Source organism: Rattus norvegicus, chromosome 11 (genome assembly GCF_021556685.1).
Source record: "Rattus norvegicus strain SHRSP/BbbUtx chromosome 11, alternate assembly SHRSP_T2T, whole genome shotgun sequence".
Lineage (NCBI taxonomy): Eukaryota > Metazoa > Chordata > Mammalia > Rodentia > Muridae > Rattus > Rattus norvegicus.
Genome location: NC_141544.1, coordinates 4,169,902 through 4,314,080, shown reverse-complemented (window position 1 = coordinate 4,314,080; position 144,179 = coordinate 4,169,902). Strand labels below are relative to the sequence as shown.

Genomic DNA, 144,179 nt, shown 5'->3' with positions numbered 1-144,179 from the left:
CCCCCTGAAGCTATTTATTTCTTTTCTTTTTTATTTTCATTGATTTCTTGTGATGGCTAGTCTTGGAGGAAAGAACCTCCCTCGAGGAGCCTCCTCCATCAGATTGGCCTTGACTATGTCCAGGTGGCATTTCCTTGACTGTTCACTGATGTTGGAGAGCCTGGTCTACTGTGGGCAGCACCGCCTATGCAGGTGGGTCTGGACTCTGTAAAGGTAGTTGAATGTGAGCTTAGAAGCAAGCCAGTGAGCAATCTCTGTAGTTCCTGTTTCACAATCCTGTCTTGGTTTTCCTTGATGATGGGCTGGAACAGATAAGATGAAATGAAGATTTCCCTTCCCAAGCTGGCTTTGGTGAGTGTATTTATCAGAGCAACAGAAAACCAAAATTAAGCAAAAATCACAGTGCCAGATATGGTATGTCTTCCTGAAAGTTGCTGACCAGCGAGATCGCAAAAGCCCTCACAACTTTACAGGTTGTTGCCCTTGATCTTCGTAGCCCTCCAGAACATGATGGTAAGACCCTATTGCTGAGGACACTGAATCCTTTTGGTCACAGGTCACAGAAGGGTCAATCTGAAGTTGAGGTGGAAGCATCTTCTATAATAGATAGCCTTCATGGTTCAAAAAAGTGCTTTGTAGGCTTCCAGGGGATAAAATCATCTACAACCTTACTCGGGGGTGAACCATTCAAGCTAAAATGTCAGGCAAGATGTGCCCCTAATTTGTTAGTGGCATCGCAATCATGGGAGTAACCTGTGGATTTCCAATCCCATACAAGGCATATTCCACACGAGAGAATACACACCAGGTTATGTAAAGTGGTCAAGAACCTATGGTTAGGGTAATATAGGTCCTATGAAAGAACCTAATGCTAAATACATTATCGAACTTCCTTCCAAACGTCCATATTTGTATCTACAGATCAGCATTGCACTCATCTCTCATCAGACAAGAAGCCTCTGACTACCATGGGCAGAGACGTACAGCTGGACAAAATGCTGGGAATCAGTGGTGTTGGACTGTTCAGGTGGAAATAGGACAGCTAAGTCTTCTCCTTCACAGCTCAGAGAGCATCATGAAAGATTGGGTAGAAGGAATGTAAGAACCAGAAGATGGGGAAGTGGACAGCAAAAGGATATCTTTTAGATTGTACCAAGTCATTGAACTCTTAAACTGATGGCGGCTATGGTAACAGGCACAAGACTGGGCCCCTCAACACTTCATTACAGATGGGAGAGGCCATAAAGACCCTCCCCTCCCTTGGCAATCAACATTTATTGGAGGAGGGTTCTATCCTGAAGGCTTAGATTTTTCAAGACCTACTTTATTAAGAGTTCTTAAACCCTTTAACCTTCCACTAACCCACCACCCACCAGAGGTAGTGGGAAGGAAAGGACAATAGGGCAAACAAAGGACGATATGGACCTCCTTAGAAATAGTTCTCTGGGGCGATTTCAATCTTCATCATCAGGATATCAGTTCAGTTGACGTGAATCAGCCGAGGTAGGTCGATCTACTTGCAAAAACCATTCATGAATCACCAAGGACAGTTCAACCCAGAAGAAATTGCTGAGCTCTTCCAATTGGCCTAGGTTCCAGGAGGCAGCAAGAAGCCACCGCAATGTCACCACAAGAAGTTCTCTGGAGCTATTTTCTCTTCAAAGTCATGACAAACAATGGTCAGTGAGGAAGGAAAGGTGAACCAATGCCACAGCATGGTCCATGAAGACTAGGGTCATCAAAGTCCATTGAGCATCAGCGAAGAGTGGCAAGGCAAGCCAATGCCGTGGTGTTGCCCACTGTTTTCCAGGGTTATACTCATACCCTTTCTAAACATCACATGCACTTTTCCCAGGCATTGACCAGAAACACCATGTGTTTGTTCTCAGCAAAACATCCTCCTCTAAGACAGTTTCCAAAACAACATCCATGACACAGTTGAGTCTCCAACGAAACCAGAAATTTCTGCTTCACTCCCTTCTTCATTCCTGTACCCATAGATAAGTTGTTCTGTCCAATACCTCTGAACTCATGTAATTAATTAAATTTAGGGATTACACGCAGAAAGGAGACATGAAATAGGAGGGGGGACTTATTCAGAATATCGGTGTCAATTGGAGAGGGAATGGCGTGAGAGAAGGGGTTGACCGAGGGGATGACGGAGGAGGATGAGGGAGGATGCAAGGGAGAACTGAAGGATGGGATGGGAGAATGAGGGAGGGGGATGAGGGATGGGAATAGGGAAGGGAAATACAGAAAGGAAAGGTCTAAAACTCATTATATAAGTATATGAAATTGTTAAACAAAAACATCAAAATCATCATTTTTTTAAAAAAAAAAGTTTACTGTTTCTCTTTATAGAGGGTCAATCATTACAACTTAGGGCTTATTTTGTTGGATCAATTTTGTCCTTAAGGTTTTTTAGTTCCTTCGAGCAAATTGTCAGATGTGAAGTTTGAGTTCGAGTCAGTGCTGTCCATGGTTCTGTGTAACTGAAAAATCAAGTCAATAAACACTTTGTATTAATCGTCAAAATCCCAGTGAGTTCTCTCCAGTAATTTTCCTTTTATCACACTCCACCCACAGCCCTTCTCAAAATGCTGGATGAATTAACTACCTGCCACTGAATGGGACAAAAGTTCAAACCAGTGGAAGTGGGAAAAAGCAACTAAAAGCAAACAAAGTAACAAACAGCAAAACTTCTTCCCTCTGCATCTGGGATTCCATTTTATGGTTTTGGAGAGTTTACTACACTGAACAAATTGAAAGAGTAGAGTCTGAGGTGGTGTTTAACTTAGTGAAGAAAGGCAGGCATAGCTGCAAATGGGGGGGAGGCGGTGGTAGGCTGACAGGGCGGTTCCTCTCTTGATGATGTATGTAAACACCAAAGCTGAGAATGAAGAGAACCTCCAATTGAAAACGGCGATGCCAAAATTTATGAATACAAAAGCGTTTATACCACACTGACTGAACATTCACACAAATAAATCACACCGCATGTCTAGTATGCGTGTTCACACACATGAAGTGGTGCTGTGTTTGGGGGGTTGTATAAACAATGATTGTGTGTTACTGGAGAGGTGTCTTGGTAGTTGGGAACCGTTACTGCTCTTGCAGAGGACCTGAGTTCAGACCCTGGCTCCAACATGGTGGATCACACGCATTGATTACTCTTGTTCAGTTCTGTGCCCTGCTCCTTCTCTTGTCTTGATGAATACACATATATGCAGTTGCCTGTCAAGAAGTCCTGGAATGCCTTCAATACTGGTAAGTTGATTGAACACAAACTGTTTGTGTTACAAGCTTCGCTTTAAATAATTCTTTTATTGACCCCCATTAGATTGTAAAATGCCTACTGCCGTTTACAGACATATCTACAAACATCTTTGCTTGGAGAAAGGACTTAAGTGTTATGCCTTCTTTGAATGAAGAGGAAGATGGAAGACCTAAGGCTACACTCCTCAGAGAAACAAGGTATCAGGTACTGTAGGAAGAAATATGCATCTAGGCAACAATAAATATTACAAGCTAACCTGTGCAGTAAAGTAATGTATGGAAAATACCACTCCTTTATTAGTAGTATCATTAACGATTGTATTTGTTTATATTTCAAATATTACCCCCTTTCCATAAACCCCACTTCCACATATTCCTCCTCTTTGTCTCTAAGAGGGTGACTTCGCAAGCCCAACTCATTCTTTCCTCACCCATCTAGAATCACTCTTTTCTGGGACATCAAGCATGCAAAGGACCACGTGCTTCCCCTTCCACTGATGTGAGATGAGGCAGTCCTCTGCTACATATGTAGGGTACCAGACCAGGTATATCCTATGGGTGGTGGTTAGGTCCATGGGAGCCCTGAGGGGTTCTGGTTAATTCATATTGTTGTTAATTACAGTCTCCTTCAACTCCATCATCCCTTCCCCTATATCGTCCATTGGGATCTGTAGGCTCATTTTAATGGTTGGCTGTGAATATCTGCATCTGTATCAGTCAGGTTCTCGCAGAGCCTCTCAGAGGACAGCCATACCAGGCTCCTGTTTGCAAGCGCATCTCAGCATCCCCAACAGTGTACATTTTGGTGTCTGCAGATCTCTGGATGTCCTTTCTTACAGCCTCTGCTCCATATTTACCCTGCATTTCATCTAGACTTGGATAACTCTGATTTAATAAGAGATGTGTGAGTGGTCCCATCCTTACACCGTGGTTATGTGTATCTATCTACTGCAGGTGGTGTCTTCAGGTTCAATTTCACTGTTGGTGTTGATGTTGGCTAACGTCATCACTCTTGGGTCCAGAGAACCTGTTGGATACTTAGTATCTGGGACATTCTAGAGGTTAGCCCCATCCTCCACTGTTCCTTCTTTCTATACTCATTCTCCTGGTCCTCTGTCCTTCTCTCCTGTCTCTTCCCACATCTTATCCTGCTTTCCTGTTTTTCCATTTAACTCCCCTCTCCCACACACGGTCCTTCCTCCATGTGCCTCCCATGATAATTTTCTTCCCCCTTCTAATTGGGATTTAAGCAGTCCCTCTTTGTCCTTTCTAATTAAGCTTCAAGTGTATATGAGTTTATTGTGGATATTCTGAGCTCTTGGGCTAATTTCCACTTTCAAGTGAGTGCATTCTATACGTGTTTATTTTTGTTTGTGTTACTTTACTCAGGATGATATTTTCTAGTTTCATCCATTTGCCTATGGACCGCTTATGGTCTCCTGTAATTCTTTAAGGGATTTTTGTGTTTCCTCTATTAGGGCTTCTATCTCTTTACATCTGTTGTCCTGTATTTCTTCGAACAATTATTTATGTCCTTTTTAAAATCCTTTAACATAATCATGTTAAGTGATTTGAAGTTCAAACATTTCTTTTTCTTTTCTGTTGTGTTGAGGGTATCCTAGCCTTGTGTTGGTGTGAGAACTGGGTTCTGATGATGTCATGTAACCTTGGTTTTCATTGCTTACGCTATTATACTTCCCTCTCACCATCTCGTTTTCTCTGCGGTTAGCTGGTTTTACTGTCTCTGATAATGGATTGATCCTCCTGTAACCTATGTGTCAGGACTCCAGGCACCCTAGCTCTCTCCTGAAGGATCTTGTGTACCAAGAGCTGTGGATCATGTTCAGCGACAAGGAATAGATGGAAACCAGAAGTATCCTGTAACAGACTGCCCCTCTGTTCCTGGGTTCTAAGGGATTTAGGCAGTTCCCCCTGAAAAGTGATAGTCTCTCCTGTGATCTTGAGTTTGTCAGCTCTCCTGGAAGTCCAGCCATTTCCTGGTGGGATATGGGGAGAGAGAGATGAGGTACATGTTCAGCTTTGTTAACACAGCTTTGGGTCCTCTTGGTTTTTAATCTTTCACTGAAAGAACTCACAAATTAAATTTGACTCCGTGACCAGTAAGCCCGTAGGAATGATCATCTCTTTGTATTTTCAGAGATCGGAACACAAATGATTGGCACGTGGCATTTTAACATTGGTGCTATCAATTAAAATTAGGTATCTTTTTCTTTCCTGAATATTTATTCCTAGCAGAGATAATTACTCAGTCAACAAAGCATTGCTGTTGAACATGAAATAGACTATCATTGACAAATAAAAATATTTAGGCAATGTCATCTAGGTCATCGAATTGTAATATATTGAAGAACTCACATAAATAATTCATGATGGTTTAACCAATGCATGGAATGCATGTTCATTAAAACAAAGAATAGTATAAAGTTTATTTTTACACCTTACTGAATCATGTAATAAATTATAAGTCTCCATTAATGTACCAGGCTCCATAATGATGGTATAGATTAGGAATGAATAAAAAGTATTATGAGCTTTCTCTTATAAAAATTGCATTACGATATAAGAAAAAAGAAAGATGAATGCATAATCAGTGTGTTGGAGTTGATTGTATGCAATAATTGAAGAATCTGTCTTAGAAATAAGGTCATGGAGATTGTCCCAAGAAATGACAGCTAAGTTAAATTAGATGAAAAATAATTGAACTATATTTCGGGCAATATTACTATAAATATAAGGTCAATAAAAGGAAAAGAACTTGCATATACAAAAAGTATATGTGATAGTAGTTTGTATAGATTAAGTGATGGAAGAGAGGACCAAATAAAGCTGAAGCTTAGATATCACATATGGGTTTACCGAAACAATATGAGAGATATACATTTTTATTTATGGAAAATGTCTAAGAAATCATTTTATAGTTTTAAATAAGTGTGTTTTACTCTCTATGTACATATTAAGGGACCCTGGTTACTTATGTGTCATGAAATGATACACAGCATGATTTGAAGGATGTTTTTAAGTCAGTCTGCAAGTAGTATCAGTGATAAAGAAAAAGATTCATATCCGACAGCCAAGTTGGAAATTTATGTGTTTGTAGTAGACTGATTATGGGGAGGGCCGGAAGAAAGAAAGACAATGTCTTGTTTTGAACAAATGAAAATATGTTGGATTTATTTACTGTGATGTGGAATATTTCATGATAAGTGTATTTAGGAGAATTTTAAAGGAATACATTTTAGATCGATTTACTTGAAGTTGCTTGAGAGAACCTCTAATTCACTAGAAATTCCTATCTAGCTCTTCTTCGTTTTCTCTTTAGTATTTTAGCGTGTTATGATATTCATGCAAAAATTCCTTACACAGATGATTTTAACTATAATATCTAGTACTATTAAACATATTCACAGCATTTTACAACTATGGATGATATATGCTTTCGGAAAATTTTCATCAAATGAGCCAGAAATTCTTCCTGACTTCAACACAACATGGCCATTGGGAACAGAATAAACCACAAATAAGGAAATGTACAAAGTGATTGACACACACAAAAATCTTGGTTTTAAATTTAATAATCATGCTAGTTATGGGATAGAGTTTTGAAAAAAGAGCCAATGACAGAATGAGAAACACTGACGAACAGTATTTAAATTGAATTTTTACTAAATAAAACAGTGGATCTGAAGGTAAGCTACTTTAACAAAATGACGCTGTTCTTCTGCCACTATTTATTCAATGCTTTGTTTTTTGTTTCTATACATGTTCCAGATACATCTCAATGATTCTGGTTATTCTTAAATTAAGGAATATGCAGTTCAGCTGATTTAATATTCCACATTATCTTAATGTTCTTCTGTATCTTTAGATATTAAAATTATAGAGAATTATTTTGACTAGAATAAAATGTTATTGTTTCCATATCATATGACAGAAATAATTATTTACAGAGAATGGATACCTGATATTTTCTAAATAATCTCAATAAAGTTTAAACCATATATATTAGATCAATCATTCATACCTTCTCCAAATGAAACTCATTAAATGTTACTATACATATAGTACGTAAAGGGAGTGATATATAGAAATAAAAACATCACCTATTCTGCCACAACCATCTATTATCCCCAAGATGAAATACTAGGAAGAGAAGATGGTACAGACACATTGCAGGAAAGATCAGCATCATTCAAAATGAAGATTGAGCTGGAAAGTGATTTGAACTAAGTATAGTTAAGAATAATGTAAATAAGTTTAATGGTATGAGAACTAGTTTACCTGTTATGGTTGCCTTATCCCTTCTTAACTTGGGCAGTCACATTTCTGCTCTGTGGAATGAGAAAGTCTCCACCTTCTCTGCCCTCACATATTTCAGTTTGTCACTTGGTCCTCAGGACATCCATATACCTGGCGATGAATTTTTCTTCTTGGAAATTCGAAATGTTCATATTTCCTGACTTCTGAGAGAGGGTTAAAAGCAAATGGGAAGTGAGTGACATACCATAGCTCTTCTGTATTATTATCAAAAAGGTTTTTTTGGTGGGGGGATGGGATACTTGAGGTGAGAAGAAAGGAAAGGTGCTGCTTTTTTTGAAATATTTTCTTACCTCATTCTGTGCCCCTTTAAAGGGCCCAGCCTTATCTGTCAGGCCTGGCCATGTTCCTGTCACTACTCCACTGCCTTTCTCATGCAATTCTTAATTCTAGGTCCTGCTTGCCACTCTAGGTTTCATCTTGACAAGATTCATCTCATTTCCCTGTGATCCTGCTCTGAAACATATGCAAGTTTTTTTTTCTTTTGTCTCATTTTCAAACTTTTAAATGTTTATGTTAATTTTTGTTTAACCTGTTTTATGGAAGTCTTAGAGGAGAATTATTCATGGATGTCTGTTTTGATTGGAATGAGAAAATATTGAAAAAAAACTCTTTAATTTTACAAGACGTTTTCATTCCTAAGTATTTCTCTTACATAAACCACCATGCTAGTTTATCTTCCTGTCTTGTCCTGAGTTCCTTCTTCCCATTGCTTCTCGAATACTGCCTCTTAGGACTTACTGCAGAACTGTAAATGCTGGCATACATGAGGAAGGAGTTGATTCTTCTACACTTTTCTAACACTTTTTTATATGTATCTTCCTACTATCTTGAGTTCTTGAATTAATTTGGATCACTGTACTCAATAGTATAGTAATATAGTACTTGGGCTTTGAAAATATCTGTTATTATTCCCTTGTCATAGTTTTGCAACTCAGGGTTGGGCCTAGTTACATTTTGGAACTTTAGTCCAAGAAGTTTGTTAACTTGGAAAAATCCTAGACAGCAGGTATCAATACTTTCAAATGGTATTTTAATACATGAGGGCTATAAAAACCTTTAATAAATCATGGAAAACAGTCTGAGATTCCTGTTTCTGTAAAGTACTTGAAAAACATGAAAGGGAGAAAGTCCATGTCCCACTCACTTTTGTCTTCACATAGGGTGCTCAAATATGACTTTAGTTTTGGTGCCTTTTCTGGTCAGAACGTAAAGTTGTTTATGGTAGTTTGTGTTAATGGTTTGCTTCTATTAATATACCCTTTTGTTATTGTTTTTGTTTTTTGTCTTCATCATTCCCATTAGGGCCATGGTTCCACACTTTTTATAGATAAAAAAGGTGGGTTCAGTCCAGCTATTATTGTCCTTGGAAAAAACCCACAATTTTGGGTACAAAAGTTCACAATTATACAGTTGACCATGGTTTGAAATTCTTCCTTGCCATCACTTTCTTGTAGCAACGTAATTGTTTACTTCTGCTTCAATTCATTGTATTGACCACCCTATAATCCCATTATGGATCTGTGTATAGGGGGAAAGGGATTCTTTAAATTTTCTGTGGTATGTGGTTTTATTGTTCCATAAATTATTTCACACCACCACATGAGCACAGCACACTACCTGGCATTATTGCATGCTTGGATCATTGGGGAAGGGTAGTGTGAAATTCATCACTGTTCTTTGTTTCAGAGATTCTTATTTTTAATAAGTAATCCATCCTATTGAAATAGCTAATTAACTCTTGTATTCTCCTTCATGTATGCCTGCTGCTGGGAATAAATTGCATTTTTCCATTGATAAACAATAACAAAATCCCATAAAGGCACGAACATACATAAAGAGGGAAAAATATTCACAATTAAAAAATGCATTAAAATCGAGAAAAATATAAGCAAAATGAGATCAAAAGTTATAGTCAGAAGTTATGAAAATAAATTTGATTATAAAATTACAAATTTGTAAGGTTAGATAATACAAATATATATTCAAACAAAGAGGAAAACATTAAATGCAATGTATGCACAAAGAGTTTACTCAAAATGTAGTTTATAAACCAAGATTGGAATGGAGAACACACTCTTGCTATTGTAGAGGCAAAAATGGAAGAACTATCACTAGGTATAACCCAGTCTTTATTGCATAGTGACAAACTATCAAGAAAGATGATGTTCAAATATACCACATAAATAAATCATCAATAATTTAAACAAATACAAAAAATAATAAAATATAGAACAGCAACCCTAGTCCATTGTGATCTGATAGGATGCATAGGATTACTTCAATATTCTGGTATCAATTGAGGCCTGTTATGTGAATGAGTATATGGTCAAATTGGGAGAAATTACAATTACGTGCATAGGAAAAGGTATATTCTTCTGATTTAGGAAGAAATGTTACCTAAATACCTGTTAAATCCATTTGGATTTTTTAAGTTATTAAAATAATTTCTGTTACTTTAACCATATCTGTTTAGTTTCAGTTTCCATAAATTGTCCGTTGATGAGAGTGCAGAATTGAAGTCTCCAACAATTTATTGTGTGTGGTGCAATATTTGCTTTGAGCTCTAGTTATGTTTCTTTTATGAATTTATGTGTCCTTGCATTTGAAACATAGTTGTTCAGTATTGAAAGTTCATCTTAGTATTATTTTTCCTTTGAAAAGTATGGTTCCCTTCCTTGTCATTTTTGATAACTTTTTGTTGAAAGTCAATGTTGTTCAATATTAAAAAGGCTACTCCAGCTTTTTTCTTGGGAACATTTGCTTAGAATTTTGCTCCATCCTTTTACCCTGAGATACTCTGTCTCTGTCTCTAAGGTGTATGTCCTGTATGCAGCAAAAACTTGGATCCTCTTTACGTATTCAGTCTCTTAGTTTATGTCTTTTTATTGGGGAATTGTGTACATTGATGATAAGAGATATTAAATGAAAAAGACTGTTGGTTCCTGTTATTTTTGTTGGTAGAAATGTAAGTACAATGGTGTGGTTATCATCTTTTGGGTTTGTTCAAAGATTAATTCCCTACTTTTTGCTAAGGTGTAGTATCCCTCCTTGTGTTGGAAGATTCCATCTACTATCATTTGTAGGGTTGGATTTGTGGAAAGATATTGTGTACATTTGGCTTTGTAATGGAATGTCTTGGTTTCTCCATCCATGGTAATTGAAAATTTCACCAGATGTACTTGCCTGAAGATCCAGAAATGAATGCACATGCCTATGGTCACTTTGTCTGTGATAAAGGTGCTAAAACCATGAAATGAAAAAAGACAGAATTTTCAAGAAATTATGGTTCAACTGGATGTCGGCATATAGAAGAATTAATTATGTAAATAAACTCCCGAGGGTGGGACAAATAATCATCTTTTTAGATGGTGATAAAAATAAAAAAAAAAACACGAAAATTTCTTCATGTTAGAAGTCTTGGAAAATATTAGGAATTCAACGCCCATACTTAAACATAGTAAAAGCAATATTACAAAAACAAAAGCAAAAACAAAACAAAACAAGAAAAACAAACAAAAAAATAAAAAACAAAACAAAACAAAACAAAAACACAAAAAACAGTTGCCATCATCAAACTTAATGGGGAGAAACTTGACGCAATACCACAAAAATCATGAACTAGAAAGGTTGCCTAATCTCTACTTACTCCATCAATATAGTACTGGAAGTCTTATCCACAAAAAATAGACAAAAACACGAGCAAAACGGAAAAATTTAGAAAGAAAGAAGTTAAAATATCACGATTTTTAGATGATGTGATAGTATATTTGGTGACTCCAAACATTCCACCAGAGTACTCCTTCAGTTGACAAAAAAATTCAGCAAAGTGGCTGGATGTAAACTTAACTCAAACAAATCAGAAGCATTCTACTTCAAGCATAAACAGTTTGAGGGGAAATTAAGGAAATGACTGACTTCAAAATAGTCACAAATAATAAAAAATCCTCAGGTTGACTCTAAACAAGCAAGTGAAAGTTCTGTATGACAAGAACTTCAAGTCTCTGAAGAGAAATATTGAAGAAGATCTCAGAAGATGGAATAATTTCCCATGCTAATGCATGTGCAGGGTTAAATTGTAAAAATGGTCATATTGCCAAAAGCAATCAACAGATTCAAGACAATCACCATCAAAATTCCAACTCAATTCTTCACAGAGTTAGAAGGAGCAATTTGAAAATTCAGTTGGAATAACAAGAATCCAATGATAGAGAAACGTTCATCAACAATATGAGAACTTCTGGGGCAATCACTATCGATGACTTCAAGCTGTATTACAGAACAATAATAATAAAAATTGAATGGGAATGGTACAGAGACAGTCAAAAAGATCAGTGGAATATTATTGAATGCCCAGAAATGAAGGCACATACCTATGGCCACTTGATATTTGACAATGACCCGAAACCATCGAATGGAACGATCACATTTTCCACAAACGGTTCTCATTAAACTGAAGGTTAGCAAGTAGAAGAATGGAAATCAATCAATTCTTATCGCCCTGTACAAAGCTCAAGTCGAAGTGGATCAAGTATCTCCACAAGAAACATATAATCTTAAACAAATAGAAGAAAAAGTTGGGAAATTTACAGAACAGAATACCAATGGCTTTGCTTCAAGATCGAGAATTGACAAATGGGACTTCATAAACCTTTTGTAAGGCTTGGTCACTGGAATTTGGAAAAAGATAAAATCATTAGGTTAAGAAAAGATCTTTACCAATCTTCCATCTGGTAGAGGGCTAAAATCAATGTATACAAAGACTCAAGGAGATAGACTTCAGAAAATCAAATAGTCCTTTCAAAAATGGTGAATAGCACTAAACACAAGATTTCTCTACTGTGGAATATTAATATCCTTAGCCATCAGGTAAATGCAAATCAACAAATTCTAATGTAATACAGCACGCTTCTCAGAATGGCTAAGTCAAGAAATTCACAACAGATTCTGGCAATTAGGTGGAGAAAGAGGGACTCTCCTCCATTGTTGGTCAGATTGCAAGCTGGTATAACCATCTGGAAATCAGTCTGGAATTTTCTCACAAAGTTGGATATAGTACTACCTGAGGATACCACAATCCCATTTCTTTGATATATACGCAAAAGATGCTCCAACATATAAGAAGGACACATGATGCTACAGGTTGAGAGCAACCTTTCTTTTTTATAATAGCCAGAAGCTGAAAAGAAACCAGATGTCCCTCAACATAGTAATGGATAAATGAAATATTTACACACGTGTGTTCTTCTAACCTATCAAAAACAATGTTTGAATAAAATTCTTAGGATAGACCAAAAATTATCATTCTGTGTGAGGTAACCCAGTCACAAAAGAACACAAATGGTATACATTTATTGGAAGTGTGTATCAGCCCAAAAGTTTGGAATACATAAGAAAGAATTCACAGGTCATGTGAAGCCCACACAGGAAGAAGACCAAAATGCAGATGTTACATTCCTTCTTAGAAGGGATAAAAAATATTCATGGTAGGAAATTCAAGGATAAAGAGTTAAGCAGGGACTGAAGAAAGGGTCAACCAGAGACTACCCCATGTGTGGATCTATCCCATATGCAGTCACACAAACCAGTCACTATTGCTGATGCCACCAAGTCCTTGTTGACAGGAGTCAGATATGGATGTCTCCTGAGAGACTCTGACAGAACCCTGCTGACACTGGTGAGGATGATTGTAGCTAAACATTGGATTGAACAAGGGGGTTCAATGAAGTTGTTAGAGAGTGTACTTAATGAGCTGAAGGGGTTTGCAAAACCCCAGGAAGAACAACAATATCAACCAACCAGACACACCAGAAATTCGAGGGATTAACCCACCCACTAGTGAGTACAGATTGAGGGACCCATGACTCCAGCCACATACGTGGCAGAGGATTGCTTGTTCAAACATCATTGAAAGGAAAACCCCTTAATCCTGTGAAGGCTTGTATCCCCGATGTAGGGTAGTGCCAGAGAATTGAGGTTGAAGTTGATTGGTGGGAATTTGAACATCCTCACAGGAGACGAGCAGGGATGTTATGGGAGAAAAAGGAAAGGAAATAACTTTTGAAATATAAATACATAAAATATTCAGGAAAAATTATTAAATAAAAGTGATATCTTGTCTCATTAAATTAATAATACAGTAATTATCATTTCCCATTTCTGATATTGATCCAAATATTAGAGTTTGGTACTATTTTCCTTAGGTCTCTTTTGCTGTTTATATAATATTTCCCTTGTTGTTATGACTTATATAAATAAAAATGTATTTTACAATTTAAAGGAATATAGAATGAAAAATGTATTGACATAATTGGTGACTTCCCTTTTTTAAAAGTTGGACAACTCCTTGAAGAAACTTTCATGGATAATATCAAAATTTGTTTATAGGAGTTTTTTTATTAAATTTTTGTTAATAGCCACAGACTGGAAATGATTCTTATATTTATGCATTATGGTATTTGATTTCGGAAAATCTAAATGATCTTAGATATTATAATAATGTACAGAAGTCATTTATTCTTAAAATTTGTTCACAGAAGGAAGTCATCAATGAATACATATATACAATGTAACACACATTTCTAATATAAATAGAGCAATTTAAATATATATATTATAGACCAAAGATGAACAATCATGTTTAAAAGGAAGACAGAACATTGAGTGTACCTACATTTGAAGTTGAGATGATTCATGCTTCCATTTATTTCTTTCTAGACACCTAATAAGATAAAATTAGTGTTGGAAAAAGCTAAAACTGCAAATAGAAGGCTTAATTTAGTATACATATCTAAACAGTGCTTTGCAAAAATATACATAATATATTTTCTTATATATAAAGTATATACAAAAATTCTCAGTGCCCATAAATTATCATTATCACTAAAGCATTTTCCTGGTCATATTAGAGTTGAATTATCAAACACACACACACACACACACACACACACACACACACACACACACACACACAGTTACCTATAATTTAAACATATTAGCAAATAATATTCTTTCAGATAAAATTAATGAAAACGGATGAATTAAATATACAAAATAATGTTCTCCCAAAAGTATACTTTCTAGCATATAAAATATTGCCTTATGATAGGTGGTAAATCTATGCAAAGGAATACTACTCAGCTATCAAAAACAATGACTTTATGTATTTCATAGGGAAATGGAGGGAAATGGAAAATATCATCCTGAGTGAGGTAACACAGCCACAGAAAAACACACATGTTATGCTCTCATTGATAAGTGGCTATTAGCCCAAATGCTTGAATTACCCTAGATGCCTAAAACAAATGAAACTCAAGATGGATGATCAAAATGTGAATGCTTCACTCCTTCTTTAAAAGGGGAACAAGAATACCCTTGGCAGGGAATTGGGAGGCAAAGATTAAAACAGAGACTGAAGGAACACCCATTCAGAGCCTGCCCCACATGTGGCCCATACATATACAGTGACCCAATTGGACAAGATGGATGAAGCAGAGAAATTCAGACTGACAGGAAGCGGATGTAGATCTCTCCTGAGAGACACAGCCAAAATACAGGAAATACAGAGGCGAATGCCAGCAGCAAACCACTGAACTGAGAACAGGACCCTCATTCAAGGAATCAGAAAAAGAACTGGAAGAGCTTGAAGGGGCCCGAGACCCCTTATGAACAACAATGCCAAGCAACCAGAGCTTCCAGGGACTAAGCCACTACCTAAAGACTATACATGGACTGACCCTGGACTCTGACCTCATAGTTAGCAATGAATAGCCTAGTAAGAGCACGAGTGGAAGGGGAAGCCCTCGTTCCTATTAAGACTGAACCCCAGTGAACGTGACTGTTGGGGGGAGGGCGGTAATGGGCAGATGATGGGGACGGGAACATGTCCCCCCCAAAAAAGAAAAAATACATTTACATGAAAATTGTATACTTACAATTAAACAGTAAATCTTCAAGATCTTTATAAAAAATTTAATGAACAATAAATATACTTACGAAAAAAAAAGAAAAAAAAAGAAATGTGGGGAATTGCATTCTAAACAGGAGAATGCAATTGTATCTAAAACAAATGTACTATTTTAGATGCAGGAGAAATAATCATGTTTTCTTATACAAACTGATAGCCTGTATATTATTCATTTCGGACAGTTAATCCTTAGCGTTATTTTTTTTTTTCGAGCTGGGCACCGAACCCAGGGCCTTGCACTTGCTAGACAAGCGCTTTACCACTGAGCTAAATCCCTATGGTTAGCGTTATTACGGAGGAGTATTCATCAGTCTTTTTTATTTTGTTGTTGCCACATACTTTTTCCCTCTTCTGAAGAATTACTACAGGGTTATTTACCAACTCTGTCCTCTTGAGAATATCCCTTATTTTCAGAATGCGGTTTCCCATTTTTAGATTAAAGAAGAGACATGGCTTCCTGGTGATTATGCTATGTAAAATTTCTCCTCTTCTGTTGATGTAATTGATACATTTCCTCAATAATAAATTCTAGGGTAGTATCTGTATTATTGGAAAACGTTTAAAAGGTGATCCAAGCCCATTTATATTTTAGAATATCCATTGAAGATTCAGGTGTTAGTTCATGTGATCAGCTTTACGTGTGACTTAGTCTTTTTTCTTCACAGTTTTTGTATTTTTATTTCTCTCTTCATTAGGCTTTGATGATGACAATTATGATGATGATGACTTTATTTTTATTATTATTCATTATTATAATTATTATAATTATACTTATTATTATTTTATCATCACTTTTATTATATTAATTCTATTATTATTAATATTTACTGTTTTTATTATTGTTATTATTATTATGTGTCTACTTGATATTTTCTTTGATTCTAGTACTTTAACAGGTATCTCTTCCTTGTTTGGGAAATATTGTTCCCAGAAAGTCACATACAAATAGATATTGTAGTTGACTTTATTCTCATGCTTCTCATACTGTCCTAAACTTATGAATCAGGGACCCTGCCTCAGTTGGTTCTGATTGGAAAATAGAGATATTGATAGCCAGTGTCTAGGCAGGACAGACAGAGCAGGAGTTTCAGGATGCTTGGACAAAGGTACAGAGTGGGAGGAGGCATGGAGATTCTCCAGGACAGACTTTCAGGACAGAGAAGCAGCTGACATAGAAGAGCATGAGAATAAGCAGACCCAGAAGATCTGCCCAATGGTGTCCAGTGCAAGAGAGATGGGATATAGATTTTAGCAAATTTCTTGCAGAAATATGTTCACAATATACATTTTTCTTATGCTTGTTATTCTTTTTAAATTGTTTAATTTAATCATGCCAGAAAAACTAAAAATTGAAAAGGTAAGGATATCATGGTTTTCTAGAAGTTATGATCTCTGCAAATTTCATAAATACCAAAAACTAGAATCTATACTCTTAGACATTGAAAACTAATAGCTCTATAGAACAGCTCATACACGTGAAATCGTGATGTGCAATACCCAGGCTCCATGCAGGTGTAAGACCCATGAGTCTACAGAAGACTAAAAGGAGGAATATTCAAAATAAGAAGAGAAAAGTTTGCAGGCATAACAATGAAGGAATTGTAGAATGAGAACAATAAAATCCTCAACCAAACAAATTTCAGGCATGATAAATAAAAAGAAATCTGAACCCAGGTGACCAAACTGAACCCAGCGATAGTAGAAACATAGTTCGTAGAAGCATCCAGAAAAGAAACAGAAATTTCCCACGAAAGAGGGATAGCAATTGACATAAATGCCAGAATAGTCTTCAAAAACATCCTTCAAAAATGAAAGAATGTAGCTATCTAATGAAAACTCCATGAATTATGGAAACTATCTTTCAGGAATGTGTTTAGGGAACATGTATGGCTTCACATTGGAGAAGGATGTTGACACTATTGTAATCCACACTCAGTCTTAGCCACAGCTCAGCAACAGGTCCTTATCTCACCTGAAAGAGGAATGATAAATTGTGTGAAAGAACCTGTGTAAGTCTGACCCAAAGGTTCTAAGTTTGTATCTGCTAATATTCCAAGGAGGTAATCTGTAAATCCCAGGAACACTATAATGATATAAAAGAAAGCCATTTAAAATGAATATACACAACATATAAGGCCAGATATATCAAATGTTCCTATGCTTTTTCTGGTTTAGAAAGTCAGAGATAAAGGTTAGAGTTTAGGAGCTTTACATTTGAACACAAAACGAATTCTAAAAACTAATCACAGTTTGCTTATTTGAAAATCATTCAATTGAGAAGTACCTGAAATTTGAATGAAAAAATTCAGTTATGAAGATCAAAGACACAACCAACTGTGTGCCAGGAAGGCCCTGACTTATTTCAAGCTCTTAGGATTTTGAGAAAAGTTCTCACGTTTTTCATGTTAAACTTGGACTAACTGCTCTGAAGCTCTCACATGTGAAGTTCTGGCCTCCTACTTGTCAGCCCTTTCTCAGATTTTATGGTATAACTAAAGACATGTGTCATTACTAGTAAATGAAAGCAAAGCAAAGCAAATAAAACAAAACAAAACCACCTTTGAAATTATATATTTTTTGTAGTGTGTGTGCCTTCATGTATGAATGTGTGCATCTCTATGTTTATTTGCATATATGTCTGAACATTTATATGTTACACTTCACAGGTGGATAACTAGAATCCAACTTTCCAGCATCGAGTCATGGACCCAATGATGTCATGAAACTTGCACAGCAGTTACTCTTATCTTAAATCCATTTGAATTCCCTTCCAACATTTCTTTTAAAAGCAAATTAATTTACCACTAAAGAAATGATGTGAAGTTTAAATGTATCAGTATATTTTCCAGGATGTCTACATAGTTTATATTAAGAAAAAAACAACTGAGACACTAATTTCACTTTTTTTCATGTCCGTACATGAAAAATCAAGCAATGGTGTCTATAAATCAGACCTACAGATGAGAAAGGATGATGATGCATCTTAGTTCAGAGGAGATACTCAAGCTTAGTTTGCCTTTCACAGTAAGGTAAGTTCTTGTCCCAACTTTATATTTATAACAGACTTAATTTCTAATCTACATACAGACACAATAATTTTACCTATACGCTATTTTATTCCTCATGAAAATGTAGAATATTCAGGGTTATGTTTCAGAAAGTAAGTTATTTTATTTCCTTGGAGTTAAAGAATAATACATTCTATTTCTGATTCCACATAATCAGAAATATAAAACATGGCATAACATATTGAGAAATAAATAAAAATAAATATTTGACATAAAAATAGTGGTGATCATTTCAGGACATATCAGAGCTAAGTTGCATGGTTAGAAATATTTATGTCCTGTTTTTCATTATGTATATTTTTACGTTTATTGTTTTCTTAATTACCAAATGGTAACATCCTCTGCCCTTCTGTTTCTTTATAAAGGTTATATTTTAAAATGCTGAAATGTTTAAGATGAATTCAGTAAATAATTGGCCTACAATAAATATTGATTTGAAGAATAGATCACAAAATTTGATAGTGAGAAACTCAAGGAGAGAGGATGGGGATTCTTTTGTATTTGAGGTGCAACATTGTGATTTGCTACAGAACTGGACTATTGTGAAACCTCTGTCCAGGTGCAATGCAGTAGGGGACACAGAAACAACACAATAACAGTGCGATTCATGTCTGTATCAGTTAGTTGGAACAGACATTCTTTGTACGAATGATCAAAATAATAAAAGGCTCATTGGGTTCCTTAACCCAATGCATATTTTACATGTAGATTTGGAAGTTCCTGATATTATAGTTGACATAAATGACCTTCTCTGACCTAGACTGAAACATACCTTATAATTCTAAAATCTTGTCCCGAGTCTAATGACAGAATAAAGAAAGTCATGAAATGTAGTTACAATGCTGGCCATTTGTATAAAAATAAATTCCACATTCTGAAGTGCATTGGAAGAGCCGAGGCGACATGCTAGATTATGAATGGTTGACTGTAGCATAAGGTGATTGCTTGTCAACCCAAGTCACAGTGATTCTCTTTGGAAATGTCTCACTGCACATCACACATCAGAGGAGGTGCTATGTCTAAACATCATAGGGCAACTGCCTTCCTGAAATGCAGAAAAATAAGTGAGAGAGGTTTCCATTGCACACACATACTCTGGCAAGAGACAGAAGAACAGTATGTCACAGATCAAAAAAAAATTCCTCCAATCATCAGTTACCCTAGTCTATGTCACAGGTGAGAAAATGTCCTCAATTATCATTCTGCCTAGTCTAAGTCACAGATGAGAAAATGTCCTCAATTATCAGTGTACATACTCTATGTCACAGATCAGAAAATGTCCTTCAATTATCAGTGTACCTAGTGTATGTCACAGATCAGATCAGCCTCCTATGGGGCTCTAGCATTTATATGTTCTCTGAAAAGTCTCCACCATTCCAAATGTTACACACGTGCAAAATCTATCTGTTGGTCGCAAAATCACGCCCCTGCTAGAGCACAAGGCAAATCATAGTCAGCCATTGTTGAGAATTGGAAGCAACCCCATACCCCACAGCCTGGATTAAAACAAAAACATAGTCTTATAATACTTCTATGTTTTTAAATACACCAAAATTCTCACTGCAAATTGCCAGTTTCATTTGGATATTAGTATAATTGGTTTTCTATCCTTTAATGCATGGAGGGCTCCTGATTAATTTGAATCAGTCTTGCTAGCTTTGTTCTGTGCACGTCACTGGTGTTGAGGTGCGTCAGAAGACTCACTGAGACACACCAAACATCTTCTGAAGAAAGATTTTTTTTCTGACCGGCAACAAGAGGGAGGTATCCAAGACAATTTCATCTCTCTTCCTCTTCCTCCCATCCAGTGTTGGGGTTCTGCTGTGCTGTCAGATTTGGGGGTATAATTGATCGTTCCCACATGCCTTGTAAACCTTGGGCCATTATCTTTCTGGGCCAGGCTTCAGATAATGGCCATACATCAAGTTTTGCTACTACCTAGCCCTGAGAGAGAGCATGAACACATAACCAGCTGAAATGGGGTGAAAGTGCCATTGTGACTGAACGGAGGATGTGTGAGGCATCTTTATCTAATAACCACCATTTGTGATAATAAAGATTTCGAATCAAAGCCGATGAGTCAAGTTCTTTTCTTTTAATCTGCTTCTTCCAATAGCCCTACACATCCGTAACCCATTTTACTGCCGTCTCTTCTACTGAGAGCGGAGGCAAAGGCTTTCTATTCTCCGCAATGTCCCAACAGACTCAGTACTGATTCCTTTGGGCTCTCCGTGGAAGGTACTTTTAAGCCTAAACCCGCAGGCACCTTTTGGCGGGGGTTTGTGTGGGGTTGAATGTCTCATTTTGTGTGTCGAGCTTGTGCTCAGTTCTCACATTACATTCTCTTATCCGCGCGCTCGCCCACAGCGATTCATTTCAGACAAAGTTGTACCTGCTTTCTTTTCCCAGGTTGGGTTCTGTTCTCTTCTTGTCTCTTGGGCTTCACGGAAAGGGTCTCACCCAGAAGTCCCCTGAAATAATTGACAAGGTAAAGCACATCGTTGGGTGACCAGCAGGGGTTTTCAGAGCTAACAGGCACAGCGGAAGAAATATTGGTAAGATTTATTAAGTCATGAACTAGTCCCGGGACTAATAATATATGAAAATAAAAAAAAAAACCCAGCTTAAATAACATAGCACATGCGCACACACACAGAGACACACAGTCCTTCTACACAAGCATGCACATGCTCTCAGGAGTTCACAGTTCACAGACAGGTGTCATCTTCTTCTGTTTTCTGACTGTGTTTACAGGTAGCTGAACTTACTGTGGTAAAGACTGCCACCTAATTGATTATTAACCCTGCCTTTCCTCCTGGGCATCCAGCTCAGTGATATTGCCTGGCATATGTGGACTGAGTGCCAATGCAATGGTCTGTATATATGACTGGATTACTGGCAGCCTCCTCTCCAGCCCTTCGTGTCCTTTCTCCCCTCTTTCTTGGCTAGCTCTTTGGGTTCTTAGGCTCAAAGTAGGGCAGAGCTATGGGGAAGGGGAATCCTGGGTCCCAGAAGACAATGTGGAGCCATGTTAAGAAGGTAATTGCAGCCAGAGAGGAGGTCTGGGCCATGGGTTGGCAGCTGATATTTCAAAGGCTCTTGTCTGAGTCATTTATTGACTTCCTCTTCAGAGATAACTACAGTAAATAGAAGCAATCCTCTCTGTACCCCACCAGCTAGAAAGGAGCTTTCTTTATTGAATTTCCACGTTTCACTTTTCATTTTGTAATGTATGCATCACGTGTACTCACGGTCGTGTGCACATGTTTGTGGAGGCTGAAAGACTGGTGTCAGTCTCGGGAACACCACTCACATCATCGGAAACAAGGTCTCCCATTGTCCTGGATCTCACCAGTTAGGCTAGAAAGGCTGGCCCCCCAAGCCCCAGGATCCACCTGTCTCTACACATCAGTACCGGATTAATAATATACAGTGTGCACACACACTCCCGGCTTTTCCTTCAAAGTAAGAGCTCGGACTTATGGACTACAAAGTTAAAATAATCAAGGGGCTGGAGAGATAGCTCAGCGGTTAAGAGCAATGACTGCTCTTCCTAGACGTCCTGAGTTCAAATCCCAGCAACCACATGGTGGCTCAAAATCATCGGTAATGGGATCTGATGCCTTCTTCTGGTGTGTCTGAAGATGGCTACAGTGTACTCATAAATAAAGTAAATAAATAAATCGAGTGCACTGTTTTTGTGGCTTTCACAGGGCTGCCTACTTCACTTCTCTTTCTTCCTTCTTCTTTTCCTTTTCCTCCTTGTCTTCTAAGGCTTACAGAAACACACACACACACACACACACACACACACATATATATATGTGTGTGTATATATATATGTATATATATATATGTATATACATATATATATATATATCTTACGTGTAGCTGTGCTTTTTTGCATGCATGTATATGTACCTTGGGCATGATTGGAGCTCAGGGAAGCCAGCAGAAGGTCTTTCCTGAAACCGGAGTTACAGATGTGTGGGGGCTGCCATGTGGGTGCAAGACAGCAAACCTGAGTCCTCTGCAAGAGCAGCCAGTGCTTTTGGCTGCTGAGCCATCTCTCCAGCCCACAGTGGGGTCTCATCCATAATGGCAGAAGGGATCGTGTTCAGTCTTCCTGATCTGGTAGAAGGTAGATGCAAGAGTGATCATGAGAACTCCTGAATTAGAAAGGAAGGATGGGTTAGAAGATTCGTTTCCTACGTCCTGCATGGAAAAGGCATATAGGATTATAGTTACTGGAGAAAAAGGGACAGCCTCATGCATACATCATTCACCTATTATAGTAAATGTCGACTGGATTGTCCTCTTCTCTACGTAACAACACTACAGTAAATGGCTCATAAAGTAGAAAGAAGTCCCCCACCCCTTTAACAGAAAGAACTTAGATGTGAAAATGTTTTGACAATTAAAGGGTAGGTAATGAGAGAAACGTGATACCTGATTTGAGTGAAGGTTGACAAGGCTTCTGAAAGCATTTGAATTGGGAACTGCAGTGGATGTTTGGATTTGTTACCTCTGTCCTCTGTCTGGTGGCTTGCACTGCTTGAGTGCCATCAGTCTTATGAAGATCAGAGTGTTTTGTGGTTAAGGTGGTTAACAGGAGCTTAAAAATTTGTTAATGACTAGAAATTGGAGAAGCAGGGAAGGTGGCCACTATCTGTTTTCTGTTCAGTTTACAAACACAAGAAGCTAAACCTATGATTTCCCAGGCTCGGGATGGTGTGTCATAGCTTTTGGTCTTTCTGGAACAGCATCTGTCTATCAACAGAGGGACTTCAACAGAGGGGCTTTCCAACTTACCCTCAGTGACATGGAGACATTTGAGGGTTTAAACCGGGTGACTGCCGTGCTTATTTTTAATTTGAGAAATAGATTGGACAGAATGTACAACATCACTTGGTTACCAGATCAACAACACATCAGAGCCGGGGAACACTGAACTGATTGTCACTGGGGTTTTGTGTATGTGGAGTATGTTAAGACAGTGGATCTGAGAGAGAGAGAGAGAGAGAGAGAGAGAGAGAGAGAGAGAGAGAGAGAGAGAGAGAAGGGAGAATGAGCTTGATCTTAAAATATCTGTTCAATGTATAATGTGATCAGAATACTACACCTCACACTTCAAATGTATACAGTCTCCATTTGTCAAGCATACTCAATAAATTTCAAAAAGAAAGGTAAAGGGGAGTTGGGACAGAAAGTTCTGGAAGGGGCTAGGGAGAGAGTCTAGCAGTTAAGCACTCGCTCCCCAGAAACTTACATAGATGCCCCGTGGATGTGGAGACCATCCTATAAGTCCAACTTGGAAGGCAGAGGCAGGATGCCCAGAGCACGCTGTCTGGAAAGGTGACCCACACCAAAAGGAGCTTTGCCTGTGAGTGAGAGTTCCTGCCACAGTGAACAAGACAGACAAGACATTAAGGATATTTCCTGAGTGTACCTTGGGCTTCCACATGTGTGTGCATGGACATGTGTTAACTGGGTGACTAATCATTTCTCTCTCTCTCTCTCTCTCTCTCTCTCTCTCTCTCTCTCTCTCTGTCACACACAGACAGAGTCTCTCTTACACACACACACACACACACACACACACACACACACACACACACACTCTGAACAAAAAAGTTAAGATCTGGAAGACGGATGCCAAGACTGGATGGATAAAATCAGAAATAACAAATTGTGTTGGAACTCGCTGTGAAGGAAGAGGGGGACCAGAGGGAGAGATGTGAGTGTGGCTGTCTGCTTGTGTCAAAGTGTAAGGCCATATAAACCCAGTGCAACCTCCTCCAGGATCTCAAAGCCAAAGCTCTAGCTGAGGTATAGAAAGTCAGTGATGCCCGCTGTGTGTGTGTGTGTGTGTGTGTGTGTGTGTGTGTGGTCACTTTTGGGGTGAATGTGACCACAAGCCCATACCCATCAGTTCGCGATCCCAAAAGTGCTTTGGCCCCATCTTAAGTCATCACAGCTCTCAGTGCCTGAGGTTAACTGTCTTCCAGAAAGCATCTTAGTGGGGCTGACTAATGTTTCATTACATCACAAGGACATTTTCTACTGTAGATAAAATAAACACATATACTTTAGAATAGAAAAGACTTGAAAAATGGAAGTGGAAAAAATATCACTACTGAGTTTGCATTAAAAAACACATTTATTTTAGAATTCTCCAGGATATTTGCAATTTCCCATATAACCTACACATGATTTCCATATATTAGCATCTTACATAATCATATGAAAATAATTAGGAGAAAGTAACCCTTGGAAAAAAAAGTACTTTTTCCTTCCCAGCTCCCGCTCCCACAATGACAACTCTGAAACTGATTATTTATTAACAAATTCCTGAGCCACAAATTTTGGTTCATTCACGGACTAACTTATTTAACCCATTCAAACTATTCTGTGTCTTCTACATGGATATTTACTGTGCTTTCATCCCCTTTCTTAGCATCTTCCTCAACATCTCCTTTAGCATCTGCCTCAGCGTCCCTCCCTGGGTCTCCTTTTATACACTATGTCCCATAATCCTCTCTTCCTGCCAGTGTCCCGCCTTCTATTTCCTGCCTCAGCTCATAGGTCATACACTTTTTTATTGACAGGTGATGCTTAGAAGAGATTCTCTCTACAAACCTTGCTGCATTAACATCAACTAAATGACTCATTTTAAGTTCTCGTTTTTACTTTTGTTCGTGGGTCTTTTTTGTGTTATGTCATGTGGCTGCAGAACCTGCAAAGGCCAGAAGAGGGAGGCAGATCTCCAGAGCCAGAGTCAGTTGTGAGGATGCTAAGGGTTCTGAGTAGCTGAGCTATCTCTCCAGCCCCTAAATGACACAATTTTGTCACAGCAAGGGGAAAACTGGACACTACTACTCCTATGCCTTTTCACAGTGTAGATTCCAGTCCACACTGTATTTAGAAGCTAAGTGTCCTGTAAATGTATTAAAGTTTTTTTATTCCCACTTCGGGGGGTACCTATCCCTGCGTTTCCCCTAATCTTTGAAGGTTGTCAAGGTATGAATGGCCCGTTTTCCAGGCTCTTTGCTTATGGTCCACCTGTCTGGCCTACTGAGCCTCCGTACCCGATCCTGTAGGTCCTCGATTTCTGATGATCCCCTCACCCTTGTGGATTCACGCTTTTGAACCCTGATTTCCAATTTTTCTTGTGCAGCCGTAGGGAGGTTTGGCACCATCTGATTTAGTTCAGCCTGTGCTATTTCACAGATAAAGATCTGCTGAACTTTAAATATTCATTTGAATAATTTAATTTTATATAGATAGTATTATGATCTCTTGTGGAATTCAAATATTTCACCACCAAAGAACTGAATTTAAGATGTTGTGTAACCTTTTAAAAACCATTCTCTGGTTTTAAATTTTGGTGTGTGTGTGTGTGTGTGTGTGTGTGTGTGTGTGTGTGTGTGTGTTCATGTGTTTCACAGTGTCCAGGATCCCATGTACAAGATCTGCACAGATAAATCCCAGAATAGACGGGTGGAGATTATGGAAGCTCCTCTACCCCAACTGAGGAACTACCGGGAACTGATGACTATAGGGCAGAGGGCCCGTTTTCTACATGGATTTGGCCCCTGATGGCTGTCCATGCTCCCCTGGATGTTTGTACTCACCCCCAAAAATCTACTCAGAATGAAATGGACTCAGCAGTTTCTATTACAATGCAGATGGAAATTAGGAGGGAGGAAAGGGGAGGGATCTGAGGGGAGGGGATGGGGACAGATTTGCTCAAACACATTATGTGCATGAACCAAGTTCTTAAGGAAAAAAAATTAAAACAAAGTAAATAAATAAATAAATAAATCTGCTCATGTGTGCACATGTGCATGAGTTTATGTGTGTGGTGGGGTTGCAGCACCCTGCTACAAGAGGATACCATGCAGTATCTTTCTCTATGTCTCTCTGCCATTTTCTTTTGATGCACTGTGGTGGTTTGAACACGCTTGGCCCATGGGAAGTGCCACTCGTAGGAGGTGTGGGCTTGTTGGAGAAAGTGTGTCACTGTGTAGGCCGGCTCTGAGGGCTCCTAATGTTCAAGTTCGGCCCAATGAGGAAGAGAGATGCTCTTTCTGGCTGCCTGTGGCTGCAAGTCTCTTTCTGGGCTGCCTTCGGATTTAGATATAGAACACTCTCCAGCACCATGTCTACCTGGACTCTGCCATGCTTCCCACCATGATAATAATGGACTGAACCTCTGAAACTGTAAGCCAGCCTCAATTAAATGTTTCCTTTATTAAGAGTTGCCTTGGTCATGGTGTCTTCTCACAGCAGTGGAGCCCTAACTAAGACAGGTGGTGTCTTTGCCTGACCCCAAACTCTCATATTTTCATCCGGGCTGGAAGCCAGCAGACCTTAGTGACTCTGTTCCCTCTTGCTGGCTCTGGGGTTACAGGTTTCCCCTTCCTGTTTCATGGTGACTGGGATCTGAGTTCGGGTCTGCTTAGGCAGCAAGCCGTTTCACCCTCCCATCCTACTAAGACCCATCGTGTGGTTTTTAAGGCTTACCAGACGATTACGGTCAACATGCAAACACAAATTAGAGATGGCAAGTGCATCTTGACTTTTCCTGGTTTTGGTATATTTGAGTTGTTACAGTGTCTTGACTTCACCTTGTTTCTGTATATTTGAGTTGTTTCAGTGTCTTGATTTCACCTTGTTTCAGTATATTTTGGTTGTTTCAGTGTCTTGATTTCACCTTGTTTCGGTATATTTGGGTTGTTTCAGTGTCTTGATTTCACCTTGTTTCGGTATATTTGAGTTGTTTCAGTGTCTTGATTTCACCTTGTTTCAGTATATTTGGGTTGTATCAGTGTATATGAATGATAGCTGAGGATTGGGAGACATAGCGCGAGATGGGAAGGAGAGTGAGGATGCAAAGATCTATCGGATCCCTACCACTTGACCTTGCATTCAATATTTCATATTTAAAAGCACAACAACCACCACCAACTACAATAGTCAACAACAAGGCATGCATGCAACAGACTGGCAGAGAAGACACTAAAGGGCATTACATACTTTTAACCTCACTTTCTCCGCTAAAGCCTCATGTATTGAGCCGATGGATTTTGTTGTCAAACCCTGATGATTAATCCCTAGATGGGAGCCCCTAACACCGAGATGAATGACTCCGTGGTCGATGGGATAGGCAGAGCTCGCGATTTCCTTTCCTTGTGAAATCAACCCAGTAGGGAACTAATAATGACAGCTCACATATATCAATAAAAGAGCCTTTCACACTGACGATTGGAATTGTCACTATATATCCCAGTTCTTTGCATTTTGTTTTCATTAGTGTGTTGTTTTCAGCGCCATGCTTGCTACATAGAAAACTGTGCATTTTCTACACTATGTACCTTTTGGGGGTGCATTCTGTAAGCTAAAGGCTAAATCAATCCATATCAAAGGGTTTCTCCCTGTCCTGTTTACAGAACTGAAATTAAACTGTTTTCACAAAACATTTCGCACTTGCCTGGCTCAGTGTCATTAGGGCTTGAGCGTGATTTTTCCCCAGGGTCTCAGCTGTGGGAACACTTTGTCTCAAGCTGATGGCTCTGTCTAAGAAGGTGGATTAATCTTTCAGGTTGTGCCCTAGCAGAAGTAGGTCACTGGGGCAGGAAGGAGGGAGCAGGCTGGTTCAGACTGAACTCTTGGCTGCCTGATCCACCCAAATATAATCAGGGCTCATGCAGGCTCTCAGTGACACAGATCAATACACTGTTGCCATGTGGTCATTGCCCCGACAGTCTGAACCCAATGACTGTGAATGTGGGCCCTTAACAATCCTCTATTCCTTCATATTGATTGTGTCATGAATTTTGACACCTTGACATAAAAATAATGAAAGTGTGCATCTGCATGTGTGAGTGTGTATGTGTGTTTGTGTGTGCATGTTTGAGAGAGAGAGAGACAGACAGACAGAGAGACAGAGAGACAAGAGATAGAAAGCGACCAAAAGAGGGAGAAAGTACATTATATTAAGTACGTATAATATGCTCCTTGAATAATAAGGCAGTCAATTGGTTTGATTTATGTTCAATATTTGAATTCTTTAGACACATACAGCCTTATATTACGTAGCTAGAGCGAACAGTCTAAATTTTTATTAAATAATAAATTGTGTTTATCCTTGAGAATTTTATACATATATACAATGAAACATGGCCATAAACTCTTCCATTTCACCCTCTGCTCTCCCCAAATTCCCTGCCAATAACCATCCCTCAAAATTCATATCCTCTTTCCCAACCTATAACCACTAAGCCCGATTAGCATTGGTTATGTACTTATGGGTGTGTGACCATCTAGAGGAATGTGGGAATTCTACCAGTGACCAAACCCTCAGAGAAGAATGATTCTTTTACCCCAGCAGCCGTCAGCACCCGAAAACCTCCTCAGTAAGGGATTCTGTCTAGCTGGTGGTCCTTTATAGACCTATGCAGGTGACCACAGCTACTGTGAGCTCACGATTGCAGCAGCCACGTCCTGTCCTGAAGGCAGCAAACCACAGCCCTTCTTCCCACCCTCTGGGTCTTACACTCTTCCCACCTCCTTGTCCAAGATGCTTCCCGAGTCCCAGGAGTTTAAAGAGACTGAGTGCTCATCCATAAATGGGGCATCTTTATTGCTTCCCACCCTAAACTGCTCTCTTAAGAAACTTTATTTTAGGGCTGGAGTGATGGCTCAGTGGTTAAGAGCACTGACTGCTCTTCCAAAGAGGCCTGAGTTCAATTCCCGGCAACCACATGGTGACTCACAACCATCTGTAATGGGATCTGATTCCTTCTTTTGTTGTGTCTGAAGACAGTGACAGTGTTCTCACATACATGGAATAAATGAATAAAGCTTTAAAAAAAGAATCTATTTAAATTTTAACTGGAACCTGAAACTTTTTCATTTTATTAACCTTTATAACATTTACACACATACACACACACACAAACACACACACAAATACACACACACAAAAACACACAAACACACACACACAAATACACACACACACACACACACAGAGAGAGAGAGAGAGAGAGAGAGAGAGAGAGAGAGAGAGAGAGAGAGAGGGGTCTAAAGGACTAAAATATACTCCAAAGTCAAAGATAAAGCCCAGACACTTGTCAACAGGATGGTGCAGAGTTAAGGGTGGAATGACCGTGGAGCCTCCAGAAGGCAGGAACCAGAGACAGTGGCTCTACCAGGGAGGGCGTCTCCTGTTTTTCGATGCCTTCAAGACCAGGATTGGTGAACTGCAGACTAGCCGTGTGGGTGTTAGCCTGCAAAGTGCACTTTGTATGGAGACTGAGGTGGGCTGCCCAGGCTGCCTTGGTGCCCTCTCACGTCTAGGATTCCTAGGAGAGTAGGAAATGTTTCACCAGGTTCAGTGAAGCTTGTGGATCTGGAAGCTTGTGCTAAAACTGGACACTTAAAAGTTACTAGTTATTAGAAATTGTGTTTAAACTTAAAAATCATTTCCTCATTTGTGTGGGCTCACCCGACACGTGTAGGCAGTGCTTACTGATTGATCATCACTTCCGACCTCACACAGACCCTGACGAGGATTACTTCCGGTGCTGTGTGATTTATTTCTTCTCCTTCCAATGAAGGTGCAGACTTGAGCCATTTCTGGTGTCAGCACTGAAATGACGTAATTCCGGTTTCTCACACGCTTCAGGCATCTAGGTTGAGTCCTTGACATGGGACGTCCGCCGCACGGCACAGCGTTCCGTCGGGCTGAGCAAGAGGGATCTCTGGTTTGGATTGTTTTCTCTGCCCAAAGCACATGGATTAAATTCGCAGACGCCATGAGTCTATAGTGGCTTCTGTGAACTCTGTGTGGTTATTATCTTTTCAAATCCTCTTAGTTCTTTGCCGAGTCGCTGACAGCTGCCTCGCTCTGTGAACTGGCTGCCGTCGTTCTACTACAGCGATTTGATCGATGTATTGCCTTCATTTGTCAGCTCTTGTAGCTCCATTTTCTGAGAAAGGTTACGTCCCTCTGTGCGCATGGCCTCAGGTGTTGGATGCTACCTCTTAGGAGGTCTCAGGCCCTTCCTCTGAGGCCCTGCATCCCTGCAGACAAGGAGCTAAAGTCTTTGAAACAAAATCCAGTAACTCCACGGCGGCTCTTTCATGCCTTTTGAGAAATCCGAGGACAAGTCTTTTCACTGGCTGCTATTCACACACGTTACCCTCTCTCTCTCTCTCTCTTTTTTTTTTTTTTGGTTCTTTTTACGGAGCTGGGCACCGAACCCAGGAACTTGCGCTTCCTAGACAAGCACTCTAACCACTGAGCTAAATCCCTAGCCCCACATGTTAAACTCTTAAGTTGAGATATCCAACCTGCGTTTTCATCCTAATATCAACAAACACATGAGTTACCAGTAGATTTATTGAAACAATCAAGTATGAGTTTGGACACTCCTTTGTCTCTCTCTCTCTCTGGAACACAATTTTTCCACTTTGAAAGCTAAAATTTCTAATTTTATTCAAGTCCATTAAAATCCACAGTTCTTAATTTTTTGATGGGAATGACTTTAGTTATCTACGAGTGACCTGCTCCACCCCCCTCTTTCCATGACTGAAAGGAAGGCTATTTTAAAAACAGTTCTGCCTAATGAAAACCTAGTTTTATCTTTTGTCAAATATTATTTCTTGACTTCTGGATTTTTTTTTAATACCAATAAGGCACCAACTGTTCTCTAGATGTCTCCCCCGCCCCCATATTCTTTATTCTTGGTAAACATGGGGTGAGCCCCCTCTATGCTCATCATCAAATCCTTCTGATTCGATTTGTGGACAAAAGCAACCTACTGTCTGTCTTTTTCTAGTGGTTTTCCTTTTCAGGGAAAGAGAAATACCAAAGCCTGCCTGAGAATTAGGATTTTTCAAAAGTCTCATCTCATTGTGGACTGCAATTTCCAAAGTTGACATTCATTAAGGGGAACGGATATGAACATCCCATCACGATTTGGATGTGTATTATTATTTCTTGTTATATTTATTTTCTTTTGTGACTTGATATGAAAGCTCCCCACAGACAAAAAGAGCTATCGAAACAAGTTCCCATCTTCCCCTCTCTGTAAGTTGAGATTTCTAAGGCTGAAGAGGAGAATAAATCAAAATGAAGTGAATCTACAGATGTTGTCCACGTACTTCCTAGAACAAGAAACAGAGAGAGAGACATGTTCCAGGAACACGTGTATCAGATGGACCAGTGAAACTGCAGGGGCCCTTGCTAGATCTAAAATCCCTGTAAATGGTGTGTGTGTGTGTGTGTGTGTGTGTGTGTGTGTGTGTGTGTGTGTGTATACCTAGGAGTATATGTATATGTATATATGTATGTATGTCTTAGGGTTTTACTGCTATGAAAAGAAACCATGACCAATGCAAGTCTTACAAGGACATTTAGTTGGGGCTGGCTTGTAGGTTCATATGTTCAGTCTATTATCATCAAGGCAGGAGCATGGCAGCATCTAGGCAGGCATGTGCAGGAGGAGCTGAGCGTTCTACATCTTCCTCTGAAGGCTGCTAGAAGACTGGCTTCCAGGCAGCTAGGGTGAGGGTCTTAAAGCCCACGCCCACAGTGACACACCTACCCCAACAAGGCCACACCCACTCCAACAAGGCCAAACCCCCTAGCAGTGCCACTCCTATTTTTCACTATTTGTCTTCAAACTTGAAACTTATTCATAAAACTGTTCAATGGACAACAAGTAACTTTAATGAAAAAAATACACAAGGATTAGAAAAATACACAGGAAGATGTGTGCCTTAGTTACTGTTCTATTGCTGTGAAGAGACACCGTGACCAAACCAATTCATGACAGGAAACATTTAATTGTGGTCTTACAGTTTCAGAAGGTGAATCCGTGGACCATCGTGGTAGACACCATGACAGCAGGCTGGCAGGCAGGCAGGCCTGGCTGAGTAGTTCCTGAGAGCTCACATCCTGCTCCCCAGATGAGAGAGAGTGAGAGAGGGAGAGAGAGAGGGAGAGGGAGAGAGAGGGAGGGAAGGAGAGGAAGAGGGAGTGGGAGAGGGAGGGGGGGAGAGGGGGGAGAGGGAGGAAGAGAGAGAGAGGGAGAGAGGGACAGGGAGAGGGAGGGAGAGGGAGAGGGAGGGAGAGAGGAAGAGAGAGAGAGGGAGAGAGAGAGTGAGAGGGAGAGGGAGAGAGAGGAAGAGAGAGGAAGAGAGAGGGAGGGAGGGAGGGAGGGAGGGAGGGAGGGAGGGAGAGAGAGAGAGAGAGAAGCCTGGTGGGCTTTTGAAATCTCAAGGCCCCACCTCCCATTGACACATATCTTTTAACAAAAACACAACTCCCAATCCTTTCTAAACAATCCACAAACAGGAAACCAAACACATTCAAGTATTTGAAACTCTGAGGGTCACAATTATTAAAAATCCTAAAGTATGTTTTTTTTTCTTTTAAAAGAAATCAAGTAATGAGTGTCCATCCCATTTGGTACATTTCATTTCGTTTGTACATTATATTATCGTTACATTTCATTCCTCAGAGTTTAGGGTTATTTGCATAACATGTTTCCAATCAAGCCATCACTCTCCCATAAGCCAAAGGCATCATACCTCCCCCCTTTCTACTTGATTATCCACATTGGCGTTACTTATCTGTACTTAAACACATCCCTTCATCCTGATTTAGTTCAAAGCATGGGGAGCTATTGATGCGCAATTAATTGCTATGCATAATGGGATAAAACAGAAGCCAACATGACTGAGTCTATTGTTGCTGGGAGCTGAAGATTTCCCTTCCATTTAATAAAATGTGATAAATATGATTTTAACGCAAGCCTAGAAACCCCAACGAAGCCTTTAGTTTATATTTGTGTCAGTATTTCCAGATCATTCTCTGTGACACACAGGAACCTAGAGGAGGAGAATTGTGTGGAGTCACTGACACACACTCAACCAAGGATTCGTTTGCACAATAAGGAGATATATCCTTACCTCTGAGAGTTGGCCCCAGGACTCCCAATGATCTAAAAGTCCTCAGGTTCCTTGGATAAAAAGACACTGCATTTGCATATAACCTATGTAAGCCGCTTGTATACTCTAGTCATATTTATATGTGTGTGTGTGTGTGTGTGTGTGTGTGTGTGTGTGTGTGCATGTGTGCTTAGAGACATGTAAGTGCAGAGGCTGGGGAAGGGTAGAGTGTGCTCTGCTTCTTCACTACCTACTGTATTCCCTTGTGACAGGGTCCCTGCTAAACCTGAGGTGAGGCTCACTGTCAGGAAGCCACGGTCATCCTCCTGTTCCCATACCAAGCCCTGGTGTTTGCATGTGTGACCACACACTTGGCTTTACCCCTCTGCCGTCTCCCCAGACCCTCCTACATTTTAAATAATCTCTGCATTACTTTGGTGCTTAATGAAATTAAATCATGAGGGGCTGTTATTTAGGAGATTACAAGAAAAATGGTTTGTATGTGTTCAGTACAGATATGGTATATATAAACCACTTTTATTAGTTCCTTGAGAACTTTATACATTATATAATGATAGAATTTACTTCTCACGTCTCTTCCTAACTTCTCCCAGATGCATCCACACCTCATCACTTCTCCCAAATTCAAGCTCTCTTTCTGCCCTCTGTAATAACCCACTCAATCATTTATGCTGCCCATAAATTCATGGGCCTTGGGCAAGCCCCTGGAGCCTGGCCAGCTTGTCACCAGCTATATCTTTGTAGAAAACTGACTCTCCCTTTCCTGTCAGTTAGGGCTGAGGGATAGTGGTCCTTTCGTGTACAGAAGACACTTCTTTGTTCTGGTTCTCGCTGACATCTGTATCTTATATGTCCACTCCCTCTTCCTTGAGGGTTCCTAAGACTCAACTCCTTCCCTTTTTGCCTCTCTCTGTGAGTCTGTGCATATGTGTGTGTGTCTATATTATATATGTCCCATTTTACATTCAAGCACACACATGGTGGGGGTCGTCTTTACAATTGACTGCCGACGGTATCTCACCCCAGACAAAATGCTGCAATGCAGACATGGTGTAGCTCAGTCCAGGAAAGAAATAGGGGATGTTGAGAAACCTGCCCAGCTGGTTCTAGTGTGAAGTGACGTTTAGACCTCTGACACAACCTTTTGGCCCTACCCTATGGGTTTAAGATACACATTGTCCCAGTACAGTGTTCAAAGGTGGGACTATGAAAATCGATTGGACCCTGTGGGCTGTAATCAATGAGGTCATCTGTTGATGGATGTGTATGAAGGTGGCGGGAACCTAGGAGATAGGAAATTAAGGGACTTGGTCATTTGGGACGTGTCTTGGAGGGTGTTTTTTTGTCCTTGGTCTCTTCCTGTGTTGATGCTTCTTGGATGCCAGTGACGTTAGCAGTTGAGCTCTACCGTGCCCCTTTCATGGTCATGTGACCATGGACCAAAACCTGTGAAACCATGAACCAAAATAAGTTTGTTAACTATGTGAGTTGCTAGGCAACGTGCAAGAGTGATGAATGGGATTAACATGAAAGTGGCCAAAAGTGATGCTGACCATAGAGGTCAGGTCTGGATTTGATGTAGGAGGACCCATGACTTAATCCTTTAAACTCTTTGTCTGGAGGCTGCACGCTAAGAGAAGACACAATGTTTCCCAAGTGGTTTTATCCAGACGATTCTGCCAATGAATCTGTCGTCTTAGCAAATCAAGAACCTCCTGCTTCCCGCTCTGGTCTTTTTCCTGACTTCACTTCTATGTTTTTAATAGACTTCGATATTGTATGAAATAGTGGAAAATGAGTACTAAAAAAGTTAAGGAAGCTATAAATTTTGCTGTCAAATCATTATATTACACAATTAAAATGAATGGATTTTTTAAGTATGTAAATTATACTTCAATAAGGCTACAGAAAAGGCTTGGACAACTATGATGCTTGTCGGGTGATTTGCTATTTGTCATAGTTCCTGTGACTTTGATCTTAATAGTAGTGGATTTTATTACTGATGACTCAGACACCAGGGTAACCATGCAGGGAGAACATTCCGTTCCGCCAGGGAAAAAAAATCAAGTCAAAATCATTGACTTTCTTGATGAGGGTTTTTCTGGTCACAGCTGAGTTGGCTGGAAGTTGGACAGCTATTGGCTGAGAGCAAAGGTGGAGACAGCACAATGTTTATGGGGATAACTGAAGGTTGTGCTCACGAAAGGGGTTGAGTTTCACAGAATGCAATTGCAGAAGCTCCAGCGGCTGATGGAGCTGAGGCCTAGGACCCTTGCAAGACGGCCATTATATGTTTTGTGATGTCTTGACTGAGTGTGAGATGAGGCTAGATGAAGTGGAAATACTTTGGTTTCCTTGGAAACGCACTGTGTCACAGGATGTTTTTCTGGAAGCTATGTTAGGAGAGCATGTTTTGCTGAAGCAGACACATGAGAAGGCATGTGCTATTTAGCTGGAGCACACGCTTGAACGGGGGCAGGATGTTTACGGAGAACATAAATGTAATCCCACAGAGAGGGAGAGGACATCTTTACATTGCAACACCTTGCAAGGCTTCAATGGTCTTTGCTGGTCTTCGTTCCATAATGAGAAATGCACAAAAGAACCTGTGCTATCCAGGCTGCTTCTGGCTGCTTCTGCTGCTTCTTGTTGGTTTGTTAGAGCCTTGTGGTCTCTGCCAGATCAAGGCACTGCTACTGATTCGTGTTTTGCGTTTGCTATTGGACCGTACTGCCCAATGAAGATTGGAATTACCCAAAAGAATTACTTCTAAATAGGTCCACAACTCTCTCCCTTTTCCTATCAACTTTCTCTCTCTGCTACCTCTGGTTGGTGGGCAAGAAGGTTTAAGAACCCTAAATAAAGCAGATTTTGAAAAAATCTAAGCCTACAGTTAGATTCATGGGTTTTGAGAAAGGGCTATGTCTCCTGCTGAGAGGAGACGATATGTAGGTTGTAACTTTTTGGTTCTGTGGTCTACTGTGACCCATGAAATGGCCAAAGACTGACAGTCTCCCAGTAAGTGTAGCACACACTAATATGCTGTTGCTTGGTGTTGGGAGCTGTACAATGTATTCATTTCTTGTCACATATCCTCGAGTATTCATGTTGGTGACAGTAGTTACTCTTCAGTTCTGCCATACAGGGAAGTGGGTCTGTACACTAAGAGAAGAGAGTGGCTGGTGGTGAGGATGTTACATGGAGTAAGAGAAACATTATGGTGCTGGGTTATTCTTTTCTTTTTTTCCCCCAACTTGAAAATCTGGAGCCAACTGAGAAGAGATAACAATTCAAGAACTCCCCCCATTAGATTAGTCTTTGGGTTAGTTTATGGAACATTTTCTTGATTAATGATTGTTGTGGGAGGGCCCACCATTGTGGGCAAGTTCATCAGTAGTCATGTGTAAAAAGAATAGCCTTTTAGGCTGTAAGAAATAGTAAAGGAGCAAGCCATGGGGAGTGTGGCGGTTTGAATAAGAAAGGCTCCCACAGTCATATATTTGAATATTTAGTTAACAGGGAAGGACAGTATTTTCAAGGATTAGAAGGATTAAGAGGTGGGCCTCATTGGAGGAAGTGGGGGTGTCCACAAGGGTGGGGTTTGAGTTTTCAAGAGCCCCATGCTTTCCCAGAGTTTCTCTCTCTCTCTCTCTCTGTCCCTCCCTCCCTCCCTCCCTCATTCTCTCTCTCTCTCCCTCTCTCTCTCCCTCCCTCTCTGTCTCTCTCTCTGTCTTTCTCTGTGTCTCTGTCTCTGTCTCTCTCTGTCTCTGTCTCTCTGTCTCTCTCTGTCTCTGTCTCTGTCAGTCTGTCTCTCTGTCTCTCTCTGTCTCTGTTTCTGTCTCTCTGTCTCTCTGTCTCTCTCTGTCTCTCTCTGTCTATCTCTCTGTCTCTCACTGTGTCTCTGTCTCTCTCTGTCTCTGTCTCTCTGTCTCTCTGTCTCTCTCTGACTGTCTCTCTGTCTGTCTCTCTCTCTGTCTGTCTCTCTCTCTGTCTCTCTCTGTCTCTGTCTCTGTGTCTCTGTCTCTGTCTCTGTCTCTGTCTCTCTCTCTCTCTCTCTGCTTACAGAGCAGTAGCTCTCTGTTGCTTCAGTGTTATGCTCCCTGCCATGATGATGGACCAGACGTCTGAAACTGTAAGGGATCCTCCAATTACATGCTTTCATTATAGTAGTTGCCTTGACCATGGTGTCTCTTCACAGCAACAGAACAATGACTGAGACAGGGAGCAGGCCAACAAGCAGGGCTCATTGTAACCGCTTCAAGCTCCTGCTCTGGTTTCCCTCAGTGATGGTGTGAAACCTGTAAGGTAATAACCCTTTCCTCCCCAAGTTAGTTTTGATCATGGCATTCATCACGGAGAGAAGGAAGCAAACTAGAAAGTCACAGGTCAGTACATGAGCAAGTCTTACCTTTAAATTAAAACAAAGTGTCTATACGTCTCTATTTGTGGTTATGAGGTAAGCGTCTGTGGCTCTACTAGACACACTGTTTCTATAGGAAATTGTCTTACTTAGGGTTCCTATTGTTGTAAGGAAACACGGTGACCAAAAGAGCAAGTTAGGGAGGAAAAGGATTCTTCAGCTTACACTTCTACATTGCTGCTCATCAGCAAAGGAAGTTGGGACAGGAACTCAAACAGGACAGGATCCTGGAGGCAGGAACTAAGGCATTGGCTATGGAGGGGCACTGCTTACCGTCTTGCTCCTCATGTCTTGCTGAGCTTGCTTTCTTATAGAACCCAGGACCACCAGCCTAGGCATGGTGCCGCTCACAGTGGCCCGGGCCCTCCCCACCAATCACTAAGAAAATGCCCTCCAGCTGGATCTTATGGACGCATGTTCTCAACTGAGGCACCCTCTTCTCTGATGACTCTAGCTTGCGTCACGTTGGCATAAAATCAGGGCAGTGGTTAGAATGTGATTGTCCCATGGGAAGTGTGGCACAAGTACGAGGTGTGGCCTTGTGGGAGTAGGTGTGGTCTTGTTGGAGGAAGCATATCACTGTGGGGGTGATATGCTTCTTCTCCAACACCATGTCTGCCTAGACGCTTCCATGATTCCTGCCTTGATGAAAATAGACTGAACTTCTGAACCTGAAAGCCTGCCCTAATTAAATGTTGTCCCTTGGGGTTGGGGATTTAGCTCAGTGGTAGAGCACTTGCCTAGGAAGGGCAAGGCCCTGGGTTCGGTCCCCAGCTCCAAAAAAAAAAAAAAAAAAACCCAAAAAAGTTGTCCCTTATAAGATGCCTTGGTCATGGTGTCTTTTTGCTGCAATGAAACCATCAGACAACCAGCCAGTATAAAAACGCCCAAATAGCAGAATTAATCAACGATAGAAAGTATTTTCAAGTCCTGCAGTGAGAAACTTATTCTTGAGAGAAGAAACAAGAATGAATTAGTCCATGATAAGTTTGTCTCCAAAGACACTCTTGGAGTGTAGATGTGGCTCAGGGAGACCCCATGGAGTGCACAGGGGCTTCTCAGGAGGAGAGAGCTACATGGTCAGGAACCGCAAAGTATTTTAAAGTCACGGCAAATGGCATAGGAAAGAGCTCAGCACTTCTGCACTGGAGGCACCATCAAGAGTTTCTGAGGATGAGCTCACATGTGAGTAAAAGACGGGAACTTCCTGGGGCTAGATAGGATAACAGAGCCCACAGGAGTGTAGGAAGCCATCCAGTCGAAGGAGAGACAGGCTGGACAAGCCAGTGCAGGAGCTCTTTGTGGTCATCAAGGGGCATTGAGAAGAGGACTCAAAAAATATTACAGGATGCAACAGAGTCTAACGTGCTCAGGGAAGCTAAACACAGGATCCACGTAACACCTGAGAGAAGCTCACGGCATCCTCATCTTCCCTTTTAAATTACTTTTTACTGATCATACAAAATAATGGGCTTCATGATACTTTCAGGAATCGATAGATATAAACTTAGTTTGGCATTCACTACTCTTGAGTTATCCTCGTCAAAATGTCCTCCGTGGGAGCCTCCACCTCACATCCACCTTCTGTAGTGATGTCTTGGCTGTTCTTTAAGGATCCAAAGAGACCAATATGGATGCGGCCCAAGTTCGACTCATTCTAAACACTTTCTCTTCTTCCTGGTCTCCTGCTTCACTTTTTGAGAACTCCATATTGGAATTCCTTCGTCCCTCAGTGTCCTCTACTCCCTCATGTGTTCTTTAGTCTTTCTTCCACATCCCCATCAATTTAATCTTTCTTACCCTCATCCTGGTCTCTTCTCTGCATGTGAAGGTGGGATTTATTTAAAAAGATGACTTTAGGGGCCCGGAGAGATGACCAATGGATTAAGAGCTTGTCTGCTTTGAAAGAGGACTTGGATTTGTTCTTTGAGCTCATGTCCAAAGGCTCCCAACCACCTTTAATTCAAGCTCCAGGGGACCTGACTACTCTTGTCTCTGTGGTCTCCTTTATTCATGCCCTTCCCCCACCCACGTAATTAAAAATAATACATCTACAGATGAGAAACAGGTTTCATTAGGTTTCGTTAGTCAAACACTCCCCGACCTTCTCTGATTCTCAGTCTGCTTGGATCAGTTTATTGGGTTTCCCCTTGAGTTCCAAGACCACCTCCCTGTTACCTGCCCCTCTTTCCCCAACTGTCTGTTTCTTCCTCAAACTTCACCTCAGAGAGTCTATCTATTTCTGGCCCCTCTCCACTGCTTCCTAAACATCCATCTTTTTCCCCCCGTGCTATCCCTGCTCCTCTAAGCCTCATCTCCAGTTCTTTTCTCTCCCTAAAGACCAGACCAGCTCAGTCCTGTTTGTTTTAGTTTACGTGACATTAGACTTACTGTTCACAGCCTTGACCTTTCCGGCTTCCTCTCCATGTTCCATCCACCACAGTCCGTCTCCTCCACCTAAGTGTTCACACACAACACGTCACATCGCACATTTTAATTTTTAGAGCAAAACAAATTCAACTGGAAAAGATACTGGGGTTGTCAAAGGCCCTTGGGTATCTGAAACACAGAAAAACATACATTTTCCCCCAATCCTATAAATTACCCATCTATGTCCACCTCACTTTGTGCATTTCACCTTAACGGATCTTTTCCACCAGATTATAGACGTAGATGTGGATGTCGCCATCAAACTTGGTGAACTACACAGAAGGCTTGGCTAGAACTTGGTAAATGACTTTGTCGATCTGTTTGGACCCGTCGCTTCTGGTGAACTGCACACATTGACCGGTTAAGATGTCGCTGTCAACGTCAGACTTCACCTCTGCTGGAGGATTCTCTGAAATGATACTGAGGTTACCTTCTGCGTAATCATCCAAGAGCTGGTAGATGTATAGGACTGTATCTTTCTCGTAGGTGATGTAAAACCAGTCCTTCATGATCGGCACCTGAGATGGGACCACCCCCCTCCAGTTATCCTTAGAACCATGTTTGCCCTCAAATTTATGCTCCACAGCTCGGCCAACCATGGCACTGGCGAGATGGGCATCTTTCACTTGAGGAAACACAACTTTGGGAGTCAAGACCTTAAGCTTTAAAATCCTCTCATCACTGTGAAGTTCCAGTCCATAGACACAATCAATTCCATCATACTTGACCAGATAGAGAGAGGGATTTGTTGGCAGTTGATCTAGAACGACGGCCTTCCACTGGGTGACGGGCTCATCGCCTTCCTTCCATCCGTGAAAAATTCTGCAGCCCACAATGTTCCCCAGGGCCTGGGGAGAAGGCCTCCTCCTCCTCCGCTCCTGGAAGGATGGTGTGCTCATCCTACTCAGACACATCCTCTTCTTCATGGCTGTAGACCTCATGTGGTAGGCCACGGCATCCTGGTCCACTGTCTTGTGGCTACCGTTCTGTGTTCAGGCTTCACACTTGCCCGTGGCCTGGGTTTGAAGAGCTCGCCTGCTTAAACCAGACACAATGCTGTTGCCGCTGTCATGTGAGTGCCTGCAAGAACAATGGGGGTGGAGTGGGGGAGGGCGCTGGACCAAGGCTCTTGTCTAAGAGAACTTTGGAGCAGGTGAGGAAGGTGATGGTAGACAGGATTGAGCATCTGAATCTTATTCTGTCATAATCAGAAGTTCGTAGGAGGGCTGGGCAATGGTGGAGCACACCTTTAATTCCAGCATTCAAGAGGCAGAGGGAGGCAGACCTCTGTGAGATCAAGGCCAGCCTGGTCTACAGAGTTAGTTCCAGGATAGCCAAAGCTACCCACAGAAAAACCCTGCTTCAAAAATCAAAATCTAAAGTTCAAAGGGAAATGAACAAATGGTCCTCTACAGCTCAGAATAAGATATTCAGACACATTTCTTCAGCCCGAGGCACTTTACCTCTGCTGAGGAACCTCTCCTTGAATGTCTAGGTCAGTGTGGGATTAAGTATCCCTGTCCCCCACTTTAAGCAAGCAGAACAGAGAAAGGATAGCAAAGGAGCCAGAAGGATGGCCACACCCATCTTCTACCCTCTAACTATGAACTATGTGGCAACATCCACAAGTGTCTGCCCAGAGACACAGCACACCAGTCCACTGGCTTTCTGTACTGTGCATCCTGACCCAGACCCAGGTTTATTCCGCGAAGCTGTTGCATCTTCGACCGCAACAAGAGCCTTTTGTGTAGGCAACAACAGCCACTTAGAAATAATATCTCCTGGGTTTGGGATTTAGCTCAGTGGTAGAGCAGTTGCCTAGCAAGCACAAGGCCCTGGGTTCGGTCCTCAGCTCTGAAAAAAAAAAAAAAAAAAACAAAGGAACAACAAAAAAAAAAAACCAAAGAAATATTATCTCCTAAAATGCACAGGCACAGAGAGGAGCTTTGGCATTTTAGTAGAATTATGGATTAGATATTGTTAGCAAAGGATGATAAACTCCGGAGACTGACTAGCCTAGACCATCCGCCGACCTCTCAAACATGGAAGACATCAGAACAGACGGTTACTCACTGTATGAGGAAAACTTTTAGCTTTCTGGGATACAAGGGTCCCAGTTATCTTCATAAATGTATTTACCGAGAGAAAATGTCCTAGTCGTCCAGATTCTGTCTTCTGAAACCGGTCAGGCATCAAAAGGCTGTTGAACAATTGTGGGGTTCAGGAGCTGAACTGGCTTTCACACCCCGCTGCGAAGATAGTGAACCCACCTTCAGGGGAGTCTAGCGCCTCCAAGTGGAAGAGAAGCGCAACCTCCGCCCAGTGCTCTGTGACATCATCCAGGCTCTGCTTACGTCATAGAAGCCCTCTCAGTCCAGTTCCTTCCCTAGTTACGCTTAGAAACTTCCAGCATCTAGGTTTTAGCTTCTCATGTAGCCTCGTGGAGGCCCAAAGTAAAGTCCCCACCCAAATATTCTGATGACTCGAGTCACAGTCTGCCCATGTAGCTATTTTCATGCATTTTATTTTTCTGAAAAAGTCTTTGGTTTCTGATTCACCATCATCCTTGGTGGTTATTTTCCCAGCTCCTATCATTCCTTTGGTTATCTTTAAGCCATACTCCATATCAGAAATATTGGTAGGCTCTCTCTCCAAGGCAGCCCACTGGATAGCACCCCAAAATTAGCTTTATCAAAACCCACAATTAGAGGACGGACATTTTTATTCACACAAAGCTGGAATTTGACAGGATTAAATACCTTGTATTGAAGTCAATGGCGATCATGAATTATGGATCCTTTGCAAAGAGCGAAAAAAAATTAGCTCCTGGACCTGCTTCCAAAGTCGGGATAAACTGATGATAAACCCGATATCGACCAGTCATATTTTAAATGTCTTTAAAATTAACAGCACTTCTGTTTACAAGGAATTTATTAGATCAAATGGAGCAAAACAGGATGAAATAGATGTGGTAATTTTATTTTTGAAATATGGGTAGACAGAATACTGGATGCAGGTAAGGATGGAATTTACCTGTAAATTACAGGGCACTTTAATTTTTTTGTGTCACATAGTTCTTCAGATCTTCAAAAGGATTCTTTTCAGAACCCTCCCCTGTCCCCACCACACTCTGACCCTCCCTTTCCTCTTCCCAGTAATTCCCTTCCACTTTACCATTATAATTTTTATATGTACTTAGAGCTTAACAACTTATGGCACCTTTTAAAAATCTGACCACTTTTCTAAGTGCACCATCTTCTTTTTCTAGCTTCTATCTTACTTTTAACCACATTTTCCTTCACACTTTGAGTTTTACTCTCTCTCTGCTCTTATCACTCCTCTGCCATTATGTGACTTTGGTCCACTATGTGGCTGACCTCAATGTGGGGTTAACTCAAAGGACATGATTTTTCCCCCTTTTCTCCCCTTCATCTTCCTTCTCTAGGCACATGCTGAGATATACAGCGTTGGGGATTTTTTTAAGCCTGGAAAGCAAACACACACACACACACACACACACACACACACACACACACACACTCACACAGAAACACTCATACAACCCAAACACACAAACACACACATACATACACACACACACACATACGCACATACACACAGAAACACTCATACATACCAAAGCATACAAACACACACATACATACACACACAAACACACACACACACACGCACACGCAAACAGACACACAAACATACACATACATACACACAAACACACAAATACAGAGAGAGAGAGACAGAAGCAGAGACAGAGAGAGACACAGAGAGAGACAGAGAGCCCCTAAGAAAACACGTAATATCATCTTTCTAAGAACAATAAACAGAGACAACTTTCAAAAAAGTGAAGAACAAGTAGGCAACAAGAAGAACAATCTCATCATAGCCATCAACTTGAGGAGGAAAGAGTTTGTCTCACTCTATCTTCTAGGTTCCCGTCTGTTACTGAGCGACGTTGGGGCAGGAACTCAGGCAGGACTCAAGAGGCAGGAATGGAAGCAGAGACAACTTAGAAATGCTGGGTACTGGATTGCTATCCATGACCTACTCAGCTTTCTCTCCTTCTCATACAACCCAGGGCCACCTTCATAGGGGATGACACTCCCCATAGTGGGCTACACCCTTCCACATCAACCATCAAAAATAAATTCCTTACAGATGTGGCCAACGGCCAATCTGATGGAGGCAATTCTTCAGCTGAGGCTCCTTCTTCCCAGGTTTAGTCAAACTGACAATAAAAACTAACCAGGACCCTGCACATCCATTCTGATTGCCACACTGTGTGCAATAGATAAGCCATTGGAATAACCTTACCTGTTGATCACTGTACGAATGGCTGAAAAAACATGATATACATTGATGTGATTCTCATCTATGTGTAAGAGGAAAGGGTTTCGTTCTCAGAAAAACAGAAGGGAGTGTAAAATACAATATGTTAAGTGAAACAAGCCAGACTCAAACAGACGATTGGGGAATTTAGATTTTAATAAGGGATATTAAGTGAAAGGGGCATTTAGGAAGAGGAAGGGGAGCAGCAGGGTGTGTCTGTGTGTGCGTGTGTGCGTGTGTGTGTGTGTGTGTGTGTGTGTGAGGTGGAAATGGAGGTGAATTGTGAGGATGAAGATGGCTAATGTACAGTATAAACCTGTACAAGGAGTCACCAGCAAGCCCACTGACTTCTACATTTAAAGTACATCGATATAAGAGAACTGAGTCTAAAACAATGTTTTGATTAAATTGGGGGTTTATAGTTTAGAGATACCGTAAAGTTTATTCATATTTTCCTTCCCACAGGTGGCTCTTGCTGTTTCAAGCTTGATACTGGTGACAGGATATGGCAATGAGCTTTGGTGTCTGTACCTCATTAATCACCCCGAATTCACATCATTCAGTGAGGCTACCGTGGGGAAGGAGGTAGTTAGAGATCTTACGGGTACACCACGTGGGAAGAATAAAGCCCACCCACACTATAGATTTCCAAATATTCACCGTCATCTCTGGTTTGAATGTGATCGCCCAAAAGTTATTTTCTGAAGATTAATCCCCTGTTGGAATGTAGTTGTGAAGAATTGATTAGGTCAAGAGGGATGCAACCTACAAATAAAGATCCATTAATGATGCTCTTGTGGAAAAAGGTTCAATTATGAAAGGGAGTTTGGCTCCCTCACTTGTCTTCCGAGCCCATTGGATCCCTTCTGTGGTGACAACATCCCACAAGAACTCCTTCCTCGGCCGATGGTCTCTTCATCTCCGATTTACAGGCTTCTGAATCAGAATTATACAGAATCTGCCTCATTATAGACTAGCCAATTGGTGCCATTCTGTTTGTCCATAACAACATGAACATGTCTCAAAATTGTGAGCAGCTGGGTCATATGGGAAACCGAAGCTGGCAGAGTGGACTAGGTGGTTAGTGCTGACAGAGGACAAGGTGGGTTCAGGGTTAGCGTGTGTGCTCTTTGTGAAAGAAACAGCACAGAGGAAGAGTGTAGGTTGGAAAGGTGCAGCTTGGGAGGCACTCAGACATCCACTGTTGGCCTTGTGGGGACAAGGAGCCATTAGGTAAGAGGGAAGATTGCTAGGGATACCTTCAGCCACTGCTTTTGTCTAGCAGAACCCTTTTTAGAATCCTCATCTTCGAGGATGTAAAGAAAACTGCCTGGAGTCATTTGATCCATCAGTAACCATCAAGAGTGTGCCCACTATTCCAGAGGGACCCAGGAAAAAGCCAGATCGTGGAAGATCCTTTGCCTTCCAGAGATGGAGACTCCTCCCCGGCATCACTGGGCAACCCATCTACGTCGGTAAGGGCCTCCCACTAAGTCCAGGTCAGTGGTCCTTAACCCTTGGATTGAGACCCCTTTGGGAGCTCAAATGGCCCTTGCACAGGAGTCACATATCATATATCCTGTACATCAGACATTTACATCACAATTCATAACTATAGCAAAATTAAAGTTATGAAGTAGCAATGAAATAAATTTACAGTTGGTGGAGCTGTATGAAAAGGTTACGTTAGGAAGGTTGAGAACCTCTCTTCCTGACCCCTCTAAGATATACCTGTGGACTGGAGGTATAATCTTTTTTATTCAATCAGGCAAATCCAGAAAAACCAAAACACCACCATAAGGTTATGACGGATAAACAGCCACTGCACCCACAGTGTCAGGACTGCTGACATCTTAGACAAACGATGTCAAAATGGAAATCACGTCACCCCATGACCATCCCTCTAAATGAAAAGCAGAGGAGAAAAACAAGTTCCCTGGTGGTGGCACCAAGAGAAAACCCTTGTCAGAATCATCAGCAAGGATTTTAAATCCAGGATTCAAGCGTTGTCGATGAGAAACTTCCAAAACAAAAGTATACACATCATCCTGGTGTGAAGAAACAAGAGAAAATCGAATAGGAACTCACTGAATTAAAACAAACACTAAAAGTAGGAATTAAAGGCATGTCTGGGCAAGATGAACAATTAAGTGGAGTTTAGAGCAGGCAGAAAGGGCTGGGAAGACGGCTCACTGGTTAGGAACACTGGTTGCTCTTGCAGAGGACCAGGGTGCAGAGGATCTAATGGACTCTTTGGTCAAAACACACACACACACACACACACACACACACACACAAACACAAACACACACACACAAACACAAAACACACACACTCACATACACACACATACACACAAACACAAACACACACACACCCACTCACATAAACACACACACATACACACACACAAACACACACAAACACACACAAACACACACAAACACACACAAACACACACACACACACACACACACACACACCATAGAGATAAATTTAAAAAACAAATTAAAAAAAGAAGGAGCCAGGTATGCCCCTTAATCCCAGCACTCAGAAGCAAGATGATCTCTCTGAGTTCAAGGCCGACCTGGTTTATACAGTGAGCTTCAGGCCAGCCCTACCTACATAATGAAACCCAGTGTCAAAATGAAACAGAAAAGAGTGTTCTATTTATTTCTGATAATGTAGGCAACAGAGAAACTATTTTGACAGAGAAAAACTTATTGTTGAGAGAATCAGTGGGCTGGAAGGAGACCCCAATTCTCTGTGTCACTAACTCCATCACAGCCTCAGCAGGAAGCAAGAATGGGTACAGCTAAAAGGAAGCAGGCGATCATGAGTAAAGCTGTGGACACGCATCAGCCCATCAGCAACAGAAGCAGGCAGAAAACCAGCTTGGATGAGATGGCGTCACCAGCCAATGTTTCTGACTGACAGTCCCTAGTAGCACCAGGATGTTCTTTTCCTTCAAGTACCCTGGGCTTTTCAGACACTCAGAAACCACAGAACAAAGTGTGGCAAATGCCTAAGAAAAGATGTCCTTTGGGACGTATTTGTGTATACAGTTTTCATGTAGCCCAGGCTGGCCTCAAACACCCTATGCACCCGAGGATGATTTTGAACTCATGGTTCTCCTCCTGGTAATGGGACTATGGGCATGGAGCACCACACCAGGCTTATGAGGTATTGTTGGTGGAGCCCAGAGGGATGTGAGAACCAAGTGAGCACTCTGTCCACTGAGCTGCATCTCCAGCCCCTCGGGATGTGTTCTGCTAATACAACAAAACTAAAATAGACGTCTTCAATGAGAGACAACAGGAGTCTCCCAGTCCAGAAACATTAAATTACACATTCACAAGTAATACATATGTCAAGAAATAATGAAACTATGTAACAGTAAGAAAAAAAGACTAAGATAGGAAACATAGTATCAAAATGTGTGAGATATATCTATGAAGGTGCTCAGAAGAAATTTTATTTACAACACTAATTCTTAGATTAGAAACAAAGATCAACAACCTAAATTTTATCTACACTAGAAAATAAGAAAATTATTAATTCAATGGAAAAATAATTGTTAAAATGAACCCCAAAACACTAAAAATAAGAAATTAACAAAAAAAAAAGCCAATGAAACACATTTAGTTTCTTTTTTTAAAGCAAAGAATGGTATTTTGTCATCTCAATTAGACCTAGATAGAAAAATATAAGGTCCATTCTGTTTGGCGATTAAAAAAAAAAGAAAAAAAAAAGAAATTGACGTGTTTTAGAGTTTATGCAGAACACTGAACCTGGTACCACAGACAAAAATTTAAAAAAAAATTATTCATCATTTTTAATGACAGTGTTTATACTCAACTTGTCTCCCCTCTAATCTGTTTAATATCAGAAAGATTTCCAGGGAGGCCATATGGAGATTATTCAGTGTTGAAATGGAAGCACAGCGTTGTATTCCCAAAACAGACTCTGGTTGAGAACATCATTGTTTTTATCACGAGGAAACTAACACAAGATCCAAGCCCAGTCTCCTGAAGCGTTGTCCCGTCTTAGAGACATTTCTTTTTTTTTTTTTTTGGTTCTTTTTTTTTTGTTTGTTTGTTTTTTCGGAGCTGGGGACTGAACCCAGGGCCTTGCGCTTCCTAGGTAAGCGCTCTACCACTGAGCTAAATCCCCAGCCCCATTAGAGACATTTCTTAAGACAGCAATTCAGCTTTGTCATATTTTTCTGCAAAAGTCGAAACAGACTTGATTGCTGCTCTGTTTGGTTTGCCGTGCTGCTTGGGAGATCCTGGACCATCGGAGATGACGAAAGTTCTCCCCCACATCCCCAACCCACAGCACTGGTATCAGTGTACAGGAAATAGAGAGACAGAAATGAAAAAGGAAAAAAAAACTGTTGTTGTTTGGAGAAGAGTCGTGTAAGTAGGCTAAGCTGACCTTGGACTTTCTATGTAGCCCAGGTTGGCCTTGGAATTACTATGTAGCCCAAGCTGGCCATGGACTTACTCTGTAGCCCAGGCTGGCCTTGGATTTATGATGTAGCGCAGGCTGTCTTTGGACTTTCTATGTAGCCCAGGCTGGATTTGAAATTGTGATCTTCGCGAATATTGAGAAATAGGTATGTACTAACACACTCAGCTTTGTATGTGTTATTATAAGTGACTCATCTGTGGCCCCTCATTTGCCAGCCTCCCTCAACATCAACAACAGCATCCACAATCACCCACTAGAATAATCCCATCCTTTAACTCATCTGATAAGGTCAGACTTTACAGAACAGAGAGTCATCAGGGTCCTCCTCCTTATTAGAACACATTTGTGTGGAGGGATTTGAGTGATTGTTTGAGTGAGTCAATCATACCTTAACCTGGTTCTGATATTATGACCAAGACAGAAAGAAAAAAAAAGAGTAAGAAAACAAAAGTAAAGGAGATGGGTCCAACACCAGGACTTGAACCTTAGCAGTTGAGGAGATGGCTCACACGTCTCAGGTAAATGATGGGTAGGCTTTGTGGCCCACATAGAATCCCAGTCCAGGGAGGTAGAGATAGGGCAGATCCCCAGGGCAAGGTAGCTGTCAAGACTAGTCATATTGGTGAACTCTGGGTTTGACTGAGAAATGCTGCTTCAATGAATAAGGTAGAAGAGAAAATGGATTAGTCCTTACATTATACACTGCACGTGCATGTATGTACACACACACACACACACACACACACACACACACACACAGACACACACACAGACACAGACACACACACATACACAGGAACAAAACAAAAAACCTTGGACTTAAGGCATTGCCTCCACTGTAGTAGCACATAGTAGGAGGTAGGGATCTAAATAAGTGTTCCTTTCCACCCCCACAAAGACCAACATACTTATGAACCGTCAGCCCTGGATCTGTACAATCTGCTGAGGACTCCCAGATGTTTATTTTAGTCTCCTCACTCTCTAACATATTCTGTTGTTCTGTTTCAGGAATCCTGAGCTTGGGCTCGGCTGACTTGAGTCTCACTCCCAGACTTGCATCCAAGACAACTTTCAGCTGCCATGTACTGATACTTGGGATTCCCTGCCAAGGTACCCTGACTTGCATTTCTCACGAGGCCATGCCATGAAGCCAGAGAAAGTGCGGCTGTCTTACTCTGCAATTTATTAGCTTAGAGTATTGGGAAATTGGCTCGACCTTTAAACTTCACTTCCCTCATGTATAAATGAGCAGGAGAACAATTCCAGTTCATCAGATCTACATTAGGAGTGAGTTAGAAAAACACAACAAAACTATTAGTGCCAATGTGTTTTATGAATGATAAGCAGTATTATTTATATGATTTGTAACATTGGAAATTATTGTACCTGTAACGTAACGGTTTTCATTATCTTTGCACAGATGATGCGAGGAAAGCATCTAGGATGCAGAAATGCTTCCTTTTTTGCTTTATTTCCAAGAAGCATTTCTTTCTTCTCCAATTATTTTTTTTAAAACTGACTTTCCACTCCATCTCCCCTTAGGTGATTAGGTTAGAACGGGGTTTGGTGAGAGGGGTTATAAAACATGTTACAGAATATATCTACAAGATCAACTGTTGAGTTCAAATGGAGGCACCCTCCATGGATAAGCCATGCTCCCCCTGAAGGTATTGATTTCTTTTCTCTTTTTATTTTCATTGATTTCTTGTGATGGCTAGTCTTGGAGGAAAGAACCTCCCTCGAGGAGCTTCCTCCATCAGATTGGCCTTGACAATGTCTAGGTGGCATTTCCTTGACTGTTAACTGATGTTGGAGGGCCTGGTCTACTGTGGGCAGCACCGCCCTATGCAGGTGGGTCTGGACTCTGTAAAGGTAGTTGAATGTGAGCTTAGAAGCAAGCCAGTGAGCAGTCTCTGTACTTTCTGTTTCACAATCCTGTCCTGGTTTTCCTTGATGATGGGCTGGAACAGAGAAGATGAAATAAAATTTTCCCTTCAAAAGCTGGCTTTGGTGAGTGTATTTATCAGAGCAACAGAAAACCAAAATTAAGCAAAAAATCACAGTGCCAGATTTGGGATGTCTTCCTGAAAGTTGTTGACCAGTGAGATCCCAAAACCCCTCACAATTTTACAAGTTGTTTCAATTGTTCTTCGTAGACCTCCAGAACCTGATGGTAAGACCCTATCACTGAGGACACTGAATTCTTTTGGTCACAGGTCACAGAAGGGTCAATCTGAAGTTGAGGTGGAAGCATCCTCTATAATGGCTAGCCTTCCTGGTTCAAGAAAGTGCTATGTAGGCTTCTAGGGGAGAAAATCATCTACAACCTTACTCGGGGGTGAACCATTCAAGCTAATACGTCAGGAAAGATGTGCCCCTAATGTGTTAGTGGCATCGCAGTCATGGGAGTAACCAGTGGCTTTCCATTCGGATAAAAGGCATATTGCACACGAGGGAATACAAACCAGGTTCTGCAAACTGGTCAAGAACCTATGGTTAGGGTGATATAGGCCCTATGAAAGAACCTAATGCTAAATACATTGTCGAACTTCCTTCCAAACATCCATATTTGTATCAATATATCAGGGTTGCACTCAGCTCTCATCAGAGATGAAGACTCAGACTACCATGAGCAGAGAGGTACAGCTGGACAAAGCGCTGGGAATCAGTGGTGTTGGACTGTTCAGGTGGAAATAGGACAGCTAAGTATTCTCCTCCACAGCTCAGAGAAAATCATGAAAGAGTGGGTGGAAGGAATGTAAGAACCAGAAGATGGGGAAGTGGACAGCAAAAGGATATCTTTTAGATTGGACCTAGTCATTGAACTCTTAAACTGATGGCGGCTATGGTCACGGGCACAAGACTGGGCCCCTCAACACTTCATCAAGGATGGGAGACGCCATGAAGACCCTCCCCTCCCTTGGCAATCAACATTTATGGGAGGAGGGTTCTATCCTGCAGGCTTAGATTTTTCAAGACCTAGTTTAGTAAGAGTTTTTAAACCCTTTAAACTTCCTCTAGCCCACCACCCACCAGAGGTAGTGGAAAGGAAAGGATAATAGGACAAACAAAGAATGATGTGGACCTGCTTAGAAATAGTTCTCTGGGGCGATTTCAATTTTCATCATCAGTATATCAGTTCAGTTGACATGAATCAGCAGAGGTAGGTTGATCTGCTTGCAAACACCATTCACGAATCACCAAGGACAGTTCCACCCAGTAGAAATTGCTGAGCTCTTCCAATTGGCCTGGGTTCGAGGAGGCAGCAAGAAGCCACCACAATGTCACCACAAGAACTTCTTTAGTTCTTTTCTCTTTACAAAGTCTTGACAAACAATGGTCAGTGAGGAAGGAAAGGTGAACCAATGCCACAGCATGGTCAATGAAGACCAGTGTCATCAAAGTACATTGAGCCTCAGCGAAGAGTGTCAAGGCAAGCCAATGCCGTGGGGTTGCCCACTGTTGTCCAGGGTTATACTCGTACCCTTTCTAAACATCACATGCCCTTTTCCCAGGCAGCGACCAGAAACACCATGTGTTAGTCTCATGTGATCAGCTTTACGTTTGACTTAGTCTTTTTCCTTCACACTTTTTGTATTTTTATTTCTCTGTTAAGTTAGGCTTTGATGATGATGATGATTATGATGATGATTATTTCATTTTTATTATTATTTATTATTATAATTTTTATATTTAGTATATTTATTATTATTTTATTATCACCTTTATTATATTATATTATTATTAATACTTATTGTTGTTATTATTTTTACAATTACTATCATGTATCTATTTGATATTTTCTATGATTCTAGTACTTTAACTGGTATCTCTTTCTGGTTTGGTGAATATTGTCCCCAGAAAATCACATACAAATAGTTATTGTTGCTGATTTTATTCTCATGCTTTTCATAGTGTACTGAAATTATGAATCAGGGACCCTGCCTCAGTTCGTTCTGATTGGTAAATAGAGATAATGATAGTCAGTGTCTAGGCAGGGCAGACAGAGCAGGAGTTTCAGGATGCTTGGACAAATGTCCAGAGAGGAAGAAGACATGGAGATTCTCCAGGACAGACTTTCAGGACAGAGAAGCAGCTGACATAGAGGAGCACGAGAATAAGCAGACCCAGGAGAGCTGCCCAATGGAGTCCAGGGCAAGAAAGATGGGATATAGATTTTAGCAAATAATAACGGGGGAATATAAGTGGGGGATAGTTTAGCCACTCGGAGGTTAGGAAGTGGCCTTTCCATTGAGCTGTTAAAGGCATAGAAAAATATAAAAGCTGTATGTGTGTGGCCTCCATCCATAAGCCCCCTCTCCCTATCCAGTTCCTCTGCCCTGTTTTGTTCAAATGTGCTTCCCCCTCCGCAAAAACATCCCCTTGGTGCCTCCCCAGCATGACATTCTATTTCCGGAAGGCCCAGCCTTGGCACGACCAAGGGCTCCTCCCATTGGTGCAGAGCACGGTCATGCTCTGCTACATATGCATCTGGAGACGCCAGTCTGTCCATGTGCAGTCTTCAGGAAGTGCTTTAGTCCCGCGGAGATCTGGTAAGTGACCCCTGTTGTCCTTCCTGGGTTGCAAGGCACTTCCGCTCCTTTAATACTTTCTCTCTCTTCTTCAAAGGGGACCCTGTTCTCAGTGCAATGGTTGGCTGCAAGCATTTGCCTCGGTGTTTGTCATGATCTGGGAGAGCCTCTAAGGGGACAGCTCTATCAGGCTCCTGTGAGCATGCACTTGTTGGCCTCAGCAATGTTGTTTAGGTTTGGGGGCTGCATGCATGTGGGCTGCATCCCCAGGTGGTATAGGCTCAGAATGGCTATTCCTTCAGTCTCTGCTCTAAACTTAATCTCCATATCATGTCCTATGAATATTTTTGTTTCCCCTTTTAATACAGACCATCCTCATTTGGTTCCTCTTTCTTCTTGAACTTAAAACGGTATGTGAATTGTAAGTTGGGTAATTCAAGTTTGGGGTAGTGTGTGTGTGTGTGTGTGTGTGTGTGTGTGTGTGTGTGTGTGTGTGTATGTTTTATTTTTGTATTTTGTGTGTGTGTTTGTGTGTTTTATTTTTGTTTTTGTGTGTGTGTTATTTGGTTGTGGTGTGTGAATTGTATGATGGGTAATTCAAGTTTTTGGGGTATTTAGTGTGTGTGTGTTTGTGTGTTTTATTTTTGTATTTTGTGTGTGTGTGTGTGATTTGGTTGCGGTATGTGAATTGTATGTTGGGTAATTCAAGCTTTTGGGGTAGTGTGTGTATGTGTGTGTGTGTGTGTGTGTGTGTTTGTGTGTTTTATTTCTGTTTTTTTTGTGAGTGTGTGTGTGATTTGGTCGCCTCATTCAGGATGGTATTTTATAGTTTCATTCATTTGCTTATAATTTCACGATGTCATTGTATTTGATTACTGAGGGGCTCTCCATTATGTAGATGAGCCACGTTTTCTGTATCCATTCCTGTGGTCAAATCATCTGGGTTCTTCCTAGCTTCTGACTATCATGAATACAGCTGCTATAAACAGAGTACAACGTGTGTCCTGGTTCTATGTTGGGGCATCATTTGGGAATATGCCCAGGAGTGGGGTAGGTAAATCCTCAGCATATACCATGTCCAATGTTCTGAGGAAAGCCCAGAGTAATTCCTGGAATATAGTACCTCATTTCAATCCCACCAATAATGGAGGAGTCTTACCCTTTCTCCACATGGTGACCAGCATCTGTTGTTAACTGAATGGTTGATCTTAGCAATTCTGCCTGCTGTATCTTTTGATTTGCATTACCCTGATGAATAATGACGTTGAACATTTCTTTATGTATTTCACAGCCATTCAAAAAATTCTGCTGAAAATTATTTGTTTAGATCTGTACCCCATTTATAACGGGGTTATTTGACTTCCTGGAGTATAACTTCTTGAGTTCTTTGTACATATTGAATATTAGTTCTCTTTCAGATATAGGATGGCAAAGATCTTTTTTCAAGATATTAGTTGCCATTTTGTCATAATGACCATGTTCCTTGCCTTACAGACACTTTGCATTTTTACAAGGTCCAATCTATCAACTCTTCGTAGTAAAGCATAAGCCACTGGTTTGATGTTCTGTTCAAGAAATTTTCCATTTTTATCATGTGTTCAAGCTTTTCCCCACTTTTTCTTCTATTGGTTTGTGTTTATCTCTTTTTTCTGGATGCCCTTAATCCACTTGCCCTTCAGCTTTGTACAGCGTGATAAGAATGGATGGATTTACATTAATTTACACGCTGACATCTAGATGATCCAACACAGGTGTTCTACTTGCCTTTCTCTCTACCAATACCATATAATTTTTATCACTATTGGTGGGTATTTAACTTGAGGTTAGGGATGTTGATTTCCACAGAATTTCTTTTATTTTGAGAATAGTTTCAACTTCCTTTTTTTTTCTTATTCTAAATGAACTTGCATATTTCTCTTTCTAACTGTATGTAGAATTTTGTTGAAATTTTCTTGGGGATTGCATTAAAACTGTAGATTGCTTTTGGCTAAGGGCCATTTTTGCTATATCAATACTGCCAATCCATGAACATGAAAAGACTTTCTATCTTCTGAGATTTTCTTCTTTAAGAAATTAAGTTCTTTTCATACGGCATATTCCCTTGCCTGATTTGAGTTACACTGAGATTTTTTTTCTTATTTGTGATTAGTGTGAAGAGTGCCATTTCCCTAATTTCTTTCTTGGTCTGTTTATTCCTGGAATGTTACTGATATGTTTGAGTTAATTCTATACCCAGGACTTTGCTGAAGTTGTTTATCACGTGCAGTATTTCTCTGGTGGAAATTATGGAGTCACTTAAGTATACTATCATATCACCTGAAAATAGTGATATTGACCTCTTCCTTTAATATTTGTATCCCTTTGTCCTCCTTCTGTTGTCTAATTGGTCAGGCTAGCACATTGAGTACTATATTGTATAAGTAGGGAGAGAATGAAGAGCCTTGTCTAGTCCCTGATTTTAGAGGGAGATCTTCAAGATTCTCTTCATTTATTTTGATTTTTGGCTAAGGGTTTGCTGTATATTATCTTACTGTTGTTGAGTATGGTCCTTGAATTCCTATCATTGTAAGACTTTGGCAATGAAGGGATGTTTTATTTTGTCAAATGCTTTTGCAGCATCTAATGAGATGAAAATGTAATTTTTTTCTTTCAGTTTGATTATCTAGTGGATTATGTTGTTGGAATTACATATTGAACTATCCTTGCATTCCTGTTAAGAAGTCTCCTTGGTAGTGATGGGTGATCATTTTTATGTGTTCATGGATTTGGTTTCCAATGATTTGATTGACTATTTTTTGTCAATATTCATAAGGGAAATTGGTCTGAAGTTCACTTTCTTTATTGGGTCTTTGTGTGCTATACGTATTAACATAAATGTGGCTTCATCGATGGAATTGGGTAGTGTTCCTCTGTTTGTATTTTGTGGAATATTTTGGACAATAGTGGTACTTGGTATTAGGAAGTGCTGATAGAATTTTCCACTAAAATCATTTGGTTCTGGGATCTTTTCCCAATTGGGAGCATTTTAATAAATGTATCTAATTTTTTTAGTATTCATGGTATATTTTAGATATTTTATCTGACCCTGACTTAACTTTGGTAACTGCTCCCTGTATAGAAAATTCATCATTTGATCCAGATTTTCTACTTTTCTTGAATATAAATTTCAGTAATATGGTATGATGATGTTTTGAGTTTCTGCAGATTCTGTTGTTTTGTTTCCCTCTCATTTCTGATTTTGTTATTTGGATACTTTCTCTGTGTCCTTTTGTTATTCTAGCTCAGGTTTATCTATCATGTTGACTTACCCTTGGATCCCGCTCCTGGTTTTATTGATTTTTTTGTAGAGTTCGTTTTGTTTCTCCTTAGTTTATTTCAGAGCGGAGTTTGATTATTTCCTGCCTTCTGCTCCTCTTTGGTGTATCTGCTTCTTTTTGTTTTTCACCTTTATATATGTTGTCAAGCTGCTAATGTATGTTTTCTCCAGTTTCACTTTGGATATTCTCAGAGCTTTGAGTTTTCCTCTTAGCTATACTATCATTGTGTCCCATAAGTGTGAGTTTGTCGTGCCTTTCTTTTCCTTAAATTCTATAACATTTTGAATTTTTTTCTTTAGTTTTTTCTCTACCAAGTAATCACTGAGTAAAATATTGTTCGACGTCCATGTGTATTTGGGCTTTCTGACATTTTTGTTGTTATTGAAGTCCAGCCTTAGGTCATGGTAGTGTGAGAAAATGCATGGGATTATTTCACTCTTTTGTATCTGTTGATGCCTCTTTTATGACCAACGTTATGATCAGTTTTGGAGAATGTGCCATGAGTTCCTGAGAGTAAGGTATATTCTTTTGTTCAAGAATGAAATATTCTATAGATATGCTTAAATCCATTTGGTTCAAATTCCGTTAATTTCTCTGTGTCTCCCTTTTCCCATTCCATGATCTGGTCATTGCTGAGTGTGGGTTGTTGAAGTCTCCCACTACTATTTCATTAGCGTGAGCTTTAGTACAGTTTCCTTTATAAATTTAGGTGCTCTTGGATGTAGCATATATACATATATATACATATATATATACACATATATACATATATATACATATACATATACATATACATATACATATACATATACATATACATATACATATACATATATATATATATATATATATATATATATATATATATATATTCAGGAGAGAGAATTAACCCTGGTGAAATTTTTTTCTTTGATGAAGAGTCCTTTGTAATCTTTTTTTTTTGATAACTTTTGGTTGAATTAGATACTGGAATATATGCTCCAGGATGTTTCTATAGACCATTTTCTTGGAAAATTGTTTTCCAGCCTTTGATTCTGAGATACTATCTGTCTTTGTTACTCAGCTGTGTTTCCTTTGTGCAACAAAATTCTAGTTCTTCTTTATGTATGCAGTCTGTTAGTCTCTGTCTTTTTTATTGGTGAATTTAGCATTGATGCTAAGAGATATTAAGGAATAATTATTATGGTTTTCTGTTGTTATTTTTTGGTAGAGGTGGAATTATGTTTGTGTGACTCTCTTCTTTTGGGTTTGTTGAAAGTGGATTATTTTCTTGCTTTCTATAGGGTGTAATTTCCCTCCTTGTGTTGGAATTTCCCATCTATTATCTTTTGTAGGGCAGGATTTGTGAAAATATAGTGTGTAAATGTAGTTTATCAAAAAATATCTTGGTATCTCCAGCTGGGTTAATTGAAAGTTTGCAGGGGATAGTAGCCTGGCTGGCATTTATTTTCTCTTAGTGTTTTATAAAATCCACTCTGGATCTGACTTCCATAGTCTCTGGTGAGAAGTCTTGTGTAATACTTATAGGTATGCCTATATATGTTACCTGACTTTTTTGCTTACTGCCTTTAATATTCTTTCTTTGTTTTGTGCATTTGGTGTTTTGACTATTATGTGAAGGGAGAAATTTCTTTTTGGTCCCATCTATTTGGAGAAATGTATGATACTTTTATTATTATAGGCATTTCTCCCTTTAGGTTAGGGAAGTTTTATCCTATAATTTTTGATGATATTTACTGGCCCTTCTTTATGGGAATCTTCGCTGTCTTTTATACCCATTATCCTTTGGTTTGATCTTCTCATTGTGTCCTGGATTTCCTGGTTGTTTTCCATTAGGAGCTTTTTGAGCTTTACATTTTCTTTGATGGTTGTGTAAGTGATTTCTACAGTATCTTCTGCCACTGAGATTTTTATCCTTTATCTCTTGTATTCTCTTTCTGATGCTTCTATCTATGAGTTCTGCTTTCTTTATTGCTTCTATTTCCACTTATTGATCCTAGATTTTTTTTAATTCCTTCATCTGTTTGACTGTATTTTCCTGTAATTCTTGAAGGAATTTTGTGTTTCTCCTTTAAAGGCTTCTACTTTTTTACCCATGTTGTCCAGTATTGCTTGAAGAGTTTTATTTGCTCCCTATCAATATCCTCTTATAATCATCATGAAAAATGATTTTGAATCTACATCTTGCTTTTTCAGTTTGTTGGGACATCCAATATTTGCTTTCTTGGGATAAGGAAGCTCTGATGATGCCAAGTAGTTTTGGTTTCTGTTGCTTAGGTTTCTATGCTTGACTCTTGTCATCAGGTTTTCTCTAGTGTTTCGTGGTCTTGCTTTCTCTGACAGTGGCTTCACCATCCTGTAAAACTCTTTGTCACTGTTCCTATAGACTTCTTTTCTCCCACCAAGATGTGGGTACAGAGATATGTGGGACCAGGTCAGCAATGGTTGCAGGCAGAAACAGGAAGTGGCCTGTCCCAGACTGCTCTTATTTTCTGTATCCTGAGGCCGCCAGCCTGGTTGCTTGGAGCAGAAGGGTTGGTCTCGCCTGTGTTCTCAGTTGTGTTACTTTTCCTGGCCACTGGCTTCCATCTCTGGACACAGGTAGATACTGGAAGGATCCCCTCCCTTACTCTCCCAAGGTTCCTGTATCCATAGGGACCTAAGCAGCTTCATCTCAGAACAGGAATGTGAGCAGAGGTAATGGTATCCCCTAAGTTCTCAGAATTGTCCATGATTCTGAGAGTCCACCTTTCTCCCTCTCCGTATTTGGGTACAGAGAGCTATTGTAGTATGTCATCTCTGGGCTCAGCCAGAAACAGGAAGCTTGTATCTTCCTGATAGTATCACCCTAATAAATGGAAATATCAGGATAGGCATTTCCAGTATATGAAATATGTATTGAGGGGGTTGACACGGGGAGGTGGATACAAATAGATACAAAATACACTTGAATAAGTGTGGTGTATTCAGATATATCGAAATTGGAATCTGTGGAGAAGAATGACAGAGTCTGTATTATATAAAATGGATTATGAAATTGAGTGGAAAAATTCTTCTAATAAACATAATATAATTTTAAATTGAAAATTCATCATTTATTTATATAACACACCTTCACTAGACATCTAGAATTTCATCGATTATGATACGTTAAGGATGCTAATAAGAAAAAAAAACCTCATCTTCCATAAACAGGCATTCTATAATTTTTTGCATCTTAACCAGAACCATGGATATTTCTGAGAACTTAGGGGAATTCATTCCCTCTGCTCCCTGAATGTAAACGGAGAGAAAGAACTTACAGTATTGTCAAGCATGTGCTCACAGGTACTTACTTATATAATGTGTCCATGGTCTTTATTTTCAGTGACTTGGGTGTTTGGTGGGGGTAATCAGAGTTTGAATTTGGGGATTTATTTCTGTGTTTTATAACATATTTTACTATATCATTTATCTTTTATAAAGATTTATATTTTATTCAGTTTGTTTATTTTATTTATATTTCATTTCAGCCTTTCTGCTGAGATTAGATCTCTCCAAAGTAAATGAACTAAAGAAACCGATTTTGATATTTTACTAACATACCAGATTACCGCAGATGATGTTGCTATTTGATTATAGGAGGGCACTAACTATGCTTCCTTTGGAATAGAATAGGAAGATGAAACCAAAACACATGTTAAATAGTTCAAATAAGGTATTAGCTATAAAGGTGAATTTTGTAATTGGATGGATTCACTATATTATAATTAGACATGATGTGATGTAGAAAATTACAAAGAGCTAATATGTGACTATTTCAATACAAACACCTAATATACAGTGACAAATTTCAGTTTCATTGACATTTTGGTTGGGTCACAAGCCTTTAACAGCTGAGGTATTTTTGTATCCTCTTATATGGATTTCTCATGCACACTAAATGTATTTACTCTATAGTATGCAGAAGAGTTCAGAAAGCATATATAATATAATAAACACAAGAAAAATAAAATTTCATAGCCATAATCATAGAAAGATTATTTGTCCTCAACATTTATTCTTGCATGTCAGAACAGGATTCAGTGTGCAATTGTCTTATCACTCTTCCAGGCAAGCCACACATCCAGGGAAGGGCTGATGTGAGCAGATCCACACTGAGTTGTAGTGACCTAAATCTGAGCTGTTCTCGCCATACTGAACGTGTTACCTTTCATCCTCTGTGGCTGAGACCTTGTATGAACAACCCTAAGAAATCTAGGCTCTCCTGTTCTGTCTGCAACTCATTAAGTCTCTCAGAAACCACGTTAGGAACCCCAGTGTGTTCCGTTACCACAACCTTTCTCTGCCTGAGGCATCTCATCTGTAAAATAAGAATAAAAAGCCTCTTTGTTTAACAAACACTTAATGTGGCTGAGACCCGGGAGCTGTCCCAGGTGCTGAACACAGAGTACAGCCAGACACAGGTTCAGAGTTAAAAGCTGAGCTGGGAAAGATACATAATTAATACGATCATATATGTATATAATGAAGAACTTGGTAGTGGAAAAGCTTGAAAGAAAAAAATAAAACAAGGAAAGAACAGAGAATAAAAAGAGAAGATATAGTTGTGGTTAGACTGAAAATCATGCCCACTGCAAAACAGGCAAGATGGCACAAGATCACTTCCGAAATAAATAATTCTAAAGTTCCAGTTCTGTGCTCAGAAGAAAACAAGTGCCTATTAAAGATAAAATTTTTAAAAAGTTTTGTTTTTTTCCCAGACAACATCTAATGGAATTGCTAACCAACTGGACTAATTGAAGAAATGTTAAAAGGGTACCACAGAGACAACATAGTAATTAAGAATGCAAACTGCTTTTACAGAAGATCTGAGTTTGGATTCAGGCTCCCGTGTTCTGTGACCCACAACCACTTCTTATTTCAGCTCCAGGGATCTACCGCCCCCTACTGGCTTTCTTGGACATCATGCTCTTATGCGTACAGACACACACACACACACACACACATACACGGACACACACAGAGATAATTAAAAGTTAAAAAGTAGACTTTGAAAAAGAATGTTACAGAAGAATCATTTAAGGAGACTAAATAATGAGTCAGAAATTCATATCCATACACAGAACTCAGTGCATGAGGGACAGGGTAATTAAAACAGGACTAAAATTAACATTTTCAGTCATGATTGCTCTGTAACATGAAATAATAGCAATATATATTCACATCTGAAGTAAATATATGACCGACAGCAAGCTAGAGCAGATGGGAATGAGTAATTGGAAATATAAGATTCCACGGACTGCGTATTAATACAACTACAGAAGCATTTAAGTAGGGGTGAGTCTGTATTCTTTGACACCTATTGTAAATACCAGGTGTGGTGGGAACACATAAAACAAGTGTTTTAATTTTTTAATACATCTCAATGCTGAGGACCAGGGATACCAGAACATCTGCTTACATCTTGCTACTAGACAAAGAGTGGCCTCATCTTTATACCTCATTTTTGGGAAAGTGAAAAAAAAAGGGCTGGTTATGTCTACTGGGTTTGAAGAACATGTGGACTGTGATGAGTTGTTATCCAGAGTGCCTGCAACATCTACGAAACACAGTAGTGGGGAGAACAGTGAAAGATTCAAAGAAGATCACACTGTGCCTGGCCCACCTTCTGCTGACTCTTCTACTGACAATCTTGGACAGATAATTTCCCCACACATTCAAGGTTCACATAAACCTTCCTCTCTTGCCATAGAGATCTTGGATCTTCCACTTTTCCAGGAGTTTCTGAAACTATCCATATGTTTCCAAAGATCTATAGGTCATTCCACATTTGCCCAGGTGTGCAAAGTCTTCCCACAGATCCTGAAAAGAAATCACACGTTCTCCTCTTCCAGGAGTGTCTTTCTTTATTCCATCTTTATTAAATTGGGTGTTTCTTATTTACATTTCAAATGTTATTCCCATTCCTGGTGTCCAGGCTAACATCTCCCTAGCACCTCCCACTCCCCTTCTATAGGGGTGTTCCTCTCCTGATGCACCCCCATATTCTGCCCTTTCCCAACAATCCCATTCATTGGGGAGTTCAGTCTTGGCAGGATCGGAGTCTTCGCCTTCCACTGGTGCAGGACTCCCAGCTGCCGAGATGGTTCTTTTCTGCGCATGTGCACACACCTGTGCTGATAAGCCCGGAAACACTCTATTTCTCTGGGAGAACGTTGCCCTAGAGTTATAACAGCCAGAATATAGGCATCGAGTCCCTGGCAGCCTGAGAGTTCTGCAGAGGCTGACAGTATCCACTGCCCCTTCTGTGACAATTAGTGTTGAATGTCTGGGAATTCTGAAGTGGCTTTTGTTGTATCGACCGACTTGTTAGCAGAAATGTGAGAGCATCAGTAAACAACATGGAGGTGGCTCATATCACACAGGTGACATGTGGGGCACTTGTGCTTGCCCAGATGCCCTTTTATGGTGTGGATGTGTTTCTCTCCCTCTCCAAAGAGGCTTTGGTGCAGGGAAAATTTCCGTTATCTCTTTCTCCATAAAAGGATATTCAGTTCTGGTTTGAAAATCAAACCAACAACCATGTGTGCCATGAAACAAGAATGAGTACTGAATTTTTTACGTTTGCAAATGTATTCCGTGTGATACTTTGGATTTATAATTTTAAGATTATTACCAGCACGTAATAAAATTAAAATTTAAATATCGTGCTCCATTTAAATGACTGTTAAGTTTTCGCCTGGATCAGGAATCAGCACATTGTTGGGTAAATACTAATCGGGCTGTGATAACATCCCGTAATTAGTTATGTCTTGGGGGGGAAATAAGATTTTCTTTGCTACCTGCCATTTTAGCTCAAGGCAACTTTGAGGCTTCAGGGAGGACGCTGTCAGTCTCAGAAGGGTTTCCATTAGAAGGAGGAGATGGCTGAAGCAGTTCTCCCAGCTCCGGGTGAGAGTCTAATTCTAGACCTTGGTAATTAGATCAACAGATAGATCTAACTGCAGAGAAACAATAGCATGCAGTTCTGGCTGATTAGGCACACAAAGCCTTTAGGTGGATCAATGCGAAGTAAGCATTTCTTTTCCTGAGCAGAACAATCCACACTGGAGCTGCGCGTGGGTGGCTGCAGGCTCATGTCTCTACAGGTGCTCTCTGAGTCACCTGCAGGTATAGGATGGTGTACAGTCTTTGTCCCAAGCCTACAGTGAAGAGGTGCTCATCCAGTCTCCGAACTAGAAGGAACTGAAGTTAAGAGATGTCTTTGTTCATGTCCACACAGCAAAGGGCAGGGCAGAGAGAGATTCACTCTCGGTATGTCTGACGCTTTAAGACATCCTCAGAGACACTGCTGCAAATCTCCACCCCCAACCATTGATCCCAAAGCAAGAGTGACCATCAAGATATCTAAGACTCGACATCCACTGTGCACGGAGAAAATCTTCTTTACGACTTGAGGTCTCTTTTGAAGTGCACAAGGAATACCTACCTGCAGTCCCATCCATCAGCTCTGTGGTGGCGTGAGAGGGAGCAGGCAGGGTCCTTTCATCTTGACAGTTGCAAGGCTGTTTCAGGCTCAGTACCTACCTTCTGCGTTTAGGGTGGGTTGGGTGTGGGGGTTTGGAGAGCCCTGCCTGGACTATCCGAGATTGAAGAACACACGGAGGGACTCCAGGGCACGTGCGCCCTCTAGCGCCAGTCAGAGGGATGAAATCTCCGTGACTTTTCACCCGTGAGACCTGCATCCACCTCTGACCTGGGCATTGCTGTATCCCTCCGATTTGAGAGGGATACCGGCCCTTTGGTAGGTCAGTGAGCGCCTGATAGGACTAAAGGAAGAGCATTTAGCTGCACAAGGTCTTGGATTTGGTCTTCAGAGCTACTTAAAGAACAAAACAGGGCATTTCAACCAACCCCTTCCTTTTTACTTCAAAAACGGATAAATGGAGCCTAATTGTAGTTTCTACTCATGTATCTTATCTATCCATTTCTTTATCTTTTCCCTCTTTCTTTCTTTTTTCTTTCTTTCTTTCTTTCTCTCTTTCTTTCTTTCTTTCTTTCTTTCTTTGTGTGTGTGAGAGATATGTATGTGTACTCATGTGTTTGAATGTGTATTGTGTTGGGATGGGGATTCGGCTCAGTGGTAGAGCGCTTACCTAGGAAGCTCAAGGTGCTGGGTTCTGACCCAGCCCAGAAGGAAAAAAAAGAATGTGTATTGATCAGACATATGTGTATGTGTGTATGTGTGATATGATGTCATAGATTTTCATTGCTTTCCTATCAGATTCTCCGCAGCAAAGTCTTTCAGTCAAAATCAGACTCATAGATATGACCAGTTCTGCTTGCCACTTTCCTTTTTAGAATCCCTAAGTCTGCATTCCCAGGCTTTAATTATAGGCAACCTCCACTTCCACCCCCTTTGACCCCTCCCCCCATTTATGTGGGTTTCTAGGGGAGGGGAGTTGTACCTAGATCTCTGTGCTTCGATGGAAAGTGCTATATTTGTGGATCCATCTCCCTGGCTTCTGTAGTCTATGTTGCATGCTCATATTTGACTGAGCGAGTGTTTTGAAATTTCAAAGGAATGATTCCTAAGACATCTCAGGCCAGGGTGCCATGGCTCTTGGTGCATTTGGAATGTAGGTGGCGGTCCTCAGGCTCATCAGTGTCTCTGACACTGAAATTGTAACCTTTTCATTTTCTTTTTACTTCATTTTTTTTATATCAGTGTCTATTCATTATCCACAGTGCTGGGTTGCATCAAGACAACTTCCTTTAACCATGTCATGTGATTTACCCTATCTGACATTCCTGCTCACCCCCATCCCCCACCCCCTGCCTACTCTCCTTTCTTCTCCAGGCCTTTGCTGCCTTCGTGACATATGGACATAGTTGGGTTTTGTTTTTGTTTTTTTTGTTTACTTGTTTGTTTTTTGTTTTTTTTGTTTTTGGATCTGTTAAGAACCCATAAAGATTCTGTAAACAATCACAGGACTCACAGGAGACAAAAATTACAGTATTTGCTTCTCGGTGTCTGGTTGATTTTGCTTAATGTGGTGGTCTCCACTTTTCCTACCAAAGACTTAATTCCATCCCTTTTGTGTCTGGATAATATTCCATTGTGTATTTGTACCAGGACTTATTCAATGGTATATCAATGGATGTTCAGGCTGATTCCACATCTTGTCTACTGAGAATGGTGCCAGGGTAAGCATGGTGTGCAGGTGTCTTCTGATGTGTTGCGTCTGAGTCCTATGGGCACGGTGTCCAAATGCAGAGGCTGACTGCCATTCACATAGAGGCTCTGAGCCTAAGCTGTTTGCTCTCTCTTTGGATGGAGGCTTTGCATGAGATGACTCTGTGTGTGTGTGTGTGTGTGTGTGTGTGTGTGTGTGTGTGTGTGTGTGTGTTTGGTGAATGACTGTGCACCCTTACATTGGGACTCTTCATGGAGTTTATGAAAGCTATAGCTGTGTTGGTGAGCATTGGAGATAGATGTTTACAGCACCCCATCCCTCTATCCCTCCTTACCCCTCTGCTTCCTTCTGCCTCTTTTCCCTTCCCCTTCTTCCTCCACTCCCCCTTTCAAGACAGTGTCTCACTATATAGCCTAGGCTGGCCTCATGCTTGCAATGATTCCCCTGCCTCAGCCTTCCACATACCAAGAAGTCCTTTCCTTGGAGGAAGAAAAAGACTTTCAGAGTTGCAGTTGTGGGTATGTGTTGCCAGGAGAGTAGTAGAAACCAAACTGTCTGACTTTGTACAAGGAAACTAGGACCAAAGCAGATAGCATTGGGGACAGTGAGCTTGGCCACTGTGCCCAATCCCTGTCCCCTGCACCTAGAACCAGAGCTCTGGCAAGTAATGTTTTCTAAGTCATCAAATCATTTCAGTGGTCAGATAGAACATGGCACAGTGATCCTTGGGAACATGTAAAGCAGAAATTATTACCTACAATTTGTAGACTAGGAGAAGAAAGGGCAGCCAGATTCTGTGTGTGTGTGTGTGTGTGTGTGTGTGTGTGTGTGTGTGTGTGTGTGTGTGTGTTCATTTGATGGGTCATACCAGGAATCATGGTGGATAGCTAGATTTCAAGATTCTCTGAAATTTGAGTATTTTCCTGAGCTTCTGGGTAGAGATATGGCTGTGTGGGTCTGTTTGGTATCGGATCTTTTAAATACATAGCGGTTTACATTGGGAGGGCCCATCCCAAACAAAATGGACAAATACCACATGGTTTCCCTCATTTTGGAGGCCCTAAAATTCTTTAAAGATTCATTTTGCTCATAGGAAGTGGGAGAAGGAGGTCTGGGGGAGGAACGGGGTTGAGCATAGAATTTGCTGGATGCAGAGGAAGAGGTGGTGCTCCTCTATTAGCCAGCAGACTGCCCAGGACAGCATCAAGTGAACAGGCAAACCATGTTGTCATCACTTGGGGGAACCATGGTGAATTAGGATGAAAAGTATCACTCCTGTCCCAAGTCACATTCCCCAGGGCCTCTGGGCCATCTCAGACACTGACTAACAAAGGCATCAATATCAGAGCTGAGAGATCCACATCTGAAACTAGTCACATTCCTCAGTTTCCCCTCTGGAAGAAACAGATCAATTACAGTAAAGGACCAGCTTAGGGACAGCCTAGGTTCCAGCTGCCTTTTCCAGCGCCACCACCGCCCTTGTTAGTGAAGGTGATCTGGCAATGATGAGTGGGCTGCAATCCTGGGTTATGGTTATTCTAATACAACCAGTGGAGGAGACATCTGTTGCCGGACCTAGCACTGTAGGCATGGCCATGCCTGGTTGGTTTCTATTAATATCATTCATGAATCACAGGCTTAAGTGGATGGAGGGATGAAAAGGGTTGTGTCTGTGGGACCACTTCCCTACTGGGGACTTGGCAGGACATGGTCTATCGTGGACTTTCTCCAATATCCTCCCTTTATGCCCTTTGCAATTAAGGTTTTAAATAAGAGAGAGAATGGGTCCAGGTGGTATCCTGGAGACCGTGTCTCTGACATCAGGGAAACATCGTGTGATCATGCTGAATTAGCACAAACTGGATGATATCATGCTCTTCATCAAGCCCGTGGACTCTGCACTGAGCCTCATGATTATTGATTAGTGAGTGAATGTAAGACTGAAAGGGGGTGGGACTGCAGTATTGACCTGTACAGCTCAGTCAGATGTCTTTCTGTTGGCAGAGCCCACATCGGAATGACTGTGGCTCCAGACAGAGTGCCCAGGCCTGAGAATTTAAATTCTGATCCTTGAATCCCTAAGGTAATGAGCCATCTCCCATCCCCTGTTGTTTTGTCTGATGAATCTGCAAGTTGCATGTTTAATATGTAAGGAATGGGAACCATGAGGAATGGGAAAAAGAGAGTGTTTGCCTCCTCTGCCCACACTCTCTGTTCCCAGGGAGATTGTGGCAATGCCAGGGTGCCCTCATCTTCTCAGTGAACTGAACTTCGTGGATGTTCTCAGGACCTTGGAGAGGGCCACAGACGCTGCTTTGTTCTGCAGGATGTTTCTGACTCTGGAAGTTTCTGGATGAATTCCTGGTGAATGGATACCTTTACCTGACAGAGAGGGAAATCAAGAGGCTCGATTATTGCACCAGCATCTGGGGACTGTGGGACGCGTGGGGAGGGCTCTGTCCTTTGTCAGCAGTGGTGGGGACACTGGACACTGCAGTTAGAGCCTGAGCAGTTCCTGTCCCACTCAGAGACCTCCATTCAGGTAAAGCTGGATCCCCTACTACACCACAGGGGGAAATCGGTGAGTTTATTACACAGAGAAGGTGACTGTCACTGTTTCTGATTTGAATTGGGCATTTAGAGAGAGCTTTATACACAATTCTGTGGCTTTTCAGGCACCATTGTTCAAAAGATATAATTTACAGCAAGGTTGAAGGATAAAGTGAAGTTTAAAAATTAGGTAAAATATAGTGATTGAATGTACTTGATTTTATTTAAAGTTTTTTTGCTTTATTTTGTTATTTTATATGCACCTGCACCTATGTGCATGTGCTACATGCATACGGTACCCTTAGAGATCGGAAGAGGGTGTCTGATCCATTCAAACTGGACTTATGGATGGTTGTGAGCTGCCACGTGGGTGCTGGGAATGGAACTCGGGACCTCGGCAAGAGCAGTCATTGCTCTATAGGACTGACTCTGTAGCCCGTGACTTGTTTCTCTTTGGTGATTTTATTTTTAAAAATAAAGTTCCAAGATGGTTTTATGAGTTACATCGTTTGGTCTAGGGATGAGACAGGATTAGTAACAGCGTGAAACCAGAGGCCATACACTTCCTGACCCTCAGTAAGGACAGTTTCAATTGTGTGTGTGTGTGCACACACGCATGCACATGCATGCATATTGTTTGCTGATTCCCTTGGAGGCCAGAAGAGGACCTCAGGTTCCAGGAGCTGATTTACAGGCAGCTGTGAGCTGCTTAAGTGGATCCTAATAACAGAATTTGGGTTCCCTGTGAGTTTGGAACATGCTCTTAACTGATGGGCTCTCTCTGCAGGCCCATGTGTTTCTCAGCCTCGACTGAGATATCTTTAGAAAAACGTGCACTATCTCTGCAGGCATCCTTGGCTGGGTCGGTTGCATTGATGTTTCTGGTGCTCAGCCATCAGGAGACAAAATGCTAGACCCCAGAAGATAGCTTCTCTCCATTTTAGCGTCACCCTTAACTCTCCAGTTCCTCTATCCTGTCTTGTTTGAACCACAGTAACAATGCTGCTTCCTCCAGGACTCTGGAGGTGTGTTCTTGTCAGTTGAGCAAGGACGTGAGGCTATGAATAAATGTCAGTGTGACTCAGTGCCTTTTGCTGTACTACGTATGAAATGTTTTGGCTGGAATTAGGGCTGGGGCTGGTTCAGGTGTGTAAATTAGAGACAGCCTCAAAGTCTCTTGAGTTGAGCCTCTTTTATAACCTTAGAGGCTCTCTGGGGAGCACGTCACCAACCACACCACCTTTACCCCTGAGCCGATGGCTGAACACAGGCTTTCGGGCCAAGATACTTCTGCAAGCTGTGAGACTGTGGAGTCAAACTGCTGTTGGGTCCTCAGCTTCCCAGCTTCTGTCACATGCAGCTCTTCAGCTTGACATCACAGACTGGAGGGGAAGAGAGCTGGGAGCTCATTACCATGGGTGTCTTGGAAAGTTTGGGGGTGAGTTCTGCATTAAATAAACCTCATTTAAGTAATGACCACATGCTATTTATTTTCTTGGAGAGCTGCTCTGAGGGAAGCAGAGAGGCTTCTCCTACAGGAAGCCTGGTGGCCCATGGGGGAGGGAGGGGGAGGCAAGGGTGCTATTTTAAACTCTCTGTTATTGAAGGAAACACCCATAACTGGAACATTGTGGGGCAGTTTGTCAGCTGTTTCTGTGAGAAAAGGCCTAGGGTCAGCCAACATCTTCTCCAGTCCTTTCAACGCTGCTGTCTGCCGTGCATAGGAGATGGTCTAAAATCTGCCCATCTAATCTCCCCAAATCATGTGTTCTACTTCATCTGGTATGGGGCTGAGCAGAATGGTGGTGAACTTGGGATCATGTGGCCACCTTAGTGATCATGAGGGGGACTCCACAGGAAGAGAGGTGTTCTCACACCAAACATCCAGATCTGCCTGATCCTGCCCTGGGTGCTTAAAAAGGACAGCATCTCTGCATCAAAAAGCAATGGTTCCTCTGTACATATGGATATTTAAATCTGATCGGGGCTCATGATCTAGTCTAGGTAAAACAAGCAGCCTACGTGCCTTTTCTCTGTGTTTTTTTTTCAATTGGCTGGGCATAATGACTTCATCTCTCATGTGGTACAGGAATCAATGAGACAGATTCCTCCATCTCTGTAATTAAATCACATACCTTCATGCCTTTGGCTGCACCCAGCAATCTTCCTTCCCAGAACTACTTGCCCATCAGTCTAGGCCAGAGTTCAGAGCCATAAACAAAAGTACAGAAGGCTCATGCATGATTCTGTTGAGTGTGTGGCTGAAGAATTCACAAATGCCAGCACTTATGAGGTTTCACACTGGAGCTGCGCACACTTAACATTATGATATTGCAGAGGATGGGAGGGGCTGTGAACACATGCCAATTTCATACTTCAGGGTGATAAAGGACTTCATGTTCTTGGGGTTTTAGAGCCACCAAGATCCAACGAATGTTCTTCATGCAAACACCATGGGTCTTTAAGGAAGACTTCAAAACAAGGGTGCAGTTATCATATATGTGAAGAGACCCTGTGGTGGTTTGAATGTGCACTGCCCAGGAAATGGCACTATTAGGAGGCTGTCCTCCTTGGAGGAGGGGTCTCCCTGTGGGGGTGTGTTCTTGAAATCCTTCTCCCAGCCACGTGGGAGACAGTCTGCTCCTGGTTTCTTTTATATGAAGATGTAGAACTCTCAGCTCCTTCTCCAGCACCATGTCTGTCTGCACACTGCCATGACCTCTGCCTTGATGATCATGGACTGACCCTGTAAACCTGAAAGCCGGCCCCGATTACACGTTGTCCTTGGTCATGGTGTCTCTTCTCCACAGTGGAAACCTAACTAAGACCCCAGACTGGATATTTCATGGGATTGCCCAAATGTCCTTGGCACCATCACTCTTTTATCCTCTGCAATGGCCCAACCCAATCTCTCTCCAGTCCAGGGTGCTCCTCCAGTCTTGGTTCTCACAGGACTCCCCTATACAAGTCACTTTCTCTCAGAGTCTCCTAGTGTCTATAATACCACCAGACATGGCATCCTCTTCATTGATAGGGTGAAGTCTATTCTCGCGGATGGGCACCAAGTCTCTATGTGGTTTTGTAGAGTAGCAAAGCATCTCCAGGGACAGGACACAGATTCTGCGTATTAGAGAGACGGCTCAGCCATGATGAACACTTGTTACTCTTGCAGAGGACCCAGGTTCTATTCCCAGCATCCATATGATGGCTCACAGTTGAACTGTTGGCCAGTTTCAGGAGATCTAATGCCCTCTCTTGGCCTCTTCAGACATCAGGTAGGCACGTGGTGCACACAGTTCCATGTAGCCAGAACAATCACACATTTGATAATGTAAACACATCTGATATTTAAGAGGTATGAGCTTTGGATTATGGGCATGGGTGATGCTGAGCCTGGATCCCAACAGCTCTCTTTTAAGGGGAGGAGGGACACCAGGAGTTTGGAACCCGGTGGCTGTAGGTGAGGGAGGACTGTATGGTCATGTCAGTATAATGCCTCCCGGTATGGAAGTGTTCATCTCACGGCTCTGATGGTGCCCGTGAGGCAGAGGTCTCAGCACTGAGCTTGGGAACAGTCAGCACTGGGGGAAGGTGGCAGGTGAATGACTATGTCTTTCTTCAAATACAATGAAAGAGTGTCTTTTCCCTGTGTTTTCTGTCATCATAGAGTTCTAAAAACCCCCGTGGTCCAGATGAACTTAATTTGAAAGTCATTACAATGAAGTAGGGGGTGTGTGAGCTGACAGTTTATTAAGGAAATATTTGATGAGCCAAGAAAAAAGTGCCAGAGTTAATATTATAAACAGGATTAATGAGCAGGGTGGATCCAAAAATTCATAAAAGAAAATAACAACACAACACGCAGGCCCTCCTCTCTGTTGGCCCAACAGGCTGCTGACAGTGTGTCCTGAATTGTCTGCATTAAATGGTTGAGGCTCTAGGCTTGCCCACATGGCCGATGTTGTCTCTCATCTGAACTTGACAGGATAACTTTATGTTTTTTTGTACAAATTGACTGAAGCCTGCTACCTGGCTTGTAGGTGGTGCGTTCTGCCTATATCTTCCTGGGCTAAGAAGGTCCAGCAAGCTCTCTGGGGGTTCTTTTTAAACATAAGTGCACCAATAACACAGAGGAGGAGTCCGTCTTTATGACTGAAGTCACACCTTCCAAAGTTCTGCTTCCCAATGATGTCATCTTTGGTGACATCTTGCTAGGGGTGGGGGAGGGGAGACATTTAGATCACAGCAACCTCTACCGATGGAGATGGCTCTCCTCCAGCTTGCACCAGCATCATCAGGCTTCTGTGTGGAGGCAGCACAGGCAATGTAAGTCCCAAGCATGTCCCTGTTATGTCTCCTTTCCCCTAATGTCCCCTGTACCATGACCTTCACCCTGCAACAGCTGCCCTTGTGTGCACCAGAGCTCAGCTTCCCTGATGTCAGGCACCTGGGATCGACCTCTATCTCCTTTTAAACCCATTTGTTAGCTAAAGGATATGGGTCGGCAGGTAAACTGCTTGCTGTACATGCATGGAGACCTGTGCTTGAATAGCCAGAGCCAACTTACAAGTCTAAAGTGGTAGCATGCACTCTGACCCCAGAATCAGGGAGACAGAAACCTGGGGACCTCTGAAGTTCACTGGCCACCCAATAGTCAATGTTTTACTTAGGATTATATTGATATGAACGGACACCGTAACCAAGGTAACTCTTATAAAGACAACATTTAATTGGGGTTGGGTTACAGGTTCAGAGGATCAGTCCATTACCATCAAGGTGGGAACATGGCAGCATCCAGGCAGGCATAGTGCAGGAAGAGCTGAGAGTTCTACATCTTCATCTGAAGGCTGCTAGGAGAATACTGGCTTTCAGGTATCTAGGATGAGGGTCTTAAAGCCCACACCCACAGTAACACACTCACTCCAACAAGGCCACATCCACTCCAACAGGGCCATACCCTCTAAAGCTGCCTCTCCCTGGGCTGAACATACACGCACACACACACACACACACACACACACACACACACACACACACACACACAGGGACACAGGCACACACGCACCCAAACCATCACAGCCATCAGTTCCCAGATCCCAGTGAAAAAAGCCTACCTCAAAAACAAAGACACGCACTGGCAAGATAGCTCAGCATGCAAGGGAATTGCCACCAAGCCTGAGGATCTGAGTTCAATCCCCAAGACTCACCAGGTGGAAGATGGGACTGAATCCTACAACATGTCCCTTGGTCTCTACATATGTGTTATAGCATGTATGTGTCTCACTCGACTAAGTAAAACTATTTCAAAGATGAATGACACCCAAAATTGTCCTCTGACCTCTACATTCATGCACATACACAAGTCACGAGTGTACACACACACACACACACACACACACACACAAACACACACACCACTTGTCTTGGAGACCAGTCTCATGTAGATGTTTTTTAAGATAATGCTGGTCTTAGTGTAATTCTTGTTCTATTGTCCAAAGAGAGACACATCTCTAATAGGGCCAGGTATGCACAAGGCTTTCCCATCTAACGAAATAGGAAATGGGAACGTTATGTTTCCCAATTTCAGGATGAAAATCAATGCATTCTGCTCTGTGACCTTGCACGTTCCTGCTTATCGTCAGAAGTGATAGCCAGACATTGCTGTCACCTTGTCAATTGGAAGTGCCAATATGACATTGGGGTGGGACAGGGATGAGAGACAATCTGGTCCTGGTCTACACACAAACCCACAGCTGTAGGGAGCCCTTCCCTGCTTCATTTGACATAGTAGGGACAGCATCAGAGGGAAAAGGGCTTATGCCTCTTAAATAAGAAACAAGCTTATGCAATTACATAGGAAATAAGCTGAAACAAGCTTGGGTTTCTGTTGATTCTTGTCTTGAGTGAGTGAAGACACAGTTTTCAGCTTTCCCTAATAGGCTCTGGATTTCCTTTTAACATTCTATAATCAATGCTCCGAATTCCCACTCTTTGTGTGTAATGCCCTTATGGTGCTTGACTCACTCTGGTCAGGCCATTAGTCCTAATAGTTACTTAATTTTACTTTTTTAAAACACACTGCTTGGGATGAGGGAGACAGATTGGGGTCAATCCTGAGGGACTGGACACAAGGTAAAAAACTAAGCATGGGTATAAATTCTTGTACCAAGAGTTGGAGAATTCCTGGGATTTATTGCCAGCCCTTCTGACCTATACTGGTGAAATTCAGGCCACAGAGAGGCCCTGGGTCAAAAACAAGGTCTGCATGTCACACACATGAACACATACACGCATAGCACATATGAATATGTGCATACACACAAATGGGAAAAATGTTATTAAACATCCATGCATGTAACGAATTTTCCTCAGAAAACCCCCAAAGCACTTTCTTTAAAAAGGAGATAGTTGCAAAAACAGATGCAAAGAAAAGAAGTTGTAATGGAAACGAGTCTGACACCCCTTCATTATATGGGGATACATGTAGACTTAGATTTTTTTCAAACCTACTTTAATAAGGGTTCTCAAATTGTTAGAGCCCCCTTTTAGCCCACTGTCCAAAACTAGGGGAGAAAAGATGATAAATAGGGCAAGTGGATGTGGACCTGTTTAGAAGTAGTTCTTTGGGGCAAATCCCATCTGAGCTGTCAGGACAGCGGCAGTCCAGTCCCGTAGTGTCAGGACACCAATAGACCAGTTGAAAAAAAAATGTCACCAAACACAAATCAGCACTGGTAACACAATCTACCGAAACAGTCAGGCCTCCACCAAACTGGCACTAGTCAGCAGGAGTGACGTGAACCAGCTAGAACACCAGGAGCTCTTTCCACACCTCAATAAACTGAAGGTCAGTGAGAATCGAGACCAAGGAGGGATTGCAGGGCAAACAATGCAATCACCCTATCAGTGTCTACTTAGTCATACTCGTAATCTCTCCCAATATCACGTGACTGGCCTTAACCAAACCCCACATGAGTCTGCATCACAGGACAACCAGAAATTTCCACTTCAGACACCAGAGTGTGAGGAAGGAGAGAGAGACTGAGACATATGGAAGAAACAAGGATATCCCCTTGAATTGTAACATGTCCCCAAATGACTGGGAAGGGAAGATACCTCTCTGCCAAGCTGCTAAATTCCATTTAAATCACAGTGGCCTCCAACTGGACTGCTTCCTAAAATTATTTCTGTTGTTACCTGATACACACGCCTTATACTTTGTGGCTGATGATGGACCTTCATTCAATAGCTGTAGCTGTCCTTTTGCTACTTTGTAGGTTCTCCTTTCTTTCACATTCAACACCCTAACACTAGACAGGAGAGAAAAGAGGAGAGAGGGAAAGGGGTTCGATCACCATTAGACGACCTCCTGTTGATTAGGGGCATCGAGTTCCTTGGGGGACAAGTTTGATCTTCATTGTCAGGATGTTTAGTTTCTTCTTTGGACGTGACTATTTAACAAACTGCAACCAACAGCAGCCCACCTCTGGGGCTCTAGCATTTATATGTTCTCTGAAAAGTCTCCAGCTTCCAAAATGTTACACACGTGCAAAATCTATCTGCTGCTGGCAAAGTCACGCCCCTGCCAGAGCACGAGGCAAATCATAGTCAGTCACTGTTGACAATCGGAAGCAACCCCATACCCCACAGCCTGGATTAAAACAAAAACATACTCTTATAATATCTCTATGTTTTTAAATACACCAAAATTCTCAGTTCAAATAGCCATTTTCATTTGGATATTAGTATAACTGACTTTCTATCCTTTAATCCACGGAGGGCATCCTGATTAGCTTGAATCAGTCATGCTAGCTTTGTCCTGTGCATGTCACTGGTGTTGAGGTGCATCAGAAGACTCACTGAGACACACCAAAAATCTTCTGAGGAAATATGTTTTTCTGCCTGTCAAAATTAGGGAGCTATCAAAGACAGTTTCATCTCTCTTCCTCCTCCTCCCATCCAGGGTTGGAGTTCTGCTGTGGAGGAGTGTGATGTGTTCTCTGGGGATGCAGCCGCCATCTTGTGACTACATTATAGCCAATCACTGAGGGCAGTAAGATGAGAAAGATGGATGAGCCAAGAGTCCTGTGGGACGGCTGGGCTGGTGAAATGATGCTGTGTGTGCTTTGGTGTTTCTTCCCAAGTCAACCACACCCTTGGGATTAAGGGACACTGATTGGTTTTATAATATTGTGACCAGACACATTCCTATCATATATATATATATATATATATACTTATTGTGTTTGCCCTTATAAGGCCAGAATTATTGCCAGCCTCACTTGAACTCATATTCTGACATACAGTACCCCACTTTGCCAGCCCCTCCCCAGTTCCTCCTTAGCAATTAGCAACCACACACTCAAATAAGGGCCAAAGTCCCAGGAGGTGAATGTGATACAACAATTAAAACACACACACCAGGAAGGACAATGGAATATTATTTAAAATGTTTCTCCCCAAAGAAGAGTGAAGTCAATATAATTTTAAAGTTACATTCTTTTATCTCCCCCTCTCCCCGTTAAATGATTGATAACTATCTGCTAAATATCTGACCTTTCTCAGGACCACACAACACAGATGATATCCACCCCTGCGTTCTTCATGATTACTGTGGGTGTTAAGTTATACTTCATGGACTTAAGGTATTTCCTTATTGTGTGCAGCATAAGGCAGATAAGGTTTCTTCCAGAAACTTTACATTTTACAAATGCAAAATGCCGCCCTATTGAAAAACAATGCAAAATCCTTCATAGCTCACGTGGCTTCCTGTCTTCTAATTAGAAATTTAACCCACATTGCATTGTCATGGAAGGAACGTGAGCCTTACAGAGAGACTGTGGTGTGACAGAGGAATGGCTTTCCAAGGTGCTGAGGTGGGGTTCTCGGACTAAGGAGCTGGCTTAGCCAGTAAAGTGTTTGCCATGAAAGTATGAGGGTCTGAGTTCAGTCCCTAGAACCCACGTTAAAAAATAAAAGTCAGACATGGTGGCCTGGAATCCTGGTACCAGAGAGGTGGACAGATGCATCCCCGAAGTTCTCTGGTCCACCAGCTCGACTGGTATGTTTGGGGTGTAAGTGTGAGACTTTGTTGCAAGAAAACAAAGCAAGGCAGGGTGGAACTGTCTCAGTTCCTTCTATTTGCTCTGATGAAATATTGTGTGAACTATCTCAGGGAGGAAAGGGTTGACTTCAGTTTGATCAGTGCCATCAGGAAGAAAGTCAGGGCAGGAACCGAAGGCAGAGACTTGAAGGCAGCAGTTGTAGCAGAGGCCGTGGAGGAACAACCCCTTACTGGCCTGTTGCTTATTGCTTGGTCAACGTGCTTTCTTCTGTAACCAGGACCACCCACCCAGAGGTGGCGCCATCCACAATGGGCCTCCACATGAAAGACCCCCAAACTTGGGGAGATTCTTCCTCCTGTCACGGGTTGGGTTACCCCCAGGAAACACGAGTAGCCGGTCTTGATGTAATCAACAAGAGGCAGTTTTATTTACGAGATCTCGGGCTGACACGTATCCCACACAGGAGATTGAGTCAAGCCCTGAGCCTCTCTAGGCAGGAGCTTATATAGGGAAAACCAGTGGTTTCGTGTGGATACACATAATTGGCTAATACAAAGGGTGCACAGTTACTTTTGGCATGGAGTTACATTCAACAAAGCATACGTGTAATCTAGCATCTCAGCAGTGTGGGCCAGGCAACTCATATCAATGCAGTAGGGGGATGACCCATCCTCAGGGAGTGAAGGAAGGGAAGGGGGTGGCTCCAGATGGCCAGTGTCCTTGGGAGCTGATAGTCGGGCTGGTGAGCCCTATCTCAAATTCTCTCATGCATGTCTGGACTTTGTTTGAGACTAACTTTTTGAAATTTACCTCTTCACACACACCAATCATTATTCCAAAAGATGCCTCACAGGTCTGTCCACAGGAGAATGCAATGGAGGCAAATCCTCAGGTGAGGTCCCCTGTACTAAAAAAAATAATGTTTAATAAATCCCGATGCGGGGTTACTCACCTCAATGGTTTCTGTTCCCGAATGAAAGAAACACGCCCAGCCTCTATATCTACAGCAGCCCATAGCTGGGCAGCTGCCTACCCTCCATGCTGTTAGAATCCACCTCCCAGCAATAACTCCAAGTTACTATTTGCTAATTTCTATGCTTCATCTTGGCTGTTCTTGACTCCAAGGTGCAGCCCTCTGGGCCATGATCCATTAGCCGTTTTATACGGCAGCTCTGCCTTTCTGCATGTTATTTCCCTTCCATGGCAGCCTCTGTCTCCCCTCCTCCACACTCCCCTAAGGCATGGGGACCTCTCTGTCCTGCTTGCTCCCGGACCCAAGCCCGGGAACCCTAAATCCCGTCTCTCTCTCCCTCCCTCCCTCCCTCTCTCTCTCTCTCTCTCTCTCTCTCTCTCTCTCTCTCTGTGTGTGTGTGTTTGTGTGTGTGTGTGTGTGTGTGTGTGTGTGTGTGTGTTTGTCTTTCTCTCTCTCCTTCCCAGCTATTGGCGGCTAGCATCTTTATTCACCAATCAGAATTAACTGCGGGCAGGTTCCCAGAAGCTATGTGCAGACTTTCTCCTGCAAACTAATTTGGGAAACCCAATTAGTATTAGAAAACAAGCAGCTACAGTCTCCTCTTCCCAGGTGTGTCAACTTGACCACTGAAGGGAGTTGAGCCAGAGACTGAGGAGGACAGCTAAGGTTGACCTCTTACCTCCCATGCTTATGCAACCACACACACGTATGTATTCATTTATTTAATTCCAGAGCAGGATATTGGCATGGACGGCAGGGAGAGTGGATCTGGGGACAAGTAGATAAAAGAGAAACAGGTATTTGTAATCACCACAGAGAGCTCCCTTCTTTCCTCTCAGAACAAAGGAGAGGACAGCCAGAGTGTCCTCTGCCTAACTCTGTAGGGGCTTCTCAAGGGCAAACTCCAAACCTGCAGCGTTTCCCCCCAAGTCTTTGTTCCATGACGCGGCAGTGTGCATTAAGTTGAAAACAAAAACAAAAACAAAACAACAAAACTCACCCAAATAGGTCTAAATGTACCAAGAAAGGTTAAAATCATCTTGTTTAACAAGAGACACCTGTTTATTCCTGTTTGATGAACGGGTGTTTCTCCAATAGTTAGGATTTTTTAAAATTATTATTAAACAAAGTAAAGATAGAGGAGAAAAGACGAGAACGAGACAAGAAGCGGTTGCTGGTTCTCAGGGGAAATGCTAGGTAGAATCAGGCAAATTTTAATTCTGAGAAAGCTCAGGTTTGACCATGCGGGCTGTGTGATATTTCATGGTTTCTTGTGAACTCATCTGAACTTTGGTTTTGCATACGTGCACTGAGGCACCCTTCTGTCTTGGACCGGGTGGTGTTTTGCATGCCCAGGGTGCCCTTCATTCAACAGACAGATACACTCAGGATTCTGTCAGGTGCTAAGCACAGGTTGGTGATAGTCCCACATGGTCCTCTCTTTGGTGAGCATGAGAGAGAACGAGTCAGGGGTCAGCTAATAATGCAGACCGTTTCATGCAAGCGACAGCTTTATAATGTTTTATTTATTAAGAAATGATAATTTACTTTAATTAATTAGTTAATTCATTAGTTTACTTATTAATAAGTGTGTGTGAGCTTGCCACTGCACATGTGTGGACCTCAGGTCCTCAGGCCTGGCAGCAAGGGCCTTGACCTGTTGAGCATCTCACCAGCCTGGAGCAAAATGCTGACCAAAGGAGATAGTGGGCCTTGAATGAAGTGTTTTCTTTTTCTTTTCTTTTTTTTTTTCTGAGCTGGGGATTGAACCCAGGCCTTGTGCTTGCTAGGTAAGCACTCTACCACTGAGCCAAATCCCCAACCACAGGTGTTTTCTTTTTAATATCTTTTATTATTGTTTGAGAATTTATATAGATGCATGTAAGGCATATTTGTTCAAATCCATCCCTTCATTCTCTCCCTTCCAATCCACTTGTTGTAAAGTCTTTGTTACAGGAAGTGTCTAGAGATGTGTGGATTTTTTGAAGCCCTGGGTCAGGTCTGAGCTGATCACATGGGCCCTTCAGGGAGACCTGGTGATTAGTGGGACCATTAGCCATTAAGTGGGTGGGAAATGCCCCATTATTTCCATTTTAAATGTCTAACTAGGCGCGGTGGGAGGCAGATACTTATCACTTCAGAAAAGCCTTCAGTCACCTTGACACCTGTCCCCAGCCTTGCCAAACCTAGACGGCTCTTGTGTTTGGTGAGGATTGTCCTGGTGTGCTCTGGGATATCTGCATTTGCTCGAGGACTCTGAATGTTGGTGTGACTCAGACAGCACAGGGCTCCTGGCTTCTCTGGATTTCCATGAGAGAACTCCAGTCCTTTGGCAGACTTGATTGACAGGGTGTCGGTACTGCTATTGGCGTTCCCATTAGGGGCTGATGACTACTCTGGCTCATGACCCTCTCACTGGAGTCTGGCCTCCAAGGTTTGCCCTTCAGACTCCTTGTCTTTACTTCAGGGAGGGAGCATAGGGGAGGTCTTAGCAGAAAAGTTGCTGAGCTTTTGAGTCGAGGGAGAGTGTGAACTTGGGACAACTGCAGCTTTGTCTGATGTTTGATGTCTGGATTTGCCTTCCCTGAGATTTTTGCCCACCCCCCATCCCTGCTACTTCCTTTCTTTGCCCTCCCTTCCTGTCCTCCATGCTTCCCCACTTCTTTTCCATTGTGAAGACCATTGCTTCATCATCTTATTATTAGACACAAGAGAGGCAAAGACATTGGACCTTGTAGTCACATGACTTCACACAGGAAACAAAGATACTCAACATAACAGGCTGAAGAGGTTGGACAGGCTGAAGAGGTTGGTCCCTACTTCCATCTGGTGCACCCTCCCTTTCTCAGATAATTTGAATGTGAAATGCTCCTCAGAGACTGCAAACACAGAAACACAGCTCTCACCTTAAGGGACTAAGGATGATTTATTCTGGAGCCATGTAGAGTGATCTTGGTCCAGGAATACAAATTTAGGTCACCCCTTATTCCAGTGTGGACACAGTTTCACAAAGTTTCATAGTTTTACAGAACCAAGAAAGTTATAATGCAAGTAAAATGCAAAATACGTTGGTGGGCACCCAAGCAAGGCAATTAAAGCAAATTAGGTGGATCTTTTCTATGTCCTCACGATGCTATCTGATGACATTCTTAGCTTTTAGATTGGTGGTAGCTAGGGGTTTACTAAGTTAATAGATTCCAAAAAGTTTTTTTTTTAATCTCTGACATAGATTAGTTTTGACAAAGAGGTAGGCAAAGAATTCTGGGGGCTAAAACTATCAGGTAACTAGCCTCTGGATCAGCAACATTCCAACATCTCCTCACCACTGCAGTTCTAAGCAGCCAGTCAGTTTTCGAAGACAGCTTCTTCCTAGAAATTCTTGTTTAAGGGGCACACATGTTTATACAGTTGAACCTCAGTTGCTGGCACCAATTTGAGAAGGGATTGTGAAACATTTTGGACATGGGGACAAGCTGGCAGTCATAGACCCACAAAGGAAGGCTGCAAGGTTCATGGCCTGCCTGTCCCTGACTCCGGCCTTGTTCTCTATATCATGGGAGCTCGGTGTACAGTGGCAGGCTCCTTTTTCTTCTGTCAGGAACTTTGTTCGGACAGTAAGGAAACTGATTAGTGCAATTAATAGCAGTTCAATTAACTAGAAGCAGTCTTGAAATCCAAGGGTACCGTTCTGGCTTTGTGCTGGGTGAAGAGTTGTTGAAGATGCTGTTGTCCCCTTTCAGAATGATGAGTTGACATCTTTACATGCAAATGTCTGTGTGAGTCATTGATTGGAAGGCAGGGCCTTACCTACATTGTAGTCGAGTGAAGCTGATCCCCTATGGACTGGAGTTGGCTCCCTGTCCATCGCTGTTTACGTCTGAGCCCATGAGAAGATTGAGAAGCAGAGGAGGTCACTCTGTGACAAAAGAGCAGGGATGGAGGATGTGTCTACAAGCCTAGGGTGGTGGCATTTTTCAGAAACAAGAGGAAGGGCAGGGAGCTCTCTCTCTCTCTCTCTCTCTCTCTCTGTCTGTCTGTCTGTCTGTCTCTCTGTCTCTCTCTCCCTGTCTCTCTCTCTCTCTCTCTCTCTCTCTCTCTCTCTCTCTCTCTGTGTGTGTGTGTGTGTGTGTGTGTGTGTGTGTGTGTGTGTGTGTGTGTGTGTGCGCGCGCGCCTGAGAATTCAGGATGTGTCTTTATGTGCAGAGCTGGGAGAACTGTTCTCTGCCAGACAAGCCTCTCTTCTCTCCACTTCCCCAAAGCTTCATGTCTCATTCATGTCAGCACAGAGGAGACACGGCTGATGGTGTAGGACGTCCTTCTTAACTCCCCTGGGAGCTTGTCAGAGATGCTTAGAGGGACAGAACTTGTGGATTTCTGCCTGCAAAGGCAGGTCCACTCTGTGGAGAATGGAGCCGGCAACAGCCTGAGGGGTAGACCTGAGCCCAGCCTGCTGCGCGCTCCCTTGTGTTTCCAGTGCATCTCCATTACACAGTTTTGTTTTCTCAACTCATTTTTCGGTAGCATCACTCTGGGCCCCCTTTGCTTGTGGTTTGAAATTTTGAGCTAATGGTATAGTAATCTCTGGAAAGGGGTGGAGCTTGAAAATGTAGTTTCTTCTGTTCAAGTAAATCACAACTTTGTAAGCGGCGGGTGAGGTTGTTGCAAGTTAACTATTTTCCTCTCTGGGTTTCTTGTATCTTCTTCTTTGAGGCTGGGGAGTTGGGCAGAGTTCCTGGCTGTTTCACACTGCACACCTAAGGATGTGCTGCTGGGGAAACAACAGCCATAGTCTACAGCACTCCTTCCCTTAGCATGGGACCTTGGGAGACATTTGGTATCCAAAGGACAGCACTCAGCAAGAACATTCTTTGCTCTGGCTTTAGTTACATTGACTGAATGAATGTTGTTTCGGGACCTCTGGACATTCATTTACTCATGGGTTGTGTTGGGAATCCATTGGAATTGAAGCATTCCCTTCTGGAGGGAAGAAGGAAGGTCAGAAGATTCAGGAAGCTTAAGAAACCTATAAGGCTTAGGATTCTCGAAGGTTATGACGCTCAGGTCCTGTCCTAAAGAACAATAAGATGAGAACTATTGCCCAGTGGGTCGGGGGCAGCCATGGTGAAAGGGGCTTCTTGGATGGGGCTGCCTACTTGTTGGGCTGAAAGCTACATAATGTAGCTATTTTGAGTGTCACCCATGCTGGAGTGGGTTGTCCACTGATAGGGTTGTCTGAGCGACTCGTCTGCACCTGAATAGCCATGATAAGGTAGACCTGGCTGGAATCGTTTGTAGATTCTTGGGTTTCTTTCATCTTGTGACTCTCTTCTTTCTTTCTTGACTTGGAACCTTCTGTTTGGTTACTAGGTGGGGGAAGGGAGCTCACACAGGAAATGTACTACAGAGTCCAGCTTCACCTCTGCATCTGGTCCTCTTGTTGGCCCTGTGGGAAGCGTTAAGTTCCTCCCCTCTTTCTGTTCCAACTGCTAAACGTTATAACCACTGGTCATTAGCACTCTTCTTGTACCTTGAATAAGGACAGAAGTGACTGTGTCATCACCTGTGTAATGCAGACTGTCCATCCTTCTCTTGAGCCTGCCCAGGTCTCTCTGGCTTACAATGATAGAAGAGCCAGAAGCGGCAAGCACAGGCTCCTGAGAATCTGTGAGGCAACAGTCCTCCCTGCTGCCCCATGGAGTCTGTTCTAGTTTCCTTTCTGTGGCTGTGATAAAATGCTTGGATGGAAAGTAGTGTAAGGGAGAAAAATGTTTTGACTTCAACTTTCAGGTCATGGAGGGGAGTCAGAGTAGGAACTACAACAAGATCTTGAGGCTGATGCCACCAAGGGACTCTGCTTGTTGGCTTGCTCCAGCTCAACTCGCTTTCTTATACATCTTAGAACGACCTGCCTAGGGAATGGTGCTGCCCACAGTGGGCTTGGCCCTCCTAAGTCAGTCAACAATCAAGGCAATTCCTCATAGGCCTGTCCACAGACCAACACAATAACACAATAAGACATTTGTTAAGCCCCCCTCACGTATGTGTCTGTCTGTATGTCTGTCTGTCTTTATCTTTCTTCAAGTGATGCTGAGTTGATCAGAGATTATACTTAACCAGTTTATGCTAGCTGCAGCATGCATCTTGCTTTCTTGATTCTGTAGACTCATAAATGGTGCTGAGATATGCTCCATGGTGAATCATACCCGAGTCTCACCAGGAAATGATTTAGATGAGATTTTTGATTCAGGAGTGTGTCAGCACTCTGAACTACTTGGCTATGAAAATGACAAGCATTTTGGATGCCAGAGGGTAGAATTGGATTGAGTTGTGTTCTCTTTAAAAAGATATGCTGACATCTGTTATGTAAATGGCATAGTGGGTTCCATATGAAGGAAGAGGAGACAAATTACTCTTTAGAAAGAACTTTATGAGGAAAGGGTCAGCACCACAGACAGCCATCACAGCCATGATCAGAACCTGAAGCGGCAGTGAGAAACCTCTGGCCCTGATGGGAACTTCCTTAGGAAAGTTGGTCACCTAATGGAGCTGTTTTTGTCCTCACTCTTTGGGCTTCAGTAGCTAGTATGGGCAGCAACAGAATTTGTTCTGGGAAAAGTGAGGTCTGACAGAGTCCCTGAAGTGGCCCTCCTGGATTTTACACCCTCTGGAAGACCAGTCTTGCAGCTGGTCCTAGTTGGGCTCTGCTCCCTGCTGGGGACAGAGTCTACTGAGTGAGGCCTGAGACGTGGAATCTAATCCCCCATCAATTGTTTTAGACGTGTTTTCTTTTTCTCATGCATTGCTTTAGAACAGGCCTGTTTATCAAGGACCACTGGTCCGTGTAATTCATCAGCTAAGGAAAATGCTCAAATGGCTTTCTTTAGACTAGCAGGATTTTAAAAGGCGGTTATTTAATTACAGGCTACTCATGAGAGGGACAGATAAGCCCAATAGAGCATTTGATTTAGTGGGGTATGACACCTGAGCACAGCAGATATGTGTGTGTGTGTGTGTGTGTGTGTGTTTGTGTGTGTGTGTGTGTGTGTGTGTGTGTGGTGACAGCAGTAACACCATCATTTTCTCCCTGTCTAATGTGACTTCAACCTCTCCCCTACACCTTTGCATCCTTCTCTCCTTTTATCCATCTTCCAGGGAGGGACACAAGGTTTCCATTCACAAGGTAAGTAAGCCCAAGTCTTGAAAATGGCGCCAGTTCTCTCTGTACCTCAGAGGGTACAATCAGAACATGTCCACCTCTGAATTAGTTCTCCTGATAAAAGGACACTCTGTTTGGGTGTAAGCACAGAGGCATGTGGAGGTGGAACCATTTCTGTGAGAGAATATCCCTTCGGACAGTGAGAAACACACACAGCAGAAGCCAGGGCATGAAGGTTGTGATAGACCATATCCTGATGGGGACTGGGAAGATAGCTCAGTGGGCAAGAGCCTTTGCTCTGCAAGCCTGAAGAGTTCAAATTCTCTCTGCACCTTTGTAAAACTCCAGGAATGGCTAATCATGTCTGCAACATGGGAGGGTAGAGGCAGGTGGATTGCCAAGAGCATCCTGGACAGCCACAACAGTCAAAATGGTGGGCTGTGGTTAACTGAGAGACAGAGAGTAGTGAGGAAGGAAATGCACATTCTACTCATCTCTGCACGTATGTACACACGCATGTGCCCTTGCACTTGGGAACAGGCACTCAATTCATACACACACATGAATCCCCCAATCACACCCCTGTCGAACCCTGAGTTCAGCTGCTCTATAACCTATGTGACTGAGTATTCTAGCAACACGAAATTTTACATTCTCCTTGTCTTGTAAACCCCATTTTCTGTTCAGTTTACAACACAGGAAACTAAACCTATGATTTCCCAGGCCCGGGATGGTGTGTCATAGCTTTTGGTCTTTCTGGAACAGCATCTGTCTATCAACAGAGGGACTTAAACAGAGGGGCTTTCCAACTTACCCTCAGTGACATGGAGCCATTTGAGTGTTTTTACCGGGTGACTGGGGTGCTCATTTTTCCTTTTGAGAAGTAGATTGGACAGAATATACAACATCACTCTGTTACAGGATGAACAACACATCAGAGCCTGGGAACAGTGAACTGATTGTCACTGCGGTTTTGTGTATGTGGAGTATGTTAAGACAGTGGATCTGAGAGAGAGAGAGAGAGAGAGAGAGAGAGAGAGAGAGAGAGAGAGAGCTTGATCTTAAAATATCTGTTCAATGTATAATGTGATCAGAATACTACACCTCATACTTCAAATGTATACAGTCCCCATTTGTCATGCATACTCGATAAATCTCAAAAAGAAAGGTAAAGGGGAGTTGGGACAGAAAGTTTTGGAAGGGGCTAGGGCGAGAGTCTAGCAGTTAAGCCCTCACTCCCCAGAAACTTACATAGACGCCTCGTGGATGTGGAGACCATCCTATAAGTCCACCTTGGAAGGCAGAGGCAGGATGGCCAGAGCAAGCTGTCTGGAAAGGTGACCCACACCAAAAGGAGCTTTGCCTGTGAGTGAGAGTTGCTGCCACAGTGAACAAGACAGACAAGACATTAAGGATATTTCCTGAATGTTCCTTGTTCTTCCACATGTGTGTGCATGCACATGTGTTAACTGGGTGACTAATTCTTCTCTCTCTCTCTCTCTCTCTCTCTCTCTCTCTTTCTCTCTGTCTCCCTCTCTCTCTCTCTGTCTCACACACACAGAGTCTCTCTTACACACACACACACACACACACACACACACACACACACACACACACACTGAACAAAAAAGTTAAGATCTGGAAGAGGGATGCCCAGACTGGATGGATAAAATCAGAAATAACAAATTGTGTTGGAACTCGCTGTGAAGGAAGAGGGGGACCAGAGGGAGAGATGTGAGTGTGGCTGTCTGCTTGTGCCACAGTGTAAGGCCAAATAAACCCAGTGCCACCTCCTCCAGGATCTCAAAGTCACAGCTCTAGCTGAGGTATAGTTAGTCAGTGATGTCCATTGTGTGTGTGTGTGTGTGTGTGTGTGTGTGTGTGTGTGTGTGTGCGTGGTCACTTTTGCGGGTGAATATGACCACAAGCCCATGCTCTTCAGTTCGCGATCCCAAAAGTGCTTTGGGCCCATCTTAAGTCATCAAAGCTCTCAGTGCATGAGGTTGACTGACTTCCAGAAAGCATCTTAGTAGGGCTGAATAATGTTTCATTACGTCACAAGGACATTTTCTACTGTAGATAAAATAAACACATATACTTTAGAATAGACAGAGACGTGAAAAATGGAAGTGGAAAAAATATCACTACCGAGTTTGCATTAAAAAACACATTTATTTAGAATTCACCAGGATAGTTGAAGTTTCCCATATAACCTACACATGATTTCCATATCTTAGCATCGTACATAATCATATGAAAATAATTAGGAGAAATTAACCTTTGGAAAAAAGAGTACTTTTTTCCTTCCCAGCTCCTGCTCCCACAATGACAACTCTGAAACTAATTATTTATTAACATATTCCTGAGCCACAAACTTTGGCTCATTCCTGGACTAACTTATTTAACCCATTCAAACTATTCTGTGTCTTCTACATGGTTATTTACTGTGCTTTCATCCCCTTCCTTAGCATCTTCCTCAACATCTCCTTTAGCATCTGCCTCAGCGTCCCTCCCTGGGTCTCCTTTTATACACTATGTCCCAGAATCCTCTCTTCCTGCCAGTGTTCCGCCTTCTATTTCCTGTCTCAGTTCATAGGTCATAGACTTTTTTTTATTGACAGGTGATGCTTAGAGGAGATTCTCTCTACAAACCTCGGTGCATTAACATCAACTAAATGACTCATTTTAAGTTCTCGTTTTTACTTTTGTTCGTGGGTCTTCTTTGTGTTATGTCATGTGGCTGCAGAACCTGCAAAGGCCAGAAGAGGGAGGCAGATCTCCAGAGCCAGAGTCAGCTGTGAGGATGCTAAGTGTTCTGAGTAACTGAGCCATCTCTCCAGCCCCTAAACGACACAATTTTGTCACAGCAAGGGGAAAACTGGACACTAATACTCCTATGCCTTTTCACACTGTAGATTCCAATCCACAATGTATTTAGAAGCTATGTGTCTGGTAAATGTATTAAAGTTATTTTATTCCCACTTCGGGGGGTACCTAACCCTGCGTTTCCCCTAGACTTTGAAGGTTGTCAAGGTATGAATGGCCCGTTTTCCAGGCTCTTTGCTTATGGTCCACCTGTCTGGTCTACTGAGCATCCCTACCCGATCCTGCAGGTCCTTGATATCTGATGACCCCCTCATCCTTGTGGATTCCTGCTTTTGAACCCTGATTTCCAATTTTTCTTGTGCAGCTGTAGGGAGGTTTGGCACCAACTGATTTCGTTCAGCCCGTGCTATTTAACAGATAAAGATCCGCTAAACTTTAAAATATTCATTTGAATAATTTAATTTTATATAGATAGTATTATGATCTGGTGTGTAATTCAAATATTTCGCCACCAAGGAACTGTATTTACAATGTTGTGTAACCTTTTAAAAACCATTCTCCGGTTTTAATTTTGGGGTGTGTGTGTGTGTGTGTGTGTGTGTGTGTGTGTGTGTGTGTGTGTGTTAATGTGTTATACAGTGTCGAGGGTCCCAGCTAAAAAATCTGCACAGATAAATCCCAGAATAGTCAGGTGGAGACTCTGAAGCTCCTCTACCCCAACTGAGGAACTACTGGGAACTGATGACTGTAGGGCAGAGGGCCCGTTTACTTCATGGATTTGGCCCCTGACGGCTGTCCATGCTCCCCTGGATGTTTGTAGTCACCCCCACAAATCTAGTCAGAACGAAATGGACTCAGCAGTTTCTATTAAAATGCAGATGGAAATTAGGAGGGAGGAAAGGGGAGGGATCTGAGGGGAGGGGATGGGGATGGATTTGCTCAAACACATTATGTGTATGTACCAAGTTCTTAAGGAAAAAAATTAAAACAAAGTAAATAAATAAATAAATAAATAAATCGGCTCATGTGTGCACATGTGCATGCGTTTATGTGTGTGTGTGTGGGGGGGGGTTGCAGCACCCTGTTACAAGAGAATACCATGCAGTATCTTTCTCTATGTCTCTCTGCCATTTTCTTTTGATGCACTGTGGTGGTTTGAACACGCTTGGCCCATGGGAAGTGCCACTAGTAGGAGGTGTGGCCTTGTTGGAGAAAGTGTGTCACTGTGTAGGTACGCTCTGAGGGCTCCTAGTGTTCAAGCTCTGCCCAATGAGGAAGATGGATGCTCTTCCTGGCTGCCTGTGGCTGCAAGCCTCTTTCTGGGCTGCCTTCGGATTTAGATATAGAACACTCTCCAGCACCATGTCTACCTGGACTCTGCCATGCTTCCCACCATGATAATAACAGACTGAACCTCTGAAACTGTAAGCCAGCCCCAATTAAATGTTTCCTTTATTAAGAGTTGCCTTGGTCATGGTGTCTCCTCACAGCAGTGGAGCCCTAACTAAGACAGGTGGTGTCTTTGCCTGATCCCAAATTCTCATATTTTCATCCGGGCTGGAAGCCAGCAGACCTTAGTGATTCTGTTACCCTTTCCTGTCCCTGGGGTTGCAGGTTTAACTTGCCTGTTTCACGGTGACTGGGATCTGAGTTCAGGTCTATTTAGGCAGCAAGCAGTTTCACCCACCAATTTTCTTCAGACCCATCATGTGGTTTTTAAGGCTTACCAGACGATTACGGTCAACATGCAAACACAAATTAGAGATATCAAGAGCATCTTGACTTTACCTTGATTTGGTATATTTGAGTTGTTTCTGTGTCTTTCTTTCACATTGTTTCGGTATATTTGAGTTGTTTTAGTGTATTTGAATGATAGCTGAGGATTGGGAGACTTAGCCTGAGATGGGAAGGAGAAAGTGAGGATAAAAAGATCTATCGGATTCCTGCCACTTGCCCTTGAATTCAACATTTCATATTTAAAAGTACAACAACCACCACCAACAATAGTCAACAACAAGGCATGCATGCAACAGAGTGGCAGAGAAGACACTAAAGGGCATTACATACTTGTAACCTCACTTTCTCCTCTAAAGCCTCATGTATTGAGCCGATGAATTTTGTTGTCAAACCCTGATTATTAATCCCTAGATGGGAGCCCCCTAACACCGAGATGAATGACACCGTGGTCGATGGGATAGGCAGAGCTCGCGATTTTCGTTCCTTGTAAAATCAACCCAGTAGGGAACTAATAACAACAGCTCACATATATAAATAAAAGAGCCTTTCACACTGATGATTGGAATTACTACTATATATCCCAGTTCTTTGCATTTTATTTTCATTAGTGTGTTGTTTTCAGTGCCATGCTTGCTACATAGAAAACTGTGCATTTTCCACACTATGTATCTTTTGGGGGTGCACTCTGTAAGCTAAAGACTAAATCAATCCATATCAAAGTGTTCCTCCCTGTCCTGTTTACAGAACTGAAATTAAACTGTTTTCACAAAATATTTCACACTTGCCTGGCTCATTGTCGTTAGGGCTTGAGTGTGAAATTTCCCCATTGTCTCACCTGTGGGAACACTTTGTCTCAAGCTGATGGCACTGTCTAGGAAGGTGGATTAATCTTTCAGGCTGTGCCCTAACAGAAGTAGGTCACTGGGGCAGGAAGGAGGGAGCTGGCTGGTTCAGACCGAACTCTTGGCTGTCTGATCCACCCAAATATAAGCAGGACTCATGCAGGATCTCGGTGACACAGATCAATACACTGTTGCCATGTGGTCATTGCCAGGACAGTCTGAACCCAATGAATGTGACTGTGTGCCCTAAACAAACCTCTATCCTTCATATTGATTGTATCATGAATTTTAATACGTTGACATAAAAATAATGTAAGTTTACATCTGCATGTGTGAGTGTGTGTGTGTATGTTTGAGAGAGAGAGAGAGAGAGACAGAGAGACAGAGAGACAAGAGATAGAAAGAGACTGAATGAGGGAGAAAGTGCATTACATTAAGTACGTATAATTTGCTCCTTGAATCATAAGGCAGTCAATTGGTTTGATTTATGTTCAATATTTGGATTCTTTAGAGTCATACAGCCTTATATTATGTATCTAAAGCTGAGAGTCTAAATTTTCTATTAAATAATAAATTGTCTTTATCCTTGAGAATTTCTTACATGTATACAATTAAACAAGGCCATAACATCTTCCATTTCTCCCTCTGCTCTGCCCAAATTCCCTGCCAATAACCATCCCTCAAAATTCATATTCTCTTTCCCAACCTATACCCACTAAGCCCGATTAGCATTTTTTATGTACTTATGGGTGTGTGACCATCTACAGGAATGTGGGAATTCTACCAGTGACCAAACCCACAGAGAAGAATGATTCTTTTACCCCAGCAGCCGTCAGCACCCGAAAACCTCCTCAGTAAGGGATTCTGTCAAGCTGGTGGTCCTTTATAGACCTATGCAGGTGACCACAGCTACTGTGAGCTCACGATTGCAGCAGCCACGTCCTGTCCTGAAGGCAGCAAACCACAGCCCTTCTTCCCACCCTCTGGGTCTTACACTCTTCCCACCTCCTTGTCCAAGATGCTTCCCGAGTCCCAGGAGTTAAAAGAGACTGAGTGCTCATCCATAAACGGGGCATCTTTATTGCTTTCCACGCTAAACTGCTCTCTTAAGAAACTTTATTTTAGGGCTGGAGAGATGGCTCAGTCGTTAAGAGCACTGACTGCTCTTCCAAAGGGGCTGAGTTCAATTCCCGGCAACCACATGGTGGCTCACAGCCATCTGTAATGGGATCTGATGCCCTCTTTTGGTGTGTCTGAAGACAGTGACAGTGTTCTCACATACATGGAATAAATAAATAAAGATTTAAAAAAGAATCTTTATTTTAAATTTTAACTGGAACGCGAAACTTTTTCTTTCTATTAACTTTTATAACATTTACACACACACACACACACACTCAGAAACAGAGAGAGTGAGAGACAGAGAGAGATAGAGAGAAGGGGAGGGGGGCAAGGGGAGGGGGAGAGAGATAGAGACAGACAGAGAAAGAGACAGACACAGAGACATACACACAGACACACAAACACACACACACAAACACACACACACAGAGATAGATAGATAGATAGATAGATAGATAGATAGAGAGAGAGAGAGAGAGAGAGAGAGAGAGAGAGAGAGAGAGAGAGATCGAGATCTAAAGGACTAAAATACATTCCTAAGTCAAAGATAAAGCCCAGACACTTGTCAACAGGATGGTGCAGAGTTAATGGTGGAATGACCGTGGATCCTCCAGAAGGCAGGAACCAGAGACAGAGGCTCTACCAGGGAGGGCGTCTCCTGTTTTTGAAGCCTTCATGACCAGGATTGGTGAACTGCAGACCAGCCGTGTGGGTGTCAGCCTGCAAAGTGCACTTTGTATAGAGACTGAGGTGGGCTGCCCAGGCTGCCTTGGTGCCCTCTCACGTCTATGATTCCTAGGAGAGTAGGAAATGGTTCACCAGGTTCAGTGGTATTATACAACCTGCAGTCATGGGTCACTTTCTCTGCTGTTAGCTGTCTGTGGGGTTTGGCTCCAAAATTCTTCAATAGCCTTGAAAGGGATTCTGTTTAACTCATTCTAGGTTGATCTGTCTTTGTTTTCCATAAAGGTTCCGTGAGATAGACAGCGATCTGCTCCCAGCAGTGAACCAATGTCTTGACCTTCTGAATCTTCCGAATGGAGTCCTTGGCTGAGGTTTGTTAGAACGTCAACCTCCTCCCAACAGATATCTGTGCCTGGAAATGTATCCTTTATGTAGGTCTATTCTTCTGGTGTGTGTTTCTCTCTCTCTCTCTCTCTCTCTCTCTCTCTGTGTGTGTGTGTGTGTGTGTGTGTGTGTGTGTGTGTGTGTACATGATGGAATTGCAGAGAAGGCTGTCGAATCTGCCATTTATTTTTTTACTGTGTGTGTGCTTTCCTATTAAAATTGTTCTTAAGTTTCGTAAGAGTTTCCCTACAAGCTTCCTTTTTAGGGAGAGGATCTTCCAAATGCGTGTTCCTCTGGTCTGAAGAGATGAGAATGAGTCATTAGCATGGAGGGCTGAATGAGAGCTGCTGGTTGGTTCCCAGTGATGCTGTGGGCCCTAACTTTGTAAGCTCGGCCCTGTGCACCAGCCAGAGCCTCTGTGTTCTTTGAGCCCCTCCTTTGGAGGTGACGTATGCATTGTTTGTACTGTTTGCCTAGCACTGAACCTCTATTGAAATTGTTTTCCCTGCCTCCCTAGACAGAGTGAATTGTGAAGTCCTTCCACATGGAAAATTGCTCGCCACATTGAACGGGGAGAAGGGAGATTCACAGTAAAATACAAATGAAGAAAGCAGGAGTGACAGCCATGTATGCGATACCCCGACAGCTAAGGGGGTGCGGAAACATGCAGGTGGCTGCAGAACTTGCAAAATTTGGTTGGCACTCATTCCTCCACAAAGCTCACATAATTTAGCACCAAATATTCGGATCCTTCGATGGCTATCTTTCTGTAAATCCTCAAATGGGCTGTGTGTGTCTTCGTGTATATCTCTGCATGTGTGTGTCTGTGTGTATATATTTGTGTCTATCTCTCTTTCTGTGTCTGTCTCTGTCTCCCTCTCTCCCCCTTCCCCTCCCCTTACCCCTCCTCTTCTCTCTCTCTCTCTCTCTCTCTCTCTCTCTCTCTCTCTGAGTGTGTGTGTGTGTGTGTGTGTGTGTGTGTGTGTGTGTGTGTGTGTGTGTGGACATTCAGAGATTGTCCTCAGAGACAAGTGGCAATTTTGCTGTGATAAACTCTGAAAACGAGGATGGTCTTCTGAGCCATTCCCTGTTGCTGGCCTTTCCCGTACAAGTCTTTTGAATTCTCCTTTCTTGGTTTTACAGATTTCCTCTAGTTCATTTTACCACACCCAAACTCCGTGCTTTTCTTAGTTTGATGTCATATAGTGGGAACCTCCAACGTTTCAAACTCACTTCTTGTGCGCGTTCCTCCGCCTGAGAAACGACATAATCTGGAAGCTTGTGCTAAAACTGGACTCTTAAAAGTTACAAGTTACTAGAAATTGTGTTTAAATTTAAAAATCATTTCCTCATTTGTGTGAGCTCACACGACACGTGTAGGCAGTGCTTACTGATTGATCATGGCGCCGTACACTTCCGACCACACAGACCCTGACAAGGATTACTTCCGGTGCTCTGTGACTTATTTTTTCTACTTCCAATGAAGGTGCAGACTTGAGCCATTTCCGTTGTCAGCACTGAAATGACGTAGTTCCGGTTTCTCAAGGCTTCCGGCATCTAGGTTGAGTCCTTGACATGGGACATCCGGGACACGGCACAGCGTTCCGTTGGGTTGAGCAAGAGGGATCTCTGGTTTGGATTGTTTTCTCTGCCCAGAGCACATGGATTAAATTCGCAGACCCCATGAGTCTATAGTGGCTTCTGTGAACTCTGTGTGTTATTATCTTTTCAAATCCTCTTAGTTCTTGGCCTAGTCGCTGACAGATGCCTCGCTCTGTGAACTGGCTGCCGTTGTTCTATTACAACGATTTGATCGATGTGTCGCCTTCATTTTTTAGCTCTCGTAGCTCCATTTTCTGAGAAAGGCCACTTCCCTCTGTGCGCATGGTCTCAGGTGTTGGACGCTACCTCTTAGGAGGTCTCAGGCCCTTCCTCTGAGGCCCTGCATCCCTGCAGACAAGGAGCTAAAGTCTTTGAAACAAAATCCAGTAACTCCACGGTGGCTTTTTCATGCCTTTTGAGAAATCCGAGGACAAGTCTTTCCACTGACTGCTGTTCACACACATTAAACTCTCTCTTTTTTTTTTTTCATTCTTTTTTTCGGAGCTGGGCACCGAACCCAGGACCTTGCGCTTCCTCGACAAGCGCTCTAACCACTGAGCTAAATCCCCAGCCCCACACGTTACACTCAAGTCGAGATATGCAACCTGCGTTTTCATCCTAATATCAACAAACACATGAGTTACCGGTAAATTTATTGAAAGAACCAGGTAAGAGTTTGGAAACTCCTTTGTCTCTGTTTCTCTGGAACACAATTTTTCCCCTTTGAAAGCTAAAATTTCTAAATTTATTCAAGTCCATTAACAATCCACATTGTTCTTAATTTTTTGATGGGAATGACTTTATTTATCTACAGACTGACCCGCTCCACCCCCCTCTTTCCATGACTAAAATGAAGGGTATTTTAAAAACAGTTCTGCCTAATGAAAACCTACTTTTTTCTTTTCTCAAATATTATTTCTGGACTTCTGGATTTTTTAATACCAATAAGGCACCAAGTGTTCTCTAGATGTCTCCCCTGCCCCCATATTACTTTATTCTTTGGTAAACATGGGGTGAGGCCCCTCTATGCTCATTATCAAATGCTTCTGATTCGATTTGTGGACAAAAGCAACCTATCTTCTGTCTTTTTCTAGTTGTGTTCCTTTTCAGGGAAAGAGAAATACCAAAGCCTGCCTGAGAATTAGGATTTTTCAAAAGTCTCATCTCATTGTGGATTCCAATTTCCAAAGTTGACATTCATTAAGGGGAACGGATATGAACTTCCCATCACGGTTTGGAAGTGTATTATTATTTCTTGTTATATTTATTTTCCCTTTGTGACTTGAGATGTAATCTACCCACAGACAAAAAGAGGTATCTAACCATGTTCCCGTCTTCCCCTCTCTGTAAGTTGAGATTTCTAAGGCTGAAGAGGAGAATAAAGCAAAATGAAGCAAGTCTGCAGATGTTGTCCACGTACTTCCTAGAACAAGAAACAGAGAGAGACACGTTCCATGAACACATGTATCAGATGGACCAATGAAACTGCAGGGGCCCTGGCTAGATCTAAAATCCCTATAAATGGTGTGTGTGTGTGTGTGTGTGTGTGTGTGTAAACCTTGGTGTATATGTATATGTATATATATGTATGTATGTTTTAGGGTTTTACTGCTATGAAAAGAAACCATGACCAATGCAAGTCTTACAAGGACATTTAGTTGGGGCTGGCTTGTAGGTTCATAGGTTCAGTCTATTATCATCAAGGCAGGAACATGGCAGCATCTAGGCAGGCCTGGTGCAGGTGGAGCTGAGAGTTCTACATCTTCCTCTGAAGGCTGCTAGGAGACTGAATTCCAGGCAGCTAGGGTGAGGGTCTTAAAGCCCATACCCACAGTGACACACCTACTCCAACAAGGCCACACCAACTCCAACAAGGCCAAACCCCGTAGCAGTGCACTCCTACTTGTCATTATTTGTCTTTGAACTTGAAACTTATTCATAAAACTGTTCAATGGACAACAGGTAACTTTTTTTTTTATTTTTAAAGATTTATTTTATTATATATAAGTACACTGTAGCTGTCTTCAGATACACCATAAGAGGGCATCGGATCTCTTTACAGATGGTTGTGAGCCACCATGTGGTTGCTGGGACTTGAACTCATGACCTCTGGAAGAGCAGTCGGGTGTTCTTAACCACTTAGCCATCTCTCCAGCCCGACAACAGGTAACGTTAATGAAATAAATACAGAAGTATTAGAAAAATAGACAAGAAGATGTGTGCCTTAGTTACTGTTCTATTGCTGTGAAGAGACACCATGACCAAATCAATTTATGACAGGAAACATTTAATTGCCGTCTTACAGTTTCAGAGGGTGAGTCCGTGGAACATCGTGGTAGACACCATGACAGCAGGCTGGCAGGCAGGCAGGCCTGGCTGGAGTAGATCCTGAGAGCTTATATCCTGCTCCCCAGATGAGAGAGAGAGAGAGGGAGAGAATGAGAGAGAGAGAGAGTTAGAGGGAGAGGGAGAGGGAGAGAGATAGGGAGAGGGAGAGGGAGGGAGAGGGAGAGGGAGAGGGAGAGGGAGAGGGAGAGGGAGAGAGAGAGGGAGAGGGAGAGGGAGAGGGAGAGAAGCCTGGTGGGCTTTTGAAATCTCAAGGCCCCCACCTCCCATTGACACATCTCTTTTAACAAAAACAAAACTCCCAATCCTTTCTAAACAATCCACAAACTGGAAACCAATCACATTCAAGTATTTGAACTTCTGAGGGTCACACTTATTCAAAATCCTAAAGTATGATTTTATTTTCTTTTAGAAGAGTAATGAGTGTTCATCCCATTTGGCAGTATATTTTATCATTACATTTCATTTCTCAGAGATTAGGGTTATTTGCATAACAAGCTTACAATCAAGCCATCACTCTCCCATAAGCCAAAGGCATCATACCTCCCCCCTTTCTACTTGATTATTCACATAGGGGTTACGGAAACATATGACTTCATCCTGATTTAGTTCAAAGCATGGGGAGCTATTGATGTGCAATTAATTGCTATTCATAATGGGATAAAACAGAAGCCAACATGATTGAGTCTATTGTTGCTGGGAGCTGAACATTTCCCTTCCATTTAATAAAACGTGATAAATATGATTTTAACGCAAGCCTAGAAACACCAACAAAGCCTTTAGTTTATATTTTTTTCAGTATTTCCAGATAATTCTCTGTGACACACAGGAACCTAGAGGAGGAGAATTGTGTGGAGTCACTGACACACACTCAACAAAGTTTTTGTTTGCACAATAAGGAGATATATCCTGTCCTCTGAGAGTTGGCCCCAGGACTCCCAATGATCTAAAAGTCCTCAGGTTCCTTGGATAAAACGACACTACATTTGGATATAACCTATGCAAGCCTCTTGTATACTCTAGTCATATATATATATATATATATATATATATATATATACATATATATATATATATATGTGTGTGTGTGTGTGTGTGTGTGTGTGTGTGTGTATGTGTGTGTGTGTGTGTGTGTGTGTGTGTGCATAGAGACATGTACGTTCAGAGGCTGGGGGAAGGTAGAGCGTGTTCTGATCCTTCACTACCTGCTTTATTCCCTTGTGACAGTGTCCCCTGCTGAACCTGAGGTGAGGCTCACTGTCAGGATGCCCCGGTCATCCTCCTGTTCCCATACCAAGCACTGGTGTTTGCATGTGTGACCACAAACTTGGCTTTACCCCTCTGCCGTCTCCCCAGACCCTCGTACATTTTAAATAATCTCTGAATTACTTTGGTACTTAATGAAATGAAATCATGTGGGGTTGTTATTTAGGAGATGACAAGAAAAATGGTTTGTATGTGTTCAGTACGGATATGGTATTTTAAAACCACTTTTATTAGTTCCTTGAGAACTTTGTACATTATATATTGATAGAATTTACTTCTCACTTCTCTTCCTAACTCCTCCCAGATCCATCCCCACCTAATCCCTTCTCCCAACTTCAAGCTCTCTCTCTCCCCCTGTAATAACCCACTCAAGTCATTTATGCTGCCCATAAATTCATGGGCCTTGGGCAAGCCCCTGGAGCCTGGCCAGCTTATCACCAGCTATATCTTTGTAGGAAACTGACTCTCCCTTTCCTGTCAGCTAGGGCTGAGGGATAGTGGTCCTGTCCTGTATAGAAGACACTGCTTTGTTCTGGTTCTCGCTGACATCTGTATCTTATATTTCCACTCCCTCTTCCTTGAGGGTTCCTAAGACTCAACTCCTTCCCTTTTTACCTCTCTCTGTGAGTCTGTGTATATGCGTGTGTGTCTATTTTATAGATGTCCCATTTTACATTCAAGCACACACATGGTGGGGGTGTCTTTACAATAAACTGCTGACGGTATCTCACCCCAGACAAAATGCTGCAATGCAGACATGGTGTGGTTCAGTCCCAGAAAGAAATAGGTGATGTTGAGAAAACTTCTCAGCTGTTTCTAGTGTGAGGTGAAGGTTAGACCTCTGACTCAACCTTCTGGACATACCCTATGGGTTTAAGATACACATTGTCTCAGTACAATGTTCAAAGGTGGGAATATGAAAAGCGATTGGACCCTGTGGGTTGTAATCAATGAGTTAATCTATTGATGATGTGTATGAAGGTGGTAGGAAACTAGGAGATAGGAAATTAAGGGACTTGGTCATTTGGGACATGTCTTGGAGGGCATTTTTTTGTCCTTGGTCTCTTCCTGTGTTGATGCTTCTTGGATGACTGTGAGGTTAGCAGTTGAGCTCTATCGTGCCCCTTTCATGGTCATGTGACCATGGACCGACACCTATGAAACCATGAACCAAAATAAGTTTGTTTACTATGTGAGTTGCTTGGCAACTTGTAAGAGTGATGAATGGATTAACATGAAAGTGGCCAAAAGTGATGCTGACCACACTATGTCAGGACCGGATTTGATGTAGGAGGACCCATGACTTAATCCTTTAAACTCTTTGTCTGGAGGCTGCATGCTAAGAGAAGACCCAATGTTTCCCAAGTGGTTTTATACAGAAGATTCTGCCAATGTATCTGTCGTCTTAGCAAATCAAGAACCTCCTGCTTCCCGCTCTGGTCCTTCTCCTGACTTCACTTCTGTGTTTTTAATAGACTTTGATGTCCTATGAATTAGTGGGAAATGAGTATTAAAAAAAAGGAAGCTATAAATTTTGCTTTAAAATCATTAAATTACACACTTAAAATAAATGGATTTTTAAGTATGTAAATTATACTTCAATAAGGCTGCAGAAACGGCTTGGACAACTATGATGCTTGCCGTGTGATTTGCTATTTGTCATAGTTCCTGTGACTTTGATCTCAATAGTTGTGGGATTTATTACAGATGACTCAGACACCAGGGTAACCATGCAGGGAGAACACTCCGTTCTGTCAGGAAAAAAAATCAAGTCAAATTCATTGGCTTTCTTGATGAGGGATTTTCTGGTCACAGCTGAGTTGGCTAGAAGTTGGACAGCTATTGGCTGAGAGCAAAGATGGAGAGAGCACAATGTTTACGGGGATAACTGAAGGTTGTGCTCACAAAAGGGTCTGAGTCTCATGGAGTGCAATTGCAGAAGCTCCAGTGGCTGATGAGGCTGAGGCCTAGGACCCTTGCAAGGCTGCCATTATACGTTTTGTGATGTCATGGCCGAGTGGGAGATAAGGGTAGATGAAGTGGAAAAATTTTGGTTTCTTTGGAAACTCACTTGTGTCACAGGATGTTTTTCTGGAAGCTATGTTAGGAGAAGATGTTTTGCTGAAGCCGACACATGAAAAAGCATGTGATATTTAGCTGGAGCACACGCTTGAAGGGGGACAGGATGTTTATGGAGAACATAAATGTAATCCCACTTAGAGGGAGAGGACATTTTTACATTGCTACACCTTGCAAGCCTTCAATGGTCTTTGCTGGTCTTCGTTCCGTAATGAGAAATGCACAAAAGAACCTGTGCTATTCGGGCTGCTTCTGGCTGCTTCTGCTGCTTCTTGTTGGTTTGTTAGAGCCTTGTGGTCTCTGACAGGTCAAGGCACTGCTACTGATTCGTGTTTTGCGTTTGTTATTGGACCATACTGCACCATGAAGGTGTTGGAGTTACCCCAAAGAATTACTTCTAAATAGGTCCACAACTCTCTCCCTTTTCCTATCAACTTTCTCTCTCTGCTACCTCTGGTTGGTGGGCTAGAAGGTTTAAGAAACCTAAATAAAGTAGGTTTTGAAAAAAATTAAGCCTACAGATAGATTCATGGGTTTTGAGAAAGGGCTATGTCTCCTTCTAGAGGAGATGATATTTAGGTTGTGACTTTTTGGTTCTGTGGTCTACTGCGACCCATTAAATGGCCAGTGACTGACAGTCTCCCAGTAAGTGCAGCACACACTAAAATGCTGTTGCTTGGTGTTGGGAGCTGTACAATGTATTCATTTCTTGTCACATATACTCGTGTATTCATGTTGGTGACAGTAGTTACTCTTCAGTTCTGCCATACAGGAAAGTGGGTCTATACACTGAGAGAAGAGAGTTGCTGGTGATGCGTATGTAACATGAAGTAAGAGAATCATTATGGTGCTGGGTCATTCTTTTCTTTTTTTCCCCCAACTTGAAAATCTGGAGACAACTGAGAAGAGATAACAATTCAAGAACTCCCCCCATTAGATTAGTCTTTGGGTAAGTCTATGGAATATTTTCTTGATTAATGACTGTTGTGGGAGGGCCCACCATTGTGGGCAAGTTCATCAGTAGTCATGTGTAAAAAGAATAGCCTTTTCGGCTGTAAGAAATAGTAATGGAGCAAGCCATGGGGAGAGTGCCGGTTTGAATAAGAAAGGCTCCCACAGTCATATATTTGAATATTTAGTTAACAGGGAAGGACAGTATTTTCAAGTATTAGAAGGATTAAGAGGTGTGCCTCATTGGAGGAAGTGGGGGTGTTGACAAGGGTGGAGTTTGATTTTTCATGAGCCCCATGCTTCCCCAGGGTTTCTCTCTCCCTCCCTCCCTCATTCTCTCTCTCTCTCTCTCTCTCTCTCTCTCTCTCTCTCCCTCCCTCCCTCCCTCCCTCCCTCATTCTCTCTCTCTCCCTCTCTCTCCCTCCCTCCCTCTCTGTCTCTCTCTGTCTTTCTCTGTGTCTCTCTTTCTGTCTCTCTCTCTCTGTCTCTCCCTCTGTCTCTCTCTGTCTCTTTCTCTGTCAGTCTGTCTCTCTGTCTCTCTGTCTCTGTCTCTCTGTCTCTCTCTGTCTCTCTCTCTGTCTCTCTCTGTCTCTCACTGTGTCTCTGTCTCTCTCTGTCTCTCTGTCTCTCTGTCTCTCTCTGTCTCTCTCTGTCTCTCTCTCTGTCTCTCTCTCTGTCTCCACTCTCTCTCTGTCTCTGTCTGTCTCTGTCTGTCTGTCTGTCTCTGTCTGTCTCTGTCTGTCTCTGTCTCTCTCTCTGTCTCTGTCTCTCTCTCTCTCTCTCTCTCTCTCTCTCTCTCTCTCTCTCTCTCTCCTTACAGAGCAGTAGCTCTCTATTGATCCCGTGTTATGCTCCCTGCCATGATGATGGACCAGACGTTTGAAACTGTAAGTTATCCTCCAATTACATGCTTTCATTATAGTAGTTGCCTTGACCATGGTGTCTCTTCACAGCAACAGAACAATGACTGAGACAGGGAGCAGGCCAACAAGCAGTGCTCCTTGTTACCACTTCAAGCTCCTGCTCTGGTTTCCCTCAGTGATGGTCTGTAACCTGTAATGCAAACAACCCTTTCCTCCCCAAGTTAGTTTTGATCATGGCATTCATTACGGAGAGAAGGAAGCAAACTAGAATGTCACAGGTCAGTACATGAGCAAGTCTTACCTTTAAATTAAAACAAAGTGTCTATACGTCTCTAATTGTGGTTATGAGGTAAGCGTCTGTGGCTCTTATAGACACACTGTTTCTATAAGAAATTGTCTTACTTAGGGTTCCTATTGTTGTAAGGAAACATGGTGACCAAAGAGCAAGTTAGGGAGGAAAAGGTTTATTCAGCTTACACTTCTACATTGCAGCTCATCACCAAAGGACGTTTGGACAGGAACTCAAACAGGACAGGATCCTGGAGGCAGGAACTGAGGCATAGGCTATGGAGTGGCACTGCTTACTGTCTTGCTCCTCATGTCTTGCTTAGCTTGCTGTCTTATAGAACCCAGGACCACCAGCCTAGGAATGGTGCCGCTCACAGTGGGCTGGGCCCTCCCCCACCAATCACTAAGAAAATGCCCTACAGCTGGATCTTATGGACGCATGTTCTCAACTGAGGCGCCCTCTTCTCTGATGACTCTAGCTTGTGTCCAGTTGGCATAAAATCAGGGTGGTGGTTAGAATGTGATTGTCCCATGGGAAGTGTGGCACAAGTAGGAGGTGTGGCCTTGTGGGAGTAGGTGTGGCGTTGTTGGAGGAAGCATATCACTGTGGGGGTGATATGCTTCTTCTCCAACACCATGTCTGCCTAGACGCTTCCCTGATTCCTGCCTTGATGAAAATAGACTGAACTTCTGAACCTGAAAGCCTGCCCTAATTAAATGTTGTCCCTTGGGTTTGGGGATTTAGCTCAGTGGTAGAGCGCTTGCCTAGGAAGTGCAAGGCCCTGAGTTCGGTCCCCAGCTCCGAAAAAAAAAAAAACAAAAAAAACAAAAAATGTTGTCCCTTATAAGTTGCCTTGGTCATGGTGTCTTTTCGCAGCAATGAAACCGTCAGACAACCAGCCAGTATAAAAACTCCCAAATAGCAGAATTAATCAACAATAGAAAGTATTTTCAAGTCCTGCAGTGAGAAACTTATTCTTGAGAGAAGAAACAGCAATGAATGAGTCCAAGATAAGGTTGCCACCAGAGAAACTCTTGGAGTGTAGATGTGGCTCAGGGATACTCCATGGAGTGCACAGGGGCTTCTCAGGAGGAGAGAGTTACATGGTCAGGAGCCACAAAGCATTTTAAAGTCACGGCAAATGGCATAGGGAAGAGCTCAGCACCTCTGCACTGGAGGCACCATCAGGAGTTTTCTGAGGATAAGCTTACATGTGAGTAAAATACGGGAACTTCCTGCGGTTAGTTGGGTAACAGGGCCCAAAGGTGTGTATGAAGCCATCCAGTCGAAGGAGAGCCAGGCAAGACAAGCCAGTGCAGGAGCTCTTGTGATCATCTAGGGGCATTGAGCAGAGACCTCAAAAAATATTACAGGATGCAACGGAGGCAAACAGCGCTCAGGGAAGCTAAACACAGGATCCACGTAACACCTGACAGAAGCTCACAGCATCCTCATCTTCTCTTTTAAATTACGTTTACTGATCATACAAAATAATGGATTTTTTGATTCTTTCAGGAATCGATAGATATAAACTCAGTTTGGCATTCACTACTCTTGAGTTATCCTTGTCAAAATGTCCTCCGGGGAAGCCTCCACCTCACATCCACCTTCTGTAGTGATGGTTGGCTGTTCTTTAAGGAACCAAAGAGACCAATATGGATGCGGCCCAAGTTCAACTCATTCTAGATGCTTTCTGTTCTTCCTGGTCTCCTGCTTCACATTTTGAGAACTCAATCTTGAATTCCTGCGTCCCTCAGTGTCCTCTACTCCCTCATGTGTTCTTTAGTCTTTCTTCCACATCACCATCAACTTATTCTTTCTTACCTTCATCCTGGTCTCTTCTCTGCATGTGAAGGTTGGATGTATTTAAAAAGATGACTTTAGGGGCCTGGAGAGATAAGCAATGGATCAAGGGCTCGTCTGCTTTGAAAGAGGACATGGATTTGTTCTTTGAGCTCTTGTCCAATGGCTCCCAACTACCTTTAATTCCAGCTCCAGGGGACCTGACTATTCTTGTCTCTGTGGTCTCCTGTGTTCATGCCCTCCCCCCACCCACATAATTAAAAATAATACATCTACAGATGAGAAACAGGTTTCATTAGGTTTCATTAGTCAAACAATCCCCGACCTTCTCTGATTCTGAGTCTGCTTGGATCAGTTTATTGGGTTTCCCCTTGAGTTCCAAGATCACCTCCCTGTTCCCTGCCCCTCTTTCCCCAACAGTCTGTTTCTCCCTCAAACTTCACCTCAGAGACTCTATCTATGTCTGGCCTCTCTCCACTGTTCCTAAACATCCATCTTTTTTTCCCCCCGTGCCATCCCTGCTCCTCTAAGCCTCATCTCCAGTTCTTTTCTCTCCCTAAAGACCAGACCAGCTCAGTCCTGTTTGTTTTAGTCTATGTGACATTAGACTTACTGTTTACAGCCTTCACTTTTCCGGCTTCCTCTCGATAGTCCATCCACCACAGTCCGTCTCCTCCACCAAAGTGTTCACACACAACACGTCACGTCGCACATTTTAATTTTTAGAGCAAAAACAAATTCCACTGGAAAAGATACTGGGGTTGTCAAAGGCCCTTGTGTATCTGACACAGAAAAACAAACATTTCCCCCCCCAATCCTATAAATTACCCATCTACGTCCCCACACTTTGTGAATTTCACCTTAACAGATCTTTTCTACCAGATTATAAATGTAGATGTGGACGTCAACATCAAACTTTATGAAGTACATGGAAGGCTTGGCTAGAACTTTGTAAATGACTTTGCCGATCTATTTGGACCCGTCGCTTCTGGTGAACTGCACACAATGACCTGTTAAGATGTCGCTGTCAATGTCTGACTTCACCTCTGCTGGAGGAGTCTCTGGAATTATACGGAGGTTACCTTCTGTGTAATCATCCAGGAGCTGGTAGATGTATAGGACTGGATCTTTCTCGTAGGTGATGTAAAACCTGCCCTTCATGATCGGCACCTGGGCTAGGACCACCCCCCTCCAGTTGTCCTTAGAGCCATGTTTGCCCTCAAATTTATGCTCCACAGCTCGGCCAACCATGACCCTTGCGAGATGGGCATCTTTCACTTGAGGAAACACTACTTTGGGAGTCAAGACCTTAAGCTTTAAAATCCTCTCATCGCTGTGAAGTTCCAGTCTGTAGACACACTCAATTCCATCATACTTAACCAGATAGAGAGAGGGATTTATTGGCAGTTGATCTAGAATGATGGCCTTCCATTGGGTGATGGGCTCATCACCTTCCTTCCATTCGTGAGAAATTCTGCAGCCCACAATATTCCCCAGGGCCTGGGGAGAAGGCCTCCTCCTCCGCTTCTGGAAGGATGGTGTGCTTATCCTCCTAAGAGACCTCCTCTTCTTCTTGGCTGTAGACCTCGTGTGTTAAGACACGGCATCCTGGTCCACTGTCTTGTGGCTATTGTTCTGTGTTCAGGCTTCATACTTGCCCGTGGCCTGTGTTTGACGAGCTCGCCTGCTTAAACCAAACACAATGCTGTTGCCTCTGTCATGTGAGTGCCTGCAAGAACAATGGGGGTGGGGTGAAGGTGGGAGCTGGACCAAGGCTCTTGTCTAAGAGAACTTTGGAGCAGGTGAGGAAGGCAATGGTAGACAGGGTTGAGCTTCTGAATCTAATTCTGTCATAATCAGAAGTTCATAGGAGGGCTGGGCAATGGTGGAGCACACCTTTAATTCCAGCACTCAAGAGGCAGAGGGAGGCAGACCTCTGTGAGACCAAGGTCAGCCTGGTCTACAGAGTTAGTTCCAGGATAGCCAAAGCTACCCACAAAAAAACCCTGCCTCAAAAATCAAAATCTAAAGTTCAAACTTGTAGCTTTCTGGGCTACAAGGGTCCCCGTAATCTTCATAAACGTATTTACCGAAAGAAAATGTCCTAGTCGGCCAGATTCTGTCTTCGGAAACCGGTCAGGCACCAAAAGGCTGTTGAACAATTGTGGGGTTCAGGAGCTGAACTGGATTTCACACCCCGCTGCGAAGATAGTGAACTCACCTTCAAGGAGTCAAGCGCCCCCAAGTGGAAGAGAAGCGCAACCTCCGCCCAGTGCTCTGTGACATCATCCAGGCTCTGCTTACGTCATAGAAGCCCTCTTAGGCCAGTTTCTTCACTAGTTACTCTTAGAAACTTCCAGCATCTAGGCTTTAGCTTCTCATGTAGCCTCCTGGAGGCCCAAAGTAAAGTCCCCACCCAAACATTCTGATGACTGGAGTAACAGTCTGCCCATTTATCTCATTTCATGCATTTTTTTTTCTGAAAAAGTCTTTGGTTTCTGATTCACCAACATCCTTGGTGGTTATTTTCCCAGCTCCTATCGTTCCTTTGGTTATCTTTAAGCCATTCTCCGGATCAGAAATATTGCTCGGCTCTCTCTCCGAGGCAGCCCACTGGATAGCACACCAAAATTAGCTTTATCAAAACCCTCAATTAGAGGACAGACATTTTTATTCACACAAAGCTGGAATTTGACAGGATTAAATACCTTGTATTGAAGTCAATGGCAATCATGAATTATGGATTCTTTGCAAAGAGTGAGGAAAAATTAGCTCCTGGACCTGCTTCCAAAGTCGGGATAAACTGATGACAAACCCGATATCGACCAGTCATATATTAAATGTCTTTAAAATTTACCAGCACTTCTGGATACACGGAATTCATTAGATCAAATGCAGAAAAACAGGATGAAATAGATGTGGTAATTTTATTTTTGAAATATGGGTAGACAGAATACTGGATGAAGGTAAGGATGGAATTTACCTGTAAATTAGAGGGCACTTTAATAGTTTGTGTCACATAGTTCTTCAGATCTTCAAAAGGATGCTTTTCAGAACCCTCCCCTGTCCCCACCACACTCTGACCCTCCCTTCCCTCTTCCCAGTAATTCCCTTCCACTTTAACAGTATAATTTTTTATATGTACTTAGAGCTTAACAACTTATGGCAGCTTTTTAAAATCTGACCACTTTTCTAAGTGCACCATCTTCTTTTTCTCCCTTCTATATTAGTTTTAACCACATTTTCCTTCACACTTTGAGTTTTACTCTCTCTCTGCTCTTATCACTCCTCTGCCATTATGTGACTGTTGGTCCACTATGTGGCTGACCTCAATATTTTTCCCCCATTTCTCCCCTTCATCTTCCTTCTCTAGGCACCTGCTGAGATTTACAGCCTTGGGGATTTTTTTAAGCCTGGAAAGCAGACACACACAAACACACACACACACAAACACACACAAACACACACACACACACACAGGCACACACACACACTCACACAGGTACATACACACAGAAAAACTCATACATACCCAAACACCCAAACACACACATACATACACACACAAACACACACACATGCACACAGAAACACACACAAACATACACATATACACACACAAACACACAAATACAGAGAGAAGAAGAGACAGAGACAGAGAGAAACACAGAGAGAGACAGAGAGCCCATGAGAAAACATGTAATATCATCTTTCTAAGAACAATAAACAGAGACAACTTTCAAAAAAGTGAAGAAGAAGTAGGCAACAAGAAGAACAATCTCATCATAGCCATCAACTTGAGGAGGAAAGAGTTTGTCTCACTCTAGGCTTCTATTACTAGTATGTTACTGAGCGAATTTGGGGTAGGAACTCAGGCAGGACTCTAGAGGCAGGAAAGGAAGCAGAGACAACTTAGAAATGCTGGGTACTGGATTGCTGTCCATGACCTACTCAGATTTCTCTCCTTCTCATACAACCCAGGGCCACCTTCATAGGGGACGACACTCCCCATAGTGGGCTAGACCCTTCCACATCAACCATCAAAAAAAATTCCTTACAGATTGGCCAAAGGACAATCTGATGGAGGCAATTCCTCAGCTGAAGATCTTTCTTCCCATGTGGAGTCAAACTGAAAATAAAAACTAACTAGGACCCTGCACATCCATTCTGTTTGCCAAACTGTGTGCAATCGACAAGCCATTGGAATACCCTTAGCTGTTGATCACTGGATGAATGGCTTAAAAATGTTATATACATTGATGTGATTCTCATCTGTGTGTAAGAGCAAAGTGTTTTGTTCTCAGAAAACGGATGGGAGGGTAAAATACAATATGTTAAGTGAAACAAGCCAGACTCAAACAGACGATTGCGGAATTTAGATTTTAATAAGGGATATTAAGTAATGGGGACATTTAGGATGAGGAAGGGGAGCAGCAGGGTGTGTGTGTGTGTGTGTGAGTGTGTATGTGTGTGTGTGTGTGTGTGTGTGTTTGTGTGTGTGTGTGTGTGCAGGTGGAAATGGAGGTGAGTTGTGAGGATGAAGATGGCTAATGTACAGTATAAACCTGTACAAGGAGTCACCAGCAAGGCCACTGAATTCTACATTTAAAGAACATCGATATAAGAGAACTGAGTCTAAAACAATGTTTTGATTAAATTGGGGGTTTATAGTTTAGAGATTCCATAAAGTTTATTCATATTTTCCTTCCCACAGGTGGCTCTTGCTGTTTCGAGCTTGATACTGGTGACAGGATATGGCAATGAGCTTTGGTGTCTGTACCTCATCAATCACCCGGAATTCACGTCATTCAGTGAGGCTCCCGTGGGGAAGGAGGTAGTTAGAGATCTTACGGGTACACTACGTGGGAAGAATAATGCCCACCCCCACTATAGATATCCAAATATTCACCTTCATCTCTGGTTTGAATGTGATTGCCCAAAAGTTATTTTCTGAAGATTAATCCCCAGTTGGAATGTAGTTGTGAAGAATTGATTAGGTCAAGAGTGATGCGACCTACAAATAAAGATCCATTAATGATGCTATTGTAGAAAAAGGTTCAATTATGAAAGGGAGTTTGGATCCCTCTCTTGTCTTCTGAGCCCATTGGATCCCTTCTGTGGTGACAACATCCCACAAGAACTCCTTCCTCGGCCGATGGTCTCTTCATCTCCGATTTACATGCTTCTGAATCAGAATCATACAGAATCTGCGTCATTATAGACTAGCCAATCGGTGACATTCTGTTTGTCCATACAAGCAAGAACATGCCTCAGAATTGTAAGCAGCCGGGTCATATGGGAAAGCGAAGCTGGCAGAGAGGACTAGGTGGTTAGTGCTGACTGAGGACAAGGTGGGTTCAGGGCTAGCGTGTGTGCTCTTCGTGAAAGAAACAGCACAGAGGAAGAGTGTAGGTTGGAAAGGTGCAGCTTGGGAGGGACTCAGACATCTACTGTTGGCCTTGTAGGGACAAGGAGCCATTAGGTAAGGGAAAGATCGCCAGGGATAGCTTCAGCCACTGCTTTTGGCTAGCAGAACACTGTTTAGAATCCTCATCTTCGAGGATATAAAAGAAAACTGCCTGGAGTCAGTTGATTCATCAGTAACCATCAAGAGTGTGTCCATTATTACAGAGGGACCCAGAAAAAGCCTGATCTTGGAAGATCCTTTGCTTTCCAGAGATGGAGACTTCTCCCCGGCAACACTGGGCAACCCATCTACGTCGGTAAGTGCATCCCACTAAGTCCAGATCAGTGGTCCTTAACCCTTGGATTGAGACCCCTTTGTGAGCTCAAATGGCCCTTGCACAGGAGTCACATATCATATATCCTGTACGTCAGATATTTACATCACAATTCATAACTATAGCAAAATTAAAGTTATGAAGTAGCAATGAAATAATTGTACAGTTGGTGGAGTTGTATTAAAATGGTAGGTTAGGAAGGTTGAGAACCACTCCTCCTGACCCCTCTAAAATATGCCTGTCGGTATGTACTGGAGGTATAATCTCTTTTATTCAATCAGGCAAATCCAGAAAAACCAAAACACCACCATAAGGTTATGAAGGATAAACAGCCTCTGCACCCACAGTGTCAGGACTGCTGACATCTTCGACAAATGATGTCAAAATGGAAATCACGTCATACCATGACAATCCCCCTAAATGAAAAGCAGAGGAGGAAAACCAGTTCCCTGGTGGTGGCACCAAGAGAAAACCCTTGTCAGAATCGTCAGCAAGGATTTTAAATCCAGGATTCAAGCGTCGTCAATGAGAAACTTCCAAAACAAAAGGATACACAAAATCTTGGTGAGGTAATAGAAGAAACAAGAGAAAATCGAATAAAAACTCACTGAATTAAAAAGAACACTAAGAGTAGGAATTAAAGACATCTGGGCAAGATGAACAATGAAGTGGAGATTAGAGCAGCAGAAGGGGCTGGGGAGACGGCTCACTGCTTAGGAACACTGGATACTCTTGCAGAGGATCGGGGTTCAGAGGATCTGATGGACTCTTTGATCAAAACACACACACTCACATACACACACACAAACACAAACACACACACACACACTAACATACACACACATACACAGACAAACACACATAACACACACACACTCACATACACACACATACACACACACAAACACAAACACACACATACACCCACTCACATACACACACATACACAGACAATCACACACACACACTCACATACACACACATACACACACACAAACACAAACACACACACACACCCACTCACATAAACACACACACATACACACACAAACACACACAAACACATACACACACATACACATAGACACACACAAACACATACACACACATGCACATACACACACACAAACACAAACACAGACACACACACACACCCACTCACATAAACACACACACAGACACACACAAACACACACACACACACACACACACACACACCCCATAGAGATAAATTTAAAAAAAAATAAAAAAAGAAGGAGCCAGGTATGCCCCTTTAATCCCAGCACTCAGAAGCAAGCTGATCTCTGTGAGTTTAAGGACTACCTGGTTTATACAGTGAGCTTCAGGCTAGCCCTACCTACATAATGAAACCCAGTGTCCAAATAAAACAGAGAAGAGTGTTCTATTTATTTATGATAATGTAGGCAACAGAGAAACTATTTCTACAGAGAAAGAACTTATTGTTGAGGGAATCAGTGGGCTGGAAGGAGACCCCAATTCTTTGTGTAACTAACTCCATCACAGCCTCAGCAGGAAGCAAGAATGGGTACAGCTAAAAGGAAGCAGGGCGATCATGAGTAAAGCTGTGGACACGCATCAGCCCATCAGCAACAGAAGCAGGCGGAAAACCAGCTTGGATGAGATGGTGTCACCAGCCAATGTCTCTGACTGACAGTCCCGAGTAGCACAAGGATGTTCTTTTCCTTCAAGTACCCTGGACTTTTCAGACACTCAGAAACCACAGAACAAAGTGTGGCAAATGCCTAAGAAAAGATGTCCTTTGGGACGTATTTGTTTATACAGGTTTCATGTAGCCCAGGCTGGCCTCAAACACACTATACACCCGAGGATGATTTTGAACTCCTGGTTCTCCTCCTGGTAATGGGACAGTGTGCATGTACCAGCACACCAGGCTGATGAGGTTCTGTAGGTGGAGCCCGGAGCTGTGTGAGAGCCAAGTGAGCACTCTGTCCACTGAGCTGCATCTGCAGCCCCTCAGATGTGTTCTGCTAATACAACAAAACTAAAATAGACGTCTTCAATGAGAGACAACAGGAGTCTCCCAGTCCAGAAACATTAAATCACACATTCACAAGTAATACAGATGTCAAGAAATAATGAAACTATGTAACAGTAAGAAAAAAAGAAGAAGATAGGAAACATACTATCAAAATGTGTGAGACATAACTATGACGGTGCTAAGAGGAAACTTTATTTACAACACTAATTCTTAGATTAGAAACAAAGACCAGCAACCTAAATTTTTATCTACACTGGAAGATAAGAAAATAATTAATTCAATGAAAAAATAATTGTTAAAATGACCTCCAAAACACAAAACACTAAAAATAAGAAATTAACAAAAAAAAAGCAATGAAACACAATTAGTTTTTTTTTTTTAAAGCAAAGAATTTTATTTTTACGTCTCGATTAGACCTAGATAGAAAATTATAAGGTCCATTCTGTTTGGCGATTTAAAAAAAAAAAAGAAATTTCTGTGTTTTAGAATTTATGCAGAACACTGAACCTGGTACCACAGACAAAAATTAAAAAAAAAATTATTCACCGTTTAAACACTTTTTAATGACAGTGTTTATACTCAACTTGTCTCTCCTATAATCTCTTTAATATCAGACAAGATTTCCAGGGTTGCCATATGGAGATTATGCAGTGTTGAAATGGAAGCACAGCATTGCATTCCCAACACAGACTCTGGTTGAGAACACCATTGTTTTTCTCACGAGGAAACTAGAACAAGATCCAAGCCCAGTCTCCCGAGGCGAGGTCCCATCTTAGAGCCATTTCCTCAGACAGCACTTTCCATGTGTCATATTTTTCTTCAAAAATCGAAACAGACTTGTTTGCTGCACTGTTTGGTTTGCTGTGCTGCTTGGGAGATCCTAGACCATCAGACATGACGAAACTTCTCGCCCACACCCCCAAACCACAGCACTGGTATCAGTGTAGAGGAAATAGGAGAGACAGAAACTAAAAAGGAAAAAAAAAACTTTTTTTGTTTGGAGACTCTTCTCCATGTAAGTAAGCCCAGGCTGACCTTGGACTTTCTATGTAGCCCAGATTGGCCTTGGACTTACTATGTAGCCCAGGCTGGCCATGGACTTACTCTGTAGACCAGGCTGGCCTTGATTTGCCATGTAGCCCAGGCTGGCCATGGACTTACTCTGTAGACCAGGCTGGCCTTGATTTATGATGTAGACCAGGCTGGCCTTGGACTTTTCTGTAGCCCAGGCAGGCCTTGATTTGCGATGTAGCCCAGGCTGTCTTTAGACTTACTATGTAGCCCCGGCTGGATTTGAACTTGTGATCTTCGTGAGTATTGAGAACATAGGTATGCACTACCACACTCAGCTTTGTCTCTGTTATTATAAGTGACTCAGCTGTGGCCCCTCTTTTGCCAGCCTCCCTCAACATCAACAACAGCATCCACAATCACCCACTAGGATAATCCCATCCTTTAACTCATCTGTTAAGGTACGACTTTACAGAACAGAGAGTCAGCAGGGTCCTCCTCCTTATTAGAACACATTTGTGTGGAGTGATTTGAGTGATTGTTTGAGTAAGCCAGTCATACCTTAACCTGGTTCTGATATTATGACCTAGACGGGGAAAAAATAAGAAAACAAAAGTAAAAGAGATGAGTCCAACACCGGGACTTGAACCTTAGCAGTTGAGGAGATGGCTCACAGGTCTCAGGTAAATGATGGCTAGGCTTTGTGGCCCACACAGAATCCCAGTCCAGGGAGGTAGAGATAGGGCAGATCCCCATGACAAGACAGCTGTCAAGACTAGTCATATTGTTGACCTCTGGGTTTGACAGAGAAATGCTGCTTCAATGAATAAGGTAGAAGAGAAAATGGATTAGTCCCTACATTATACACTGCACGTGCATGTATGTACACACACACACACACACACACACACACACACACACACACACACAGGAACAAAAAAAAAAACCTTGGACTTAAGGCATTGCCTCCACTGTAGTAGCACATAGTAGGAGGTGGGGATCTAAATAAGTGTTCTTTCCCACCCCCACAAAGACCAACATACTTATGAACACTCAGCCCTGGATCTGTACAATCTGCTAAGGACTCCCAGATGTTTAGTTTAGGCTCCAGGCTCTCTAACATGTTCTGGTGTTCTGTTTCAGGAATCCTGAGCTGGGGCTCGGCTGACTTGAGCATCACTCCCACTCTTGCATCCAAGACAACTTTCATCTGCCAAGTACTGATCCTTGGGATTCCCTGCCAAGGTACCCTGACTTGCATTTCTCACGAGGCCATGTCATGAAGCCAGAGAAAGTGAGGCTGTCTTACTCTGCCATTTATTAGCTTAGAGTATTGGGAAATTGGCTCGATGTTTAAACCTCACTTCCCTCATATATAAATGAGCAGGAGAACAATTCCAGTTCATCAGATCTACATTAGCAGTGAGTTAGAAAAACACATCAAAACGATTAGTGCCAATGTGTTTTATGAATGATAAGCAGTATTATTTATATGATTTGTAACATTGGAAATAATTGTACCTGGAACGTTACGGTTTTCATTATCTTTGCACAGATGATGCGAGGAAAGCATCTAGGATGCAGAAATGCGTCCTATTTTGCTTTATTTCCAAGAAGCATTTCTTTGTGCTCCAATTATGTTTTTAAAACTTACTTTCCACTCCATCTCCCCTTAGGTGATTGGGTTAGAATGGGGTTTGGTGAGAGGGGTTATAAAACATGTTACAGAATATATCTACAAGATCAACTGTTGCGTTCACATGGAGGCACCCTCCATGGATAAGCCATGCTCCCCCTGAAGGTATTGATTTCTTTTCTTTTTTTAATTTCATTGATTTCTTGTGATGGCTAGTCTTGTAGGAAAGAACCTCCCTCGAGGAGCCTCTTCCATCAGATTGGCCTTGACTACGTCCAGGTGGCATTTCCTTGACTGTTCACTGATGTTGGAGAGCCTGGTCTACTGTGGGCAGCACCGCCCTATGCAGGTGGCTCTGGACTCTGTAAAGGTAGTTGAATGTGAGCTTAGAAGCAAGCCAGTGAGCAGTCTCTGTAGTTCCTGTTTCACAATCCTGTCTTGGTTTTCCTTGATGATGGGCTGGAACAGATAAGATGAAATGAAGATTTCCCTTCCCAAGCTGGCTCTGGTGAGTGTATTTATCAGACCAACAGAAAACCAAAATTAAGCGAAAATCACAGTGCCAGATCTGGGATGTCTTCCTGAAAGTTGCTGGCCAGCGAGATCCCAAAAGCCCTCACAACGTTACAGGTTGTTGCCATTGTTCTTTGTAGCCCTCCAGAACTTGATGGTAAGACCCTATTGCTGAGGACACTGAATCATTTGGTCACAGGTCACAGAAGGGTCAATCTGAAGCTGATGTGGAAGCATCCTCTGTAATGGCAAGCCTTCATGGTTCAAGAAAGTGCTATGTAGGCTTCCAGGGGAGAAAATCATCTACAACCTTACTCGGGGGTGAACCATTCAAGCTAAAATGTCAGGCATGATGTGCCCCTAAGGTGTTAGTGGCATCACAGTCATGGGAGTAACCAGTGGCTTTCCAATCGGATACAAGGCATAATCCACTCGAGAGAATACAAACCACGTTCTGCATACTGGTCAATAACCTATGGTTAGGGTGATATAGGCCCTAGGAAAGAACCTAATGCTAGATACATTGTCAAACTTCCTTCCAAACATCCACATTTGTATCTACACATCAGCGTTGCACTAAGTTCTCATCAGACAAGAAGCCTCTGAGTACCATGGGCAGAGACGTACAGCTGGACAAAGTGCTGGGAATCAGTGGTGTTGGACTGTTCAGGCGGAAACAGGACGGCTAAGTCTTCTCCTCCACAGCTCAGAGAACATCATGAAAGAGTGGGTGGAAGGAATATATGAACCAGAAGATGGGGAAGTGGATAGCAAAAGGATATCTATTAGATTGGACCTAGTCATTGAACTCTTAAACTGATGGCAGCTATGGTCACGGGGACAAGACTGGGCCCCTCAACACTTCATTACAGATGGGAGAGGCCATAAAGACCCTCCCCTCCCTTGGCAATCAACATTTATTGGAGGATGGTTCTATCCTGCAGGCTTAGATCTTTCAAGACCTACTTTAGTAAGAGTTTTTAAACCCTTTAACCTTCCTCTAGCCCACCACCCACCAGAGGTAGTGGAAAGGAAACAATAATAGGGCAAACAAAGGACGGTGTGGACCTTCTTAGAAATAGTTCTCTGGGGCGATTTCAATCTTCATCATCAGGATATCAGTTCAGTTGACATGAATCAGCAGACGGAGGTCCATCTACTTGCAAACACCATTCACGAATCACCAAGGACAGTTCAACCCAGAAGAAATTGCTGAGCTCTTCCAATTGGCCTGGGTTCGAGGAGGCAGCAAGAAGCCACAACAATGTCACCACAAGAAGTTCTCTGGAGCTTTTCTCTCTACAACGTCATGACAAACAATGGTCACTGAAGAAGAAAAGGTGAACCAATGCCACAGCATGGTCCATGAAGACCAGTGTCATCAAAGTCCATTGAGCATCAGCAAAGAGTGTCAAGGCAAGCCAATGCCGTGGTGTTGCCCACTGTTGTCCAGGGTTATACTCGTATCCTTTCTCAACATCACATGCCCTTTTCCCAGGCAGCTACCAGAAACACCATGTTTTTGTTCTCAGCAAAACATACTCTCCAAAGACAGTTTCCAGTACAACATCCATGACACAGTTGAGTCTCCCAACAAACCAGAAATTTCTGCTTTACTACCTTCTACATTCCTGTACCCATAATAAGTTGTTCTGTCGAATACCTCTGTACTCATGTGATTAATTAAACTTATGTTTACATGCAGAAAAGAGACCTGAAATAGGAGGGGGGACTTATTCAGAATATCGGTGCCAATTGGAGAGGGAATGGCGTGAGAGAAGGGGTTGACCGAGGGGATGACGGAGGAGGATGAGGGAGGAAGAAAGGGAGAACTGAAGGAGGGGATGGGAGTATGAGGAAGGGGGATGAGGGAGGGGAATTGGGAAGGGAAATACAGAAAGGAAATGACTAAAACTCATTATATAAGTATATGAAATTGTTAAACAAAAACATCAAAATCATCTTTTTAAAAAAAAGTTTAATGTTTCTCTTTATAGAGGGTCAATCATTACAACTTAGGGCTTATTTTGTTCGATCAATTTTGTCTTTAAGGTTTTTTAGTTCCTTGGAGCAAATTGTCAGATGTGAAGTTTTAGTTCGATCGACTCAGTGCCCTCCATGGTTCTGTGTAACTGAAAAATCAAGTCAATAAACACTTTGTATTAATCGTCAAAATCACAGTGAGTTCTCTCCAGTAATTTTCCTTTTAACACACTCCACCCACAGCCCTTCTCAAAAGGCTGGCTGAATTAAGTACCTGCCACTGAATGGGACAAAAGTTCAAACTACTGGTAGTGGGAAAAAGCAAGTAAAAGAAAAGTAACAAGCAGCAATCCTTCTTCCCTTTGCATCTGGGACTCCATTTTATGGTTGAGGAGAGTCTACTACACTGAACAAAATGAAAGAGTAGAGTCTGAGGTGGTGTTTCACTTAGTGAAGAAAGGCAGGCAAAGCTTCAAATGGGGGGGAGGCACGGGTAGGCTGACAGGGCGGTTCCTCTCTTGAAGATGTATGTAAACACCAAAGCTGAGAATGAAGAGAACCTCCAAGTGAAAACGGCTATGCCAAAATTTATGAACACAGGAGCGTTTGTATCACACTGACTGAACATTCACACAAATAAATCACACCGCACGTCTAGTATGCGTGTTTACACACATCAAGTTGTGCTGTGTTTGGGGGCTGTATAGACAATGATTGTGTGTGACTGGACAGGTGTCTTGGTAGTTGGGAACCGTTACTGCCCTTGCAGAGGACCTAAGTTCAGACCCTGTCACCAACATGGTGGCTCACAAGCACTGATTACTCTTGTTCAGTTCTGTGTCCTGCTCCTGTCTCCTGTCTTGATGAATACACATGTGGTCGTGAGGGAAACCGACTTGAGCCCTATGGCCTCCCATGTCTTATTGGCAGCTATTCCTGCTTTTCTTCCCTAAGTTTCTTTTGGCTTCTGTATATGTATCTTTTATACAGATACATAAAAGGAAGGGAAAACACCCATATATGGAATTTAAAACAAGGAAACAAAGAAAGAAAGAAACAAAGAAAGAAACAAACAAGCAAAGAAAGAAAGAAAGAAAGAAAGAAAGAAAGAAAGAAAGAAAGAAAGGAAGGAAGAAAGCTGAACACCCTCCAGGTCTGCAATGTGACCATCACACTCCAGTTGTTATGCTTTCCCCATCATGATGGATGGTACCAGCTCAAACAATGGGTCAAAATAAACACATCCTGTCTCTTTTTTTTTATTGGAATTTTATGTATTTAAATTTCAAATGTTATCCACTTTCCTGGATCCCCTCTCTCCCATCCTCTCCCCCTGCTTCAGTGATGATGCTTTTCTTCCCACCCACTCCCATCTCAACAAACTGGCACTCCCCCATTTTGGGGAAATGAGGCTTCAGAGGGCCAAGGGCTTCTCCTCCTATTGATGCAGACAATGCCATCCTCTGCTATATATGTGGCTGGAGCTGTGGGACCCTCCATGTATACTCTTCGGTTGGTGGTTTAGTCTCTGGGAGCTCTGGGGGGGTCTGGTTGGTTGATATTGTTGCTCTCCCTATGGGGTTGCAACCCCTTCAGCTCCTCCAGTACATTCTTTAACTCCTCCTCCATTGGGGTCCGGGTGCTCAGTGGTATGATTAGCTGTAAGCATCCTCATCTGTATCAGTCAGGCTCTCGCGGAGCCTCTCAGGAGACATCCATATCAGACTCCTGTTGACAAGCACTCCTGTCTTCGTTAAGTTTTCACTTTGTATTTTGTCATAGCAACAACAAGAAGAGTCAATATGCACCCTCTTCATGTCAGGGCCATGTGAATTAGAGTCAGTGCATCACTGAGCCCTGTAGGGTTCTCTTGGCCCCATCCACAGAGCCTGGAGAGGGTGTGGACCCTCACACGGACCTGGTGTGGCCATGGACAGCATAGACGCTTGATGACCTATTCTCTTTGTGAGAAAGAAAACTTCATGTCACTGATAAAACAATCAAGGAGAGTGTCACATGTAGCTATCCTAGAGTCTATTTTTGTATACTTATTCTCAGCAGCCCTCTTTGGGAGTCAGGGACACTGCGAGGCACCGAGAAGTACTCAGTTCTATGGACCACCTTCTGCATTCCGTGACATCATAGACCTTGGCCCTGGAATGCAAATTCTTAGCTCAAATATCTAGCTCTTCCTTTCAGGTGTATCTGTGTCTTGGGTCTATGACTTCTATCACAACTCAAAACCTATAGGTTGGGAGAAAACTGGTTTCATGTTAATGAGGAAAGTATCTGACATGCATGCCTTCGAATGACTTTTCCACGTGAAATTTATGGAAGGAAAGGTGCGATCGGACACCCAAAAGACAACCTAAATCCTAAACTCAAATTCTTTGAGTGTTTCTCCTAATGCAGCTGTGTGTGTGTGTGTGTGTGTGTCTACACGTATTTCTGTGTATGTGCATGAACAGAGGGAGACCCTGCACATCTCTTCATTCATCTTCCTCTTTTTTAGTTTTTGAGACAAAGTCCCTTACTGAAACCAAAACTCACTGTCCCTGGCTATCATAGGCATCCCACACATGTTATCCCCTTTCCTGGTTCTCCCCTTTCCCATTTCCCTCTCCCCTTGTTATTATGGGGATGCTCTTCCTCCCAACCACTCCCACCTCAACACCCTGGCATTCCCCCACACTGGAGAACTGACCCTTCACAGGACCAAGGTATTGTCCTCCTATTGATGCAGACAATGCCATCTTCTGCTATATATGTGGCTGGAGCCATGGGAACCTCCCTGTGTCCTGTCATTATCCCTCCAAACATGGGTTATGGGCTGTCATGTACGTGCTGGTAATTTCACAGTAGACACTGCTTCCCATAAAACTTTCTCCCCAGCTTGCACCTTATCCCTTGTCACTGGCATGCTGGAGATCCTGTATTTTGTTTATTTGGCCCATAGCTAGACGCTCTTTCTTGGACTATAATTAAGTGATCTACCTTCCTAATGCTGCCCCCTTTAAGACAGTTCCTATGTTGTTACTTCCCTTGATGACAAAATTATTCTTGTTGCTTCTTCATAGTTGTAATTTCGCTACTGTAATGAACCATAGTCGGGAATCATTTTGGAGACTGAAGTTTGTCAAAGGGATTGTGACCCACACACAGGTTGTGAACCGCAGCTATAACCGGTTAGTGGCAAGATATATTTGAAGGACAACCTGGGGAAGACAACCGCCAGCCCTGGGTCCTAAGGCCATTGTTTTATGGACCTAGCTCACCTCTTCACCTCCTTCAATATGGAGTCATGGGAGGAGCATTTGTCACTTTGAACAAAACAAACCTTAATGGAGACACATGATGGTTCGTTGTTGCTACCATGTTGTAATTTCCTTCCCCCAAACACCACATTTTAAACATCCTCGAAAGCCAAGAAAATAGGCATAAAGATCTGTCTGTGTGATTTACTGTCCACAATTCATTTCGTTCACCTGGGCCTCAACTTTAGAAGACTGCAAGCATTAGACATTTGAGAAATCCACTTCCCGCTCAAGTTTTGTTTAAAAAAAATCAAGCTAAATAGAACAATAGAGATGGAGTGTACAGGACGGGTTGGGTGGTTAGAGCTCTTAAGGAAAGCTCGCACACAGTGAGGTATGTCAACACACCTCAGCTGACTCAGAAGCAAACAGGTGAGGACCACAGGAAGCCTTGGGCATGAACAACAGGGATGAAGGTGTCTTTCCAAGGCAGCGAGACAGAGCAGAGCATCCTTCCTTGGTGTAGTTGAAGTGAGGAAGCTAGTGGTTCTCCACCTAAGTCATCGCACACTGAGATGACTCGTGAAGTTCTGGACCCGTCACTCTCCAGTGCCTGAGGTTGAAATGCAGCCGTCCCCCCCCCAACCCCCATAGGAACAAGCACTTGTTCCAAGGAGAGGTGCTTGGAGACTTCATTCTTTGAAGCCATCTTCTCTGAAGGGAAGTTCTCCAATTCCTTAGCAAGAAAGGCATCACGTCTTCAACCTTGTCGTCTTTCCAAATCTGCCATCTCTGTGAAGCCCCATCTCGAAGGCCTTGGCCAGGGCATCTGGCTTCCTGAACTGATGTCTCCAACAGGTTTCCTAAAGTCTCAGCTTTGCAGTTTTCGACAGATTACCTGTGCCTTATCTAGAGTGGAAACAGGGAATGAATTCTGGCTTATCTGAGTCCCTGGATGTAGTAGGTGCTTATAGAGAGCAGGTGAAGGAATTAAAGACATGAAAGTGCTAATCCATTCTTCGGGTGTGAACTTCTCTAATATTTTATACATTTTTAAAATCATTTAATAAAGTAAGTCAGTATCCCAGACAGGGTGAGTGTCTGGCTTATGCACCAGCCTCTCTTTTCATCCTAACTCCTGGCTGCTCAGGCTGTGATATCCACTGGAGTAGAGTCATTGCAGATGTAAGTGGTTATAATGAAGGCCACCCTGGAGTGTGCTGGGCCCCTAATCCAATATGAACATCGACCCTATCAGAATAGAAGCGTCAGTGGGCTGAATGGCAGGCAGGATGGATGGGTCCCGATGTCAGGCTGTGGTGGACTGGGAGCTGGTTTTATTTCCCAACCAGGAGTTTGGGCTTTAGCCTGAGGTTCTAGTAAGCACTGGGGAATTTTTATCGGGGATTTCCCTTCAGGGATCACTCAGGATGATCCCCTGGGGATGTACAGAGGAGGACCTAGAGGAGGCTGCAAGGGCTGTCAGCTCAGGCAACACGGAAAGCTGTTGTCTTCACAGGAAGCACATGCTGCAGAGTGCAGGCCAGCAGAGACAGTGACTGAGCAGTTAGTGCAATGTCCCTCTTTGCATCAGAGCACAACCCCCCACGCTATCCTTCTGCCATGCTGCTATTACATGTTCAACATACCGTCAAAACCCAGTCTCAATGAAGGGACACTATTGCAATAAGAAACGAACACTGCATAGTACAAGACACAATGGATGGTAAGATGTATCACAAATAATGGTAAACTGAAGTAATGTCGGTTAAAATAGTTTGCATTCCTCTCAGAGGACCCAGGTTCAGTTCCCTGCAACTATATCAGATGGTACCCAAGTCTAGGGAGTCTGATGCCCTCTTCTGATCTCCGTGGGTCACTGCATATGCGTGTTCATACATATATACAAACATACATACATACATACATGCTACATATATACACACATATTACACACATACATACTATACACATACTACATACATACGACATATATATTATGCCAGTGGGTTACTCAGTAATCTCCTATCCTTGGTCAGTGGTTTACTCATGCTCTCAGGAACCCTCAGAGGAAGTGGAACTGTCCATTTCTTCTCTCTGTCAGTTCCCTTCTGGGTTCTAGGGCCCTCTTATTGACTGAAGCCTTTGTATGATCTTTGAGTTTCTGAAGCATTTCTATAATACGAACATCAGGTTTTTTGAATCTCTGGTCTTCCTAGGGTTTTGAGCATCTGAACTTGTGCCCAGTCTGACTAAATAGTCCCGGAGGTGGAAAGTCGCTCGGGTCTCTGCTGTTCAAGTGCTTCCCCCGTTGGGGTAGGATGTTATAATCCGGTTGGAGGACCCTGAAGGCGTTCTCAAGGGGGAGAAGCTGGGAAACTTTCAAGTTCTTTCCCCTTTGAGTCCGGTGTTATAATCCGCTTTGGGGACACTGAATGGGCTTCCAGGCTGAGGAGGCTGGGAATCCTTCAACTGATTCCCATGCTACACTCCGGGGTTATAAACATCTTGGGGGACACTGAAGGGGTTCCCAGGCCATGGAGGCTGGGAAATCGCTGGTGCATTGTCAGAGGGTAAAGTCCGGGATGAGGCTCTCTGTCCTCTCTAAACACTACCCCGTGAAGGGGCAGTGAAAGTACTCGGCAGTGGTGAGTCATGGTGAGCATCAGTCGAGCTGTATCCTTTGAGTATTTCTCTCTCTCCCAAGAACTGTGGACAAGTCCGGAAGGCAAAGCAGGGAAATCTCGAGTGACCATTGATCTCAGGAAACAACCAAAGCTCGAGAGGGGCTGTCCTCGAGTTTGCACGAGGCAGTAGCGAGGCCTGCATGCGGCAGTCGCGAGGTCTGCACGGGGCAGTCGCGAGGTCTGCACGGGGGCAGTCGCCAGGTCTGCACGGGGCATTTGTGAGGTCTGCATGGGGCAGTCGCGAGGTCTGCACGGGGCAGTCGCCAGGTGTGCACGGGGCATTTGTGAGGTCTGCATGGGCCAGTAGCAAGGTCTGAATGGGGAAGTAGAGAGCTCTGCACGGGGTAGTTGCGAGGTCTGAATGGGGCAGTCTAGAGGTCTGCACGGGGCAGTTGCGAGGTCTGAATGGGACAGTCACGAAGTCTTCACAGGGCAGTCTCGAGGTCTGCACGGGGCAGTCGCGAGGTCTGAATGGGGCAGTCGCGAGGTGTGAATCGGGCAGTCTCGAGGTCTGCACGGGGTAGTCGCCAGGTCTGCACGGGGCAGTCGTGAGGTCTGACGGCCCAGCCAGGAGATGCCTCACTTGTCAGTTCTGCTTGTAGTAGCGGGCGATCATCCAAGCTTTCTGAATGAGGAGGAACCATGTCGACTGTCTTCCTTTGAGTCCAGAGTGCTACCTGTTTTGTGCACACTGTCAGGGGTCGTGACAAGTGATACCTGAAGGAGCAACATGAATGGAAAGGGCAAAGGGTGCTTCGGAGACTGTGCGGTCAAGCGCCTCTTACACCAGCTTTGGTGCAGGGATGTGTCTTGGAACCTCATAACCGAGTGGGAAAGGCTGATCCAGACCCTTGCTCCTCAGAGACTGCAGGGACTAGAAAATGACTGGTGGACTGTGTTAGGGAATGAGCATGTGATAGAATGTGAATAGAGCACAGAATGCGTGGGATTGATATTAGAATTCCATGTGAGATCCAGGTGTTACTGTGACGCTTCTGCCTTGATGTCTCACTCACTATTTCTTCTTGTCCTAAAGCTTTTAATATTCATTCCGTGATGATATTTTTGAAATATTGAGTATGATAAACAATGGAAAGTATTTTCTCTAGTCACATATATTGAAATTCTAAATGTCTCTTGACATCGTATGCAGTTGCCTGCCCAGAAGTCTTGGGATGTTATCAATACTGGTAAGTTGATTGAACACAAAGTGTTTGTGTTACAAGCTTTGCTTGTAAATAATTCTTTAGGTGACCCCCAATTAGAGTGTACAAATGCCTCCTGCCTTTTACAGACATATCTACAATCACCCTTGCTTGGAGAAAGGAGTTAAGTGTTATGCCTTCTTTGAATGAAGAGGAAGATCTAAGTCTACACTCCTCAGAGAAACAAGATATCAGGAACTGTAGGAAGAAATACGCATCTACGCAACAATAAATGTTCCAAGCTAACCTGTGCAGTAAAATAATGTATGGAAAATACTACTCCTTTATTATTAGTATCATTAACCATTGTATTTGTTTTCATTGGAAATATTAACCCTTTTCCAGTCCCTGTTAATAAACCCCACCACCGCATACTCCTCCTCTTTGTCTCTGAGGGTGACTCCCCAACTCTCCCACTCATTCTTTCCTCACCCTCTAGAATCACTCTTCTCTGAATCGCTCTTCTCTGGGACATCAAGCATCCAAAGGACCAAGTGCTTCCCCTTCCACTGATATGAGATGAGGCCGTCCTCTGCTACATACGTAGGGTACCAGACCATGTATAGTCTATGGTTGGTGGTTAGGGCCATGGGAGCCCTGAGGGGTCTGGTTAATGGATATTGTTGTTAATTACAGTCTCCTTCATCTCCCTCAGCCCTTCCCCTACATCGTCCATTGGGATCTCTAGGCTCAGTTCAATGGTTGGCTGTGAATATCTGAATCTGTGTCAGTCAGGTTCTGGCAGAGCCTCTCAGAGGACAGCCACACCAGACTCCTGTTTGCAAGCACATCTCAGCATCAGCAACAGTGTCCGGTTTGGTGTCTGCAGATCTCCTGATGCCCTTTCCTTCAGCCTCTGCTCCATATTTACCCTGCATTTCAATAGACACAGATAACTCTGATTTAATAAGAGATGGGTGTGTGTCCCATCCTTACACTGTGGTCATGTCTATCTACTGCAGGGGGTGTCTGCAGGTTCAATCTCACTGTTGGTGTTGATGTTGGCCAATGTCATCAGTGTTGGGTCCAGGGAACCTGTCGCATCCCTAGTATCTGGGACATTCTATAGGTTACACCGTCCTCCACTGTTCCTTCTTTCTATACTCATTCTCCTGGTCCTCTGTGCTTCTCTCCTGTCTCTTCCCACATCTGATCCTGCTCTCCTGTATTTCCATTTCACTCCCCTCTCCCACACACGGTCCTTCCTCCATGTGCCTCCCATGATAATTTTCTTCCCCCTTCTAATTGGGATTGAAGCCATCCCTCTTTGTCCTTTCTTGTTGAGCTGCAGAGTGTATATGAGTTTATTGTGGATATTCTGAGCTCTTGGGCTAATTTCCACTTACCAGTGAGTGCATGATATTTGCATTTATTTGTGTTTGTGTTACTTCGCTCAAGATGATATTTTCTAGTTTGATCCATTTGCCTATGAATTTCATGAAGTCATTCTATTTAATGGCTGAGTACCACACCATCGTGTAAATGGACCCCATTATATGAATCTGTGTCTCTTTTGAGGGACATCTGGGTTCTTTCCAGCTTCTGTCTGTTATAAATAAGGCTGCTATGAACATAGTGGAGCACGTGTCCTTGTTGTAGGTTGCAGCAAGTTTTGGGTATATGCCATCGAATGGTACAGCTGGGTCCTCAGGTAGTAAATACTATGTTCAATTCTCTGAGGACCCTCCAGCCTGGTTTGCAGAGTGGTTTTAAGAGCTTGCAATTTCAACAGGGACAGAGTGTTCCTTTCTCTCCACACCCTTGCCAGAGTCTGTTGTCTCCTGACTTTTTATCTTAGCCATTTTGACTGGTATGAGGTAGATCTCAGGATTGTGTTGATTTGCTTTTCCCTTATGACTAAGGATGTTGAAGATTTCTTTAGGTGCTTCTCACCCATTCAGTATTCATCAGCTGAGAATGTTTGTTTAGAACTGTAGCCCACTATTAAATAGTGTTATTTGATTCTCTGGAGGATAGCTTATGGAGTTTTTTGTATATATTGGATATTAGTGCTCCATCGGATATAGGATTGGTAAAGATCTTTTCCCAATGTGTTAGTTGCTGTATGGAAGGAATGACAGTGTCCTTTGCCTTACAGAGACTTTGAAATTTTGTGAAGTTTCATTTTTCAATTTTTGATCTTAGAACAAAAGCCTATGGTGTTCTATTCAGGAAATTTTCTCGAGTACCAATGTGTTCAAGGCTTTTCCCTGCTTTTTCATCAGATAGTTTCAGTGTATCTGGTTTTATTTGGAGGTATTTTTTTTTTATTTTTTTTATTTACTTGAGTATTTCTTATTTACATTTCGAGTGTTATTCCCTTTCCCGGTTTCCGGACAAACATCCCCCTAGTCCCTCCCCCTCCCCTTCTTTATGGTGTTCACATCCCCACCCTCCCCCCATTGTCACCCTCCCCCCAACAATCACGTTCACGGGGGGTTCAGTCATAGCAGGACCCAGGGCTTCCCCTTCCACTGGTGATCTTTATGTGGAGGAGTTTAATCCACTTTTACTTGAAATTTGTACAAGGAGATAGGAATGGATTGATTTGCATTCTTCTACATTCTGCCCTTCAGGTGAAACAGCACAATTTTTTAAAAAAAATGCTATCTTTTTATCCACTGGATTGTTTTAGATCCTTTATCAATTTTCAAGTAGCCATAGCTGTGTGGGTTCATTTCTGCGTCTTCAATTCTATTCCATTGATCTACCTGCCTGTCTCTATACCAATACAATACAGTTTTTCATCACCATTGCTCTGTAATACAACTTGAGCTCAGGGATGGTGATTTCCCCAAAATGCTTTTATTTTTCAGAATAGTTTTCTCTATCCTGGGATTTATTTTATTCCAAATAAATTTGCAAACTGCCATTTCTATGACTGTGAAGAATTGAGTCGGAATATTGATGGGGATTGCATTGAATCTGTAGGTTGCATTTAGCAAAATGGCCATTTATACAATATTAATCCTGCCAATACACGAACGTGGGAGATCTTTCTAATTTCTGAGATCTTCAATTTATTTCTTCAGAGACATGTGTTCTTGTCAAATATATCTTTCACTTGCTTGGATAAACACACACTGATGTATTTTATATGCTTTCTGACTATTGTCAAGGGTGTCATTTCCGTAATTTCTTTCTCAGCCTGTTTCTCTTTTGATAGAGGAAGGCTACTGATTTGTTTGAATCAATTTTATACTCTGCCACTTTGCTAAAGTTGTTTATCAGGCTTAGAAGTTCACTGGTGGAATTTGTGGGGTCACTTAAGTATACTACCACATCATCTGCATATAGTGACATTTTGAATACTTCCTTAGCAATATGTACCTCTTTACCTCCATTGGTTTTCTAACTACTCTGGCAAGGACTTCAAACACTATGTTAAAAAGATAAGGAGAGAGTGGGTGTCCTTGTCTAGTTCCTGATTTTAGTGGGATTGCATTAAGTTTCTCTCCATTTAGTCTGATGTTGGCTACTGGTTTGCTGTATATTGCGTTTACTGTGCTTCAGTATGGTCCTGGAATTTATGATATTTCCAAGACTTTTAACATGAAGGGGCAGGTTCTGTAAAATGCTTTCTCAGCATCTAATGAGATGATTGATTGTTTTGCTTTCATTGAATTTGTTTTTATAGTGAGATTAGTTTGATTAGTGATCAGGTTCTATATACTGAACCATCCCTGTATCTCCAGGATGAAGCAAACTTGACCATGATGGATCATTGTTTTGATGTGTTCTTGGATTTTGCTTGCAAGAAATTTACTGAGAATTTTTGCAGGATAATTCATGAATAAATTGGTGTGAAATTTTCTTTCTTTGTTGGGTCTTTGTTTGCTTTAGTTATCAGAGAAGGAACTGTGTAGTGTTCCTTCTATTTCTAGTTTGTGGAATAGTTTGGAGAATATTGTTATTAGGTATTCTATGACCGTCTGAGAGAATTCTCTACTAAACATTTCTGGTCCTGGGATCTTTGGTTGGGAGACATTTAATGACTGCTTCTACTACTTTATGAGTTATGGGAGTATTTAGATGGTTTATCTGATACTGATTCAAATTTGATACCTTGTATCTGTCTAGAAAATTATCCATTTAACCCTAACTTTCCCGTTTTGTTAAGTGTAGGCTTTTATAGTAGGATCTGGTAATTTTTTGAGTTTCCTCATTTTCTATTGTTATATCTCTATTTCACTTCTGATTTTGTTATTTTTAATTTGAATATAAAGGATTTACCTATTTCTGGATTTTTCAAAGAGCCAGCTAGTGGTTTTGTTGATTCTTTATATAATTCCTTTTGTTTCTTCTTGGTTGATTTCAGTCCGGAGTTTGAGTATTTCCTGCTGTATAGTCCTCTTGGTCTATTTGGATTTTTATTGGTTCTGAGATTTCAGGTGTTCAGTCAAACTGCTAGTGTATCATGGCTCATGTTTCTTTGTGGAGGATCTCAGAACTATGAGTTTTTTGTGTTCCCAAGTTATGCCTTCATTTTCACTAAATTCTAAAAAGTCTTCAATTTTTTTCTTTATTTCTTCCTTGAACAAGTTCTCATTGAGTAAAGCATTCCTCAGCTACCATATATATATATGGGTCTTTGGTTGTTATTGAAGACCATTCTTAGTCTGTAGTGATCTCATAGGATGCATGGGATTAATTCATTCTTCTTGTATCTGTTGAGGCCTGTTTTGTGATGGATCATATTATCAGTTTTGGAGAGGGTTCCATGTGGGACTGAGAAGAAAGTGTCAGGAGCCATAACAGGACAAGCTAATAACTAGCATGTGATCATCCTGAGATGGACAGCCTCGGATTATTTTATAATCCACAACTGGTTCGCCCTTATTAAGAAGGCTGTAAGGGATTTATTTTGGGAAAGTTTCCTGCTATTAAAATGCTATTCCTGTTGTTATTATTAGACAAATACAACAATCATTGAGTAATAGCACACCCCTTTGGAGCAGATCTCTGCAGGCCTACGAAGTTGTACTGTCCCGTAGTGATGTTATACAGACAAATGGATGAATTTTTTAGTCTTAATAATGATCCTACAATAAGTCCTAAAATTATATCAATGGGTATTAAGCTCTTTTATACTGGGACTGCTATAAGTCTCTTTCTATTAGTCAGAATTGCAGTGACAACCCTGCCAGTCTCCCAGGTGTCACCAGTTAATTGTTCTGAGATAGTAAACAGACTTTCTCCTACTCAGAACACATTCCAAGATGTTGCAAAACAGTCATCAAGAGTCATAAAAAGAGAACAAATGATTTGTTACAGGTGCAAGGACAGAGGAAAAGATACTGACTGGGTTTATCTGTAAATAACTTCTTTATCAACTATGGTTTTAGCTTCAGTGAACCTGTAGAGCTGACACTGGTGATGAATGTTTAGCCAGATAATTACTCCTGATGGATATTCATGTAAACATTCTTGGTTGCAAATTATATTTCAATTGATGCTTTGATCTTTCATATGAACTTGTGATGAAAATAGTAACACGGGATCATGTATTCTGAAATATGTTTAAGCGCTGAGGAGAAAGAGAAGACACACAGAAGGACTGAGGGAGAAGGACTGAACGGGAAGGACAGAGACAGATGGACTGACCTGGAGAGGGGCTGAGCTGAAAAGTCCGGTTTGAGCTATGGAGAAGTGAGCTTAGTAGAACTGAGCCAAAAAGATCTGCGCTGAGAAGAAATGTATAGAGGGATAACTTAGAGACTATATACGTAACATGAGAAAGCAATCTGCAGAGGAGAAGAGGAAAACAGAAGAAGCTGGAAAGAACAGAAGGTGCAGGCAGGTTTCTCCTTACCGTGGGACAGAACAGGTCATTTTTTCATTTTCTTTTTTTATTAACTTGAGTATTTCTTATTTACGTTTCGAGTGTTATTCCCTTTCCTGGTTTATGGGCCAACATCCCCCTAAATCCCTCCCCCTTCTTTATGGGTGTTCCCCTCCCAATCCTCCCCACATTGCTGCCCTCGCCCCAAAAATCACGTTCACTTTGGGTTCAGTCTTAGCAGGACCCAGGGCATTTGATTACATAATGCAATATTCTGTCGTTTGTTTTTCGTTTAACAATGTGTCTTGAATACATGTGCATAGGGAATTTCTTCATGGAGTATCATGCATTTAATAAATGGTAGTATACTCATTTGTTCAAATAATAACCTAATTGTGACTTTCAGATTATTATCATTTTCATTAGCTAAAGTTTTCTACAGAAAATTAGCATGGACACTGACTCTGGCACAGTACTCAATGGTGATTATTTACATTATATTTTGTATAAATTACAAAACACATTGTTGGAATGATGTCAAGTCTCTTATGTAATGGGATACTTGTATAAATATTGCCAAATTCCATCTCAGAAGACTATAATAAATATATATTGCCATCAATTTTATATGAGAACCCATATTATACCATTCAAAATTAAATGGTACACATATTTTAAAAAGGTATCAGTCTCTGACTTCTGTCAGTTCTTTAATTAGGGGAAGGATTGAAGAAGTTGAAGGAGACGGCACCCTCTATAGGAAGACCAGCAGTCGCAACTAATCTGGACAGCTGAGATCTCCCAGACACTGAGCCACCAACCAGGCAGGACACACAAGCTGGTGTGAGGCCCTGACACATGGATAGCGGAGGACGGCCTGGTCTGGACTAATCCTTGAGAGACGTGAGCTCCCAGGGATTATGGTGCCTGGCAGGGTCTGGGGAGCATCCTCCTCGAGTCAGGGGAGGAAGAGGTGGAATGGGATGAGGAACTGTGGAGGGGACATGGGACACTGGCAGGAATGAAAATAAATAAAACAAATTTTAAATAGATTCACTCATAAATTCAAATGCTAGATTCTTTTTAAAATCTACATTGCAATTCAATCGTGAAGTTTAGCGTTTTACGCTTACTGAACTGTGTAAGCATTAATCCTTAATTTACTCTTCATAACTATTTGCGAATTTTCTCCTTTCTTATTACAATGCATCAATTGTGTTTGCATACGTAGAAGGCTTAGTATTCATAATATGTGCAGAAAATACATTCATGAATCTATTTATTTTAATGATCTGTTATGTGTGAGCCTCTATGTATAGATTTGTTCACATGAACACAGGCACCTGGGGAGACAAGAGATGTCAGATCCCTGGAGCTGCTTTACAGCTGGTTGCAAGTGGCTTCATGGGTGTTCGAAACTGAATGTGTTTGCTCTAAAGAGCAGTTAGTGCTGTTAACTACTAAGCTAATATTACAATACTTATTCCATAATAAAATCAACCTATTTATAATTTTCTCATGTATTTCAAGGTATCTTTGAACTTGAGACATCTTGCCAAATTTTAGGTGCTGATACTACACTCAGGCATTATTTTTTCCAGCTTTCTTTTCTTTATCTTTGTAAGATGTGTTGGATTAAATATGTTAATATTATGCATTAAATCCTCCAAATGTTTACTTATAGAACCTTGGGTTAGTGTCTGTTTCTTTCCTCTGGAATGACAATATTAATTGTACAGTTTGCAGTTCTCTCTTTCTTTACACAATCGATCTGATGTGTTTTTCTTTCATATAGAATGAAGTAAAAGCCTTTTAATTTTACTTTGAATAGTTAATGTACTAAGAAAATGTGTTGAATTATCCACTTTAAGGCCAATACAATACATTATTTCTTTAAAATGTTCCTAGAGTTTTGCTTTTACTTTTTCTTATTATTATTGTTCTCATTAATCTCATTATTAATATTCTGTGTAAGCTTTTATGTGTTCTGGTCATGTAGTGAATATAGAAGTCTTCCAAACATATGTGGAGGTATCAAATTTAGGTTCTTGGTTTTTCATGGCATGAAATTTTATCTGCTAAACCACCTCACTGGAACACACTATAAAACTTTAAGGTGACATATAGCTCCAGGCTGCTTTTACATATACAATGTTTTCATCATTTGGCTTTTTTTTTTTTGGTTCTTTTTTTCGGACCGAACCGAGGGCCTTGCGCTCCTAGGTAAGCGCTCTACCACTGAGCTAAATCCCCAGCCCCCATCATTTGGCTTTTAATAAATATTTTTGATTATTTTAATATATTTTATTTTCCATGTCCACTTGGTAACTCTACTATGCTTATTTTAATATTTAATTAATAATTTAGTCATAATTATTATGCATTTGATACCTAGCTAATATGAAATTATCCTAGATACAATTGAATACATGCAGTTAGTTACCTAAAGCATGAAGCTTGGTACATAATTTTGTTCACTATTACTATGCATTTGCATAAAACAGAGAATATTTCATCGTCACAATCCTGATGCCAATTTTACACAGCATCACAGCTACCAACTATCTGTGAATTTTAATGACTTAAAATGAGTTAGGATTATATTGTTAAATGATATTTCCCCACCATCAAGTAAATAGATTTTATTTTGCTTCAATTAATTAAACATGCTATAGCAGGAAAATTTTAATTTCCTCTTTTTGGTTAAGACTAAATTTAACTTTTAAATCCTCCTGCCTATCAGAAAGTCAATATTCTTATACAGGAAGATGTGCCAGGCACAGGTCGAATTTCTAGTATAACATGTAATTACAATCAACAGTCTTGTCAGGTTCAAGTGATTGTTCACATCATGCCTGTAAAAGACCATGATCAACATAGCAGGATCACCATAATGGCAGTGCACTGGCATAAATAGCTTGGTGATAGCCAACAACTCTCTAATTTTGCTTAAGTCCTGTTCAATGAACATGGGTGGTCCTGGTAATTTACCCACGTTTATAAGGCTATTGAAGCTGTGGTTATGGGGGACAATGTACAGCCCCTTACATACTTAAGCCAGTATCATACCTAACAACAATCAAAGCCATGTGTCCTTATATACAGAATTAATTACAGTCTCTGCAACAAAGATCACAGTGAAAATCCCAGCCATTCAAAATGCAGGATAGAAACTTCAAGTCCAGTCTCAATGGCTCTATCTACAAAACGTCACTTGATTCAAGGCTGAGGAACATTACAGAAGAGGGGCAAGGAGATTGTAAGAGACTAAAGTTTACTATTAGATGGTGTCTCAAAGTAACACCAGAAATTACACTCATAACGTCTCACTAACACGACTGCCTAAACAACAGCTGAGGAAGACAGGGAATGGGGAGAATGAAAGTTTAGTTTTCTTTCTGTTTCAACTCCCTCTTCTTCTTCTTCTTCTTCTTCTTCTTCTTCTTCTTCTTCTTCTTCTTCTTCTTCTTCTTCTTCTTCTTCTTCTTCTTCTTCTTCTTCTTCTTCTTCCTCTTCCTCTTCCTCTTCTTAATCCTCTTTTTCTTCCTCCTCCTCCTCCTCCTCTTCCTTCTTCTTCTTCTTCGTCATCTTCTTCTTCTTCTTCTTCTTCTTCTTCTTCTTCTTCTTCTTCTTCTTCTTCTTCTTCTTCTTCTTCTTCTTCCTCTTCCTCTTCCTCTTCTTAATCCTCTTTTTCTTCCTCCTCCTCCTCCTCCTCTTCCTTCTTCTTCTTCTTCGTCATCTTCTTCTTCTTCTTCTTCTTCTTCTTCTTCTTCTTCTTCTTCTTCTTCTTCTTCTTCTTCTTCCTCTTCCTCTTCTTAATCCTCTTTTTCTTCCTCCTCCTCCTCCTCCTCTTCCTTCTTCTTCTTCTTCGTCATCTTCTTCTTCTTCTTCTTCTTCTTCTTCTTCTTCTTCTTCTTCTTCTTCTTCTTCTCTCTCTCTCTCTCTCTCTCTCTCTCTCTCTCTCTCTCTCTCTCTCTCTCTGAATCTCTCTGTCTCATTGTTGGGTATTTCCTCTTTACATTTCGAATATAATTCCCTTTTCCAGGTTTCCAGTCCATAAGCCCCTTAACCCTTCCCCCTACCCTTCTATAAGGGAGTTCACAACCCCAAACGGCCTCTCCACCACTCCCCACATTCCCCTACACTGGGGGACAAACATGTCAGAAAAATTGTTTCTCATTACATTTTTTCCCAGCAAGGCCATCCTTTGCTTCATGCAGTAGGAACCATGAGTCAGTCCATGTACAGTCTTTCTGTTGTGGTTTGGTCCCTGGACGCTCTGGGTGGTTGACATTGTTATTATTATGGGGTTGAAAATCCCTTCAGCTCTTTCAATCCTTTCTCTAATTCCTCCAACTGGGGTCTGGTTCTTGGTTCAGTGGTTTGCTGATGGCGTTTGCCTCTGTATTCGACATACTCTGGCTGTGTTTCTCAGGAGGGATCAATATCCAGTCATCGTCAGCCTGCACTTCTTAGCTTCATCCATCTTATCTAGTTTTGGTGTCTGTATATGTCTGGGCTACATGTGGTCCAGGCTCTGGACGGCAGGTCCTTCAGTCTCTGCTATAAAGTTTGCCTCCTTATCCCCTCCTGTGGGTGTTTTGTTCCGCTTTTAAAGAAGGAGTGAAGCATCTGCATTTTGGTCATCCTTCCTGAGTTTCATATGGTCTGTGTATTGCATGATGGGTAATTGAAGCTTTTTCGCTAATATCTGCTTATCAATGAATGTATATCAAGTGTGTTTTTCTGTGATTGAGTAACCTCACTCAGGATGATATTTTCTAGTTCATTCCATTTGCCTACGAATTTCATGAAGTCATTGTTTTTACAGCTGAGTAGTATTCCATAGTGTAGATGGACCACATTTCTGTATCCATTCCTCTGTTGAAGGACATCTGGGTTCTTTCCAGCTTCTGGTTATTTTAAATAAGGCTGTTATGAAAAGAGTAGAATATATTTCTCTGTTGTATGTTGGACCATATTTTGGGTATATGCTCAAGAGAGATATAGCTGGGTCCTCAGAACATGGAATGTCCAATTTTCTGAGGAACCTCCAGACTGATTTCCAGAATGGTTGTACAGTCTGCAATCCCACCAACAATGGAGGAGTGTTCCTCTTTCTCCACATCCTCGCCAGCATCTTCTGTCACCTGAGATTTATATCTTAGCCATTATCACTGGTGTGATGCACAATTTCAGATTTATTTTGATTTTAATTTCCCTGATGACTAAGGATGTTGAACATTTATTTAGGTGTTTTTTGGCCATTTGACAACCTTCAGCTGAGAATGTTTTGTCACTCACTGTACCTAATTTTTAATAGTGTATTTTTGCTTTCTAAAGTCTAACTTCCTAAGTTCTTTGTATATTTTGGATATTATCCACTGTCAGATATAAGACTGGTAAAAATGTTTTCCCAATCTGTTGGTTGTAGTTTTGCCCTAATGACAGTGTCTTTTGCCTTACAGAACGTTGCTGTTTTATGAGGTCCTATTTGTCAATTCTTGATCTTAGAGCATAAGTCATGTGTGTTTTGTTCAGGAAATTTTCTCCAGTGCCCATGTGTTCAAGACTCTTTCCGAACTTTTCTTCTATTTGTTTGAGTGTATCTGGTTTGATGTGTAGGTCCTTGATTCACTTGTACTTAAGCTTTGTATATGGATATAAAAATTGTATAATTTGCATTCATCTACATGCTGACTTCCTGTTGAACCAGCACTATTTTTGGAAAATGCTATGTGTCTTCATTTGGATGGTTTTATGTATTTTGCCAAATATCAAATGATAGGTGTGTGGGTTCATTTCGGGGTCTTCAATTCTATTCCACTGGTCTATCCATCTGTCTCTGTTTGAATACCATGCAGTTTTATCACTATTGCTCTGTAATTCTGCTTGAGTTCAGGGGTGATGATTCCCCCAGAAGTTCTTTTATTGTTGAGGATACTTTAGCTATCCTGGATTTTTTTTTCTTATTCCAAATGAATTTGCAAATTGCTCTTTCTATCTCTATTAAAGAAGTGAGTAGGAATTTTGATGGATATTGCACTGAATGTGTAGATTGCTTTTGGCAAAATGTTTATCTTTAGTATATTAATCCTGTCAATCCATGAGCATGGAAGCTCTTTCTATCTTCTGAGATCTTCCTCAATTTCTTTTTTCAGATACTTGAACTTCTTGTCATACAGATCATTCACCTGCTTGGTTAATCTCACACCAAGATATTTTGTATTATTTGGGAGTATTATGTTTACTTAGTTCATTTTGTTCTAGACCTTTTACATGTGCTATCAAGCTCCTGACATATGCTCTCTCCTGTTTCTTTTCCCAAGCACTCAGAGCTATAAGTTTTCCTCTTAGCTCTGTTTCCTTGTGTCACATATGTTTGTGAATGTTGTATCTTCATTTTCATTAAGTTTTAAGAAGGCTTTAATTTCTTTATTCCTTCCTTCACCAAGTTGTCTTGGAGTAAAGCATTTTTCAGCTTCCATGTATATGAGGGCTTTCTGTCATTATTGTTATTGTTGAAGACCAGTCTTACTGTGTGGTGATCTGAGAGAATGCACGGGATTATTTTTATCTTCCTGTATCTGTTAAGGTCTGTTGAGGGATCGATTATGTGGTCAATTTTGAAGAAGGTTCCCGAGATTATGAGAAGAATGTATATCCTTATTTTTTAGGATGGAATGTTCTATAAATATCTGCTAAATCCATTTGGTTCATAACTTCTATTGCTTTCTCTACATCTCTGTTTAATTTCTGTTTCCAATATCTCTCCAGTGATGAGGGTGGGGTGTTGAAATCTCCTACTATTATCATGTCAGGTGCAATGTGTGTTTTAACTTTAGTAAGGTTTCTTTTATGAAACCTCAGGATTTCTCGTGAATCATTTTTATTGCACAAATTCAAATGTAAGTATAACATTCTGGTTCTTGAGTTGATATTCTGGAAATTTAACTGGGAGAGGCAAGGCCTCACTCTCTAACTAGACAGCTACCTATACAAATACAGAAACTACTAATGAAAACAAAGTTGCTTTAAAAATATTTCAAATTTAGAAAAGTATTCATTTTCTGTTTTGTCTGTGGGAAGGTTGTTTACTTGTTTTTTGTTTGTTTGTTTTAATATGAAGAAATATTTACAGTACATCAAAATAAGTGTGAAATGAATCACAATAGAATCCTCTTCATTCCAGCAATTTTTCTACAAGAGCAGAGTCCACTGAGTGGTCAAGTATGTACAACAGACTTCCTGCTTCATAATTGTCAGAGCTTTAAGACTGTCCTACGTTCTCTACACTTAGATTTTTATAAATTTTTCATGAATGGGTGCAGATCTAATCTAATAGATCTAATAAGCTAGTATACCTGATTATGTCGTCTGCTCCCATGAGAAAACTTTGTATTGTTTTGGTTTTCTGTTGTTGTTGTTGTTTGGGGAGCTGTGTTTTCCATTATCCCCAATAGAAAATTAATCTAGTGATCAATTAGTGAATAGAAACAAATATTATGTATTATGGTGAGAAATTCCCCAAAATAGAGTGTACACAAAGGTAAATCTGAAATGTTTGTGTGCAGACATGCACTCATGCTCTTGTCCCATGTAGCTGACAAGCATTCAACACCAGATCAACTTAAGTGATTTGGGAAATTAACTTAATTCACACAGAAGCAAACTCATAGGGAATACATTTTTTTTCTTCGCTGCATTTATAATTGACCAAATGGTGAAAAAGAATGTAAAGAAATACTGTTACCCTGCATTGTTGTTTATACTAAAATATTAATTCATGTACAATCTCCTTGTCCTCTTTCTCTATTGTGTTTCTCTGTGTCTGTGTTTCTGCATGAATATATAAGCACACATGTGTATGTGTCGTTCGTCTGAGTGTGTGTGTGTGTGTGTGTGTGTGTGTGTGTGCATATGTGTGTGTGTTTGTCTTATACGGTATTTGTAAACATAGGTAACATGTTTATTTATAATTTGGAAATACTTAAAATCACATTTGATTTGTGGATCAACCATGTGCTGATCTACTCACATACCTCTGACATATCATTATATCAAGTGAATAGAGACAGAGCCTAACAGGCTGGTGATATCTCCTTCTCTACTCTTGTTAGGAAAAAGTGAAGTATTTTTGGAAAGAAAACCCAAACTTCAGCAAAGACAAATACACCCCCAAAAACAGGAAAGGTTATGTCATTTGAAGGGAAAAGATATCAGACTGGGAGAAAAATGAGTTTGCCACATTCCAATACATGAGGGACATGAGATTGAACTTCAGAAGGTATTATGGGAAGGGACAGGCAGAATCCCCAAGGATCCAAAGTAAGCTAAACCCTGGAGCTTCTCATTACACGAGAGCTCAGAGATTGGTGAGGATGGTGAACATAATGATAAGAACTTTGCAGTCCATACTCAGTCTCCACATAAGGCTACAATGTAAACAAGATGAGAAGGAGTCAGCACCACAGAGCTAACAGCTACTTTAGCAGTTACAGTGTGAAAAACAGATTGTAACTATAGAGAGAAGAGAAGGATGATATTTGAAAACAGACAAGGCTGTGCTGGAACTGAGCAGCTTTCCATGTAAGTAACCAAGCAAGCACACAGCAGGTGCCATATGCAAACGTCAGCAAAGAGGAATGAACTGTATAGATACTATGTGTACAGAAATACAGGTAGTTTGGTGGAATTCTAAGATGTTGAGATGAGAGGATAGGAAGGAATTTCTATCAAGCCAGGCACCATGTCTTGCTCTTAGAAAACTCACATTCAAGAGACTGAGGGAGAGAAATTAGGAATTTCAGGTTAGTCTGGACTACATATCCAGACAATACATCTTTTATTTTTTCTTTATTTAAATCAATAGTCTGATTGATAGAATATCATGAACAATATTAAGAAAATAGAAATTTAATGCCTACACAGTAATACTCCTGCTAAGAAAACATGTTCTATAAAGAGACAGTAATTATTAAGTTACAAATGCCAGCTGTCATATTGAAGGTTCTGGCATGAAGGGGTCTGGTCTTGTTTGCTTGATCCTTCTTCACTTTCATGGCTCAATGTACACATCTTAAAAATCTTCTCTGACGACCTCGTTACTATGCAGACTTCGAGATGTGCCTTGCATTTAATTCTATGTATTAAAACCAGTAATCATTTATTTATCAAATGACTATTTGATTTTACTTAATCTTCGAAAATAATGAGTCTTGAGGAAATGTTACCTTTATTGTGTGGGTTTGAATATTCATAATAGCAATCAGAGGATAATCGGGGCCCAACACACACACTGGGTGGTTGGAGAGACTATACCTGTGGCAACACGAAAGCATAGAGATGAGTGGATTGATCAGGTTTTCTGTATAACATTGATAACTAGTTAATGATAAGAACGTAAAAATTCGAGATACAGTCAAGGTTTTCTTTTCCTTCATTTGAATGATTGCTTATACAGCATGTGAAACTGAACCTAAACCCAAGGTAAACATTCTGCCTGAGCTTCATTAGTGCCAGGACTACATGTTTCCACCTTCTATTGTAAGTATTTGTACACTTGGCTCAATGCTTAGCACACTTTGAAAAATCCCCTGGTGTTAAGAGAGAAAGTATTAGCTATGAAATTATGTGAGAAAAAAATCTTTTCTAAGCTTTGATTTTTGTGACTGCAAAGACTTTGACTATGATGTAACTGAGCCTCTAAAATACTAAAAAATCAATATCTCTCATCTGCAAGAATCCTACTAATGGCTTACTGCTCTGTGTTTCTGGAGATGAGTGTCAATTGTGTCAATTGCACTTTGTGGCAGGAAAAGGGCTTGTCTCTCAAATGCTTTGCAATTGCCAAGAACTGTGAGGTCCCTGGAGAATGCTTCCTCCTGTTCACCCTCATTCTGCTCTCATAGCCTTTGCTATCTGCACCCGTCCATCTCTACACACCCTCATGTACTTCTTTCTGGTGAATTTATGTATCCTGGAAATTGGTCACACTGGCTCTGTTATTCCCAAGATATGGAGAGCTGTGTGAGTGAGATCTGAGGAGTCTCTCAGGAGGGATGTGCCCCACAGATGTTGTTCTTCACACTTTTTGGTATAACTGAGTGTTTCCTATTGGCAGTCATGGCCTTTGGCCACCGTATGACCCTGCTTCACTATGCAACCCAAATGAGTCATGAGGTATGCACCCATTTGTCAATTGTTTCATGGGGAATAGGCTGCCTTGTAGGGTTGGGACAAAACTACTTGAGGCCCAAATCTAACGACCCACAAGGAGTTGATAAATTCTTGGTCATCTTCCATACCACAGTGACATCCATGCTGAACCCCATCATCTATAGCTTAAGGAACCAAGAAGTCAAGGCAGCACTGAGAAGGACTCTGGGTCAGAAGAAAGTTCTGATAATAAATAGGTAATTAAGGATCCCAAAGTGCTCTTTCAAAAAGGTGCAAAATCTGTGAAAGAAAGAAAACAAAACCACTGTGCTCTTTCTTGATGTCTTGAAACCAACTTAAGAAACATAACTTTATTTTAGTATATTCCCTTTATTCCCCAACATGTTTAATTGCAAACAATTATAAAGTTTGCTTGCTACTAAATTACTTCAGTAGATCAGTCCAGTACTTAAACGTTTTCATCTGGGCAGAGTTTAAACCACATGCTAATGTCTCAGGGGCCTTGAAAATTCTCTGTGTCCATTCTTATCCAATCCAGAAATTGTTTGTAAATGATCTCAGCTCGTTATGCTACAATTCCATATCCCTCAGTACATGTACATTCACTGCATTGGACTGGAACTGCTAAGTAGCTCTCAGGACAGTGAATTGTTAGCCTCTGCTTTGTGTAACATTTGGTCAGTCCATACGTCAGTTCTGGGCACCCAGGGCCTATGATTTTGAAACAGGAGTAGTCTTTCCTCCACTGTTTGATTTCTATAGGATGGAGGAAAAGAATTTCAGCCAGGTGATTCTCAACATCAATATCATAGTTTTAGATAAACATACACACACTCACACACACACACACGAACAAACACAAGCATACACCCACATGCAAACACACACACACAACACACACACACACACATACACACGCATGCCTGCACACATTATACAGGAATTGAAGTGGGTTTACAAGTGACAGAATACAAATATAAAAGTCAGCTAGTGTCAGATAATTAGATTCAGGTTGCTATTCAACAAGAAAATAAAATAACAAAATTAGAATCTTGAGTCTTTATGAGTATAAGGAAACACAAATAAAATTCCATTTTAGTGTGGTGAAAATATGGAAGACATTAAAAACATTACCATGACACTAAAACTACAGTAATTTTTTAGGCATGAGTCACCCAAACAGAACGACAATAATTATATTCTCCTCGGACTCATTCTTCTGAGTCTACTTACATGCAGTAAGAACCACTCAGGTCAAAATGTTGGTAAAAAATGACCGAGATGCTGAAAACAAATACTAAAGTATTGTAGAGACACACAGTCTTTATATAGGCTTTAAGTAATTCTCCTATAACTTCTATTACTTTAAAAGGAAATACAAAAGAAAATACATTAAAATATTTTATCTACAAAAGGAAAATAATTTAAAATCATTTCATTGCTCTGTAATTGGGTGTTGTTAAGATGACAGGCATCCTCCTAATGCTTAACTGCGATAAGCAAAGCAAGAAACAGTTTTTGATATCTGTCTTAAGTACATATAATCTCAACCTAAAAGAGAAAAATCACTGTGTAAATCCAAATTCAGAGACATTCTAGCAAAGTAATTATTAATCTTCAAAGGTGTGGTCACAGAATATAAAAATAGTAATGAATTATCACAGAATAGAATGATGTAAGACATGCAATAACTAAATGTCAACTGGATTTATGGATTGGATACGGGCATAGAAAGTGTACAGTTCTAGAAACATTGTTGTTATGATTTGGTCAACCTTCTGTGTTACTTGTAACTTTTTTTTCAATTTTTTGATTTCTGAGAATTAGACACTAGATTGATTAAGGTATATAAAATTCAGGAATTAGGTTACGATATAAAACCATACTGTTTCCTATCAATTAAATCTGATTTTCCTGTACAGTTTGAATTCTGCTTTATTTTTTGTATTTATTTATTAATTTATTTATGTATGTTTTCCCCCACAGAGTCCCTTACTCTAAACACCATCCCTTTCTGACTTCTTCTTTAAAAAGACAAACAACAGTAGTTATAAGGCATGTTCAGTCCCTGAATAGCTGTTCATTAGGCCGTGCATTTGAAAATCTACAACATTAATAGTGCAGACATCAGGGAATAGCTTCAAAAATGATCTTCAAAAATTAAATATTCTCCAGTTATCAGCAATCAGCTATCAGCTTGACAAAACTGGAGGAATCCGAGAACAAAAATAAACTTGAAATGTACATAGAGAAAATTGATCAGACAAGAAGGAAAACAGATGGCAACCTTCCTGGATTCAACACAGGAGGGCCTACGTTCCTGTAGTGTATTCTGCATGAGTTTATAGAGTTTATGGGCTAATACCTGGAAATGAACTCCTACAAAATCCAACAACAAAAAAACCACAAACTGCAATATTTATAAAAGCCAAACAAATATGTGGAAAGTATTATTTTCAGCTCTATATGAGAATATTAATGTTTATTAATTTGTTTATTAATAAAATTTTAATTTAATTACTGAACATTTTTATTACAATTTTTCTAAATAAATAGATTTTAAGTGACTCATGTGATCATTAACTTTTAGTGGCTTTGATTGCATTATAGATCAATAAAGTGTTTATATGACTGTGATCATCACTATGAATATTCACGAAAAACAAATTATGTCAACCAGGAACTGCTCTTCTGTTTTTATACATTTTGTTGTACATATGTAAGAGTTTTGCCTGCTTGTTCACGTGTGCAACACATCCATGCCTAGTGTCCAGGAGGTTGAAGAGGGTGTGAGATTCCGTGATGCTGAAATTACAGCCACTTGTGCGCTGCCACTCGGGAGCTGGGGATCGGCCCCGGGTCCTCTGGAAGAACAGATAATGCTATTAATCACTGAATCATTTCTTCATCCTCCGCAAACGCCATTTTTTGTAAATATAGTGCCTAAGCTGTCCTGTCTTCTGCATAGACCACGGTTTTCTCAAATGTGATAATTTAATATTAAACACACACCCACCAGCTTCTTACCTTCATATATATATATATATATATATACATATACATATATATATATATATATATATATATATATGCTTCTTACCTTCAAATTCGCTTAGTTACACACACACACACACACACACACACACAGACACACAGACACACACACACACCTGCTTCTTACCTTCAAGTAGACTTAGTTATTTTCATAGTTATTTGTTTATTTAAGCACTTTACATGCTGCACAATGCCCCCCTCCAGTTCACCCCTCTCACAATCCTTCCCCCAGCCCTTTCTCCTCTGAG

General features: G+C 41.8%; 1 protein-coding gene across 1 annotated transcript; it reads right to left on the bottom strand.

The window, feature by feature from the left end:
* Positions 1-40,674: 40,674 nt before the first annotated feature.
* Positions 40,675-42,740, bottom strand: LOC134481119 (Y-linked testis-specific protein 1-like). The gene is made up of 2 exons (XM_087577195.1): positions 42,620-42,740; positions 40,675-41,560 (listed from the first exon to the last, which is right to left on the bottom strand). Exon 2 carries the CDS (start codon positions 41,419-41,421, stop codon positions 40,753-40,755), a length of 669 nt encoding a protein of 222 aa, XP_087433321.1. The 5' UTR covers positions 41,422-41,560; positions 42,620-42,740; the 3' UTR covers positions 40,675-40,752.
* Positions 42,741-144,179: the final 101,439 nt, after the last annotated feature.

What these genes read in the sequence shown, in the direction of transcription:
- LOC134481119 (XM_087577195.1), bottom strand. Translation starts at nt 41,421, where the DNA reads ATGAGGTCTACAGCCATGAAGAAGAGGATGTGTCTGAGTAGGATGAGC.